Raw genomic sequence first — 130,921 nt, forward strand, 5'->3', positions numbered from 1 at the left:
TGGCTAGTTGTGGCTAGTTCTGACAATTTCAGCATCAGTGTGTTTGGATTGTAAATAATAAAGCCGAAATTGGATGTTATTGGTCAGTTAAGGTGTAAATTCATTAGCTAAAGCATGAAATCCACATAAACATGGACATAAAACTGTACAAATCACAATGGAGTGCTTTTCATTGATATTTACTGTATAATAGGCACAGAAATCTTATTATTAGATCTTCCTGAGAGACTTTAAGCCATCAGCATCATTGCTTTAAACTAATAATACTCTGAATAAAAGGAGCAGAGCAGTGTTGTCTGCTGAACTGTCCTAACTCATCCTTCTTTGGCCCTTTATAGTCCCCAGGGACACATTAGCCTCTTAATGCTTTGTCATCACCATAGGTTAATGGACCTCACAGCAGTCTGTTAAAAACAATCCTGATCAATATGCCATGTGTGCAGAAAAGGATAAGATCCAAGAATAGACTAACTGGACTTTTCTTTTTGTCTTTTTTTTCTAGCTTTCTTGAATAGTGTCTATTTTTCAATATTTGTGAGTACCTGGTAGAAAAAATCAAATCATGCACACCAGACTGAGAACTGCAGCTCAGTTCGTGACAGTGTACGAACCATGAAAAGGATATATATATAGTTTTAGTAGTCTTGACAAACAGAGAGGATTTCACTAATATGGTCATCTCGAGCACAGCTCGGACTGTGAGCACAAAACCCCTTCCTAACTGCTGTTTAAACAGGATGTTGATTTAAAACAAGGGTGGCCTTGAAGGGAAAAGAGCTAAAATGGCTTTTTGCAGACAAAGATTGCAATGTGGGTTTGCATTGAAGCCTAGTATAAGATAAATAAGGATTATGTTGAACTCTGAATCATACAAAGCTATTCTAGTAGAATCCTAGAAAAATAAATGTCAAACTGAGGAGTAGAACGGGTCATCTTAAAGCTTAGCCCAGAGAAAAATTATGCCTATAAAGGAAACACAGGTGGGATTTTCTAATGGTCCAAATCAGTGTAACGTTCTTCACTGCCATCATTGCTCAGCTTTCCTTTGAATGGTTTATCAGATAGAAAGTAGATTGTGGAGGGGGACATGCTATCTGTAGGCTAGCATTTGGGTTCTAGTTAGCACTTCTGTAAAGTCATTCTCATCAAGCAAAGCAAGGTTAGAGGGGGACAATCAACACAGTCCAAACAGTAAGTAAACAGGCTAACACTTGTTCGAACCAGACACATGGAAAACTGCTTGTAGGCTCACACACACACGCGCACACACGCACGCGCACAATTCCAAGCCTCTTTACATCATTATTTCTTTCTCCCTCTCCATCTCCAGCAGAGTTAGTCCCTGGTCTGGCTCAGAGTGTCTGGCACCTTTTGCCCCAATCGTGCTCCAAGTGGGGGCGTAGCTGAGGGGGTAACAGGAACGAAATAAAGGAAGGAGAGGAAGGAGTGAGGATGCAGGAAGACAAGGTATTAACACCCTTTTCAACACCAGAGCCCCCTCGCACAAACCGAGCAGAGGGAACAGTCTAATTGCAAGGTGTGTGTGTGTCTATGTGCACGTGCATAGATTCATGTGCATAATAGTGAGTGCCCGTCAAGGTTTTCTCACTAGCTCTGAATATTTCTTTGACTGCAAGAAAACAGCTTTAATGCAAGGCCTTCTCTTTATATTTAACAACCTCTGTGACACTTCTCATCTTTAATACTTTCGGATTAATGCTGTCTTCTGTTTTTCTTTTTTTGGTCATCTTTCTAAAATAAGTTTGTTCTGACATTTTCTTCTTTGTCTGCTTTCCCCTTCCTTTTCTTTGTCTCTTTTTCATTCTCTTCTTTTGTGTGTGCTGGTGTGCTGCTCATTCCCCTCAATCCAGAAAATTCAGACAATCTCTTTATTTCTCATTAGTGCATTTTGACAGTTAATGAGTGGACTGGTGCGTTTTCATGCGAGCTCCACCTGAGTCTGCATAGTGAGTGAGAAAGTGAAGGAGGGAGATAGTGGATGGGGGTGAAATTCATGTTGATAAATCATGTGGTCAGTAGCACAGGCCTATGTTTATCTCCTGCTGTCAGTGGAGTATGCAGTCTGAGATACTGCTCACACACTGCAACACACACACACACACACACACGTACACACACACACACCAACAAAAACGACAGAGGATTGTCGCTACTTGCGATTTCTTGCTTTTCCTCTTCCTTGCACCCCCTCCCTCACACCTCTTTGCTCCTCCATGGGGGGATGAGGATGCCAGATACAGAGCAAATTGCCCGTTTACATTGCTCTGTCCACCCCAGAATCCCATCAGTTAGCTGTTTGTGCTGATTACAGGCTGATTAATAGACTTTAAACCAGTCTCTCCCACTCTCACTGTTTTATGTTTAACCTGCTCTCTCTGTAGTTAGGAATATTTCCAGTTAAATGCCATTCCTTCTGTGCACAAATAAGGAAAACTTGCACACTATTTTGGTCGTAGCTTCAAAGTTTTGCCCTTGTGTAAGTTTGTTGAAGTCTGCACATATCAAGTCACTGTTTTAAAATGCATTACATGCTATGCTACAACAATGCACCTTTACACACCTTTTATGATAATTTATAAGGCTGTAATTCAAAAATGGATGAAAACATTATGATAGCTGCTGGCTATCAGGTGTTTTTCAGGATTCAGTGACTGTTATTCTGTTATATTAAATAATGGTGAACGCAAACAAACTGTTTTGTGTTTAAAAAAGTGTCAGAATATCTCAGTAAGGCTCTAAAAGTGTTTAAAGGGAATGCAAAGCAAAGCAAATGCAGAGCTAAGATGATTCCTGATATAAGCTTTAGGTGGACATATTGTCACATAATCTCTCAAGGAAATCTCATTAAATGAATCCTATAAATTACATAATTGTAGAGTGAAAAGTTTTCATTTCATTTTAAGTTGAAATGTGTAAACTCTAATTTAAAAAAAGTTGACTGGCTTTTTTGTGAATTATGATTTCGTATTGGCATACACTCTACTTTTATATTCTCGCTGAGAAAGTTGTAACCGCAAAAAGACCCAGCCATGTGCGAGTCTCTGAAAATAAGCTTTATTTTTCAGTGTCATTTTCGTAATTGTCAAACAAACTTTTTTCCAAATTTTTTCCAAACTTTTTTTTTCAACTATATGTTTACTTGATTTATGAAGGTAATCACACAATGATAGAACAAAAAAAGAAAAGTATTTTAGGGTCTTTGCTGAGAATACTGCCTCACATAGCTGATGCAGTTGTACAATCCAAAAAGAGTTTTTACAAAGATGCAGTTACAAAATGAAGATGTTACAAAATCAGTTCATTATTTCAAGATGGACACTTAAAGCTGCTCTCATCAATATTTTTTTCTTTCTTTGACTAAGTAACTAATATGTGGATGTGTTCATTGTGTTGTGTTGTGTTCAATGTGTTGAACCCTAATTATAGACTAAAGCACAATTGAGAAGCTGATGAAAGCTGCATTCAAAGATACATATCTGCTAACATGCTAACTTAATAAAATACTAGAATTTAACATAAACTTAAAGTCTGTTAGTACAGTTAACCAGAGAGCAATTTATACTATCTGTAAGAAATCACACTATAAATTCTATAAATCCTGGCAAACCCCAAAACATGCTGCGCCAAAAACTGGTCCACCCCAAGTATCGGGTTCCTCAACACAAACAGAGTAACCTTGTGTACGCTGTTAAGTGCCAGGAGGACTGATACATCGGGGAAACCAAACAACCTCTGGTAAAGCGGATGGCACAACACAAGAGCAACCTCATCAGGCCAAGACTCTGCAGTCTATTCACACCTACAGGCCAGTGGACACTCTTTCAATGATGAGGATGTACACATCCTGGACAGGGAGGAACGCTGGTTTGAGCGCGGAGTCAAGGAGGCCATTTACGTGAAAAGGGAAAGACCATCTCTGAATCGAGGAGGGGGCCTAAGGGTACACCTGTCGCCATCTTACAATGCTGTGATTGCAGCCATTTTCCAACTCTCTGTGAATGGTACTCATGGCCATTGATCAGTGGGTTTTGGTCAGTGGTTGTTGATCAATGGTCATGAGAATTTGCATAATTAAGATTAAGGAACTGACCTCCCAGCCCATTGCTCCTTCACTGGGCTGGTTTCAGTCATTAGGCAAGGCAAGGCAAGGCAAGTTTATTTATATAGCACAATTCAACAACAAGGTGATTCAAAGTGCTTTACAGAGACATTAAAAGCAAAAACAAATAAAAAGCATGATTTAAAATTGATTAAGACAAGCAAACAAACAAACAAAACAGTATTTAAAATCAAAAATCAAAACAGTAGATAAAATCAAAACAGTAGATAAAATCAGAACAGTAGATAAAGTCAGTAGTTAAAATGTAAGTTTTGAAATTTAAGCTTAAAAGTGTGGATTTGGTGCTTTATTCAAAAGCAGCTGAGAATAGGTGAGTCTTCAACCTGGATTTAAATAAACTGAGTGTTTCAGCTGATCTGAGGCTTTCTGGGAGTTTGTTCCAGATATATGGAGCATAAAAGCTGAATGCAGCTTCTCCGTGTCTGGTTCTGACTCTGGGAACTGATAAAAAACCGGATCCAGATGACCTGAGGGATCTGGAAGGTTCATACTGGGTCAGGAGGTCACTGATGTATTTTGGTCCTAAACCATTCAGAGCTTTATAGACCAGCATCGAAACTTTAAAGTCTATCCTCTGACGGACAGGCAGCCAGTGTAAAGACGTCAGAGCTGGACTGATGTGGTCCACTTTTTTGGTCTTAGTGAGGACTCGAGCAGCAGAGTTCTGAATGAGCTGTAAATTATGCAATGTACTGTTTATAAGGTTGGGGAAACCTGCAGTCAGCGGAGACTGAAGAAGTCACTTTGATGAGTGACAAAATGTTTCTCCCACTGAAAACGCTACGTCCAGATGAACAGACTTTCCTGGATTTCCTTACCTGGATGATTGAGCATGCATCAAGACATTTGAATAACTGTAGTTTTTTTTTTTTTGACACTTTTTATTTACTTTTTAAAGTAATTATTTATTTAATTGTTTATGTATTAGCTCAAGAAATGGTCTGCTTCATTATAACATGAAACAACACTTTGTGAGACATTAAAGTACCGCAAAGTATAAAAACAATTGGTTTTGACCAATTTCACAAATAAAATGCTATTTATAATGTAGTCATGACAGTGCTTTAGTCCCTTAAAAATATACATTGAATGTTTTTACCAAATAATATGGAAAAATGCAGCTATAGGCTGTTACTGGCATCTGTATTTAAGTAATTATTTAATATTTCCTTCACCAGTGATCAATATGGTACGCAATTCACATAGCCTTCACTTACCCTCTCATGCTTGTGCCATGTTAATCCATTGTTATACCTTTTCTATACACCAGTGTGTCATAGAGACACGTTTCATCGTGTGCTCATTGTTCGCATACTGCGCATTTACATATGTGTGCGTCATGACACATGCTGTGAAGTGTGTGCTCTCACACTCATGTTTGACAGTTGGGAGTGTCACCGTGACATCCTGGCCTCTGTGAAAAGACATGAGCCACAGTCTATGTAGATGAATGCGTGCGTGTGTGTGTGTGTCTGCAACAGGCCGGTGGGAAGAGAGACAGATTGCGTTTTAACAGCCATCGCTGTCATCTCCAACAGCTGTCTTCTTCCCATTCTCTATTCAGAGGGCCTGTGTTTGCATTGTCTCCCTCATGACTCCCTACAGACACCTTCTGAAGAGAGAGAGAGCGAGAGGGAGAGAGAATGAGAGAGGGAAAAAGAAAGATAAGCCACTAGACCATCCATCCATCCATCCATCCATCCATCCATCCATCCATCCATCCATCCATCCATCCATCCATCCATCCATCCATCCATCCATCCATCCATCTCTTATGCTTAGCCAGCTGAGGTCATGGCTGTCTTAGGGCAAAATGTGTGTTACACTCGGGACAAGTTGCCAGTCTGCCACTGGACAGTAAAAATGAAAACAGAGAAAAATTCAAATACAGACAGAAAAAGCAATATAAGAATCAAAGTTAAGAGGTTAATGTTATGACAGAGGCAACGTTAGATTTTTCTGCTATCCCTCTCAATTTCTTCATTCTCTTCCATCTGCTCTAAATGTTCTATATCCTCAGTTTTGTGTTTCTTCATTAAATTGCATCTCCACCTCCCACCACCCTTTACCCCAGCCTCCTGTCTTGTATCTCTCCTCCAGCTCTGCTTCTTTCGCCTACCTCTCCACCCGCTCATTGCCTCCCCCTCCACCCTGCTGCTGCTGCCGCTGCCCTGTCTCTCTCCCATGTTGTCTCTTATCAGGTAGAGACGAGATAAGGCCGCTATCTTGCCGTGCCAGGGCTTTGACATGATGCTTTAATGCATAATAAGTTCACTCATCTTTTAATCAATGCAGCCAAATGATAAATTTCTGAAGGGTTAACAGTCAGTCATTGGCAGATTTGGAGAGAAAAAACATAGAGATAAAGTCTGCCTCCAAATCAGACAGGAGGGTGTTGGATTTTGCACAGACAAGTATGCAAATCAGATGTACATATGTACAGTCACTGTCAAATTCATAGCAGACCCCAGGAGCATTGTGTCTTTCTCAGTATTTTCTGGAAGAATTGGCTATGATATTTCTATAAGTCCACATTGCCTGAAATCTCCCACCATGTTGCTGTTGTTGTAATTGTGTAAGATCACAATGCGTTCCATTTCTATTTAATCTTTTCCAACCCATTCCAAGATAAATATCTTGGATGCATAATCAACCTGTTCAGCAATAGCATAATTAGTTCTAATTTTTGGGACTTTAGTGGTACTTAGAGGGATATCATATCAAACACAGTTACGGTCACATTTAAACCTCATTGTGACAGTCTCCAGTTTTCTTTCATTTTTGGCAGCCACACTTTAAAAGAAAAACTGGTAATATTCCAGATGATTGGATGCCAGAAAAATACTGGATCATCCAGGGTGGAAAATCCATATTTTCTGTTGCAAGAATATTTGCTGTGTCTTCAAGAGTGTGGTAAAGATACCAGGAGAAAGGCTGTTACAAAGGAGAATTAGGTAGGGCTTTAGAAGAGCATCAACCCAGCTGCAGGATTAGTATCTACTTCTTTGTGCAAGGAGGAACAGAACAAACACCACCACAAAATGACCTCATGAGCATGTTTCTGACCAACTGTCACAAAACAGTCATAGCCCAGTCTCGTGCCAATCAATTGTTATTCCTCAGGAATTCCCAGAGCTGTCCCCAGAAATTACTCAGGGAACTCGGAATCAGGTTAAACTGAAAACTATGCATTAATTAGGATGTATTATATACAGCAGTCCATGATACTGAAGCAAATGTTCACAGAGGAAAAAAATAAACACCAAAAACCTAAACTTCTTCAGTGAACACATGAGGCAAAGCTAACAGAAAGATCTAAAAAAAATGTATAAAGGAAAATTTTTATAAATACACCCAAGGGAATTAGGGGAAGTGGACACAGCTAGGGAACAAGGGCTGGCTGAAACTAATCAAGACAACGATAAAAAGGAAAGCAAAATTAAATGAAATACACAGGAGACAAAAGACAGTCACAATAAAATGGAAAGTGAGAAGCAATAACTAAAATAAGGACACAAAGAAAAAACAGCTTTACAGAATGAATAACACTTAAGGACCACACAGAGAGATCAATAAGGGAACAACGTAAACTCTACCATCAGGACTGCATTAATTGTACTTTTCATGTGGCTCTATAAAGGGAAAGTCTGCAAAGTCTCACATTTTGACACCAAAGGTTAAAGTAGATGGTCATGATAAAAAGCATTTCAAAGCATTGTAATTTCTGAAGTGAGTCTTGCAACCTGCTGTACAGCATGTTTACTGACTGCCTCAGTCTTGTGCAGCCCTTGATGATGCATAGCTAACCTTAAAGGTTTTCACAGAAACACCACAGGTATGAGAAGTATACCTGTGGTGGAAACACGCCTTTTTAAAAGTCTCACAATTTTAAAGACTCTATCTTTCTGTTAACCTCCATTTTCTGTGTTTATTCACATTTACAGTTTTTCATGTTATTTATATTTTACATGTTAATTCATAGTATGTTAGTGTCATTTTATTGATTTTTGATGTGTTTAAACAAAACAGGAAAATGTAATGAAAAAAACAAAATAAATAAAAAACAATTAGGTTAAAGTACTTAAATTACGTATTTTTTAACAGTGTAGGTTAGCTAGCTGCAGCCATAGATTGTGAATGTAACATTCATATCTGCTATTAATAACGCCACCTTTACACTTAAAAACAATGTGTTTATTTTTATTACATATTTATTCTCTCATCTAAATATAGTCATTTCCAAGTCATTTCATCTCCAAAGACACAAAACAAACAAAAAATAACAATTACTAACTAATAACTAACACTAAACTTTGTAAGCCGAAGGGTGGTGTCATTGTGGTTGCATCCATCTTTTATATATCTATGAGCTTATGGTACAGTGCTCTGGCACAATCCAAGACAGTGAACTTTGACATGGGAGACCTTCATTTAAAGGCTTGAATGTTTCCACAAATCTCTCTTTGCCTCTCTTTTCGAAAATGAAGAAATATTAACTGTGCCGGATCTTTTTCTCAAACAAAAACATTTTTTGCTAACACTGCTATTTTAGAAGTAGAGAAGCCGCCCTCACTAAACCACTCACCCTGCCTTTCTGTCCTCATGTTCTTAAGTCATCCATTCAAACTTGCTAAACCCCTCCTACTCCTCTTTCTTCTCTTTCTGTCTTGATGGTTAGTTCATGGGTCACCCAGGTGACAGGGCCTGAGCTGGGAGATAAGAAGTGGTCAAAATGACATTACTACAGCCGGCACTCTGAGAGGTGACACTGGGGCAGTGGATGGATGGTGAGAGGGGGTGGAACTGGGATGGTTTGGCCAGTGGAGGTGGGGGCTAATCTGCCATCATTTCAAGTAATAACACATTAGTGATAATCATCGCTACACACAGAGAAAGAAGGGCATACACGCACACATATGGAAGGTGCACACAAAGACAGAGCCACGAATAACAAATAGAAATACAGAAAGACTGCTTCTTATTCACTCTCTGTCTCTCACTGTAAATCACAGCTCTCTGTACTTCACCCCTGCTGGTGCCCCTCCCTCCAGTCCTACGTGGATATCAGGCTGGTGCAGAAGGGCTCAGCCCAGCTGATAGCAGGTCCTCTGGGGGTTGGGGGCGGAGTACTGAGGGGTGAGACATGGGTGGGTGGAGGTGGCGAGCAGTGGCGGTTAGCGTTTGTGTGTGCGTGTGTGTGGAGGGGTATGGGAGCAGCAGCTCAGGGACTTTGAAGCTTACCCTGCTCCCTGCGATATGGAGGTCAGGGGTTAGGCAGGGCAGGATGGCTCGAGGAACAAATTTGTGTATGTGTGTTTTGTGTAGGTGCTTGCGTTTGCTTGACTTTTTGTTGAAATCATTCCTGTGAGCCAAGATAATCATAATTTCTGAGACTCTTAATATGTGTGTTCTGACTGACACCCTGCAAGTTCTACATGTTTATAGCTTTTGCCAGTACCCAGCAGTCAGCCAGGCAGATGAGTGTGTGTGCAGGTGTAACAACTCATGAAGAGAAATTGCCCTCTTTTCTTTTTCTTTTTCAGAGTGATTGAGAAAATATAATCAATTTAGGAGACACTTCATCTTGAGGCAAAATGGCAATTTGACCCCCGCAGAGCACAGGTCTGATGAGAGAGCGAGGGCTGTATTGTCACAGGTGCAGAAATGCTACGGAACCACATGTTAGCATTAAAAAGAGAGAAAGCAATTTCCTTTGTTTTGTGTCTGCTTGGATTTACTTCTCACTTGGATTAGATGGCACATGGGCAGAAGTTTGCCAGAAATTAATGAAGAAATTTGTCTGGGTATAAAAGAGTCTAAAAAAAATGATTACTTAAATACTTAGTTTATTCGTGTTACTAAGTCATGTTTTCTGTGTATTACCTTTTAAACAAGTCCTCCAAATTAAATGCCAAAAAACATGTGCTACACATATAAGTGCGTTCTCAGCTTCCTCCCATATTGTAGAACAACATCCAATCTCAGTGCCTTCCAGTCCATCTAAAAATCACAGTTCCAGAAGAATAACTGTCAAAGAACTTGAATCAGAAAAAAAAAAACATTTGCGTAGTTAAGATGGTGAAAAATGGTGAATATAATTATTAGACATTGTCAGCCTGTTATATCAAAACCCATCATTTTGTTGACCCATCTATCTCTCTAACCAAACCTGCTGTTTCAGGTATTGTGGCTTCAAAATAAAGCAACACTATTTACGCCTTTACTGCTGATGGACAAATCTTAAGGGCAATATAGCTGCTAGAATTATTTATCACTTAAATGTCAACCATAGACTGTATATAAAGGATGGATGTAGCCACTGCACTGTCACCCACACGGATTTGTGTAATCTCTGAAGATGAAGTGACAATATTTGGATAGGAGTGGAGTGGGTGGAGTGCTGAGTTATCTGTATATGCTAGCAGTTTTGTTGACCAAGACAATGCCAGAATTTCACTCACAGAAACTACACGGCAAGCTTCCAGATAGGCTAGGGATGAGAATCGAAAACGGCTCCCAGGAGTTCAGTTCATTAGAATGGTTAGTCTGCTTGCCTACTGATTCATCTTATCGGTTCCACTTGCACATGTGCTACAATCAGCTGATTTCAGTTTGTGTGCAGGAGGAGGAAAGTAGCAGTGCAGTGTGGATATAGGCATTCATTTTTATTCCACAACAGAACAATTGTGCGATGGTAAAGTGCTAATTGCATGCAGAACAGAAACAGTGGGATTATTCCCAAAACTGTGGTTCGTTGCAAGAAAATGTACAGACACCATGCTCATGCTAAACTAGCCAAGAACCCAGAGGGATGTTAGCTGAATGAATGCCGACCCTAGCCCACCAGCCAGACCTTGAACTTCAACAGGTAAGAACCTAATGAGCAGTCAGACTGCAGTGTCTGTTTCTACCTCTTCATGTTTGTACAGTAGAATCACTGGTGATATCTATGTGATACTTGTGTTCATACCTAAATACTAAGAGAAAGATCATAAGGTGTTCTCATTAGAATAGGGATTTGATGTGTGGGACTGTAGTCTATAGGTTTATATTGTTAAATGGTAATTATGAGACAATTCATTTCAGGTCATTCATTCTGGATTATTTTAAAGAAAAGTGTTCTGTGTAATATCTGTAATACATTACTTTTATTGAGTAACGAACCAAACACCGCTCACAACAAAGTGGGGAAATACCGCCAACATGCACAAGACGTTTGACCACACTGCATACAATTAATATGCATGAATGTAATGTCTTTGATATGGTGCTTAGTGATGGTGGCGACTCATTGAAAATCAAATTGATAAGTGATATCAATTATGGCATTGAAATTGCTAAATTCTTATCAATTTCCATCCCTAAGATAGGCTGTTTGTAGAATTTAGCCACTCAAGTTATCCATACTGTTTATTTGATAACTAGATTAAAAATGTTTTAAAAGGCACAAACACAAATATGGTTGAAAGGCCCCATTCAGTGACTCAAATAAGCAGAGATGATCCTGCTAAAGCTGCTATACTGTCTATCTATCAGTCAGAAGTAGCTTGAAGCTCTGAAGGATTTGGGTGAGTTAGAAAAACCAAATCACCTGAAAAATTAATTGTTGTGAACTGGAAAAGACCAAAATAATTTTTGTAAAAGCCTTTAAATATTTTTTTTTCTGTTATAGATTCGAGGATTTTGACATACAAGTATGGGGATTGATTCATTTTGAAGTAGCACTTGTGTGCTTGGATATATTATACATTTTTGCAGGTGGCAACAAATCTCCTAAATGACCCATACCAACAATGAAGTTGTGATTATGTTGATATACGGTGTCCCATTCCTCTGTGTCATAGAGCTCAGTTGTTACCAGTTGTTATCACTCTGATCAGTAAGCCACTCTGCCGCATTTAGTAGCATGTTGTTGCATTATTATAAATGCTGGCATGTAACATTTGCACCGGAGCTAAATAAGTTGCAGAATCAGTCAATATGGACATAAATCCCAGTCACATTGAACTGGTAAATACTCACAACAGAGCACAAACTACGCATTAATCGGTAGTGGAAAATGTTCCCCAACAAATTCTATAATTCATCCTTGCTTTTCAGTATATGTTAAAAATTACAGTCCCTAGCTTTGGAAATTTACTTTCAGAAATTAAATCATATATCAGTGAGCTGTTTTTCATTTTATGTCTTCAGTAGGAACCAATTGCCTTATAGCTTAAGGCCAGCACTGGGAAGTTATTTTAAAAGGACTAATACATTGTTGATTTTAGTCTAGTTGTGGGATTTTTTTGACTGTGAAAAAAATATGGAATAACACCAACATGTTTTTTTTCCTTTTCTTTTTTTCCCTGGACTTTTCTTTTATTGCTTCTCCTCGTGCCTGTCTCTACATTGTCATCTGACTTCTACCTTCCATCCTCATTCTCTCATGCCTCACAGCCTCTCTAATATACCTTTACTATGCTTCTTCTTGCTGCTATAGTTTTTCTAACCTGTCCCCCTTCTCTCGTTCTCTCTCTCTCTCCCTCCCTCCCCCCTCTCTCTCTTTCTCTCTCGCCATTTCAGCTCCTGCATTCTTATCTCTATGTTGCCGTCCTCAGTAATTATTATTATGTGCTGCAGAGATAATTCGAAAGCTGTGAGGAGAGAGAGGAGAGAAAAAAAAGGGATGAAAGAAACAGTGGCTGTTGCTTCCTGGGCTGTGCTTCTCTTATCTGACCTTGGGCAGAGCCACTTATTGTTAGGCAAATCTCATGTGCAGAAAAATGGAGTGAACGGCTGTGAGAGCGAGAGAGGTGGTGGTGGTGGTGGTAGAGTAGTCGGGAGGGGATAGAGAGGGAAAGGGGAGGGAGGGACTGAGGAGGAGATGGATGGAGGTGGAAGGAGAGACGTCAGAAAGCAGCGGGTAGAAGGAGTGTTTTATGGAGTGATAGGGAAAGAACTGAGCGGCAGAAGAGAGGAATCGAGGTGTTAAAAAATTTCCCAGAGAGGTAAAAGCGGGCAGATGTGTGCGTGGTTCTGGGGAAGGGGACAAAAAAGGGAGGGAGCAAAAGAAAAAAGAAGATGTGTATTTGAGGCAGGATGTAATGACGATGAATGTTGCAGAAAAGTAGAAAATGAGAAAAAAATATTATTTTTATGGAAAGGGAGAGAAAAATAGTTTAATATGTAGTGTCCCGTTTTCATTGCCTAGTGAAGTACTGTAGACACTTTAGGCTTGTTCAAATAAATCCCCTTCCCCCGCTGGAGAGGAGTCATAAAATCAATTCACTATTTGTTTGGGAAGAGAGCATTCTCAAATTTGTCTATACTAAATTGTACTTCTTGTGGACGTGACGCACGATGTCTGCCTCTATTGACTGCTACCCACTGACTATATTTCACGTTATCTCCTAGTGACCTCTTCTTAGTGAATACATATTATATTTGCATAATGTACAGCTAATGTTTTTTTTGTTATACATAGGAGACTTTCCAGTTTTTTATAAAGGGTGCTCACTTTTGTTGCATCTTAACAGTTATTTCCAGGCTGCAAGGTGATTTTGAAGGCTTGAAGCTGTGCAGTGGGCACGTACACATGCGAGGGGGAACCATAAATTCCCATCAGTGGCATCTTAGGCCCATGAGGGGCTGATGTGTGGCCTTTTCTGCCTGCTGCAGCTCGGCTTCCTTTAATTACAACCCATTCTGCAGGAACAACAGGCTGTCCTTCCACCAGATTTAAAATGACCTACTCCTAGTAATTAATCGGCCTTCATGTCCTTCGCTAAGTGCAAAGTGTGTGCGTGCGTGGGTTGGTGTGAATATGTCATTTTCTATTCAGATTCACAAATATGAAAGGAAATCAGCAGAAATATAAGATACATGTTAACAACTTGGATGGTCAGTTTAAAGTTTTGAAACAGTTCACTGTGTAACGTATAAAGAGGTAAATTAAGTACTCTGTCTTATTATCCCTTTTGAAATAATAGCCATAACCACTTGCTTTGCTTTTTGGTTATCCTTGTTATCCTGGATTTCAACTGTGATGTATTATTTTTAGTTTTATTTCATTTTTTAACCTTAATACTATTTGACACCTCTTTTAAATTTTTTTACAAGACTTTCCAATGATAAAATCAATTTCCACATTTAAACGTTTGTGTTATGTAACAGGAAAAATTTGCTTGACAAATGTTGCTTACTTCTTGTGGAAGTGAGGCATTATGAGGGATCAAAATCATGCATGAAAATGAATCTGGAAATGTCAAAAACTGATGTTCCTCTAATGGCCATTAGAGGTTGGCTCCAGGAATGAGGCAATCCACACAGACTCCCATGTTAAATGCTAAAAAACCTGATTACAACGTTGTATGAAAAAATGTGTTTGGCCTCCATAGTTAAATTGTATCTTCATGAAAACTGTACACAGGAACTTTATTTCTATGCAACATGCCCTTGTAAAGTGTGTTGACATGGAGTGTTACATGGAGCAGTGTTGGGAAGGTTACTTTTAAAATGTATTCCACTACAGATTACAGAATACATGCCCCAAAATGTATTTTGTAACGTATTCCGTTCTGAATACTTTGGATTACTTAATATATTATCATGCTGTTTACAACTACATGAATGTGATTTATTACTATTACTGAAGGTCCGCGGCTCCGAACCATAGTAAAGGGACCTCTGGCTAATACGTCGGATTCCGTATCGGGCTCGTAGCCGAAAAATAGCTTTACTTTGTTGTCTGGGTCAAGTTTGAGACAGAGAGAGGCGTTGAAAGGCTGCTCCAACGGAACTTATTGTTTCGGAGGAAAACACGAACACGGTGTACAGTCGAGTCTTAATAGCTTACTTACAACTGGGCTCGTCAGGCACTCTTCTTGGCTGCAGTGGTTATTATTATATTTACATGCTTCCAGCTCCCGTTTCTGCTCAATGACAACTCCTACTTTTCCACTCTCCTTTTTCTCCCTCCTCGCGCTCACAGACACATAACGGGTATGGCAGTCCATTCTCCCTGCAGCACGGACTACACTGCCCATGAGGCTACATTCTTTAGGGCTATACCTGTAGCATTCTGCCTATTAGCTTAGCACAACAACAACAACAAAAAGGCGCTCTCTCACCCAGGAAACATACAGTCGCAGAGAGAGCGCGTCACCCTGTAACCATGGCAACCGTAACGCTGCCGCCTGGAACAACAGAACGTAGCTGTCAAACAAACCCAAACAGTCCTGACCCGCGAGAATATGAATCAGGAAAGTACCGCCGTGTAATCCATTTATTTCAACAAAGTAACTGTATTCTAAATACCACCTTTTTAAACGGTAACTGTAACGGAATACAGTTACTCATATTTTGTATTTTAAATACGTAAGGGCGGTACATGTATTGACTATGTGCACGTTAGCATATGCTACTTCCGGTGCGGAAACTCCTGTGGGGAGCTTTGTTTCCGGTGTCCTATTCGCGCCTTGTTTACGGTCCAAAACAAGTTAAGCAAATGAATGAATCAAGCGGCGATTTACATTTATATAGATGTCTTGGGCATTTACCCAATATATCTGTAAATGATGTTCATCGACTTGTCGATATTTTTCCCCCGCGGCTCAGAGCAAACGAGAAAAGGGATTCAAATGTTATATTTCTCAGCTGTCCCTCGTTTATCGCGGGAGTTATGTTCTAAAAATAACCAGCGATAGGTGAAATCAAGTAGCCAATTTTATTTTTTGATGCGTGGACATCGTGGACATACAGTACTGCACTTCAGGGTCACACTGCTAGCGATCGATGCAGCGATTCTGTACTGTACAGGAGAGACGTCACGGAGGAGATCGTCTGCAGCGATCAGGACGCAGGACACAATGTGATGTAAAAAAAAAAAAGCATGCAAACTTGCACTAAAAAATCTGCGAAACAGCGAGGTGAAAGGTGAACTGCGTTATAGCGAGGGACCGCTGTAATTTTGAAGGTAAGTCACAACATACCCTTCATAAATACTAATGTATAGAAACCCTTACCAGCAATCGTTCATTTTTTTGTGTGGCTTTTTTTCATGGTTTGTTAACATGCTGTGTAGGTGTGTACTTGACTAGCTGATATTGACATAATGGGGAAACATCTGGATTGACTATTGTTCACCTGTAGTTTGAATGCTGAACATTTGCCTGTTTAAATCATAATAACTGTCACTATACAGAGATGTGCTTCTGAATGTGGACGATGTGTCTTCTGATTCTGTAATGCAGTTCTGCTTGTGTTGAGTGATGTAAACAACTGATCGATCTAAACTCTTTAAACGTCAAAATTGATCATTAGATGTTTTATGACACAACAGTGGTGAGTGTTCCCACCTTCTCCTCTTTGTAACTTAACGCGATCTTTCCGTTTTCGAGTTTTGGACATAATTTTGGAGTATATCTTTGCAGTAGCGATTGACCGCAAAGTAAAGCTACCGGAAATGTACAAACCCACATCCGGTCTCAAACCAGGAAGTTAGCATTTTCTCGTGCACAGGGTCAATTCCGTTACTCCCCAACACTGACATGGAGTTTCTGTTTGGTCCAGTGGCCAATCCCACCATACGTAATGCGTTAGAGCAAAGAGCGTGATTATGTGAGGTAATAGCGGTTGTGTTACTAATGCTGAGAGGTAATCTGAAAAATTTATATATCTTAGTTTTAAAAAAACAAAACAAAACACAAAAAACCCTCCAAAAAACAATGCCAATTATAGTTTTGTTATCAGTTCTATAAAGAACAAATACAAGTACTTTATTTTGTGTTTTTCCTCAACTAACATGATAAGTAAATACAAAAATCATAAATATATTGATTTTATGAGATTATGAAGTTGTCATTTTACACTCCTATTCTCTTTTTTTCTATTACAAAAAGTACTTAAATAATTAATTGTTATTTCAGCTGTTGCTCTTTCGGTTTTAGTAAGGATGCACATCTCCTTTTGAGCAACATATTTGTTAAACATATGCTTATTAAAATGTGGAACATTGTCTCAGTGTCTGGGATGATCAACAAAGGACAGATATGCCTGGCAAATAGTACTCAGAACACTGAGTGAATAAAAAAATGCATCTTCTGAAAAGTGCCAGGAAGCCAGCACTAGCAACAGCTCATAAATTTCCAACACTCTCCATTTGTCGAAGTATCCCAATGTCTTTTTGAACAAATAAATAAATAATCTAAAACACAAAAACAATGGTAGATACGTCCATATTTTCCATACAGTCTATGATCAGGATTGGCGTACTATACCTTTCTCTAAACTTAAGTGTATTTTTCACTTCACTTAATTAATCAATAAATTATTATCTGAATAACAGTAAAACTAGAGCAATAATAGCAGGCTGTATTTGTAGTGAGTAAATGCTCTCTCCTATGACTAGTATTTAGGAAGCACTTCAAAGATTGTCTGTGACAGCATGCTTGAAGTAAACACTCATGCCTGGTCACGCAATTTACCTGCACATATGAACGAGCTGACTGCATTCCTGGGAGTCACTAAAACAACATTGAGTGTGTTCACTTTAACGTGTACATATGGCGTTACAGAGCACAACATATATCATCATCAGTGCCAGCATCATATTGCCTGTAATCATTCTTATTATCATCATCAGTGATGCAAACATTCTCCCATGGCCTCCTGCCCTGTGATTGCTGATCTGTCCTCTCCAGAGCCACAGGGGCTCTTGTGTCCTCTGCCCCTTGTTCCCTTGTAAAACCACATCTTTATTCCCCCTCCCCTTTTTTTAGCCCTTCTCTCTCTCCAATCCACCCCTGCCGGCTGCTCAATTCAGCTTCTTTAACCAAGGAACAAACAAACAAAACACCCTAGGGTAATGAGGCCACCTTGGGGAATGGACACAGTGAAAGAAGCCTTGCGTATTGATGTGGGATTGACCATTATTGAGAGAAAGAGAAAGAAAAGGGGGGAAAGGAGAGATATGGAGAGAGCAGCTCTGATCTGATGGAGTGGATTGAGCTGTCTGATGCTGCTTGAGTGAAAAAAGGTGACAAGACAAAACCCTGATCAGTGACTCAGGCAATGAGATAACCACCTTTGGGCCATTGTGCTCAGAGCAGTGGTCTGGATTTAACTCACGCTTTCCCACACTATGAAGAGGACTGGACTGTGTATATGTGGACAGTTGGGTGATGTGACCGGAGTGACCCAGGGGTGTAGAACAGTTTTTCCCCTCATCAACCTACATGACCATAGCAAGCTCGAGCAAACCATTAAAATTTAAATGCATGCTGAATGTGGTTAAGAGTTTGCAACAATTAAAGACTGTGTAAGCTTAACTTCAATACCTTTTCTTTCATCTTCTTTTCACCAGCCAATTTGTCTCAGGTATAAAAAGTAATTCTTAACACTGAAATCTCAGTTTTAATGAATAAGACATGTCTTTTATAAGGAGTGGACTGGAATAAGACCTATATACAAAGCTATCCACAACTCCACCAACTCTGTTTGAAGATGTGCTGAAAAGCCTTCAAATGCAATCTGCAGTAGTAATGAGATGCTGTACACTAGCAAAAAAAAAGAAAAAAGAAAAAAAAAAGAAGCAATGACAATGACAATCATGTTCCTTTAATCAAACAGAATTGATCAAGTAATTGTTAATTTAAAAGATAGCAGCTTAAGTATCGGTGTCCCGTCTTGCACAGCTAATTAACTTCCTCCTACGATGGTGGTTTGTTTTTTTCTTTAATTCCTTATTAGAGTGGACCACTTCAGATTTGACCCTCTCGGATTAGAATAGTTATGGTGGGGTTTTTTTTGTTGTTGTTTTTTTAGCATACAACCTCTTTTTCACGTGCTGTTATCTGTTAGTCTGTTTACACTGGAAAAAATACCTGGTTGTACAGTGTCTACCAAATCAGCTCTTGTCATGTTTCTTTGGTGTGACGCTTTAGTACATGGAGGACTTCAACTGCAAGTTTGTTTATATAAAAAAAGAAAATAGAAGAGAAAGATTTATACCTGCAAACCTCACAATTTTATCATAATGCAGCTCTGATTTCTAAGTAAAAAATGTTTATAATTGACAAAGTGGACCAGTTCTGGTTTAGGCCATGCCCACAGTGATAAAAGACTGCATGTAAAAAATATAATGTATTTGCAACAACAATCACACAGTGCTGTTACTGTGGCTTTAGTTTGAAATACATTACTTCAAAATCTGTGACACAGGGCGAGTAATGCAATACCTTTCTAAAATCCATACATCCACACTTGTGGATGCTGTCTATCAAAGTTAATGCTGATTTCAAGCACAAGGTATTACATTCAACTCTTGCATCTGACTCACATCCTCTGCAGATGTGGACTATTTTGGATCTAGTGACACAACACACTGAAATACCATAGGGGAGTTTAACAACTCAAATGATAGATATATGATTTATTTTACTCACAAATATATATTTAGATCCAGTAATTGTTCAAATTGTAACCAACTGTGCTGGTCAGCCCCTAAATAATTAGTAAATATTTCCAAAGATCAAGAAATGCTATTTCTGACATGCACAAGTTGTAGCTGCTTTGACAACTTCAACTGCAATTCAACAACAAATCCAAAACAACTGTGAAAAAACTGTAATCTAGACCCTTTCATAATTGTAAGGCAGGACTGCCATGCTACATATGATAGTCTCTGATTTTCCTGTGTAGTATTTTGAGTGGAAAATGAATTGAAGGAAACTACAGGACTGGTTCTGGCAATGAAAAAAGCTCTGGTTGAACTTGCTTATGATTGCATGGGCAACGCTTTCTAATGAGCGTTTTTAATAAATCATAATAAAAAACGTTGTAAAGAGAGTAAACAATGTTTACTAATTGTTTGAATAATTCATTTATAAACCATGTATCATTATTATACCGGTGTTTTGTTTCAGTCTATAAAAAAGAAAAAAAATTATGTAGTGTGTCTATTTGAAGGCTATTACAAGGCTAAAAGTGTGTTTATAATAGTTCTTTTACAGAGCATTTAAGTAGGCAGGTGATGTGCCAGTGACATAAATATCAAGCTCGTCCTCTGGGAGACCACTGGTTTTCTGTCCTGTTTGACTTAATTTTTACTTTTGTTTTCTGCGTTTCTAGGTTTGATTTAGGTTCTAAAAGTACATGGTTAGATTTAGGAAAAGATGGTGTTTCATTAAAAACTCCTAGTAGTCCTCCATAGGCATCCTCCATAAGCACCCATATGTGAAAGGCTGCAAGTGAGCCTGGTGTCAGTATTGCCATGACTGGTGCATCACAGCAGTGTTGGCAAAGGACACCTTGTCCTTATCTTTAAAGCTCCAGCTTTGACAAACCATCATTTGAGACCCTGGGAATGAGAACAGACACACATATCAGTAATGAAACCTTTATTACAAGGTTAACTCAAACATTTGATCATCATTAACAGAATGTAGTAAAATGTTCTGTGTGTCAATGTCATCAGAATGTCACTGTTGTCAACTAGAATGCAATACATGCTAATGCTCTTTAATCATCATCAGTAATAAATGGTAAAGTATGTAAATATTAGTTGTTTTACTGTTAACAGTACTGGAAGAAGAAATAATGTTTAAAAATCATTAGTAATGTTATAATTTGTGAATTTTATGTCATTAGTTTGTGTAAAAAGAGATAATACAGACGTATGCCAGGTGTTGTCACAGAGCAAGAGGAAGAGTGCTCCCTGGGCAGTTTGCCAGTCCATGTGAGCTAAGACATATTATCAGTTAACATAACCCAATGCATGGGAGGAAGCCAGGGTATCTGGAGAGACGACACACACAGACACGGGGAAAACTTCTAAACGCACACAGAAAGGCTCCAGCTTGGATTCAAACTCAGGACCATCTTTGCTGTGTGGCAACAGCGCTAACCGTCACACCGATATCTGTGAGAGAGAAGCAGGACACAGAGGTTCACGGTCTTTTGAATTATTTCTCACCTCAGTCAGATTTGATAAACAGCCTCACTGAGGGCAAGTGGCTGCTGGCAGCTTTTGAAAATACCAATCAGATTATCAGCATCATTTTAGCATAAAAGGAAGGAATTATTTCATTTTCAAATCAAGGCATCCAGACAAGGTTCCAACCTCTGCATTATGAAAAACAAGAACATAAATGGCTTTTATTAACTTTGCAGCCAATGATGCTGATAATTGTCATTGGCTGTCATTTGTAAAAGGGAAATCTCATCATGTATCTTTTGGATTTTTTTCTCATTAAATGTGCTCATCAGTAATCCCTAGTCTCACTTTGTACTTTGCTGCATTCCCTTGTTGCATGCTGATAAAATGTCCAATTGTCAGCTTTTGAAACAGCAACAATTCTGGCAAAAACAGAAACAAGAAAGGTGTAAATATACTGGGATTCATTCTTTGCCTTTTTAATGCTAATATTCTCACTTTTAGGGTTTCAAACGATTCAGTGAGGTGTGACTTTATTTTATTTGAACTCACACTATTTAAGAAAAAATCTACCTATGTTTCATATATCTGTGCTCAGACATCACATCAATGGCGTTGTCATGCAGTATGGAGGATGTTTGTGACAATGAAGACCAGGGCCAGAGTGAAGGGCAGCTGCCAAAGCAGAAACCTGTGTGACAGTTGTAAATGACTGGCCCGATCGGCTCCTTGTAGTAATTATCTAAATGGGCTCATTCAAAACCTCTTCATTGTGGAATCAGTTAATTAATTAGCTGTTTCACTGACAGGATAATGGTGAGAGCATGCTAAATAGATTAGTCTGGAACTTGATTTATCGTTGCAAGGCACCCCCCACCCAACTCTGTTTATCACCACCTCTCACCCCCCCTTTCCCTCTCCGTGTGTGTTTTTCTCTTGTCTTTGTAGCATCTATAGCAGCCACCCACCTACTCTCTGAAATTTCTGCAACTAGATACAAAGCTGCTGAGGTGATAAGGCAAAAGGAATTCAGATACAGCATCGCTGAGTTACAAAGAGATTTCCAGCCGGACAGGTGTTCAGCTTATACACCAGCGCATGCTGCATCCCTGATAGTTACATGGAGCACAGAAACAATGTATGGAGATAATGAAACTGGTAAAGGCACGGTTAACGAGCCAGCATGAATGACTGAGTGGTGGCATTTACTATTACTTTTACCATTGTTTAGCCTAATTTCATCTTTGTATGTAGTGCAATTTCTGTCAATTATAAAATTTATAAAATAAAATAAAATTTGTGTCAAGATGTTAAGTAGATTGGCAAGCAAATCGGCAGGATGGGTGGAACCCCCTTTTACTTGAAACATGTGTTTGATATGTTAGAAAAATGCCTAGACTCAAGATCGCTGTACGCTAATTTGATTGTTCTACAGCAGCACAACTGTTGTAGTCAAAGGTAGAGTGTGTATAGCAGTGAGTATATGACAGTATGTAGGTATAGCATTAAAAAAAACACACTACACTAATGTGTAATGTGAAAAGCACTTGAGTGGTTTATAGGACCAGAGAGCACTGTACAAATGAAATCCATTAAAAGGCAGAAAGAAAGTCAGGCTAAAACGTAGACTGTGTCAATTAGTAGACTTTGGCTGTCTCTAAGGCACAGGTAGGTGTGTCTATAAATACAGTAGTTTACTCGATTAAATGAATATATTTCATAGACATTTCTTAGAGTGAGTCAAACATTTTCAGTAGTATTCTTTCAACTGAAGTCCTGGTGACATTGAGGACAAAGAAAAAGAATTTGAAATGATGAGTAGTCTTAAATGCAGATTGCCATGTAAGGTCAAGAGGCCTTGGTGTTCTCTGTTTTAGGAGAGTCTTTAAAATTCTCCCACAGGAAATGACACCATCAAGATTCTCAGCAGGCAATAAAATAACTGCTGAGAATCATGATGCACATCAATGAAAGCTAAAGACTCCTTGGGTCCACTGGATAATTGGGTCATCTTCTTTTAGCTGCTCCCTTTAGTGGTCGCCACGATGGATCCTCTACTTCCATCTACCGTAGCATCCTCTTCTGGCACACCAAACCTCTGCTTGCCCTCCTTCACTGCATCCATGAATCTTATCTGTGGACATCTTCTTCTCCTGCTGCCTGACAGCTCCATACTCAACATGCTTTGCCAAATACATCCACCATCTCCTCTCTGCACATGGTCAAACCATCTCATCCTTTCCTCTCTGACTTTGTCTCCAAAGTCAGAGAGGAAAGGGGCTGTCCCTCTGATGCGCTAATTTCTAATGCTGTCCTTTTTGGTCACTCCTAACAAAAATAGCATCTTCAACTCTGCCACCTCCTGTCTTTTTGTCAGTGCCACTGTCTCCAACCCATACATCATAGCAGGTCTTACTATCATCTTGTAAACCTTCTCTTTCACTCTTGCTGCTATCCTCCTGTGACAAATCACCCCTGACACTTGTCTCCACCCACTCCACCCTGTCCGCACTCTCATCTTCACCTCTTTTGTGCACTGTCCGTTACTTTAAATGGTTGACTTCAGGTATTTAAACTTGTCCACCTTCACTACCTCTGCTCCATCAGATCTTGAGTGATGACACTAATTTCCAGAGAACTTATTGATCCGTGGACGGTGATTTTGTGCATGTTGACCTCTTATCTCAACCATAATCTGAGCAGGTTAGGCCTGCAGCCTATGTTACCATGACGATGTACCCTGGTGAGAAGTGAAGCACCTTCATAACCCTGAAAACCCAGAGTTAAACCTGAAGTTACCTCACTAAGTGCCCAAACATACTACACAGCAGAAGCCTCTGGTGTTTGCAAGATGCACATGACCTAACAGTGTGGCATGCTTAAAAATCATGAATTTATTGTGTTCAACCTTTGTCTTATTTTTGGCATGTCTGAGCAATTATCTGAAGACAGATATGATTAGATTAGATTATCTTCACTGCAGCTTTGGTATTATTATGTGTCTCTCTGTTTTATTCAAAACAACCACAGCTCAGCACAGAAGCTCACATTTTTCTTTCTCCAGAGCAGAAGCTCTGTAGCGGTAACTTCCCCCCACACATTTATATCAAAACCGAGGACACAAGAAAGAACATAGTCAGAAATAACCTGGTTGAATTAGTTTTGGCCTGCTTGTTGAGAGTGGGGTGGAGGTTTCTTTTGGTTTCATTTTTTTAAAGATATTAATCACAATACTGGGCTCCATATAAATATAGCAACTGACTCAAATGTTCTCCAAGACAAAAAATTTTTCTTTTGGGTTCAGATATTAAAAAGTGCCGACTTTAATGCAGTATAATAGCATCTACAGTATCAGGTGTTATTTTTGTGCAGAGGCTGTAATGGTGCTACATCTAGACCAATTGGCTAATTTAAAGGGTCAGTTTGGTTTTTAGGACAATGACTTTCACTCATAGTTATAGTAATGTAGATAGCTCTGAGTTTTCATACAGGACACTGCAATACAGTGTCGTCGCCGCAATACAGTGCAAGTGCACACGTTTTAGGTAGTTTGGGGTGCGCAAAGCATCTAAAGATTGCATCTGACCTTTGAATCAATTCAAAATGGATGGGGTGGCATATGCTTTTTGGAGGTTTTTAACAAGAAATCTTTTATTGGGAGCGAGCTGATGGGCGTTGGACGAACTCTCTAATACCTTTTTTTCTTTATTTCCTATAATGCTGTTTTATTTCCAAGGTGCTTGGGGTTGAGTGCCCTCAGCAGCTCGACCATAGCAAGCTCAGCAAACAGAGCAGATCTATCATTATGTCACTGAAATTGTGTTGCTAAGAAACAGCTTGTGTCCAAGTTTATCATATCCAACAATTGATATTCACAAATTCTGCAACAGGAACTAAACTTGAACAAATGCAAAATTTTTGCAGTGCATTTCACCATCTGCAGAGGCATCGTCCCTGCTCAGAGAAAGTCAGCTGAATAAGTCATCACCACATAATCAGATGATGTTACACAGCTGACACATTCTATATATATTTTCTCATATATTGGCTGTAATCCTGAAACTGTAGCTCAAGTGGACTGAACACAGTGACCAAGTGAGCCACTTAAAATAAATAAACATCATTTGTAACTGTGAGTGCTCAACCCTCTGTGAATTTTTTTTATTATTATTTTGACGCAGTTCATACGAGCACATGATAGCTGTCAGAGTATATTAGCTTTTGATTTCAGCTGAACTGAACTATAAGCTAAATTTAATTGCACTGAACTGAATATACCCAATAGTCCGACGCAGCATCAGAAATGATAGGAGAATAATCTTTCCAGTGTGACTGCGGTACAGTGCACGTAAATCACAATAGATATATACACAAAAGCAGAATGATGGATGAGCTGGAGAGATGTGTATCCAAAAAGCTCAAATAATAGTTTCATCCTGTGGATTGCTGTTTACAAAAAAATCATTTCTCTTAATATCATCGAAAAATTAGTTGAAGTTGAAGCCACTTGTGTTTTGAATGACATGCTGTGTCGACTCTTGGGCAACTCTTGTAAAAATCCTCTAAATTAATCCCGTTAATGTTAATGTCAGCGGTGATAAGCACATCGAAATAATAATAATAATAATAATAATAAAACACCCACACATCAGATAAGCACAGTGTCACTTGAAGCTCATAAAAAAACTTCTTCTGTTGGGTGAAAAAAAAGGCAGCTGTAGGTTGTAACGGTGTGTTGTAGGTGGTGGTGGTGGTGGGGTGGTGGGTGAGGGATAGGATTATGGAGACACAGAAAGAGTGTGTTTAAAAAAAGGTGTTATTGAGCGCACTGGAATCACTTGATTAATCAAGAAAGGAGAGGCAGAGCTCTCTCCTGCCGATGTCCAATCATAGCTGGAGCAGCTCCGGGTGCTGCACGGCAGGCCAAATCCTCTTGTTGCTCCACCAGGAGCATGAAAGCCAGGAGGGGAGTCTCCTTTTGTCTGCACAAAGGCAACCCTAACGTGCTTTCACTATGACAAGGAATGGGAGGGCTATTTTGGGGGGGGAGGGGTGTGTGTGTGTGTGCTGAAAAACAGCCTACAAGAGGTGCGAATAAGATGCCCATTCATCTCCTGAGCTTTACACTAATTCCCCGACCGTCTCCTTTTCTTTCCTCCGTCTGCTTCGCCACAAAACAACAAACAGCGAGAGGGAGTGAAAACACTAGGATCTAGGGGGACTTAGAGCAGACGTGTAATCCCTGCCACTTCTGACCCTCCATCGGTGTGTAAGTCCCTGACCTCCCCATTGAGGGGCTGGGATGTGTGACTAAAGGACGGGTGACCCTCCTGCGCACACATTTGCACCCACACCCACACACACACACTTAGATCCTATTGCCCCCAAAGCAGGCCCTCACTCACACACCCCACACTCCAAGCCTTTTAAAGAGCTGAGCTAAGGAATTCAGGCTTTGGAACACCTCCGCGGTGTTGAAAAGAGTGAGTCTGTGAGGAGTCTATAAGTAGGACCAGGCCTGATCGTGTTTCTTTTCTCCCACCATTTAATTCGTCTTTAGAGGCCATCTCGTTAACACGATCTTCCCTTGCTTTTTTCTTACCTCTGTCCCCTCACAGAAAGACCCCCTCCCTCGCCTCTCCATCTTGCCCAACTTCAAAGGTCCCTGCCAGCCGAGGAAAGAAAGTCACCTCTTTCTTCCATTCAGCCTCTCTCGTCTTCTTCTGGCTCCTCTTTTCTCGCTGTGGCTTTCTTTCTCTCCTCTCTCCTCGCTTTTTCCCTAAAGCGGCCGCCGAGAAATCATCTCACTTACTGCCGCTGCTTTGCATTTGAAAAAAAGGAGTAATTAGCCAGAGGCAGCGAGGGGGGTGAAGATAGCCTGAGCGAAGGAGGCATTGAAGGAAAAAAAAGAGAAAAGGAGATCGCCCCTCCTTGCTCTCTCTCCACCTCCTTTGTCCGCGATAAAACTCAGAGGACATAAGGCAGGATAACTGCCTACATATTTGCTGCCTACACATCCTCTGCATGTGGCACCAGTAGGCAAGTTGTAACAGATGAAAGACTCTGTCACACCTGATGTAAACTCAAGGTGGGCGTCTGAATGGCTTGGGGGGCCCCTGGATAATGCCAGAAATTGCAGTTTCAGGGGCCTAGGAGAGCTGTTTACAAGGGAACCCCTGAAATTCTTTGCAGTGGCCCTGGCTGCAGCTCAGATTTATCTTTACAAAATAAACACAGAATTCCTTTTTATAGGCGCTTTGCTGATTCTTTTCCCCTTAGTGAACAAAGAGAGGCAGTAGGGAATCACATTTGTGGTTATTTTTGTGTACAAAAACTAAAAACTTAAAAAAAAAAAAAAGTCAGACCCTCAGATTATAAAGCGCTATTCTTTCCAAACAATGTCAGAAAAACCAAAATCCTATCACGGTTATCTCACTTTGGTGTGTTTCATTTCAGGACGCGGTGCAGTCCCTGTGGTGTTCCTTCAGCTCATTCACTGTGTGACAGTCTATTTCAATAATCTACATGCGTATAGCCATAAGGCAGAGATAGGCTCAGCCCAAGCATATCTAAAGGTGCAGTGTAATCCTGTAATATGCAGAGTAGTGAGGAAAATTCATTCTCCCCTCACACCCACTGGGGACTTAAGCCCCCCGATGCAGCTGATAGGGATCCAGTGTTATCTCCACAACACAGAACAATTTTACACACTCACTTTGCTGCTCCCACACACACACACACACCTACACACACACACACACACACACACACACACACACACACACACACACACACACACACACACACACACACACACACACGCCCACACATGTAAAACCAGAAATCCATGCCATGACCACCTTAAACACATACACATTTGCACACAGCTGCTTCAACGTGCCATAAAAAGAAAAGAATATTCAAATGCATTAAGAACTGACTTGTTCTGTTCATATTTCTATCTGTGGATCACCATGGACCTTCAGCACACACACGCACGCACATAAAAATGAGCTGCTTTGGCTGTTCCTCATGGACATTTACCAATGTAAAATACCACAGTGACAATCAAATTGGAGTAAGATTTTCCTGCAGATATACAGCCTGCAGAAGGTAATGCTTTTCTTTCTGTTTGAAAAAAATGCAGGTGGATTTTATCTGAGTGAATAAAAAGAAGAGAGGAGAATACAAGATGAGGAAATAAACGAGGAAGCAATGTTGGAGAATGGAGGAAACAAAGAGGGGGTACAGGTGTTGAGGGAATAAGAGAAGAGTAAACTAAACAAAAGGAGAACAATCATAAGCAGAGGAGAGGAAGCAAGATGGGAAGAAGCTATGGAAGAGGAAAGGAAACAAGAGGAGAGGAAAGAAGAAGAAAATGAGGTGAATAGAAACACAAATTTTAAAACAAGTGGGGAAGAACAAAGATGAAAGGTAAGAAGAGTGGACAAAAGAAAGCAAAAAGAGAAGTTACAAGAAGAGAAGAAATAAAATGAGATGCCGGGACACATGAGGAAAAGAACAAGAGGAGTGGAAGCAAGAATAAAATTATGAAACCAAGGGCAGAGCAGAGGAAATGCAGAGGAGTTGGGAAGAATAAATGGGAGAAAAAAAAGGAAGAGGAAAACAAGAGAAGAGGAGGAAACAAGAAGATACAAGAGCTGAGGAGGGGAGAAGAAACGAGAGCATACGAAAGAAGAAGAGATGAAAATTGGTGTAAATAAGAAGATATAAATCAAACAGCATGGGGAAAGAAATGAAACAAGTAGCCAGGAAAGTGGAGAAGAGGACAAGAAAACAGATGACAGAAACAAGATGAGAGGAAATGACAAAAGAAGAAATTCAAAAAAAAGAAAGTAGACGAGAAGAAATCAAAGAAGGTGAAACTGGCAGAAGCAAGAAAAGAGAGAGATGGCAAGAGGAGCAGAAAGGTAAAGATTAGAGGGTGAAATGAGAGGAGAGGAAACATGATGGGAGGAGAGTGGGAGAGGGGAGGCCCTAGAGAGGATGAGGGCTTATCCAGAGGAGAAGATTGGGAGACCTGGATGTTGGTTTAGTCTGGCTCTTTCTGTTTGTATTGTCTGGGTTTGTTGCTGTTGTTTGCCCAAGCTTATATGCCTATTTTATGTGGTGAAAAGTTATGTGCTCCTCTGAATCTGTCTGAATCATTTCGCTTTTCCTGTCCTAAGCATTTCGCACCGAGCAGCTCTCCAGCTGACTATACTCTCCTGCTTTATGTTCATTCCAACAGCTTTAAATTTCAGCGATTCCCCTGGCTTGCGCCTGGATCAATATTCCTTCTGTGGTTTGTTTTCTGGCAGCCGACATAACTTGGCACACCAGCGAGGATGAGTGTTGATCCTTGGTATGGCACATATGGGCTGCAGTGTTAATTCTTAGCACTGTAGATCCTGCACTGTTGATTGTGTCCAGTGTTGACTCTGGAGAAGCGTTGCTTGTTGATTCGCTTGTGTACATCTGCTGTCAGGGCCCCCAGTGGTGGCCTGCTAAACGGGGAAGAGCCTGCCTGGCAGAGCAGGGTTGTTTGTCTGCCTCCAAACATATTGATCTCCTGCAGAAGGGAAAACATTAGCGATAGCGTCTGCACAGGCTGGGCTGGAGGTGGGTAAATAGCTTTGTCAGGTCTGGCGAGCCTTCTCTGCCTTGTAGGAAATGAATAGCAGGTGTATTTGCTGAACGTTTGGAGGAGGGAATCTCCTGCCAGGCTGACAAGGCGGCCAGGATGATGAGATGTTACAGCAGAGCCCATCCTCTTTTTTGGTCGTTAATGTGTGTGTGTGTGTGTGTGTGTGTGTGTGTGTGTGTGTGTGTGTGTGTGTGTGTGTGTGTGTGTGTGTATGGGAAGGATGAGGCTGGGTGTTGCCTATATATACCATAGCCACAACATATTTCCTCTGCATGTTTAAAAAAAACACAAGTTATGATTTAAACAGTCTGATCAAAACTAATTCAGCAGATTTGATTAGACCCTCAAGTTCGACCAGTTTGATGTAAAGAAATATTCAATTTGAAGGCCTGACTGCCCATAATGACTGACAAAAATCCCAGATTCTTCCTTACTGTCTGTGCATGTTGCTTCCATTTGCACATAAACAAACACACATGTGACAAGCTGACAGAGGAAAAGAAGGAGTCCAGGATATGAATATTTAACAGTAGCCTCTTGCAGCGCAGAGCCTGCCAGTCATTGTCAAATAGGACTTAATCTTTTCAATTTCTGCGTGCAAATATTCACACTGGCCACTGTTTGTTGCCCAGATTAATGAGGCTCTCTGCCCATAATCCTCCGCCGCTAATTCAAGTGGCCGCCGATGCGGTTAGCCAGGGGAGGACGGGGTGCTGAGAACACATACATAGCTGAGATTATTTCAACCTCCCCCCCTTCCCTTCCCCCATCTCCTCTTTTTCTGCCCAGCCTTCCCACTTTGTCATGCTGAGTCCAGTCCAATTCACACATCTTCTTCTGTATGCAGCTGACCAATGGGGAAGCTTGTATATGTAAGTGGATTAATGTATAATTTATTATAATGGATATTTGAAAAGGAAATTAAGTGGGAATACAGTGAGAGCAGCTGGGGAAATATGAATGGATCTGATAACTTAATGAGAGTAAAGAAAGAATTTCACATGTTTTGTAATTATTATATAATCTGTATTTTTGCCCAAATAATCAATGGCAATCAGCTATTTTTCCCCCAGTCAGTCCTAAAAGATTACATGATAAACTTATTTCTGAGAAATGTTCTCCAGTGTACGAAAAGTTGCATTCAGTTAAGGCTTTCACTGAAAACTCACAACACTGAACATTTCTGGCATTCAGCTGAAGGGAAAAAAGCTATGAGTAGCTGATTAAAAGGTTTTTTTTCAGTCAGAGATGTGTTTTTGTCTGTTTTTGTGGAGTCTTTGTTGACTCGTGATGAATGTGTTCTTTCACAACTCTTGTGCTTTTGGGGGGGAGAAGAAAATATGCTTCTCTGTGATAATCACATTACATGATTTTACAGTTGATAGAATTAAAAAAGAGACCATATCGGTTTGGGTACGCATGTCCGTCTACTAGATATTATAAATCATTCTACAACTGCGTTATCACATTGAAATAGCTTAATCACGGCAGACGTCAAATGTCATTTCCTCTAGAAGAGGGCAGATACTACTAATCTCCAAACTGGCATGACTATGTAACTATTCTTTTCATCATGGCTATATTTAGCTATAGCCTGATGTGTGCAATGTGTGCAAAATGAACAGTACATGCATTTTTTAGATCACTTGTCTGACTATGGGGTTGCTTGGAGGGGGCACAAACCAATAAAGACAAAAAAACATTCACAGTCACCTCCAAACCTACGGCCAGTATGGAATCACCAATTAGATTAGCAAATTTAAACCTAGAGTACATTTGCTGAGAGGAAACAGTGCTCATCCCTGCACTGCTTCCCTGCCCTTATAATGAATAACAGAAAAATTCAATTATATTTTCTTAATCTGGATTGGACATTTGTACATTAGTCTAGGGTTGCTTGGGGCAATATCATACACTCTGTATAGAAGATGGACATAGCCACTGTGACGCTTTTAGATTGTGAAGCCTCAAGTTTAGCATTTTAGCTATTGCTTGAGTGGATGACTGAGTGGGTTCACTGCTGCTATCATGATGCTTTGAAAACAAAGGTGAAGGAAGGGGGATTTCACTGCATGCTCATTGGTTAAAGAAAAACAAATAAAGCAAAAAGTTAATTCTGTAGCGTTCTCTTCTCTGATTCTAATAATGACCATAATTAACAAAATGAACTTCATGTTTTATTCATTCAGTATGACCAGGAAGTAGTTAGTGTGCTCATAAATTCATCAGAAAAGTGTTTATGGAGGTCAAAGAGCTATTTACGGTTTATTTTTCCACAAACAACCTAGTCTTTTTGCAACTACATGTGCTGCCCCTATAGGCAATCAAAAACAATACATGTTTAAAGCATTCTGACTCATTTTCAGACTCTGGAGCTACATCCATCTTCTGAACAGTCTGTGGTTAGAAGCAATGGCTGACTAATGGCTGACTAACCATGGTGCATTCATATGAATCTGTAATTTTAAATGAAATGATCATTTGTTTAATGAGAAACATGCTTAAAAGGTGTTTTTATCCAAGTCAGTCTATGTTAGCATAACCAATCTGCTTTAAAGCTGGGGATTTTAACATTGGTGTCTGTGGAGACCCACTCTGATTCTTATTTCAGAAACTGCAGTTTTGTACTTAACTGTGGATTTCTTTTTTTCTCCTGCCACTTGGGCACTCAGCTTCCATTTGATTGGAAAGTGGGTCAGTCCAACTCACCCACTGTCATGCCTGCTTTTAAAGATTACATCTTCTTTTCTGACATGCGCTTTGAGCCCAGTTCTCAATTCACACACAGGCTCATAAGGTAAAAGCCAAAGCAGCTAGGCTATTGTGGTTGTTAAAAACAAGATGTTACATGATTCAATAGCTGATGATGAACGCTAAAGGCTCTGTCTCCCATTCTACTTTAAAATACTCTAAGAATCACAAGTAAGCCCCCAATCTGAGGGTGAGGTGCTCTATTGGGGTAATGTAGTGCCATGAAGTCTTTAAGATAAGATGGGGCCTGATTATTCAAGACCTTGTATGTGAGGAGCAGGATTTTAAATTCGGGAAGCCAATATGGGAGAAATCTGCTCTCTCTTTCTAGTCTCTGTCAGTACTCTCTGTGCAGCCTTCTGGATCAGCTTTTAGAATAACCTGATAAAAATTAGTTTCAGTAGTCCAGCCTAGAAGTAATAATTACAGAAACTAGTATATTCAGCATCACTCTGAGACAAGATGTTTCTAAATTTAGAGATATTGCAATGCAAGAAAGCAGTCCCAATATTTGTCTAATATGTGCATTATGATAAGGAAAATGACTAAAGAAAACATGTGACCAGAGTGTCAGTTATATTATTATATAGAGATTAGAGAATGAGTAAACTAAGACTCCCAGAAACTGTATAAGCCACACAGCATCGAAGACATAATAATTAAGTTATTATTCTAGTGTCTTTACGTTACCATATAAAGCGCCTTGAGGTGACTGGTGTTGTGGTTTGGTATATAAATAAAACTGAATTGAATTGAATACACACACATATTGTTATTGCACCTATTATTAAAACCAGCAACAATTATGGATCTGGTTCAGTCACGTTGTTAAACAACTGTAACAACATAATTTCATGTCTGTAAAGCCAAACTTGTCAAATTAAGGGTGTGTTTTCCTTTATATGTCATGCTTTCAGTAAGGTCCAGCAGAGAGGCAGCAATCCAAAAAGCACACCACATCATTAGTCCATATGAAAATGCAAATGCGTTATCTAATCTCTAATCTAATCAAGGTAATTTCAAGGTTTTTTCACTTACCAGCAGAAACAGTAAAGCTGGTATTGTTTTTACACCGAGCCTGTGTGTGCATGTGTGTCTGTGGACAGATTTTGTCACCATGAAATCCTTCTAATCATGCAAGATTAAAACTATTACAACCAAGATCTTATGGAAAGTAGAGATGGAAGATGCATATGATCCATAAAGAGTATACTAAGGATGGACTCTACCAACCAATTTATGGACTCCTGTTTTGAAGCCTGGAGTTGTTTTTAATCTTTGCTGTCTTGCCTTTCTAAAAGCAATAATAAAGCAACAATCTGAGGCGGATGTGACTTACAATCTAATGATGCTATGCATGCCCAAGGAGTAGCAAGTAGAAATGGAGAAGTTCATAGATTCAAAACTCATCATATATACTCACTGGCCACTTTATTAGGTACATATTTCAAGTACCAGCTTTACCATCAGAATTATCTTAATTCTTTATGGCATAGATTCAACAAGTTGCTGGAAACATTCCACAAAGTTTTTGATTACATTGACAGGATAGTATTGAGCAATTGCTGCAGATTTGCAGACTGCACATCCAAGATGGGAATCTCCCTTTCCGCCACATCCCAAAGGTGCTCTGTTTGGTTGAGATCTGGTGACTGAGGAGGCCATTTGAGTACAGTGAGCTCACTCGTTCAAGGAAGCGGTTTGAGATGAGTTGAGCTTTGTGACATGGCTGGAAGCAGCCATCAGAAGATGTGTGTACTGTGGTCATAAAAGGATGAACATGGTCAGCCACAATACTCAGGTAGGCTATGGCATTTGAACAATGCACAATTGGTGCTTTCTTACTTTTCTTTGCCCAAAAGCGTGCAAAAATCCCCCACACCATTACACCGCCACTACCCTGAGCTGTTGACTCAAGGTAAAATGGATCCATGCGTTAATGTTGTTTATGCCAAAATATGCGCCAGCAAAAATTGACCAAGGAGTGTTTTTCCAATCTTTGGTGAGCCCATGTGAGCCTCAGTCTCCTGTTCTTACCTGAGAGGAGTGACCCAGTGTGATCATCTGCTGGTTCGACATGGTGTCCTTTCAGAGATGGTCTTCTCCATACCTTTGCTGAATTGAATTGTTTTTTGACTTGCTGCTGCCTTTCCATTAGCTGTGTGGTCATTCTCCTCTGACCACTGATGGCCACTCACTGAATATTTTCTCTTTTTCACTTTATTCTCACCAATCAGAGATCAGCATTTTCTGAAATATTCAGACGAGCATGTTTGGCACCAAGAATCATGCCACATTCAGTCTCTTAAATCACCTTTCACCCATTTTGATTTTCAGTTTAAGCTTCAGCTGGTCATCTTGACTGTGTCTACATACCTAAATGCATTGACTCGCTGATTTGATATTTGTTTTAAAATGCAGTTGAACAAGTATACATATTAAAGTATATGGCATATGTAAATACAATCAAAACCTTCCTGCAATCAGATTATTGCTCCCCTACTGGCCATTTGAAAGATTGCTGGTTCTTAAACCTTTATTCATCAGTATTTCGTTTTTTTCCAGTGTCCTTTTCTATAAATTGATATAATGAAAATCTAAAGAATATGTCTAATGGTGTATGTATATGATGTGATTAAAGCAAGAGCAATAATGATGAAGATTACCCTTAATAAACCTTTTTTAATAAAGCTTTATGGCCAGTATGGAGAATAGGACTAGTCACGATGATCAAAACCTAATCTTAAGCAGATATGGGCACCTTTTGAATTGTTTGGAAAATCTTGAACCTGTCCTTTAACAGGATATAAGATTAGCTTTCTATCTGAATATCTCTGGGGTAAAAATAGAGGCATCCTACAGTCCAACGAATACTAAAAGAATAAGGCAAAATGTAGAAATGCTTGCTCACTAAAAAGTATTAAAACAAAAGCCAAAAGGTAAAGGTTTTCATATGTCAGTCTTACCTAAATATGGAGAATGCAATGAGAACTGCTAATTTCACTTTATTTTGCTGAATGTAGATTACTGCCGCAAAAAAAAAAAAAAAAAAAAAAAATCCAAGCAATTTTCATGTGATCTAACAGTATCGTCATTCTTTGTAGTTCATACAGCAAATGTCAACTGGTGATCCTGCTGTGGGCAGTCCAGATAGCTTTCTGACCCTCGTGATCCTTCCTCAGGGTGACTCAAATGAGGTTAAAGGTCCATGTCTCTCTCTGTCTCACACATACACATGCACACACCTCACTCCCACTATCTTGGAGGTGCAAACCATTCTCCAAGTCAGCTGCTTCCCACTCTTTATTTCCTCCAGTTTTTTTTCTCTTCACAGGAAATGCCAACCCTCTCTCCTCTCCTCTCTGCTCCTCTCTTCTCTCCTCTCCTCTCCTGGTCACTACCCAGAGCTCTTTAACTAAAAGCACCTTCAATCCATCGCTTGGTCCATTAGTGTTGCCAGATAGGGGAGGTTGGATCCTGGCGGCTATGTGTGACCCTACTCTGATTAATAGAGTAGGTGAGGGCAAAGGTGCAATGCACACCCCCATTCATTACTTCATTAGGATGGCCCACAGTGAAAGGTGATCTCCCTCATTATATCTCAATGAAGGGGACTGAACTCGGCACAGTGTGAGCCATCCAGTCAGGCTTTTACTCTCTGCAAATGCCCAGAACCAGCCACCTGTCTTTTTACTCTGTTCCGCATAAAGTCACACCACTTTACACCATGGTTGACTGCGGGAAAGAAATTCAACCTGATGAACAGTTGCGCACATCAACTTGTGACTCCTGCTCACCTGGACCTGAATAATGCCCTAATTATCCATTCACAAGAGCCACGTAGCATACCGCATCGAGTTTGTGCATATTGTTTGTCTGCATGCAGAAACACGGGTGATTTAGTGCCCACGGGGTGAAAGGTGAATCTGTTTGTTTGAATTACTCCTTTATTCTGGGTAATTGAGAAGGTTATATTTGTGAGCTGTGTTTGTTTTCCTTGATGATACTTTCCAATTATTGCCTGTCCTTTCAAACAGAGCACATCCATTCATACAGTATGAGTGCAGATTCCTGCTGAGCACAAAAACACACAAAACTAATTCCAAGTGCTTCTTTCAAAACAAATTCTTTGCAGTTTTAATTGAACAGAAAATTTGAAAGGGAAAAGCCGAAGGTGTATGAGGGGAAAATATAACGATCGTGTTTAGGGACTAAAAAACACCAAACATCAAAACAGCAAAATGAAGCCGTGCGAAATTCACAGGGGGGAAGATTTTTCTGACTCTAAATGTTAATTCTGTACTGTCTGGTCTGAGTTCTGAGGCTTCGAATAATGCGCATGTTCATTTTTCAATCTTTTTAAATAGTTCAAAAAAAGCATATTAAAAAGATGTATTGTGTCCTACTTGTATTATCTATGCCTCAAAGCCCGGCGTAGCTTCTTACTTAGAGCATAGTCCTCATTTTCTCGGCGAAAAAAAATGGCTAAATTACATGAATAACTGACTTTACTCCAGAATTATGTGTTCTTTCATTTTAATGAAAAGGGGAACTGGATTTTATTTCGAGCCAACCCTATATATGCCATCGTTCTGCCAGAAATACTCACTAGACCTATAAATATGTATGAAAACAGTCCTCGGCATTTATTGTCTTTTTGCAAAAAACAAACAAACAAACAAAAAAAAACTACTATCGAGCTGTTATTAAGCAATTTAAATAGTAATTCAACTGAAATTACACACAGCCTGTGCTACACACACACACACACACAGATATATAAATATACATGTGATGGTTTAATGGATCTTAATGGTTTATTTCTCAATTGGAGGAAAATACATGTGTATGACATATATGCAGACACTTTTCACAACAAATTAACCACGTGGAGGTGGCAAATTTGAATTTGAGATTTTGAAAAAACGTCATGCTTTTTGTTTTGTTTTGTTTTTTTTCCAGTTGAGATTGTTGGCCAAACCAAAGCCATATCTTTTTTATAATGACTCTGAAAGACTTATACATGCTCTTTTTATGACAAGGCTGGATTACTGTAATTGTTTGTGTATAGGTTGCTGGTACAAAACGCTGCTGCTCGCCTTTTAACTGGGATGAGAAAACATGAACTCCAGCTTTAGCATCACTTTAACTGGCTTCCTGTCAATTTTATGATTCATTTTAAGATTTTATTGATTGTTTTTAAGACCTGATCTTATTCATGTTCACACTCTTGTCAGAGGTGGCTGAACTTTTTCAATTGCTGCCAAAGTCTCGGGAATGCCTTACCATTTCATAATCGAACTGCTCAATCTGTTTCTACTTTTAACTATTTGCTCAAGACTTATTTCTACTCTCTGGCCTTTAATTCGAGCTAAACCTTGACATATGTGTGTGTTTGTGCTTTTTTTAAGACCTGTGAAACACTTTGCTTGTTGTTTTAAATGTGCTATAAAAAAAAAACTATACAAATACTCTACAAATAAGCATGACCTTTTCCACACAATAACTTAAACGAATGCCCTGAAAGAGAAACTTTTCAAAGGTATGCTAAGAAATATGACAAGTAGCCCTTAAAAGACAGAATGTACATGAAAGACTGACAGAGCCTCTGGGTCTGATATTATTTACTTTACCTTTATGATTTGAATATCTCAATTAGTATTTTCAAATCATAGTTAATATAACATGATGTATATTTTATAAATTATGTTTGCTATTAGATGAATAGCGCACAGTATTTTTTTGAGGGTGGGCCTACTGTATGATTGACAAGTCACTGTTAAATGAGTGTTTGGTGTCCTTGATTTCTTTGTTAGATCTACTCGTTACTTCTGAGATCTGGTTTCCCAAAAACAAGATGGTGACAGACAAATTGCTCAAGTAGAGGCTTCACAAACCAGTGGATGACATTACACAGGGGTACATCTATCTTTTATATAGTCTATATTTAACACTGTCAAACATCACATATGATGGAGCCAAACTGACTCAGTAATGTCAGTTATACAGCACTATCTAAAGTTGGCTAACGTTAGCCACCACAATTTAAACTAATAAAAAAACAAGTAAGGCTTTGGCAGCAAATCCTGAGCGAAAGAATTTAGACTATGAATGAATTCAAGGTGGCTTTTCTGAGAGACTGAATGTGATGTTCTTTTTCTTATTCTCATACTTATTTTTAAATAATTGATTGTGTTAATTTATTTAAGCACCAAGACCGAGTGGTAGATTTAAAAATAACAATGCCCCCGGTGATGCGTGTCAAGCACGTGTGCATTCAATTATGCAATCTTATATGCATATAGGTGCATACATGCTTGAATATGAATTTATCTGTGAGGGCAGGGTTGGCTGCCTCCAGTGGGATAGAGGTGTTGGTGGTGCCGAGCAGGAGGAGACAGGAGCAAGGAAGATAGAGGGGAGCGAGAGAGTCCCTCAGGCGTGTCCGGGCTCTGATGGCTCCCCTGACAACCTCCTCTGTAATGGTCTCCCTCTCTCTCTCTGAGTGCTGTGAAATTGCAGGCCGGCGCTCTACAGCTGAGGACTCAGAGGAGACAAACGGCCTTTTAATTCAGAGCGCAGAGAGGTGACGGAGAGGGAGGCCCTAAGGGAGGGCTACCAATCAGACATCCATCATACTAACCTCTCCCCTGGGACTGGCCCTGCCAAAGAGGGGCCCTGGAGGTGGTCTTGAGCGTACATGTGCGCGCGCCTTTGGGGTTGGGGTGACACCGCATGCATGGGAGGGAGGTAGGAGAGGGGAGGAAGCGGTCTGCTCAGGTGTCTGGGCTGCGATGGTGCAGAGTGGAGGGGAGTGGAGCATTGAAGATGAGGTCTGAATTTGGGTGTGAGGGTTGAATTTCTTTCCCCCTCCCCATGTCTCCCATTTATTTATGTACCTGTTCTAGATTTACATTCCCATCCACCGCTTCTTCCCTTCAATTTAAGACTTCATTTCAGCTCGCATTGCAAAGCAAGCACCTAAAAAATGATCCAGCTGCTTCAACCTGATGGGGTGTTTGCCTGTTTTTAAGAACATTTTCATAAATTTAATCAGCGCAAACACGCAGATTCTTCAGTGCTGTAGGAACCAAGACTGAAGAAAATCCCAGGTTCAGGGTTTGTGGACATTACTTGTGTTTAAATTATCGCCTTTATTCCTCCTGCATTATGAATAAAACTACGGAGAGGGAGAGACCTGGATGCTGCACGGCAGAGATATTTTATGAAGACCTCTCAGTAAAGAAAGGCGACTGATGTTCAAACCACTTCAGATGTTGGTCCTTGAAAAATATGTGTTGTGATGGTCTGTCAGCCTGCATAAACAGTTGCAACGCGCAAACAAACCCCACCCTGTCCTTTAAAAACAAACTAATAATTTCAGAAGTAAACATGTTATTATTAAACGCTTCATCCAAATTTCTATTTAATTATTCTCGTCTGATTTTGAAAGGTATTCCAATCTTTTTTATGCGCTGAATGACAAAAATCAGTCCTTCAGCACTTTACCACGCACAAAGCCTTTTTTTTTATGCAGGCAAAAAGACAAAAAAGGGGGATTTTATTGCTAAACTTTGTATGTGATGAAACTAAATTCCAGGGTGCAGGTAAGTGAACTTTACTTTGTCTTTCATTTTTTTCATTCAAAGTTAATGTTTTATTAGGACATTTTTACTGCTCTGTTGGTGGGCTGCTTTTTAAGTTACTTTATAAAAGACAAATGTGTGTTTTGCCATTAGCTAAATGAGGTGATATGACTGCTGTCTGCACGACAGTGGAGAAGGAAGCAATTAAGGATCACAAAGAATGCATCCTTAAATTTGATGCCACGTGATTGTTAGTAAGGTCAGCTGATTCTCACTGGGAAAAAAAGGGAAGCCTGCTGCTGTCCTTGGTGCTTGCTGCCTTTGGTACCATGGACAGCTCCCTCATTTTTTCTCCACAGGTGAGTGTCTCACTCTTTGGGTGGTGTTTAGCGTGCACAGAAGAGCAGAACAAAGCAAAAGCAAACAGAGCTTTTTTATTCCCTTGCACAGCTGCATTCAAACAAGAGGTGACTGGATGGATTTGCCTCACATGCTCTTTTTCCCACTGTGAGCTTTTTGTCTGTACCTCCCTGACCCCCCCCCCCCCCCCCCCCCCCCCCCCCCCCCCAACACACACACACACACACACCTTCCATCTCAGTTTGTGGGCTAAAGGTCACTGATTTTGAAGCTTGGGTAATTCAGGAAACTTATTCAGCCTTATCTCAAAAACCAGATCTGGCCAGGTTAAACCACAGATACCTGTAGAGTAAATCCACACTTGGATGTGTGGCATCATTTTGATAAGAAAAACACTAATTTTTGCTTAAAACACTAACACTAATTATACTCCGTGTCATAGCTGAAAGGCCGGAGGTTCCTTTAAATGCTCTATACACCATCAGTGTAACAATTTAGGAAGACAGTAAAAAGAGAAATTGAAGTAAGGAAAAAAACAAATAGGGTAGATAAGGAGAAAGAAAGAAAGAAAGAAAGAAAGAAAGAAAGAAAGAAAGAAAGAAAGAAAGAAAGAAAGAATTTTATACATAGCTTCTGCCATCATGATGCATGTTTGGTAAAATGAAATTAAAAATACTGTGACCTATTTTTAAAAAAATATTATCAATACTCTTTTAAATTTTATGTAATCAGTAAATATTAGTTATCTTAAAGCTAACCCCTTCTTAGAACCTTTCATAATAAAAGCACCTAAATGTTGATACAAGTATATTTCATAGATAGATCCTAACAGTTTTCCTTTCTTCCTCTGTTTAAACTAACAACCTTGTTGTTTGTCTGTTCCTCTAAATGTTATCTTGAATGGCCTTCAGTCGTGTAAAATGAGCCAAAATTCACACCTAATTTCATTCAAATGAGGCCCCATTATGCTTAAAACAGTCTCACCCAACACGAATTAGCGCATCGCATGTTTGCTTAACTGCAACTAACAAAACGAGGCTGTTGGTAAATATTGAAATTCCCTTCGATTGGTGGCCACTCTGTTAAAGCGCCGGGTGACCACGCTCTCCCTATTGATGAGCTCCTGCTAATCCATCGCATTTCCCTGTAAATAGCTTTCTGCATGAGAAAAGGCCCGCGTCCCCCCTCCTCCTCCTGTCTTCGCCCAGCACAGCCACCTTGTAATGCAGGGCATTTTGCCACAAGGCCATTATAAGGCTGTGTAGCATTAGTCCTTGTTCGGCTACTCCCTCTCCCAACAAGCTACTTCTAGTCCGATTCATTTCAGAGGCGTGCCCGTTGTACCTATGTACTGACATTTTCACGTTCATCGCCAGTAAAATGTTCTGACGTTCATAGTCTAACCTGCAACTGATGCATTCCCTTCTAAAGCCAGTGCCGTCTCCGTGACCCACCGTGAAACTTCCTCATGCCTGTTGGCCTCTATCAGCGCCACTACAAACACCCTGCATCCACGGCCTAGGTGTTTTCTGCTCAGGGTCCGCTCGGAGGCTAAAGCTATGAACGTGTAACCATAACAACTGCGCTCTGATTGGCTCTTCTGGCTCGGGAATTAACAAGGGCGTCATCCAATCTCAGCGCAGGAAGCGCGTCGCGCTGGCAAAACCTCGTGATAACCAAGGCACAGGGACGTGCAAGTGGCGACGTGAGGTGAGCCTGAAGGAAATTACTGGACCCCAAACAAAGCGTGAGCAAAAGGGATAAATTATTTAGAAGTAAACACGTTTAAAAAATGATGTTTTAACATTGAATTGGCGAGAAAACATGTCTGGTTTGGCCATTACGCAGTCCATCAGCTGGCGCAGCTGAATTTTTTTCTCCCCTCTTCTCCTCTGGATTTGTGGATTGTGACAAGTAGCAGGACAGCGACCAAACAGGACCAGGACTACAGCAGTTCTCGGGGATTGTCACTTCGCTGTCTTTGAACGACTAGTCCCTCCAGTTTTCGCCTGACAGCACACCTCTCTGAGCCAAGACGTTGTTCCGCGTAAACTCGGAGTGCCCAAGTCCGAGCAGCGCAGTCCGCGTGGGTAGGTCGGCACTCGGCGTCCTGCAGGCCGGCGATATGATGGTCCACTGTGCCGGGTGCGAACGGCCCATCTTGGACCGGTTCCTCCTCAACGTGCTGGACAGAGCCTGGCACGCCAAGTGCGTCCAGTGCTGTGAGTGCAACTGCAACCTCACCGAGAAGTGCTTCTCCAGAGACGGAAAGCTCTATTGCAAAATTGACTTTTTCAGGTAACTGAATTTGGAATCAAGAGGTCTTCAAAAAAAAAAAAAAAAAAAGAGAGAGAGAGAGAGAAATCACGCTTTGATTCAAGCATTTGTCAACACCTTTACGATAAGGGAAATTATTTGGGGGTTAAAGATTGATTAAAAAAAAAATAGAAGAACAGGATGAAAAAAAATACAAATTAAAGCCTGGCACATAAAGTCGAGCTCGGTGCGCTGGACTCAGGTCATAGGCCACGTTAACCCGTACTTGGATTTTTTTTTAAATGGTTAAAGGAATTTAAGATAAATCTAAAAGTATACATTTTCCCTTATTTGTTAATAATATACGTAATTTTTAAAATGCATGATTTTTACCTATCTCTGTGTGGTGACATTTTTAGGAAATAATATGAACCGTGTGGCGTTAAAAGGGGCCTCTATTATAAAAGAATGGACATATAAATATATTGATTCTGTATCCTCGTGTATTCTGTGCTTATTTTTTTTCTTTCTTTAAAAAAAAATCTATTTCCAGCTCCAGACAACACTTTTATTTCAAACACCCATTAGGCTATTAACCGGTTCACAATTTCCAAAAAGTGTTCCAGGTAATTGAGTGATAAGTGAAGCCCTTGTTTGTCACTCTCTTAGCATCATTTTCATTTGTATGTGTCAGTTATTTTCTCCCAAATTGTCTAATGACATGTAAGACACATCAGCCTTTGTTGGGACGGGGCTATTATTGGCCTCGCGCGGCCTTGGCCGTCATATTACCACAGGTCCCATCAAGCGGTGGATTTAAATGGCCAGCCATTAGCTAGGCGAAACAGTAATCACCCTAATGTGTCCATTTGTTGTGTAAGTAGAGTTGTGCCCTTTCGCTGGGGGAGGCTTGGCCACGCATGTGAAAAGCGGATAGTGATGCGATACCATTGTAAGTGAATGGAAAGGCAAGCACAGTGTTAAAACAATGCTCCACAACAAGGGTGCCTGCAGACACCCAAAGGCTTAACCAGCCCCCGACAGGCGGACTTAAAATCCAGCTACAGCAGGCCCAAAGTGAGCCTTAAGCATCTGCTCAAACTCCTTCCATCAGTAAAGACATCTGTGCAGGCGAGAAATACTGTAAGCGTCATTCAGTCAAATGTGCTTTATCGCACTTCTTTTGAGAGTAATTAAAAAGAGAGAAAGGGGAAAAAACGGACTCACCCCGGCAAATGAGGAGGGGGAATTTTAGTGAATTTATTTTTGGGCTATTTGTGTATCAAATTGACGAGTCTTCCCACCCAGTGCTATTTAAGCGCGGGTGAATATGGATTAAGAGAAGATTTTCACGCTAAGATGCTCCTACTCTGCCTAATCCTATAATATATCCACGAGTACAATGTGTTGATTGTCACTAATACGTTTTGCGTGGGGTTATTGTCAGAGCACCTCAATCAAAATTAGGAAGGTTGTTTTAAAAAAAATCTTTCTCTAAAGTCTTTTTCTAAATGATTTTAATGGCTATGTTATCAACACTCTCATAGAGAGAGGTGCTCTGGTTGAGTGATTACCTGCTACGTGCCATATATTTACTAAAAACGTTACAGTGGATTATTATTATTATTATTATTATTATTGTTATGTGTTAGTGACATTTGTATCACTTGCTAAACTAAAGGCGTTAAACCTGTTTATTCCTCCTAAACTAATATTATTTTAATACCAGCTTCTTTTTAGAATTAATGATTATATGATGGATGTGGGTAATTTCTAACAGACCCCTTTACGCGCTGCCGTCATAAAAAAAAAAAGAAATCTCAATCTCACCTTCATTTTTCGTTTTCCGTGCAGGCGATTTGGCACTAAATGCGCGGGCTGTCTGCAGGGAATCTCGCCGAACGACTTGGTCCGCAAAGCTCGAAGCAAAGTGTTTCACCTAAACTGCTTCACCTGCATGGTGTGTAACAAACAGCTGTCCACGGGAGAAGAACTCTATGTGATAGACGAGAACAAGTTTGTGTGCAAAGATGATTATCTGAGCTCCGGGGCCATAAAGGAAGTCAACTTGAACTCAGGTAAGCGAAGCCACACCAGGCCTGCGCTGCGTTTTTGTCTCCCATTCAACAATAAGCAATGATAACAATAAGAGGGCTGCTGAGGGCGTTGTTTATTTTAATAACCGTGGAACCGATTTTTTTAAAAAAAAAAAAAAAAAAAAGAAAAGAAAAGAAAGAAAGAAAGAAAGAAAGAAAAGAAAAAAATCGGATGAATAAAATGGCAATCAGCATTTTAATGGACAAAAGAAAAGCAGAATTGGCGGCTTTAAATATAAGTTGATGCTGAGCTTTTGCAGCATTCCGGGGAGAGCATCTCACAGTAACCTTATGAGATGAATACTTTCAATATTTACTTCCAAAGAACAATAGCTTTCTGTTATTGTACGTCAGGGTCCACTGGGGATGAGCCTGTTGGTCTGGCCGTGTGTGCTGCTCCTCTTTCCACTCTATTTATCCTTATAAAAAGCTCAGGAGGGCAGCGACTCCACTCCACACCCTATTTACTAAAGGTGTCACGCGCCCCTTTTTCATAAACCTTTTGTTTTGATCTCAAATATAAATCTCTTCATTTGCTCGCAAATGTAATATGGCTGCATGCCCGTATATCATCTTTTTTTGTGTGCGTAAATTGGAGATGTTAGCGACTGTGGATTTTTGTATTATTTTGCGCATTTGTTTTTTGCGTTTTGTTTGATACTTAAGATATTATTTAAGAAAAATAAATGTACAAATAAAGAAAGAAGGGAAAACAGAAACTGGGAGACAAAAATTCACCGAGGGGCGTAAAAACGCATTTCATTTACCATTAGGTAAAGTTTCGGATGCGTAATAGTCAGCAACGCTTGTGTGCATCTCCAAGGCTGATTAAAACAGCCCCCCACCCCCACCACCACCCACCGCACCTTGACATTTCGGATCGTGACCTGACCTTCCTTCTTGTTTGTCCCCCCACCCATCCGCCCCGTTCCCCAGTGTCGTCGTGCACAGATAGGAGTTTATCGCCGGATCTGCAGGACCCAATACAGGACGACATAAAAGAGACGGACAATTCAACGTCCTCAGATAAGGAAACGAACAATATTGAGAACGAGGAGCAGAACTCTGGGGCCAAAAGGCGGGGGCCCCGGACCACCATCAAGGCCAAGCAGCTGGAAACGTTAAAGGCTGCTTTTGTTGCCACGCCGAAACCGACCCGGCACATTCGAGAACAGCTGGCACAGGAAACAGGGCTGAACATGCGCGTCATCCAGGTAAGATCAGCTGTGTTGTTTGTGGATCGCTGGAACTTTTTTTTTTCGATTCGGATGAGGGAGGGATCTGCGGCGACACGGACAGATTAGAGACAGATGACACATTATAAATCAAAGGAATTACTTTTTAATTTTAGTGAAATGTGCAGACATTTAATTGAAAGCCTCATCATCTATTAGTGAAATGTCAAAACACGATGCGGACTATTAGATGAATATATGCCACATTTAAACGAACCCCACCACCTGCTGTATGTAAACTGTCTTCCTTGTTTGTTTATTTTGGCTTTATTTTTGTGTTGTGGAAGTATTTCATGAAATATATGGATTTGGTTGATTTGATTTTGTACTGTAGCATTTTTTTTCCCTAGCTTGTAAAAAAAAAAAAAAAAACAGTCCAACATATGGAACTGGAGGCAGCATGGTGCCTAAAATGAGAGTTTCATGTTTGCATTAAGAGTAGATTCACAATATGCAGAAAAGCATTGTTTTTAATGTTCACACTTACTTATTTTATTATTTATTTATGATTGACTTTTACAGAAATATGGTTACAACATTTGATACTTTTATTTAAATGCAAGTTTTTTAAAAAATTACTGCATTCAAAATCATAAATCACACTTTATTTTCTTCTATAAAAAAGAGTCTCCTACTTGCGTGTAATTTCAGCATAAAAACATCAAAGCACACTTTGAACTTACATTAATACATTTTATTGATGCATGAACATAAGAAATACGTTATTTGTAAAAGAATTTCCTTTTTTGGGGTGCAGACTGTGTTTGTTTCAGCAATAACATGTGACGCACAGCCATGAAATTAGTGAAAGGTTAGCTTTGTTTTTGCCAAAGGTAAGAGGAAACCCACATACAAACATGTTGTGCAATACAACACAAGCATACACTGTTTTTGGACCTCTCTGCCTGTCTTTTCATCCTCAAAACACACACACAGACACACATGCAAGCACACATGCTTGGTGCCTGGGTGCAGACTGTGTTAGGATGATTAGCACCATCTCTGCCAACTGTGATGTGGCTTTTTGTGCACTCACTGTAATTATCGCTGATTTCACAGATTTACATACCACCCTCCCCTTTCCCACCTCTCCGCTCTTACTCACTTACAGCCCGTGCCTCTCCACCGCTTCATCTATATCATAAACTGCAGCCAGCATGTGCGAGTGTGCAGCAACAGAGCTCAATCGCTCAATGAATCAATCAATCATTCAATGAACCAGCAAACCAGTCGATATATCAGTCAGTCAGCCTGGGCTGCGATAAGCCCCCCCCCACCACCACCTCCCCATTCCACCTCTGCACCCTCCGCCCGTGTGTGTTGCTCGGAGCCAAAATGGAGGCTGCGTTTCGTCATCTTCCTCCCCGTTCAGTGTGTGTTAAATACCATTGCTCTCAACGCAGGGAGCCCTGTGAGCCACGCTGCTTCTCCAGCATGCGTATGTAATCCCTAAGCAACGCTCTCTCAAGGGAAGCGAGAGCATTTCCATAAAAATGTACCCTACAGTTAGATGATTGTTCTCAATAAGCAGGTGTTGCGTTTGCCGCTGGAGCACAGAGTGCAGAGCCTAAGTAGTTTTAGGTGTATGTGTGGAGGGGGATATGTGTGTGTGTGTGAGTGTGTGTGTGTGTTTTTCTTTTTTTTTTGTGAGTGTGTTTTTGTTAATCTGTAGCACAGTGGGATTCTCCCTCTGGCATAGCCTAGCTGGTGTGAACATAGATCATTATGCAGCAGTGAAGCAAAGGCGAAACGAGATGTGTTATGTGCTTATAATTCAAAGACATTCTTCCATATGATGCACCGTTTTGCAATTTTGAAACCCTCCTTTGTTTGTCTTTGAAAGACAGTTTATTTAATCTCAGTGGTTTAACTTCATATGGCTTTGTATTTGGGGCCGTTGATATTACTTTGCTATTCATCTGAAATTTGCAACAGGAAACTGCCATCATCACCGGAAAAATGGAGCAGAAATTGTTCCTTTCTTGTTATTATTCAGTCATCGTTGGCTTTCCTAATTTTTCATTTTGATCCTTTTGTGCTTTCTTGACATGAACTCTAACACTGTAACACAAAACGCCTCCCGATTCATTATGTGCAAACAACGATTTGATTATACCTATGTAATTCTTGTGTCGCACTGCAGAATGTTCATATTAGATTGAGTTCTTTGACTTTTTCTGTTAATGGCATTTTTATGGGTTTTTATACTTTAAGTTAGTCAAGTCATTTTTGAAGCTGAATTTCAAGCATTTACACCTCAATTAATACAAATGAAAACAGGCCACAGCTAATTGTGGTACAGTAAATACAGTTCAAAATGGGTGCAGAGGTGCCAGATAATTGGGAGGCAAGTACGTTGTGTCATTTCTGGGAAATAGTTTGCAGCTTCTGAATAAAAGCTCTTTAAAGGAATCAATTCATTTGAATTTAATTGTGGAATTTGAAAGTGGTGCAAACTTTGCAACACTGAGCATTAACAGTAAGAAAAACCCTTAAAACGATTAGTTGGTCAATATGTAATTGTTTTAGCTTTTCAATTGTGGTTCACAGATTTTTTTTTTGTTTGTGATCACGCCCCAGTCTTACTCTCACATCCACATGATCTGTGCGTTTTTACAAGCTCTGCAAGGTTTACCACAGTTTGAGTGAATGGTGATTTGAAAAAGGATGATAATAAATTACAAATTTGTAAAAAAAAAAAAAAAAAAAAAAAAAAAGAAAGAAAAAAGATGAGATCGGCTGATAACTCAGACCCTGGTTTGTTTCAGGTCTGGTTCCAGAACAGAAGATCCAAAGAACGGAGAATGAAGCAGCTGAGCGCTCTGGGTGCCCGACGGCATGCCTTCTTCAGGGGCCCGAGGAGGATGAGGCCGCTGGGAGGCAGGCTGGAAGACCCAGACATTTTAGGACCTGGAGCCTACGGTTACTATGGAGGTAAGAAATGAACACAGATGCAGTGCTAGCACAAATTTAGTGCACACTTCTTGCTGTGTCTTTAAATACACTCAAACACCACACCTGCAGGTTCTTTACCTCTTGCAATATTAATGCGCAATATGGAGCGAGTGCAATAGCAAATATAATCTGTATCCCTGGTTTCACACTCAAAAAAAAGTGATATTGTGTAAGCAAACTGCAGCTCTGAGGAAAGCAGGTGCCTAGAGGATGTTTTTCACGTTGCAAGTATATCACATAAATCTGCTATATATTAGAATACAGGTGGAGCCCCAGTGTACTTTATTGGATCATTTGCTTTCACATTACTTTCTTGAATCCACTCATCTTTTGTTCAGAGATGAAATGATCAGGACTTGAGTCTAAGTCTAATCTCGTGCAGTTTGTGTGGTACACAATAACCAGCTAAGAAGCTTTTAACTGTTAACTGTTCTGAACACAGCTCTGTAGTCTGGTTATCTCAGCGCGCCCAGAGGAATGTAAATAAAGTTTCAATCCTGTTGAACTGTCACATTTGTTACGTAGCTAGGAGAGAAAATGCTAGATAGGAGCACATATGTTCCAGTGGGACACTTTGCAAACAAAGCTTGCAGCATGGGTGGCATGACTGAAGTGTGATTTTTTATTTTTTTTTTTTGGCCTTTCAGAATGGTGAACTTCAAAAATGGCACCTGTAATGGCTCCACTATATTTGTGAGAATTGATTTCCGTGCCATTCAGCAATAGAAACACGTCTCCCTTCTTGTCTCTCTTAACTTTTATTCAGCATGAAGTTGCACCTAATAACCCTTTCCAAGATCACAACTTGTGAGTGTCATTCACTTTCTGAAAAGTTGCTAGCTTCCCTCTTAAAAACACAGCTGTGAGAGAAGAAAACTTGTTCAAAGAAAGAAAGGGTGAGTTCGATAAGGACGTAAAAATGAATAGAAGATTTATTAATTTTAAAGAGAGATGCATTCATTTTAACCAAAGCCAGACACATACCTCCATACAGGAATATATTTAGGTATTGCTATATAAGATAAGCTAGACTTGCATAAAGATCAGTGCACTAATTTACTGACCATTCTAATGCAAATAACTACAACAAACAACACCCTGATGAAATATTTCTGCTGCCACAAGGGGAAAACAAGGCATGCATTTGCACTTATAGTCCAAAGGTTTCATACAAAAAAGGAGTTGGTTTGTTGCTGAAATAGATTCTCCAGTTGGTGTAGAGATTGTCAAAAAAACATTGCTTTTTAAAGGTCATTAAAAAAAGAAAGAGAAAAAAGACCCTTCGCTTCAAAAGAAAATAATCTCAAGACAAAAGAGCGAGATAACAACACAGCGCTAACGCAACAGCCGCCCCACACTGTACTGCAGGAATAAAGCCGATGCACCTGTCATGCATATCAGCAGTTTGTTTTTGATGGACAGTCTGTGAGCTGCTGTTTCCATACAGCACCTCCTGCACCTCTACCTGAAGGGCCCTGGCATTGAGGATACAATAAACCGGAGCCATCAAGGCTGCAACACAGGGAGTGGGAGGGGAAAAGAGAGGACAAAAAACCTCCATCCCTCGCTCTCATGTCTCTCGCTTTCTTTGCACTCTGCTTTTCACACTCTTTTGTCCCACGGCAGCGCAGGCCAGCCTGCTTGCCTTTATCTAAGCTCGCTGCCTCCTCGTGTTCCTCTGCTGCTGTTCAGAGCGAGGGATGCCTGTGTGTGTGGTATGATGCATCTGCATGTATGAGTGTAATTATAGTTTGCAGAGCTGACACTCCCCTCAGCACCTACCCTGGTCTCTCTCTCTCTCTCTCTTTCATCCGCACACACATGAACATACCACAAGCCAAGCTTTTTGCTTATCCCCAAGGTCAGCTGAACTAGCAGGAGCCTGTTTGGGAAATCTAACAATTAGCTTGTTTGCAAAACCTTTGATTATACCTCCTGATAATTTATAAAAAAAAAAAAATAAAAAAAATTACACACTACGGCAAATAAATGCAGATCTTACAATTAGGCCGAATGTTTCTTGAGGTGTAACCTGTTAGTTCTCGAGCCTCCCCGTTTCGACTGAAATAGCAGCGAGAAGAACATATGGTAGGAGTGGAGAAATGTTAGTGTAGCATCTGGGGCACGGGGATAAAACCTGTCATCGATCTCGGTTCACGGCGGTGCTGAAACCGAATAGATTTAATGCAACTCTGGGAGTTTGGAATGAGAAACAGGAGGCAGGTGAAGGTTTGTAGTAATTGTTGATTAGTAGATGCAAAGAGTGTATAAAGTAACAGGCTATTTGTTAAGCCAATCAATTCTTTCTAAACTGTTTTGGTCACTGCTTATGATGAACAACACACGAAATAGAAAATCACTTAATATTTAATCATTTTAAAAATCACCTTCCAGACTTTTTGCAGTGCAAGCACTGCCTGTGGCTACTTGTCATCTGAGTCCACTGTGCTGGCTGTAGTGGAAGAATAATTGCAGTGCCTGTTTGAAAGCATAGCTGTGTTGATTTAAGATCGATTCATTTTGTTTTTTCTAATAATAGGGGCACATATTCATATAATTTAAGTTTCTTGTATGTAAGGAACAGGTTAGCTTAAAGCTCAATATACAACCTTGGGAACAGCTATAGTCTGTCTTAGTTATTAGATTAAAGCTTCCTGTCTGCAACATTAAATCTCAAAAAGTACAAATACAAACCCTTTTTCAGGTTGACTGCTGTATATAGGATATGAGCTCCCCTGAAAACACGATTTGCAACATTTTGGGTGGTCTCTAAAATACTGACAATATACTACTGTTGCTATTCTGCATGTAGAATTAAGCTATTATATTGCATGACTACGTGCAATCACAGTTTAATGTGAATTCTTATGGGTGGATTTGTTTCCTTCAGTCAGAGCTAGCATTTTCTTTTCCACTGTTTGTGCTGAGCTGGTCAAAAGAAGTCTTTGTGCTAAGCTAAGCTGAGTGAACTGCCCTTTGGTGATTGCATTACATCTATGAGACAACCTCAAGAGTAGCATGGGCTGCCCTTAATAATAGCCTTGGCAAGACGAGTGTTCATCTTAAAGACCGTAGTTGTTGCCAGTTTAAAACACTAAATGCACCATACACGCTACATGCAAAGAAGTTACAGGGAGTTTGCAGGGTTGATTCAGTAAATGGTTACTGGCTTCATATCTGCTCCATTATTTGATATGTTTAAATTTAGTATAGGTTTCTCATTTGTAGCTGAGACCAGAATGTCATATTTTGTGTTTCGACTGGCAGATTTCCAGGTACTCTGGATCAAAAGACCATCTTATAAGCGATGATAATCCCTTAGAAAGTTGTTTTAATTATGCAGTCAACAGGGACAGTCTTTGTGGATGTCACTGTTTATTTTTGACACTCAAAACTCTTCTTCTACTATGGGAACCAGAAACAAAATTGTGCTGTAGAAGTACGAGCGAGGAAACACAAAGAGATGTCTGAAACCTCTAAGAGGCATAAGCATGCCAGTCAGTGTCATAGGTTAACCAGAAAATATTTATTTATCCAAGTATGCAATGAAGAACATCTTTGAAAGCAACAAAATCTGTTATTAATGTGTCAGTTGTTTGCGGCAGCGCTTTGAAGTGAACGCCAGGAGAAGGTGCAGACATTTTCGGCAAGACGAACCACGGTCCTGGCTCAGTCTTTTTCAGAGTGTTATAGAGGAAGCATTTTAAACATGAAGGTTCTGCAACAGATATATTTTTAGTCATTCTGTATGATGCATCTAGTTGATCATTTTGACACTTTCTGCACTATAAGAGTAAATCTACTCTTATAGGTTTAACAACATGTTGCACAAAAATCTGTGCAATCAAAAGATTAATTCTATTGATGCCAAAATATTTGGCTTTTTTAATAATGTGACTAACGGTCCAAAAAGTCACAATGACCTGCTTTCATTTCATGATTATCAAAGTAATGAAAAATTCACTTGTAACCATAAGCTAATCTATAACTTTGCTGTTTGTTGTATTTTATTTATTGGGAATTAATTAGCCTTCAAGTGGCTGAATAGGGTCATGACTGAAATCTTTCCCACCACATATTGTTGATCTACTTACAACTTTTTGTAGTTTATGTATAAAATGCTTTTTATAATATATTTTTTCTGTTAATTATGGATTCCTGGCTAACAGAGTTAGAGTAGAAAGATTAACTACTGCAGAAGCATTAAGGCGAATACTTAATGCCCAAAGTGCTGATGGAGATGAATGGGGTTAATGCTGTTAATTCATAAAAATGACTGAAACCCATAATTATTTACATTAGAAATTTTGAGAATGTCAGATAAATGAAAGAGCACAGGTATGGTGAATGACCTCACTCGGTCATTTTCATAATTAGGTAGTTTGGTTGCATGAGGGTTAAAGTCCAAAAGCAAATTCAAGGTTGTGGCGAGAGATTAGGGAAATAAATGTGTACAAAAACATACAGAATGAGCAGTTATACAGTTATTTATGATACTATTCTTATACAATATTAACATAACATTGATAATAAACCTTTAAATATCATGGTTGTCATCGGGGCTTAGCTATCGTGACACTGGATAGAAACACAGTGGGAACATGGCAAGGTGGAGTGACGTTGACACGATGCTGAAAGCACAATGTAGTGGACAAAACAGTGGAGAGAGATATAAATAAAAAGGAGAAATAGCATGAAAAAAAGATTTCTAACGACATTCTAATGCCATTCTCCTTTTCTTTTTTCTTTTTTTTCCTTTTTTTTGCGCCTGTCCCGTTTGGTTCTTTTGCCATCAGAATTATTGTCTAAAGGCGAAGAAAGATGCCCAACGGATTTACTTTACCAAATGGACCATCCCAACCTTGCCGTAATGGTCTATTTGATTCACCTTTTATTGTTTATTTTATTTTTTATTTTCACTTGCTAGATACGGGACAGACTTGAATGAGGAAAAGAAAAGGGAGAAAGAAAGAGGGGGAAAAAAATTCTCCTTTTCTAACTTTTAACATCTGAGCTGTTCTTGCTAATTTTGCTTTTTTATTTTTTACTTTTTCAAAATTGATTTTGTGTCGTGAAGTGTTGGTCAGATGAAATGAATAAAAAGATGTCAAACTGTGTGGGACATCTGGTGTTGACCTCTGACATTTCTTTTGGACTGGTTGAATAATAATAAAAATAGCCATCAAATAATTCTTAGCTGAGTCATCAACACTAAAGTAGAGAAACCACCCGTAGTTCAGCAAATAACCACAACCCAGTAATGTAGAAGCAAGCGACAGCGCTGTCTGCCATCAGACCTGACAGAGAGAAGCAGCCGACAGGACCTGGCAGGGCTGCAGGGAAGCTGGGATCTCATTTTGGAATTTCTCATCCAAATCCAGAAGTTTCTGCAGGGGAATCCATCGAGGTGCACGCATGGCTGCGAGCTGAATGAGGGAGAGGGAGATGAATGCACTGTGTAAGAGGCGAGAGAACTGAGGTGGAGAGGTGTGGAGTTGTTTATACACTCAAATGAGGCTGTTGGAGACCGGTTGGTTGGGAATTGGACATGATCAATTTCACCACTTAGGTAGGGGTGGAGCCGTGTGTATAAATGTAGACTGCTTGGGGGAACTGTAAGTGTTTTATGTATCTGATAGAAAGTCTAACCACATGTGTTCTTTTCTTACGCCACAGAATACCAAGGTGACTATTATGGACCAGGGAGCAACTACGACTTCTTTCCCCATGGCCCTCCATCATCACAGGCTCAATCTCCGGCCGACTCCCCCTACATCCTGGGCTCTGGTCCCGGAGCGATGGAGGGTTCAGGCCACCACCCGTCAGATGACCAAAGGTTCACGGACATGATCTCCCATGCGGAAACTCCCAGTCCAGAGCCGGGCTTACCAAACTCACTTCAGCCTGTCCCGGGGGAGGCATTCGGGGGTGGGCCCAGTCCTCCTTTCTCCTTGGCCAGTAATTCCAGTTACAGCGCTCCAATGTCCCACCAAGGCCAGGAGATGGGAGAAACCACCGCATGGTAAAGGACTTAAACACAGGGACCATTGCCTAGGCTGAATGTCAGCCTAGTTAATTCAGGAGATGAATTAAAAAAAACAAACAAAACAAAACAAAAAAACATTGTGGGGTGAAAATTACAGCTCAGATTTTTACGGACTGATTTTCACAACTGATGAACTGATGGACAGAATCAAGAATGGGATAGCTTGTAGGAGAACGTAATATTTGCTGCCCAGTAGACACTCCAAAGCATATCCCTTCCTGGATTACTGGACTTGAAATATATATATTTAAAAAGGAAAAAAAAATGCGATTCCACCCAGCAAAAATGCTTCTCGCCTTCCCCTTGACGTTAACGACGGTATCATCTAATAGGGAGAAATGCCAAAGGGGACATGTTTAGTTCTCTTAGTTTCTCACCACCTTCTTTAAGACATTGCTTCAAAGCAGTATTAGTTTCCATTCTGTTGCTCTTCAATGCCACTTCACGCTCAGCATAACAAAGGAGCCGGTTTTGATACATGCTTTAATGTTCATCTACAAACACGCCTGTTTCAATCGAGGCAGCTTATTTTAAACATTCGCCAACATGTCAAATCAAAAGCTGCCACTTGATAGACACGCTGACACCTCCAGCACGGCACTGACATTCTCTAGCCCACGTCTCAGCTATAAGTCCCTTAATGCACACAAAGCATTCTTGATCATAGCTCAAAAGAAGGATGTCTATACCATTATTCAAAACACGGACACAATTATACAGACACTTGTACCCACACACACATACACACACACACACACACGGACAAATCTCACACCCATCGAAGCGGCCCTGATAGTTCTGCTCTGCACACTGCTTCACCTGACCTTCCTTTTGTTACTGTCCCTTTTAAAAAACATGTTTTAATGGAATTGATTTTCAAAAGAACATTGAACCCATAATGGAGAATGTCCTTCAACAGCTGAGGTCTCCTTCCTCTAAAGAGAGAAAACAAAAGAGGGGGCAGACAACATCTGTGACATTACCGCTGTCTGCTCCGAAGCACTCATTGCCATCTAGTGGCCACATTTTTAAGGCACAGAGAATTAAAATAAGCTCAAAAGCGGCAGACTCGGGTTGTGTGTGTGTGTGTTTGTGTCTATCACTGTGTGTGTGAACATCTTTGTGCTTCAAAGGACAAATTCTCTGCATTTTATTTCAGACCGATCAGGGCCAAGTGTCACCACAGCTGCTATTTGAAAAGTCCGCCTTTGTGAAAACATATTAAAAGAAAGAATGATTATTTTTTGTCTCTTAATTCCTAATTTCAACTCCATGTCATTCTTTACTCTCTCAGCTCAATCTCATCTCTACACAAAATGTCTCAAACAGACCACATCTAACACGAGGAATGCTGTTTTTTTCTGCAATGAGTTAGCTCTACTTGAAATTTTGTTTTCAGATCGTCTGTATTTCCTTTCGACATTGTTTCAGATGTAGGAAGAATGTGTCTTTTTTTCTGTTGTATGGAGATATTCTTGGATACAGGACTGAATGGGAGCTTGTCTGTGTCTTTCTGAACTCTTGCGAGTGTGTATGCTTGTTCATGTGTGTGTGTGTGTGTGTGTGTGTGTGTGTGTGTGTGTGTGTGTGTGTGTGTGTGTAGATTTATGGGGGGGAATTGGGGCAAGGCTGTATTATTTCTATGTAAATAGCACTGGTAATAAAACCTTCTCTTATAACTTGAAGATCTGGTTTCTTGCTTAGTGTCGTCACACATCTTTTCTTTAATTTGCTGTAAAGCAAAGTAGTACTAGCACGATTTCAAGGCAGCCATAATTTGCTTTAGCTACTCATTACATTTTAGAGAAAAATATCGCAGTCTTAACTCAGCTACACCTGTTTAGCATTTACTGTGCTGATAATGATTGCAATAAGAAAAATGATTAGCTTGTTAAAATTATGCATTACAGTAAAACTAACAGCCCAATAAAATACAAAGCAGTTCATATTAGCTTGATCCCAATCAGCTATAACACATATATCTTTGTTAGGACATTTTATAAAAAATTAATCAGTTGTAACACTTTTGATGTTACTGATACTGGTGAAGACACTTATGGATAAATTCAATTTTAGGGTGGTTGCCAGCCTCAACACATGCAAGAATTCACTGCAATGCAGTGGCGAGCACTTTGACTACTTGTTTTACCAATTGTGTTTATAGTGTGTGGATTAAATGCACATTTATTTACTTTTTCGACTATGAGGTTAAAAACGCAACATTAGCATGTGATTAGCTTACAAAAATTGTCGTGATGAATATCTTACCCATATGGAAAAGATATATATGAATCTTATAAAGTTTGTATCTGTCTTGTGTGAAACTTGTATGAAAAGCATACAAGAGTGAAAACAGATATAAGATCCCTTGAAAAATTATATAAATGAAACTTGTATGTTTTGGATACTTACTAAAACAATATATGAAAGTAATGAGAAAGTGGCCACTTTCATGAGTAAATCATATAAGCCTTATATGATTCACTATATGAAGTAGGCCACATCTTATGCAAGTCTTTTGTAAGTTTTTACTATTTCTTTTCCATATAGGTAGCTACCAGCGGCAGAGGCAAAGTGACATTACCATTAATCTGGAGTCATGTTTAATGGTTAATTTTGATTAAGCTGAATATTGTCTGTTCTGTCAATACTATTTTTGCTCTTCACCTCCACTCATGGGGGGAATGTCTGACTCTCTGTTTGCTAAATGCTCAATAACCAGCTAGTTGGTAACTTGACTCTCTCTGATATCTGCTGTTCCAGTGGGTTTGTCAGGGGTTGTTCACTGCTAGCAGCAGGGACTAAACCACATAACGACTTGTAGGATTGAAAAATAGTCAACATGTAAGTGCTAAAATGCATTTCTCCTAATGCTAATGATCACTTGCACCTTACTCCAGCAGTGAGTAAAGTACCGATGAGGTCCTGCATTAAAATGATCAGCCTCTCCTTCTCTCTCTTTCACTATGGTTGGCAGCAGATCACATGAAATGGACTAGCAGCCAGCATTGATGGGGGGCAGTCGGCTCGAGTCACTTTGCTGTGCAGAAGTGGATCAGTGAACTCACCACACACTAGGACAGTTTACTGTGTGCACGCAATATGTGCAACACATTTTTTGTTGCAATTTTCAAGTAGGGTCATGCTTTCAAACTAGCTCCAAGCTAGCAAATGACCTTTTTTTAGTTTCAAAGAGACGTGAGGGTACCTCCCAAAGTTTGACCTGCACAGGCCCATCCACTCACTGTCCTCCTCAGTCATGCTGTTACCACCTTTGCTGCAGAAGCACTAAACTGCTGTGAACCAAATAATAAAACTAAGCTTGCGTTCAAATGACAAATCAGTAATGTGGTTGTTTAATTTTTTTATGACCACACTGAATTTGGTCATAAAATGTATAATCCAGGAAGGGATGGGTGCTGTTCACCGTTTTTAAATTCCTTAACAAATGATGTGGCTTGTTTTGTGAATAACTGCACTAACAGTTTGTGCTGTTACAGTAGCATTTTATTTTATTTTACAGTGGTCCCTCACTATAATGCGGTTCACCTTTGCTGATTCCCAGATTTTTTTTGTGCAATTTTACATGGGTTTTTTGTTGGTTTTTTTTCTTACAGTGCTTTGTGTTCTGCGTCCTGATCGGCTGTAGACCATTGTCAATCACTCTCCTCCGTGCCGTGTCTCCTGTACAGTACAGAATGCGTTCAGCTTGTCAAATTTACATAAATCTTCAATTGCTAGCAGTGCAACTCTGAAGTGCTGGACCGTATGTTTGTAGGTTTTCTCCCCAACAAACACAACAATGTTGACGAAACGTTTTGCACCGTCAAAGCCGCCTGCGATAGCACCCAAAAGGCAGAGGAAGATGCTAACCATCGCACAAAAAGTTGGACTTCTGGACATGCTAAAAGAAGGTAGAAGTTTACTGTATTTTTCGGATAATAAGGCTAATTAAGGGAAACAAAACAGTCAGATAAGTCAAACTTTACTCAACTCATTCTTCTTGCTTCCTCTACTTCCATACCATTAATTCATTAATGTTGAATTCTTTCGCAGCTTTTCTAGTCCCGTGTTTTGGACCTGTAAACAGGGTTTGATCTTTGGTTTCATTCTATAATACCGGACTTTTTTTCTACAAAGGTTTGAACTTTGAGAGTGTTTAAACAAGAGAGAAAAATGTGAAAATGTTCATGCCTGTCTGAGAAAAGTGTATAAAGTGTGTAGTGAGGGGCTTTACAGTCTTAAAACATCTATAATAATTGTAAAAAATGAAGTTGGCTACTTCGCAGATTTCACCTATCGCAGGTTATTTTTAGAATGTAAGTCCCACGATAAACGAGGGACCGCTGTATAATGTTTGTGTGTTGATGCATCTTGCTAAACAATCTATTGGTCTCATCTAAATATGAACTCTTTTGGCAATAATAAACAAATAAATAAATAAATAACTACACAATGAAAGAAAGGGATGCTGGTAGCTGAAATCTTGAACTTGAGGATCCAAATTAGTAGTCCACAAACCAATGAATGACATCGCGTGTGTCATGTCCATCTTTTATATACAGTCTATAAATTAGAAAAACAAAGCAGTTAAAGACTATGGTGACTGTGGTGACAATACTCTGTGGATTTGCTATTGAGACCCTGCACATTGCAAATAGCGATTTGAGTTCCTGCTATTATAAAACAAATATTGGTTACTGTAGTGCAGTCATTTAACTTGCAATAACACACTTGATTTAAATTGATTGACAAAAAACTAAAATGCACCATGAACAGCAAGATGAAGAAAGCATGAATCAAATTCTTTTCTCCATCCCCTTAAAACTGGCTCTGGAGTCAAGATTTGTCTAAAGCCCTCAGGCACAAACCCAACACCAGAAATCCCCTTCTTGTATGAAACTGACTTCAGACCAGTGCCCCTTGGCAGCCTTGTCCCTCTCCAGGTCCCTTGAACTCCCCCCCACCTCCTCATCCCCTTATCCCCCTCTTTATCCCCTCCTCTCTCTGTGGGGCCAGGTGGACAGACGGTGGCCAGGTCTGCAGTAATTTTCCCCCTGACTGGTTTTAATGTAAAGGGTAATGTGAGAGGAGACAGGCAGACACTGTGTGTGTGTGTGTGTGTGTGTGTGTGTGTGTGTGTGTGTGTGTGTGTGTGTGTCATTCTTATATATGTTAACACACTTTCTCACACACTTGCGCACACACAGAGGTGGATGTGGTCCTCAGCATCTACCAGTCCATTACCAAAAAGCTCTACATCCTCTTTATTTATTTCTTCCTTGCCCCCTTTGTTTACTCTCTGGAGTATTTTCCTCAATTCAGGTTTTTATCACTCCAACCTCTCCAGCAGAGCAAGATACACACTCTCTCTTAGACCCTCACACACACACATAGGAGAGAGAGAAAAATTCTGGCAATGTATTGGTAGTTGCCCAAAACAAGTCAGCTCTCTGTGTATATGCACACACCTGCAAACATGTATATGCACAAATAGAATAGCACAAATGGCACACACATGCACAGAAACTTGTACCAAGGCTTAAACACCTCTGGTAACCTTCACCTTCCTTTCACCCAGTAGCATCTGGTTATCATTCTCTCTCTCTCTCTCTCTCTCTCTCTCTCTCTTTCTCTCTCTCTCTCTCTCTCTCTCTCTCTCACACACACACACACACACATACACTCTTTAAGGTGCACATTCACAATTGTGCAGCCTCTGGATCATGCACACACATATATGAGAATGCACACACACACACGCGCGCGCACACACACACACACAACAATCCCATTAACATCAGTACGTTTGTAATGGATGTGTTTGCGGTGCTGCTGTGGGAGAGAGGAGAGACCTGAAGTAGCTGTTATAAATCACTCGCTTGTTCCCCCCTCCCCCTATCACGTACAAACACACACACACACACACACACACACACACACACACACACACACACACACACACACACACACACACACACACACACACACACAGAAGAGTCCTCTATGGCATCACTACATGGGGCTCCCATTCACTAACTCTGCAGCAAACACACACTCTCACATACATATGTGCATAGCCGTTCCCCCCTTCTCCTTTCTATCCTTACCGCCCGGGGTGGGGAAATCCTATTACCCTATGAAGAGGAGGAACACATCATTAATTACATTCACATGCTTTTTTACACACACAAACATGTATGTATGCCAGATTTCCTTGCAGCACAGGCTTCGTCACTTAGATCACAGCTACTCACGCTGCCACCAAACTCAAAAAATAAGCTGTATCATGCAGCTATATTTTGTAAATTTATCTGCCAACTGCTCTTGACAAGTGACATTAAAGCTGAGCCACTTTATCTGATGGTGTGTACGCATGCACACACACACACACACACACACACACACACACACACACACACACACACACACACACACACACACACACACACTCAAACATAGGGCCCCTGCCTTCACAAAAGGAATATGTCATGACGTGAGAAACCAAAGTTACGATAGCTGAGAGAGATTTCAGGAAACATGGACAGGCAGATCAGGGACTGTCAGAGTGTCTCCCCCAGATTTATTCAGAGCCTCAGCAGCCTTTTCAAGGTTTGCAGGATAGATGGGTGCCATAAGTGATACATGCTCACTATAACATGAGTAGAAGAGGAGGAAGCCATGCACAGCTAGGGTGTCAGGAAGAGTGTTTATGCACCTAACTGGGCATTCTTAAGAGCACATTAAGTCATGGCTGTGCAAGCCAAACTAGAACTAGAACTTGACTTTAATCGGGGAACGGGTTTTGTTTATCTTGAACAATAACTGTTAATATTTGAGTTTTGGTCTCTGCCATAAACCATAGCTACATTTAAAGAACAAATTAGAGCAAAGGATGGAGTCCTGAAAAGAATTTTTAAAAACATAATTACTTAAATTTGGCACAGAAGTTCACAAACACAATTTCACAGCATATGTGTCATATGTAAAGATGATAGATGGATAGAGTCACTCACTTCCTGATACATAACGAAATAATACCATGGGATACTTATAACTGAGAAAAATCTCTTTAAAAATATAATACGAATATAAAGGTCTGGCCACCCTGTTAAAAAAAGGAAGTTAGGAATATGTGTTTGAAACATACTACATTCATAGGTGTAGTAAGATAACTCTTTATAAGATAAGATAAAATAACTCTTTATTGTCATTGCACAGTCATACATATTACAATAGTTCAATGAAATTGGAAAACTGCCCACGTCGGCACTACGTACAACACAACACGACACGACACGGCACATCACAACACAACAAATAAAATTAAGAATAAGTGTATGTGTATTGCACATTGTTATTATTGCACATTAATTATTATTGCATCTTGTTATAAATATTATTATTGTCATTGTTGTCCCCCCCCCCCCAAAAAAAAATCCAGGAGGTAGCCAATCAGGTCAGTCTTTTACTCTTCAGCAATAACATGTCGGTTTTCACTTCTCATCATTGTTATCATTTTGTTCACATTTAATTTTGAGATTTTAAACTTGGAAATGGGCCCGTTTTTGTCTGAAATAAGACAAAACGAAGAGCAAGCCTACAGTATGTGCAGAGCCTCTTCCTCTATCACACAACCACAGCACCACCAAGTGGATCCAGACTGCCACTGCAAAGACGCAGATCACGGCTGACCTCATATTTTTTGTGTTAGAACAGGATAACTGAAGAAGATGCAGATTTGAATAGAAAAACACCGAGAGGCACAGGCACTGCCTGTAGCAGTATATCAGTATAATGACTTTGCAAGTCAAGTATAACTGAAGCACTTCTTGTATCCAGCAGAGCCAAATAAAGCGGTAAGAATGCACGTATTTTGGCATCAAGGTCAGGAAATTTTTAGAAAAGAAAAAAAGAGATAAAATTTTTAAAAAAAGAAAAAAAAAAGCTTTTTTTTAAAAAAACAAACAAAAAACTCTGTGATGAGCAGAGACCTTGGTGTTCTTTCTTTGTAGTTAAACTTTTGTACAAGCAGAACGTTGCCTCATTTTTCTTTTCAGTCTTTTCTGCTCTTTGTGCGTATCATAAACAGCTAAATTCAGGTGATCTTCTAAATTTAATTTAGAAGATAATTTATTTAGCCTCCAGCTCTACATCACAAACTCTGCCATATTTTCACATAAATTTAGGCAAGGAGTAAAATGTAAAATGCTATTTAATTTCTATCATATACTCTATCAGTTGTAATAATTTCACGAAGAAAATTATTAAGTAACACATCACCATCACTGAATATAAATATCATTTTAATTCTAGGCTTAAATACACATTGAAATATTAAAGCAAGAGTTCAACATTGAGGGAAAGATATTTATTTGCTCCGTAGCAGAACACAGACCCAAATCTCAGGTAAATTTGCAGCTTAGGCCAATAGATGTGAGATCCAACACAATGTGCCACTTCACGGGATGTAAGATCTCCAACCTCTCTAGCCAAAAATAGCACTAACAAACAACTCTGTTTTTTAGTGATAAATGTTATATGTTATGTTACATGTTATATGTTAGTGCTATATAATATTATTTACTATATACCATGATTTATTCTAGGTTTACTGAAAGGAGGTTTCATTGCACAGCCTAATGAAACCACTGCATATACACACTGATTGCCACCACACTGTTACTCCCTGTACATTTTTCAATTTCTCAAAAGATGCAAATCTTTTTTTTTTATATAAATGCAATGTTTAAAAAAAGTTGATTATACTTTCTAAACTTTACATTTTTCCAAAATACAGTTAGTTCAGTTTAGTTTTTCATAGCTCAGCTTAGAGTCTGAAAGCAAAGAGAAAACTCTTACATAGGCAAATACACTCACTGGCCACTTCATTAGATACTGCCTTGGTTCAGGCCCTTAGTTAATCATCTATCTGAAACAAGCTGTTTTACCTCCCTTCATTATGTAGTCATGGTTTATATGAGCATACATTGCTGTAACGAAATGTAAGCACTCACTGGATATTTTATTGGGTACAATTGTTCAACTGCTTGTTAATAATCTAATCAGTCACATGGCCGCACCTCAGTGCATTTATGTTTACAGACGTGGTCAAGGTGACCAGCTGAAGTTTACACCTCCAGCAGAATCAGGCTCAGTGAGGGGTGGCCATATGCCATGACCAGTTGGGGTGAAAGGAGAAAGACAGGATAAAAACACACTGTGGAAGAGAGCCATAAATTAATAATGACTAATAATCAAATACAAATAGTCAATTTGAAGTAAACAATGTGAAAACATGGATCCATCCCACCTTGTATCAGTAGATGCTGGTTCATGCTAGTGTCGGTGGTGTAATGCTGTAGGGGATGTTTTCATGGCACAGTTTCAACTCTTTAAAATCAATATGAACAGTAGATAAATGCCACAGCCTACCTGAGTATTGCTGTTGGCCATGTCCATCCCTTTACAACCGCCCATCTCCCATCTTTAGTGTATCAATCAGAAGCTAAAATCATCACAAACCCATTTCTTTAACATGACATTGAATTCATTGCACTCAAATGACCTCCACAGTCAGATCTCAATGCAAATAAGCATCTCTGGGATGTGGTGGAACAGGATCGCAAATCTGCAGCAACTGTGTGACTCTGTCATGTCAACATGGACCCAAATCTCTCAGGAGCATTACCAGCACCTTGTTGAATCTTTGCCATGAAGAAACTAAAAGCTGCTCTAAAGTTAAAGTCTTTGATTTGAAAACTTTTACAGGTTTACATTCACATTTGAATTTACATTGTGTGTCCCGGAGCAGGTAATAAAAGCACTCTAAGAAAAAAAGCATGGCCTCAGGTAAATAGCAATGTCATGTTTCAAGGTAATGCTGGTCATTTAATCAGTATCTTTCCTTAAGAGACTGGAGTGGCTAAACAATGGGGACGATAAACATTAACACGCAGTACTTTAGTGTTGAAAGAGTGATTACTGAAACGGTTTACTGTGAACATTTATAAGGTTTTCTGTGTTCTGTATGAACATTATGCAACCTGGAACGTGTTCATTCGAAATGTTTCCTTATTATGGTATTTCTGTATTACATAGTTGTAACTATAATGCTGTGTATTATGTGAATAATAAAACATAAAATAAAATATTCCAAAAGATCTTTAATCTTGTTTACCAGAGCAAATTAGGATATTTAACTACATAACAAGTCTTAACTCCAATGTCTTGAACATATTAGGAAATTTAAGAAGCAATAATTAATCAGGCCACTACGTGTAAACGAAGTGATATAACACATAAAAGAAAGCTCAAAGCATACTTGCCCAAAGTGCTGACTTTAAGTAATTGAAGCAGTCAAATGAAATAGCTCATTTTTCTTTAAAGATTAAGTATTTGAATAAATATAGACTTGATTTTATATATTTTTGTTTCATTTTATTCAAAATTGCTTCATGTTCATGATGGTGAAAACTATTTGTTTAGTGCAAGCACAAGGCAAAATGTGTGAAAAGGGGAAATGGGAGGAGTTTGTGTTTGTTTCTGTTCCTATTTTTGATTCTGGTGAGCTCATAAAGTCTGCTACCTGGTTCTGCTTCCTCTTAGTTCATCCTCTTGTTCCATACAACTGTAGCTACTAATTGTTTCTTCATGGGAACCTGGTACATTAGTTTTAAGATAAAAATCATTGTTGCTACACAACAGCTAACAAGTGATACAAGAATAACCAGTATTTCAGGAATTCCCTACTCGCAACAAAGTATGTCAGGAGTGCTTCCCTGTGGAGGTTTAGTCCCCTTCACCTTAAAGTTGACATGTGATCACTGTGATACACCATTTATTCAAATGTTGCCTCTGCTCTAACACACTTTCACTTTGCTACATCCTATTCTGACACCAATTGCTACAACCTTTCAATTTTTGAGCATTTTACTGTAAAATCTTTTCTCAAAGCCCAAATGTGACTCAAATATAATAAAATAAAGATACCAGATTCACTGAAGCCCACAGATCATTCTCTGAATACCAAAATATATTGCTCAGTATTTTTTTTTCATTCTCTAGAGGTCATCACTAAAATGCTTTTGGAGTCCGACATTTCTGACCCTGAAAATCTTCAAGGACTCTTCAGAAAAACTTTTTTTTCTTTATTTTGTTTTTACATTTCAGAATTTACTTTTTAATACAGGAATCAAACGTATAGCATATAAACTAAACTGATGAATTAGAGAAACAGCGCTCATATTCTATATCATTCACGCGCCACAATCCAAACTTCTAACAGTGAATCCCAAACCTATGAAACACCATTGGATTATTTAATGTCCTTGCAATTACAATAAGAACAAGCATGCATCTCTAGATGTCAGCAACATGACGAAGTAGACAGATGTGATCAGAAAGGAAAAAAGTGAAAAGAAATTATTGGAATATTTAAAACTACATGACTGTTCGGTTTGTTCTCTACACATGTCTCACAGGAATACTATATCTTTTAATAGTGAGCAGCTAACATTACAAAATCATGTTTCAAAGTTTGTTAAAAGGGAGGAAAAACAAATTCAAAACTTTGTTTTTTTCCCTTTCCCTTTAAGCAAGAATTGAAACTCTTGAGCTCTAGAGACTGGTGTCTTGAATAACAAAAATAGAGAGCTTAACAGAAAAAGGAACCTCCTGGTGTGAGTAACAAGATCACTGGCATATTGTTTGACTGAAATAATTAATTAACTACATTCTACACATTCTACCACATTCTAAAACATAAGACATTATAAATTGCTCTTATAATGTCAATTAGTGCGCTGACCACTGTTTAGATAACTGATCCTATATAGTGGGCCTAGTCTGTGCCAGATGTGTTGAAACAAGTTTCCAAATATGCACAGTTTATTCTTTTGCTACTCCTGGACTAGCCTGAACATGTAGGTGGTGGGTCTATAAAAACACATTAAAGCCACTCTACACGTTTCTTTTTTGGGAGGTGAGATAACTAAAGCCTATCAATACAAACAGCAAAATCTCACAACTAAAGCCAAGATAAATAGTTTTAAAGTACTATAATGAATATGTAAGGCACTATTTAAGGCCTCAAAGTTTAATCTAACCAACTACAACTGAAAAAAAATGTCTGCTCTTTGCTTGAATAAATGATTCAACTGCAAAGGCATGCCACATTAAGGGACCAGTGAAACCAAACTGAGACTCACTGTGAGTGTAATTATGAGTCAAAATATGATTTAATATGAGCACTGGTCTACTGTAGAATTTGTTTTAAAAGTTAAAATAGATTCAAAGAACTCATGAAATGAAATCGGTAGTGTGAGAGTGGGCTTCAATAATGTCTCTTGTGCTGTTCTGTCAATACCAAACTTTACCAATAACTAATCTATGTTAGCCAGAAACTTCAGGCTGCTCCTAATGTTCTCTTTTAGACCGTTTTCTTTAGCTCATTACGATGTCAGAAAGAGGAAGTATCCTTAATATGGTAATGCCTGGCACACAGTTATGGCTGTTAGCCCAGAAGCCCCACCTTCCTGCTGCATAAAGCTTCTACTTTGCTCACCAAGGCCCAGTAAGAGACAAAAACTGTTTCACAATCATTCAAAACTTAAGTTCAAGAATAAATAAGTGGAGCTGGAAATGTGCAGAATAGGTACCCTTTGAACACTGGTGAGCCATTTTTTTTAAAAGTTTACTATCATTTTGTGCTTTTAGACCAGCAACTTCTAAGGCTAAAGATAATACTTACAGATGTGTATAAGTAAAAACAGTGTGAAAATGATTTCAAATAAATTCATAGCGGGCTCAAAACCATAAAATGAACAACGAGAAATACCTTAAATACTCAGTGGATCAAATCTCCTCTAATCCCCCACCTGTTCCCTGTGTAAGGTGATTCTCATGCTTCCTTTAGGGAAGTGCAGCTCTTAGAGAGATGCCTGTGACCAACCTAGCGTGTAGGCAGATGTCTTCTCTGGCTGTATGCCTGGTCAGGTCCTGTAGGCATTAAAGTAAGAAGCAGATGACAAAGGACACCTCAGTGAAGAGTCAACAACTCTGTCCTTAATGAGGACATAATAATGAAGTAATGCTTATATGTTTAATCATCCTAGTGATAAAGAGTGGATAATAAATAAATAATAATAGCAATACATTTCCTTGGGCAAGGGAAGGAAACTAAAACAGCTTGTTTCAGACAAAGGATGAAATGGCAGGCTGCACCAAGGACCAGTAAGTGAAATAAACAAGGATTATTTTAACTGTTAATCGTGTAAAGCTACTCTAGTAAAATCCAGTAATATAAACACTGAGCTGGCGATTATGATGATAAGCTGAGGAATAAGTGATGCCAGTCAATGTTCATTTGCAAAGGCCTCACTGCTGTTGGATACTGGGCAGGTGTTGTACTGGGGGGGGTTTACAAAGATTTAGTCAGTGAAAACAGCCTTCTGCATCTATACATGTGAGTGAACCAAAGAAGTAAATTTGCAGCCGTTATGACAAAAACAATAAGCTTAAATGTTCCACACTACTGAGAAGTGCAGAGTAGAGATAATTCTCAGTGAGTTTGCCCCTTATTATGATACTTTTCACTTTAATGTGGTACTTTTGTCCTCCTCCACAATGATATAAAGATTTTTGCTGCAAAACAATCAAACTTTCAAAAAAAAAATTTAATTTACCTACGTTTTGAAAATTGTACTTTTTTTTTCTGTGACAAATAACCTTTTAATTGCAATTAAAGTCAACTTACTGACCTCTTAAATAGCCCCTTAATGTGAAATCTACTAGAAACCTACTGTCTAAAATAGGCTTGTAATGTACTCTGACATCTACTTTGCTTCACAAGGCTGCTTTACACATGCTTTTACACAACCACACCTTGAGTAACTGCTTTTGTAGATTGCATGAGCAAATATTTTCCACTAATAGATTCTAGAGTTTCACTTAACGAAAGAGTTTTGCTCACCTTGTGAACTTTTAATGCAGCCTTGTTATTGTGTAAACTGGAGTCAAAACCTCAAAGCAGAAACATATTTAACAAAAGGTTAATCAGAATACTTGATCAGGAAATTATGTATGTTATATGTTTACTTGTTTTATTAGTTTTATTATTATTTAGTTGAGAACATTACAACCCTATTTAAAAAAAAAGAAAAGAAAAGAAAATTAAACAAAAAGAAAACCCCAAAAGGAATCCATTCAAGCATCAGTCCATCCATTCATCCATCCATGGCCACATTAGGGTCACCAGTTAATGCACAAGGAGAGCATGTGTGCATGTGTCCACAATAAAAAACTGTAACCTGGATATGAACCCAGGACCTTCTTGTTTATGGTGGTGGTGGGATGCAGCCGATGTCAAATGCAGATTTGATTATCTCCTCAATCCTATAATCACACCTTTTATAATGAGTCTGGGGATAAGGGGAATGACTCGTCTGTTACTGATAGCACCGACTGCACCGACTGGATGTTGTAGGGTTGTCCTGACTGACCTGTCTCTGCAACGTTGCCTGGACATCTGGGGCGGTGCCTTGGGTGTGGAGAAGGTGTACTGCAACCATAGGTGTATCACACTTCTCAGCCCGGGAAAATCTACACCTCGGTACTAGTGATGTGAGTCCATCTGTTAGTTAAACCTTCACTTCAAGAGGAACAATGCAGTTTTTGACCTGGTCATGGAACAATCGGCCAGGGCTTTATCCTCTCAAAGATGTTCAAGGGTGTAGGGGGGTTTGCCCAACCTGCCCAAAGTCTACATATGTTTTGTGGACTTGGAGAAGTAGTTTTACCGGGTTCATGTGGGTATACTGTGGAGGTTAGACTTGTTTTCCGGTTAATGCTAGACTCCACCAGGGCTGCCCTTGGTCACTGACTCTGTTCATAGGTTTTGTGAACAGAATATCTAGATGTAGCCAGATGTAACCAGGTGGAGGGTCTCCGCTTTAGTGGCTTCAGGATTTTACCTTTGCTTTTTGCAGATTATGTTGTTCTGTTTGGTTCTTCAGGTTGTGTGTGTGTGTGTGTAATTAAGGTTCAAATCTAAAGGTTCAAATCTAAGATCTACCCTTCTCCTGGGATCAGACATTCCATAAATCAAGTTCACTTGCTCTCAAACCAACTTTAATGGTTGACCGACTAACTGAACTGACTGGCATGAATAACTTCATTTCCTGGAACACTATACAGCAAAGCCTTGTTCAACTCTTCTTCTGTACTGGTGCTCCAGTCAGTGACCTAGAATGCCTAAAAGGACTGATGGCCTATCCTAATCCTCAGGACCCAGTTGTTTAAAAGGTGTAATGCAGATAAAAATCATCTGCTTTTGGTTTTTCCTTGGTTTTCAATGGATCACATAATCCGGCTCACTTTTGTCCTCATTATTCAAAAAAAAAAAAAAAGAAAAAGAAAAAAGGAAAGAAAAGAAAAGAAAAAAAAAAGGAACCAGATAGGATCACTTTAATCCAGGTATCCAGGTACAGACTTTTAAGGATTACCACATATCTCACCTACTTTGTCATGATGCATATGGAATAATTTAAGTTTAAAATACTGAAACATTTTTCAAATATTACAGAGAACAGTAAGAACAGTAATCACACAGTACTTTTAAGTGTGTTTATTTCAAGTGTTACAAAGGGGAGTGTTACAAAGAAGAGCTCTGGTGGTAACTTTCTTTGTAACATTCAGTCCACTGACTAAACAACTAATAAATATAAACAATATGGCATTTGAAGGTGTTCTTTAAAAAAAAAAAGTTACACAATTTCAAAGACTATGTTGTCACAGATGTCAGGCAGGACTCAAACACAAATCCAGGGGCAGGTCCAGGACACTCCTCTTCACACAGTCTGTGACTCAGTCACACTCACTCTCAACCAAAATGGGTCCACAGAAATCAGGAAACGGATCCTGGAGGGTCAGTACAGAGAATAGAACGTTCATTAGGAAAACTAGGAAACATAATGAGATACGATATGATTCACAAAGAGAGTTGGGGCTACACTAACCGAGGTGAGTACAACAATCCAGCAAAGACCAGCACTCCAGTGCGGCCTTAAATAATGGCAGGAGCAATCATGAATGATGAGCAGCAGGTGAGTGATGATGAGCAGGTGTGGAGATCGAAGCGGGGCCCAGGAACCAGACGCCACCCTCACACTCTGTAACATAATCATCATCATTATCTGTCTTTGACAAAGACTTCTTTAAGCCTTATTTGATACCTTCTGATGCAGTAGCTGCTGGTTCTACCTGAGGTGATCCACTGTCCACAACAACAAGAACGAGCGTGTCCTCTTAATTAGAAAGAACTGGATCAGTTTTCTCTACATTTGTGGGCTCAGCATCCCTTACAGTACTTTGAATCCCATGCAAAGTTTGTCAGTTTGCACCTCCAGTAATATTAAGGACCATATCTCTGTAGTCTGTGCTCTTTGTAAGGTTTGTCACCAGTTTGGGTGTTTTTGGCTTCAGCATGGTCCCTTCTTGACTTGGCCTTCTTCCATCTGAATTTAACTTACTCTGCTGTCCTCCTATCACCCCAGCCCATTGTGACTCAGTCCTACAAATACATCATAATGGTTCCTGACACCCACCAGTAGTGCCTGGGTCCCTGGCTCCCTTTGAGTTCATGGTTTCATGCCCTTACTAATTAAATGCTGAATTTATAGGACCAACTTGATTAGTTGAACAAAACACTCAAGAGTAATTTTGAACAGCTGCATCTCCCTGTTCAGTCCCTTACTGGGAGGGATTGCAGGAGGATTTTCTGGGTCCTCATCAGGCTCAGGTGCATCATAAACATTATCACAAAGGGGTACATTATGTCTTGTGACAATGCTGTGAAGCACATTACAGGCAAGTATTATTTGGCATTGTAGCCTGCGGCTCCACTAGCAAGTAGCTGAGCATGCAAAGGGCCTTTTCAAGAGAAATAGGATATGAAAGAAAAAGATTTAATCAAGAAGCACATACTTAAATTCCACATTTTTGTTTTGCTATTCTGCTCAGCGCCACACCTGATTTCCCTTGTTCCCACATGTCCTAACACAGTGCTGGTGAACAAATCCATCTGTCCATTTATGCTCTTCCAGGGCAGCTTCCTACACAGAAAAACACAGACTTCCCTTTCCCCAATCACCTGCTTTAGTGTATCTGAGGGAACACCAAGGCGTTCCCATGCCAGCCTTAAGAAATATAATCTCTCCAAATTGTCTTGGGTCAGAGCCATTCTTAAATGATTGAACTCTTCATCCTATCTCTAAGGGAGAGGCCAGACACTCTTCATAGAAATCTCTTATTTTTCAAAAATAAATAAATACATTTCTGTTGTAAAACAGAAAAAGTGTTCTGTGTACTATTTTCAAATCACTGGAATCGCTTTTAACATTTTTTACTTCATTGTTTTTGCATTTTGTAATGCTATTTCATCAAAATACCTAAGTGAATCTGAGAAGCAAAACTTCTTCTTCTTCAAGGCTGAACTGTGAGGCTTGTTAAGAAATGATTCACTGAGGCTTAAAAGTTATTTCCATTAGAAGACTTCACCCCCTTGAACAGGGGCCAAGGGGTTTCTTTGGCTGACTTAACAGTGTACCTAATAAGTCCAAGATGCATCACCACTGCATAAACAAAACCTCTTTTATATTTTAGAATCCGAACTAAGCTGACCTCATCTGTCATACCATGTGTGCTCTTCATGATGTGCAAAATAAACATTATTATAACTCTCATGCTCAAAACAGAGCAACGCAGCCCTGGTAGAAATCAGACACCTCTCAGACATGTGGTAAGTGAGGGGCTACAATTTCATGTGCTATTTAAGGGTTTTACTGTGACCTTTTCCTGAACACTACCACTGCCTCTGTGTGCAAAAGCCTTAGCAGCTTGAATTGAAGTTCTTCTGGGAATAAGGGATGAGTCAAAAGAAACTACACTTTCTAACACATAACTCATGTTTAAAAAGCAAAGAGGGAAAAGAACTAATACTCTAAAGAAAAAAGTATGAGTAGAGAACAATGACTGCTTTGTTTAAAAAGAAATAAAGAAAAACTAAGAAAAAAAGAAAAAGTACTGAAAAGTAATTGTGAGTTAAAAGGAAATGCTTTCCAAGGAACTGCAGACCAGAAACACTAACACTTTTCTTACAAGAAACAAACAGGAAGCTAAAATTTGCACTTCACTTGTCAGCATTAGGAATCTGAGCCCATGTAATATAGTTACTGAGAAAGTTCAAATGAGCAGTGTGCAAGTCATACAAACCAGAAATATGGAGAAAATTGTGACATTTCTGGGAAATACTGTTTCTCTGAGTTTTTATGCACTACTAGGCTATGCACTAGGAATTAGTAGTAGAGGGCTGAAGTAGTTACATGAGATGTGCCAGGTTAAGTACATTATCTCAACAAAGCACTATGGGGATCAAATCCTCAGATGTCAGTGGGGAGGCTTGGGAGTGAAATATTATTACAGCTTATACAAAGGACAGATTGTGAAAACTGTGCATTTTGTCAGAGACATTCTTTCAATAGACTCTCTGCATACCTTTAGATGAGTCATATTATGCCCTAGACACGAACTTTCTTTTTGGTAAGTATTGTTTCTGCATAATGCTCAAGCAGGTTACAAGTACTGGTTTACTGCTTTACAGCTTACACAGCAGCACTGACAGCCAATCAGGACTGTTAAGGGTGTTTTTAGCATTTAGTTTCTTTCTGTTTTAGATATTTTAGGTACTCCTGTTAACAAAGCCAATAATTTTATAGATAATCTATATTTTCTTTTTTAACTTCCTCCTCTCTTCATTTCTTTTGCCCACAAAGTCCTCTTTTTCACGATCTTTCTTGTCTTTAATGCTACTGTGGTAATGGTGTTGCAACAGTGGAGAATTTCCTTTCAACATACATCACTATTTACAGTGTTTTCATTTACACCTGTCATGTACTACTACACAATGCTGCACTTTCTCACTCACTGCAGTATTGCTGCTCCTCAGTGCTGCTAAGGCAAAAGCGGAGACTGCAGGACAACTGCACACAACAGAGCATGGAGAAGGGGTAGAGTGTATGCACAGACACAGAGTAACTTAAAGGATGAAAAAACTACTGAACTAAGACGAGAGAAACAAAGTAAAGTATTGATTCTATGACGCTATTGATCCGGTACCAATCTCACCTCTGGTATCAAAGCTGATCCACCAACTATTATTTACCACTACTGAGTCACAACTACAAGATTCCTGGTCTGAATCTTCGAGATCCAGACCCTTCTGTGAGAAGTTTGTGTGTGCTCCCTGTGCCTACAAGGATTTCTCCAGGTATTCCAGTTTCCTTTCAAAGACATGCATGTTAGGTTAATTGATGATTATAGATTTGAGCTCGATAAAGTGCTTAAAGTGTATCAAATAATGCATGAACAAACCTAGCTTGTAGTCTACAGCTCTTTGAGTGGTAAGAAAGGCTGGAAAAGCACTTTAGAAATAGAAGTATGTAACATTAAAATGTCCAAATGATGAAAGAAGCTCAGGGTATCTGATGGCAGAATGGCTGCAAATGCAATCTGTGTAAAACTGAAACCGAGAGACACTCCACACTTGTACTTGTAAATCCAAAGCTAGACCCAGTTTAAAGTTTAAAATGAAAAAAGTGTTATTTCACGTATTTACCAGTGAAATAATATGACAGGTAAAACATCACTGCAAACAAAGAAGCTCAGTTCAGCTGTTTTATCTAGAGTGATTAGATTAGCATGTAGGCTAAACACATTAGAACAAACAATAACAAAAAGCTTGTCCATTAGTCTTTTACGGACTCCTTTCATCTGTGTGTTTCTGGTTGGTTTATATGCATTGTATTAATTGCTGTTGCCAGTCTGCACAAATTACATGTAACTGGCATTCCTCAGCAGCATATAAGGATTTTCTCCCAGTTACCTGGTGTCAGAAACCACAAGATATCATGGGTTAATGCCCCAACAAGTCACTTTCCACAATAACATGAGCATCTCAGAACACATGTCAGTGACAGACTTGCAGAAAAAAAACAAACTTCTACTTGTCCTTTCAGGTGTAGTGTTCTCATACGGGGTCATTTTATTCATATGCAAAACCGGAACATCCCATAAAGTCTATGATTTACTGGAATTGAATAAGCTTTCATGACTCCATCTGTGACATGCTCAATGTTCTGTAAATAAATGATGTCGTTAAAGATGAGCAAACATAGATTAGATGTCAGATTGTTTCGAAACATCAACACAAATCTGGCACAATTGCTTCAGACTTTCCATTGTATCAGAAAGCCCTAGTTTGCCCATCTCAATTTGCAGGTAACTCAAGTCCAGCCAAGGCACACACCGTGAATCAACTCGGAGCACAAACAAGAGAACAAGGTCAGGTAACGAAGGCACTCATAAGTTGAGAACCTGATTACCACCACAAGGGTGAAGATGAGCTGGCAAGGAGTAAGGTTTCTGCTGACCCTTTTACTCCCATAAGTGATGTGATAATGGTAAGCAGGTGTGCTGGCTGAAAGTGGGTCAGAGCAATGCACCAGCGCCTGCCCAACTCCACCTAAGAATTGAAAGAACAAAAAAGAGAGACAGTGGATGCAAAAGAGAGCAGTCCTGCGAGAACCATGACAATCTGCTCTTCTCCTGTTTATGTTCTCAAGGATGAAATCTCGACAATAGGAGCCTCATAGCTCAGTGCTAATTATAAACGTAAACAACCATGGTTGATTTATGTGAACCACATTTTTTTCAAGTTATTGTTTTGCTCAGAGTTGTGGTAGCTGCAATAAGTTCCTATGTTTGTCCACTGCTGACATTTGCAAACATGTAAACAGAGGTCAGATAACAACAGAGATACTCTTGAGATATCCTCTTTTTTTTTTACTTCCTTGTGTGCATATCGATTCATGTTGCAGTAATGCTTTAAAATAAATAACCATTTAAGGTATTTCAGTACACAATCCTAATTGTAACAGAATTTTTTTTTGCAGTGTTCATTTCCTGTCTATGGTAAAACTCAAAACATCTGTGTGAAAGCAGTAAAGATAAAAGAAAAGTATAAACTGTAATTAAAAGAGGCCACCCTTTATTTGGAGTCTTTTGACCATTGTGGTTTTTGTTTTTTGTTTTGTTTTTTGTTTTTTTCAACCAGGCATAACTTTTGGGGTGGATCTGAATGAGAAACAAAGCAACGATCCATGCTCAGTAGTACTAGCTATAAATAACAGAGTACGCCCATTCTGAATCATGTTGTAATTTTTCACTTTATTTGAGGACCATAATTTGTAAAATGAACACCTTGTTGTATTCAACTCAATTCAAGCATCAAAGACTAGAAAATCACAAGGAACTATTTAAGGACATGTTTAAAGCAGGTCACTTGATAAAGCCATATCAGATGAACATCGGGCTTATTTCCCCATCAACAGGCACATACTGCATTTGTTTCCTCCATGACCTTTACTTTTATAACCTAACAAGTTCTGTTAATCTTTTATATACAGTCTAACACTGAGAGGCTGTTTATTTTTCCAATTTACGTTATAGTTTGATGCAAACCTGCATTACATATATAGTTGGAATCAACCCTTACTAAAGCAGCTTGTATCCATCCACCAGTTTGATTGTTGCAAACAAATTAGCTCTTGATTTGTTTGTGAGGAATAGATGACATAGAATAGATGACCTCTCCTCTGTTTTACACAGTATTCTGTGTAAAACCAATCCAATGTGTTCCATTGCATTTCATGGAAAAAGGCGCTGTCCAGATAGCATGTTGTGTGTTGAGGAAATAATATTTTGTTATTATAGTTTGCAAGAGCACCATCAGAATGATCCGAAAACTGAATCTGTAGTAAAACGTTAACACATGTATCAGAGGAAAAGGGAATCGGTCAGAAACAGGTAAGCGCATGTTAGCTTTTAAAATGTAACCATTCATTATTGTATAATTACCTCTCATTACAGTTTCATTCAACCAATTAACAAAAACAAATATTATCCCTGTTTTCCCCCATTCACAATGAGAAGCAGACGACTGTTTCTGCTAAGACATGTTCCTCATGGGTGTGTTTTTTGTAAACTGGACTTTTCTGTGAAGACAGAAATCTAAGAAATAAATCTCTTAAAAACTGAATACATAAAACCAACATTGTCTTTGTAGATAAACAACTGACTCAAGTGAGACAGAACACCCTGAGAAAAGAATGCAGCTCGGCCAGGCCTTTCCTTAAACAAACAGTGCTGATGCAACATATTAGAGCTGTAAACACCATTTTCATATCTCAACGCTGCATTTTGTCTTTCCCACTTAAACTTTCGTTTCTAAAAGACCAGAAAACAGTGATTAGTCCCCTTCGCTATTACTTATAGCTCATTATAATTAATCAATTATGTTGATTTGTAACTTCAAAGGTAATGATGTATAAGAAATAGCAGTCAAATTTGAAAAATCACTGAAAGAACATAATATTTGTTCCTGATCCATTTTAGCCATCATTTAACCTTTACGACAAGTCAGTGACACTGATTGATATAGCTTCTGCTTTTCCTTCAGCTTCTCCTCAAGGCACTGAATGAGTACAGGGTCCACTTTGGGGTCAAACTTATTGGCAAACCAGTGGCCATAGTTCAGCAACCAACGCATTTCCGCAGCACCAAATATACAAACGCTGCGAACATGTGTCCCTGTGCACGGTGGGTACAGCTGCTCCTCCAGGTACTGCCACTTCACCAGCCTGGTTTTGCTCATCAGGTCTGTGATATCAGGCTTGGATCTAGGCACCTCTCCAGGGACACCTGGCAGTCGCACAAGTGTTGCCCAAAAGTGTTCATCTGGGGAGTAGGTGTCCTCTGACCAGGACAAAAAATCTTTCACTACACCTGAGGCATTCATATGCTCAATGAACTTCCGGGAAAGTACAAAGTAGGCGTTTCCAGAGAACACCTCAATATTGTGTGGTGGTGGGTTCTTTACATACTCTGTTTTCACTGGCAGTTTTTGATATTCAAAGCTGGCATCTTTCAGCTCATAGTGAAAGGTGAACCGTTGTTTCTTAGCTGGTGTGGGTCGGCTCGTCTCTAACATGTTTCTGCCATTCAGTTGCTTTAGTTCTGACACTAGCTCCATGTTGGACTTGAGAGGGAAGTCTTGGCCACAGAGGTTGATGACATACTTCCACTTGACTTCTGAACCCAAAAGGTCAGACAGACAGTTGAGATCAGCCTTTAATCGGCTAATGCTTGCATAATATACTGATTCTTTCTTGCTGGTAATGAAGACATTGGGCAGACACTGGGCCAAACCCTCCATGGCTGATATGAACTGAGCAGAGGACTTTTGATCATAGTGGATACAGTAGATATTACTGGGTGAGTACAGTGCATTGATGAGTCTCTCTACCATCCAGGCAGATTTATGCACAACCAAAGAATAAGCAATAGGAAAGTCTTGCTCCTCTTCTGTGACACACACATTATCATAACCCCTGTACTTTCTGAATAAAGTACAGTTAGAGGTAAGATAAGCTAGACTTTCATCTTTACTCTCTACAACGTCTTTCTTTTTGATTAGCAGAGATTTCCCCACCTCCACTGGGTCCATGTCATAAATAGCAGAGCAATCAATATTGTACTTGGGAATTATCTGCATGTCCGTAGCAATATGTGAAGGTTCAGTGATGTAGCTGTGCTTGACACAGACCAATAGCAGGACGCATACAGTCAGCAATGACAGGAAGGAGGGAAGGAACTGCTTTCGTCTTAGTCGCAGCGATAAACATCGCATGGTCATTCTGTAGTGAGAGAAAACACAACATGAAGGAAAATAAACCCAACTGATAATGTTATTCTTCAGAAATACCTAACCACCTAAAAAATCATTTCAGTTTGTTTTAGAATAGGGTTACTCCACAAGAAGGAGTGTCTCTCGCTTGACCCCCTCAGAGCCAGCTGATTTGTTTATTGTGCAATAACTTTAGCACATCCAGTGAAGCCATGCAAAGACAAACAGATTCAATAGAAGCTTCTACCCACAGTCTGTCAAACGTGCCCTACCTCCACCCTGATTGAAGGTTAACTGTGCTGCTAACACTCACAGACACTTGCACTATATTTATAAACTGTATTTATTACAGTATAATATATATACACACACACACACACATATATACATATATATATATATGTTATTACATATTATTGTGCATTACGTACATTCTCTGTGCTCTCCATTCTGCCAATGGAGAGATGACAACTGTGTTTCATTGTTCTGGTAACAGTGACAATAAAAATCTATCTTATCTTATCTTATCTTATCTTATCTTATCTTATCTTATGTTACCTTCATAGAAACATGACAAGTGTCCAAAAGAAAGAAAGTGTCACTTTGTAACGCCAAGTGTATAACATTTGATACATGAGTTTGTGAGACTTCTACGTCATCATTTGTTCCCTAAAAAAACTGATTTTAATTTATTTTTTAAGCAATAAATAGATGTGGCAAAAATTATACAAATGCATACAAATATATGTAAATTGACATTCAATTGATTTTTTTTAATGGTCGGAAAGTTCAATAAATTCTCTGGTTTAAAAAAATAAAACAAATATTCTGGCAACAATTATTTACTTAAGAAATTCTGAGGAAACACAGAATCAGATTTCACCAACTCCTAAGTACGCTTGTAATACTTACAGTTTCTACAGTACAAAGGTAACATTTTGCATTTCTTTATTGTATATGCGGACGTTATTATTCAAGAAACAAAACAGAAAACAGGGTCTTATTCAGATCTGACGTATATGTTTTTTTTCCTTTTAAAGAATGAGAAGTATACAACACACACAGAGACATATAATTGCTATTAAAAAATACCTTTACGTTTGGAAATTTATTTTTACAGATTTCACATGGATATAGTTGCCTCATTGTCATTTGCTTTGAAAATCCATAGGCCTAGTTTTAAAAAAACAACATCTCCCAATTCAAAACAGGAGATAGTCGTCTGAAATTTATAAGTGTGCCCTTAAAAAGTGTGACCAAAACACAAAGGTGACGTGAATATACACTAGAAAAGAAGTTAAAAGAAGTTATCCAATTCAGAGTGGATGATAATAAATAAATAAATAAATAAGATCAAAACAGCTTATTTTAATTACTTCCAAACGTGCGATCTGTTTATTGTTGTGTGAAGACTATCATTGCAAATACCTTCAACAAAAAGAACGGAACACTATAGCTTATATGATCTCATCTCTTTAAGTAGACAGACAGTCACAGAAGTGAAATTGGGAGGCCTTTGCCATCTATGATATACAATAGCAAACGGGAGAGCTAATTTAGATGTGATGAATACCTTCCATAATGTGAAAAGCCCTCACCTTGCTCTTCGCGCTGGTGCCGGTCTCCCCAAAAGACCTGGCAAGCAGTTTTTAAACCTGAAAGTTGTCAAAACGTGGGTTTAATGCAAATGTTCCGTCTTCGCTGCCTCGACAGTAAAACTTCGACTCACGAAAGTGAAGAATGAAAAAAAAAAAAGAAAGAATGAAAACTTACTTATGTCAGAAAAAAGAGTGGGCATTCATCCTCCCTGCCCTTCCACTTTCCACACTGCTGTCGCGACATCTGTGGACAACGCAAACTTGAAGAAATGTCTGATTATACGTTGTTAATCAGAGGAAAACGTGTTCAGAAGAAGCGCGACAAGCTGTCAACCGTGCTGAGCTGAGGACCACAGGACAGAGACGCGCTGAGAAATAACCCGGAAAAGAGGGAGGGGTTCAGGAAACTAATTACAGCTCAAGTCTTTAAAAAAAAACGAAAGAAAGAAACGAACAGAAAAGACAGAAAAAGCAGAAAGACGTGTTTTGTGTGTAATCATTGGTTTGTCTCTGTAGTAGGTAAATAAAACAAAACTTGTTTTAAGAGTGGGGAAGGAGCAAATAAAAACCGGTTTCCCCTGCAAATGCGCTTTGCTGAAACGGCTGCTTCCTGAACAAATCTGGTTAAAATAGTATGAATTAAGACCCCGTGGCTGGAGTCATCTGAACTCACTAAGGGCGAAAGAAAGGATGAGAAGGAAGAAAGCTGTACCAATCATGGGAGCTCTCAAGACTTAAAACTTGGAGGTGGTGTGTGAGAAAACTCAACAGTGAGGTCATTTCTATGTTTTTTGGGGGGGGTGGGGGAAGAATAAAAAAAATCAATCTATGACGGTCGTTCAGTGACTTGACTTTGTTCTGAAATAACACAATCCTGATTATCTCTTTATGACAGAAAAGCAAACTAATTCATCAAAAGAATTCTAAGATACTGGCTTAAATGCATTTAAACTATAATCAGCCTATTAAAACACACGTGAAAATTAAATATGCTACCTACACAAGTGACTGATATGAGCCAGGTTGGAATGTAGAATGGTGATTTTGCTGGGTCATAAATGTCAACTCAAGTCATGCAGATTGGTTATTATTATCAGTAATGCCATAAAAGTCATACTTAAATACACCATGCAAAACAAAAGTCCAGGCATTTGTTGAAAAAAAGCATAGTGTGCAGGTGTGCAGGCATATATTGGTCTGAGGTGTGTCTTTTTTTTCTTCTCTCTTCAAGTTGGTTTTATGAAGCTAACCTAGAAAACAGAAATACAAAGAAACTGAAAGAGACACCGGAAACCACTTTTTTTTTTTTTTACAGTTTTACATGTGACACAACTAACAGAGAGCCATTAAACCCAGTCACATGCTTTATTATACTTTAGAAACAAATATTGAAAATGAAATGCAATGCAAATGCTGTTTTTAAACCAATGAATCTATTTATAAATGAAAGAAAAATTACTTTCAAAAATTAAAGAAGAATTCAAACCCCCACTGGGATCTGTTTTTTTTTTTTTGTGTGTTTGTTTGTTTGTTTTTTTGTTTTCTAATCAAATGGTTGAGAGCTTCCTTTTAATCCAATATCAGCATAAATTCACCCATGAGGTGACCTCCGAAAACACATTTATCTTTATGCACTTGCACATCAATGCAAATGTGCGAACGTGAGAATGTGGGTTTCCTTTGCAGCCAGCGGCTAAAACAGGAGTTTGTGAAACAATGGTGAAGGCCTAAATATAGGCAAGTTTAGGTACAGTCTATGGATGTTACAAACAGAGCTTGTGATGATAATGGCAAACACACTTGTAATGGCTCATGACACAGTTGTATATAATTGTGTCATGTTTATCAGTTAGAAGCCAATAAATGAACACTGAGGCAGATATTTAAAAATAAGAAATCAAACAGCAAAACACTCACAACACACAACTTCTCCATAGATTGGATCTCCACAGAGCTCTGTGTCATTTGCTTGCACAAAACTCTAATTGAGTATTGTATTACCTCACTGATGCAACACTTATTTATCCACAACGGTCTAACAGTTATGTGCCATATGTTCACCCTCTCACCCACTCTCTGTGTGTCTTCCGAGAATAAGCCTCGCTTCACTGAGCATGTGCGAGAGGAAAACAAATACTGTTTCCATTGATTACAGTCATCACCAAACAGTGGCTGCTTAACACTACCAAGATATTTTCACATAAGAGAAGCTCATAAAGGTTCTCATAAGAATTCAACACTGTTTGTTGGAAATATACAATTTTCACATCCAACAAGATGAAAGGACAATCATATTTTAACTATCTTACAGTCTTTTCTCCTCAGGAATGTTCTTTAAATACAATAAAGGTGAAAGGGAATTACGCCTAGCTGGTTTATATGATTAAAATATTGTGGCTGTGAATATGTTGTAAGATTATACTGGATGCAAATTAATAATGAGACTTTTGGATGGATAATATTCCTGTTAGTGTTGTAAATAAGAAGAAAAGTCAGATTAGGAGCCATAACAGGAGCCAGAGGGTTGGGCCAACAAAAAAAAAGAAAAAAAAAGAAAGAAAAAAATGCTGTTAGACTGCTGTAAACCTATCCAAGAGCCACCTTCTGCACACTGTGAAAGGCCACTCTGTCTCTGCCAAGTTCCCAGCCTGGCTCCAGGTTTTCATACATAAGCAAAGCTTTATGTAGGAGTGACCATTACGTGAGCACAATATAAACACAAATATTTCAGGTCTTGAAGCTTGATTCAAACAGCTAGATCAAGGGCCTTATTCACAAAATATCCTTAGACTAAAAGTCGATCATGACAGATTCAGTAAGTAGGTAAGTAATTACTTAAGGAGTTATTTGATCAAAAAATGTTGAGGCAGTCTTTGTAGGCAAATGAAGGCAATGAATAAGAAAAAAAAACTCGTATTAGACAACTCAGCATCTAGCTACAGCTCTGTGAAAAAGTATTTACCTCCTTCCTGATTCCATAGCTTTGTTTTGTTTTTTCATATTTGTCGCACTCAAAGTGTGTAAAAACCAAATTTAATATTATACAGACATAATCCAAGTAAATACAAAATGCAGTTTTTAAAATTAAATGGAGCAGTGTGGTTATTAGCACTGTTGCCTCACAGCAAGAAGGTCCTGAGTTCAATTCCACCACCTGGTTGGGGCCTTTCTGTGTGAAGTTTGCATGTTCTCTCTGTGTTAGAGTGGGTTCTCTCCAGGCACTCCAGCTCCCACACATGTCCAAAGACATGCAGTTAGTGGGGTTAGGTTAATTGGTCATTCTAATTGGTAACTCATGAATGTGAGTGTGAATGGTTTCTGTCTCTATGTGTTAGATGTGCAACAGACTGGCAATATGGTGGCTGGGATAGGCAATCCTGACAAAGATAAGTGGAAAGGAATGAATGGATGATATTTTTTTTAAATTATGATTTCATTTATTAAGGCAGAAATGCTACCCAAATGTCCTCTCTTTGGATGTTATCAGATGTTATCTGTCCATTCAATGGACGTTTGGAAAGACAGAAGAACCCAGAAAAACATTTAAAGAACTGCAGGCTACTCTCACTTATGGTCAGTGTTCATGATTCAACAATAAGACAGACACTGGTCAAAAATGGCATCCATGGGAAAGTTCCAAGGAAAGTACCACTGCTGACTAAAAATAACACAAAGATTAGTCTCACATTTACAAAAAAATATCTTGATGATCCCCAAGACTTTTGGGAAAATATTCTGTGGATGGATGAGAAAAAGTGGAAGTTTGAGTCCCGTTACATCTGGGGTAAAACTAACACACTATTTCAGAAAAAGATCATCATACCAACAGTCAAACATGGTGGTGGTAGTGTGATGGTCTGGGCATCCTTTGCTGCTTATAAGGACCTGGGTGAATTGATGGAACCATGAATTCTGCTCTTTACCAGAAACTGCAAAAGGAGAATGCCCAGCCATCAGTTTCTACCTTAAAGCTGAAGCACACTTGGGTTATGCAGCAGGACAAAGATCCAAAAAACCGCAGCAATAAATAAATAAATAAATAAACAGAATGAAGGTTTTAAAGTGTCCTAAAGAAAGTCTGGACTCAAAAACGAATGAAAATCTTTGGTGTGACATTAAACAGGTTATTTAAGCTCCAAAACCCTCTAATTTGGGTGCATTTAAACAATTATACAGAAGAGTGGGCTAAGATTCTTCCACATTATTTGTTTGATTATCTAAAGTCTGACGAATATACAAAAGAATAAGAAATCAGGAAGTGAACAAATACTTTTTTTTTAAAAAAAATCTCGCTGGACAAAAGTACTGGGCCACCACCTTTGTCTCTGAATTAAAAAAGCAGAGACGTGATCCACATGAACAGCGCTAATAAAAGCCACAGATGCAGACAACGACCACTGATTATTCTTGAGGGCTTGTTTGTGTTAAATAAAATAAGATACACTGTACTACTAAACGGTATAAGGGCAACAGCCTCAATTAACTCAGTAGGAGCTTGGAGCCGGAAGCAGGGTTCATACGTCAGTACCTCACAAGCGGATTGACGTCAGTATTTCCGGATCGCCATATTAGTTTCATTACATCAGATCAGGCAATGTAGCAGGCTAAGCGATTTGTGGGAAGGGCACTGTCGCTATGGAAAGGACTCTCTGACCACGAAGAAACTCTTTGTATGTTCACATGTTTCAGTATAATGCATAGTACTTAAAATGTAATGAGCCTGGGGGATTAAGTTATTTTGGTGACAGGCTGTAAAATTAGTCAGCGTAGCTAATTTTGACCGATGTTACGGTAACTAGCATTAGCTAAGCTGCGCTAATATAGCCTCAGTGTGTTAAAATCTAGGTAATGCTAACCAGGAGTATCGCAATGATACCTTTGTGAATCCTATTGTTAAAATCCTTTTGACAGCACTGCGGCGACCGAGTGTGTATATTAAACTTAACGATCGTCTTTCATTATATTTCGCCATCATCACACAAAACTGCATTTTGATTTTAAAGCCGTACAGAAGTCAGACTTGCTAACTACCAGTGACTGGACAATGTTCTTGTAACGCAGGTGATTCTGGGATCTTGTGTAGTCGGAAGTTATCCTGAGACCATGTTGGCACGTCTATTTAGACTTCATGGGTTGCTGGTGGCCTCGCACCCATGGGAGGTAATCGTGGGGACCCTGGCTTTGACAGTGTGCTTCGTGTCTATGAACAGCCTGGCAACAAGCAACCAGATGTGCAAGTGGAACCAATGCCCCAAAGTTGAGGAGGAGGTGAGGCTGGTGTGGCACTGTCTAAGAAATGTTGCCAGAGTTTTGTAAAATGGTAAATGGCCTGTATTTGCATAGCGCTTTTACTTAGTCCCTATGGATCCCAAAGCGCTTTCACATTCAGTCATTCACCCATTCACACACACATTCACACACTGGTGATGGCAAGCTACATTGTAGCCACAGCCGTCCTGGGGCGCACTGACAGAGGCGAGGCTGCCGGACACTGGCGCCACCGGGCCCTCTGTCCACCACCAGAAGGCAACGGGTGAAGTGTCTTGCCCAAGGACACAACGACCGAGACTGTCCGAGCTGGGGCTCGAACCGGCAACCTTCCAATTACAAGATGAACTGCCAACTCTTGAGCCACGATTGCCCCTGAGGGTCTACACTAACGTCTGTTTTTTTTTTTCTTGCAGAAAATCCAGAGCAGTGATGCAGTTATTCTGACAGTCACTCGGTGCATGGCCATTATTTATATTTATTTCCAGTTCAAGAATCTCAGACAGCTTGGATCCAAATATATTCTAGGTCAGTATCATGAGATGTTTGTTGTTTTGTTTTTTTCCAGTTTTGGACAGCAGTAAACACTTCTTCTCACATCATACAGATTTGTTTTTGCTGTATAATCACCACTGATTAGTGGCCACAGTTTTTCTTGTACTACTTTCCAGCTTCAGCTGTTTGAATTGCCATAAAATGTTGTCAGTGGATTTAATGTAGAACATGATTTTAATGTATAACATTTTTAACCCAAAACTACTTGGGTTGGTTTGTTTCCTTGCTTTTCATTCAGACTGAAAAACAAATGACTGGCTAACAAATTTATCATAAAAAATACACCAACATTCCATTTCTCCTCCTTCTCCAGGTATTGCTGGATTATTTACTGTATTTTCCAGCTTTGTCTTCAGTACAGTCGTCATCCATTTCTTTGGGAAGGAGCTGACAGGTCTGAAGTAAGTGTTTCCAATGGACTCACATATACACTAGGAGAGTGGTTCTTAAAGTGGTCTGTGACATAGACATTGAGAGTGTACACAGTCAATTATACTTTGAAATAGGCAGTGGATTATTTTAGCAATTAAGTATTCTATTAAATTATTATTCTGTTGATTAACATAGTTAATCCAGTAAGAAACACCTTTGTGTTATTAATGAGCAATAATAAATATATACAAGTAAGCATAAGGATAGACCTGTTGTCCCTGTTCGAAGCTATGCAAAGAGTTTCAGTTAGACTGATGTTACATTACACTGTACTTCCTCCTCAGAAGAGGCTGAGCTTACAGAGCTTCAAATTGCTGTCAGCTTACTTTGTTGTCAAAAGTTATTACTTTTTCTGTGTTGACTATAGGGGAGGCCTTCTTTCTGCAAATAATTGTTAGTGAGAGGGTAGTGAGAGGGTTTTTTTTACTAATCCATGTTAAAACATTTTAAAACTAGTTGTGTAGCTAACACAGTTGGTAGTAGCAGGATAAGAGGCAGCTAATGTGCTAGTGAGATCAGGTAGGTAAAATAGTTAACATTTACCAGCAGGGTGATGTACACATTGTTTCACAATTTTATGGCAAAACATTTGAAATTCTGCAGCTCCTTTACATTAGAGACAGTCATTTAATTCAGTTGTAAGACTAAGTTCACTGATCTGTAATTGTAAGATGACACTCGGGTGTCATAAGGCAGAGGCTGTAGGAAAGTATTCCAGGTCACTCCCTGGCTGACACTTGTCTGCTCTCCCTGCAGTGAAGCGCTGCCGTTTTTCCTCCTGCTTATTGACCTGTCCAGAGCCTGTGCGTTGGCTAAATTTGCCCTCAGCTCAAACTCTCAGGTAATTTCGCACATATTTGGTCTTACCATATGTATGAAATGTGGCTTTATTCATATGGGGGACATAAGTGTAAAGCATCCTTAACTAATGAATTGGGCTTGTGTGTTGGGAATAGGAGGAGGTGAGGGAGAACATTTCTCACGGCATGGCAATCCTGGGCCCAACATTCACCCTGGATGCTGTGGTTGAGTGTCTGGTTATAGGAATCGGAACCATGTCTGGTAAGGATTGCTGCTCTTTCGCCACCTATAAGCATCATCAGTGATGCTCTGTGTGTTAGAAATATTGTGGTGATGCTTGATCGAGTGGAAAAGCAGAAGTCAGCTGTGTTTCTTCCTTTTTTCTAGGTGTGCCTCAGTTGGAAATCATGTGTTGTTTTGGCTGCATGTCTGTTCTGGCCAATTACTTTGTCTTCATGACGTTCTTCCCTGCCTGTGTCTCTCTGGTGCTGGAGGTGAGATGTGCATGCAACAATTTGGAGAAATAAACACAGATAAGATAAGGAAATAAGTTGCTAGAGTTTAACTGTGATATATTTTTTTTATTAATATTTTTTGTGGTCCTGCATATTTGTGTGTAGCTGTCAAGGGAGAGTCGTGAGGGGCGCCCCATCTGGCAGCTGAGCCACTTCTCCCGTGTACTAGCTGAGGAAGAGGATAACAAGCCCAATCCTGTGACTCAAAGGGTTAAAATCATAATGGTGAGTTCCCATCATCTATGTTGGCGATGTTTATTTAGATTAGTCATCAACATTGTGTATTATAAAGCATTTTTAGGTCTGAACGATGATGCCTGTGTGATGTTGTCTTTCAGTCTCTGGGATTGGCTTTGGTTCATGCTCACACTCGACTGACAGCCGAACATTCAGGTCAAAACCGCACAGTGGAAGGGCCTGTAGCAAAGAGACTGGACTCTCCTAGCACCATATTGCCTCTTAAGCTCACCAGGTAAACCATGGAATATTGCACTGTTTGCATTATTGATTCCTGCGTCCACTGATTTATGACTTTTTCTCTCTCCAGTATCGACCTGGAACAGGTGATAACCCTCGGTCTTGCACTGATTCTGGCCGTAAAGTATGTATTTTTTGAGCAAGCAGAGACAGAGTCCTCGCTTTCACTCAAGAGTACCATTATAAGCTCCACTCCCAGTCCGAAGACCTGGGTGACAGAGGACTGCTGCATGAGGTCCCTCCCAGCCCTGAAACCCCAGAAGACATCTAATAGTGTTTTGGCAACCATCCCTACCACTTTAGCAGCTGCTTCAGACGTGAAACTTTCCTCTGAAGCTGACATATCATTTAGAGAAGAGGGTGAGACTCATAGCGGGTGCTTCTAGCTTTGATAACACGTGTACCCAGTGATGAAGATGATTCTGCTCTAACTGCTGTGTTTTTTCATGTGATTCCTCTGGTGCAGATGTGATTCAGAATGCATTTTGTGGTACATCTTCTGGGGATTCTCTTGCTCAGACACAATGTGCTCCTCCAAGTGTTTGTACGTCGGAGCCCCGAAGTCTGGAGGAATGTATGGCCATCCTCTCAGATTCTCAGGTAAGTTGTCAGGTTATATTGGAAGCACAGTACAAAGCTATATATATGATGTTCTGTGTTTGTCAGATTCTTAAAAAATATCACTGTTTTGCCCATGATTCTTTCCAGAGAGGTGCCCATTTGCTGAGTGATGCAGAGGTGATGAATCTTGTAACCCTGCGTAAGATTATGAATTATAAACTTGAAGATGTCCTTGAAACTCCAGAGAGGGGCGTGGCCATCAGGAGAGAACTATTATCATCCAAACTTCCTGTTCCCACTGCCTTGGCTTCTCTACCTTACAAGGACTACAACTACTCACAGGTACTGACAGTCCTTTTAAAGTGTAGTCCTGTTTATTCTTGGGAAAAAATGTTTATCTTCAGTTGTCAGTTTTAAATCAGATATATATATATATATATATATATATATATATATATATATATGTGTATATATGTATATATGTGTGTGTGTGTGTGTGTGTATATGTGTGTATATATATGTATGTATGTATGTATGTATACGTATACACATATGTATGTATACGTATACGTATACATATATGTGTGTGTGTGTATGTGTATATATATATGTGTGTATATATATATGTGTGTATATATATGTGTGTATATATATATATGTATATGTGTGTGTGTGTATATGTGTGTGTGTGTATATGTGTGTGTATGTATATATATGTGTATATGTGTGTGTGTGTGTATATATGTATATGTGTGTATATATATATATGTGTGTGTATATGTATATATATATATATATATATATATATATATGTGTGTGTATATTGAAAAATCAAATGTTTTTTATGTTCATTTTTTTCTTTACTTTGTTCTTAGTTGTGCTTAGTTTGTGTTGTCTTTGCCTTTTAGGTGATGGGTACTTGCTGTGAGAATGTCATTGGCTACATGCCAGTGCCAGTGGGAGTGGCTGGCCCTCTTCTGTTGGACAAGAAGGAGTTTTATGTTCCTTTGGCCACCACAGAAGGCTGCCTGGTAGCCAGCGCCAACCGAGGATGCAGGGCACTTTTTGTAAGTGTGTCTTGTGTGGAGCCCTGAGGGAATAGTAACTATCTTTTCAGTAGATGCAAATAAATAAATCTACAGGGTTTGTAGAGTCATGGAAAAACTGACAAGTCATAGAATTTGGCAATGGCAGTCAAGAAAGATTAATAATATAGAAGGTTATGTGGTTCAGTTAGCATGGACTTAAAAAACTCTATATGTAGTAAATAATACTTCAGTGTTTGGGCGGAGGAAACATCACTGACCAGAAAATCATGTGTAAATTTGTGGCGTGCCAGGAATATAATGTCTGATGTCTGGCCACTTGTGAATAAGTCATAAGTCTTGATAAGCCAAAGTGCGAGGGCCTTTAATCTGCATTCTGTCTAATGACCAGCAGGTGGCAGTGAATCTGATTGCTAAAATAAGTCTAGTTGATCTGTGACCTCAGTAAAGACTTTCCTGAGGAGTTATTAGCTTCAGTTGCAGGCTTCCATTGCAGTCAAAAAAGAGATTAAAGCAGTATATAGGTTATGGTGTGGCTCTCTTCTGACTGACTCATTTCAAAACATCAAGGCAGCAATTGTGAAAGCACTCAGCATACCGATTTAAAACTAGATTTTTGATATCAGTGTGGCTATTGTCCATCCTCTATAAATGGTCTCAGCTGATAAGGTGAGTAATTAATTGCTAGACTTGGGAGTTTAGTTGATGCTGTTTTTACTTAGCGAATCTGTGCATGTGAGTCATTATGGCAAAACCCTGAAGAGGTGTTGTGCACTTTGCCCTTAATTATTGGGTCTGTGTGATGTCACTACAATGCTCAAGAAAGATGGTTATTTTAAAAACTAACCTAAATCTAAAAACTTAAAGTGTGGTTTGAGTAAAAAAAAAAACCCCAAACAATTTATGAACCAAAACTAAAATGGTATGGCTCATTGAATGGCAGGTAGTGAAATGGATTTGGATTTTTATTGCCCTCCTATACGCAGCCAGTTTTAGAGGATGTAAGGTCATAAAAAAGGTCATCCTCACTGCAATGGAAAATTATTGTATCTGACTCTGGCTGCTGTTATTTCTGTGAATGCTCCCTGCTGACAGTGTTTTCTTTCCTGTCCAGCTGAGTGGGGGTTGCATCAGCCGGATTCTAGCTGACAGCATGACCAGGGGTCCTCTGGTCAGGCTGCCCTCAGCGTGCCGGGCTGCAGAGGTCAAAGTCTGGCTCGAGACCTCGGACGGATTTAGCATGATTAAAGAGGCGTTTGACGAGACCAGCAGGTCAGTGGAAGAGCTATGACTGATGACAGTGACAAAGTGTTTTTGGTAACAGATCATAACTAGTGAGTACTCTTTGTAGGTTTGCTCGTCTGGAGAAATTGTTGGTGGGCATAGCTGGCAGAAACCTATACATTCGCTTCCAGTCTCAAACAGGTGATGCCATGGGTATGAACATGCTCTCGAAGGTATGAGAAGTCTTCTGTAATTCGGTCCTGTTATTCAAATGTTGACTTCAGTGCTGAGTGCTTTCTGTGTCTTTTTCTTCAGGGCACTGAGCATGCTCTGCATGCACTCCAGCAGCAGCATCCAGATGTAGAGGTGCTTTCGCTCAGTGGCAACTTTTGCACAGACAAGAAGCCTGCCGCAATCAACTGGATTCTGGGCCGAGGCAAGTCTGCTGTATGCGAGGCCACCATTCCTGCTAAAGTGGTGAGAGAGGTAAAAACAATTCAAAGCTGGATCCTGACAGAAATCTAATGACAGCGGCCACAGTTTCTCCCCCCTTTCTGTAGTTTGTAAAATCACCCTTTAATGTTTCCCCAGGTGCTGAAGAGCAGCACAGCTGCTCTGGTGGACCTGAACATAAACAAGAACTTGGTGGGCTCAGCCATGGCTGGCAGTATAGGTAGCTTTAATGCTCATGCTGCCAACATCGTCGCTGCTATCTACATTGCCTGTGGACAAGTAATAGAACCTTAAATTAACACAAAAAATAAAATAAATAAATTTAAAAAAAGGTTTAAATAGTGAAACATTATGTCTGTGGCATGGTATATGATCCAACAAAAAGACATATTAAAGAACAAGTATTTGTTTGTGTTGTGGTTAAGGACCCAGCTCAGACAGTGGGAAGCTCTAACTGCATTACTCAGATGGAGGCTGTCGGTCCAGGTGGGGAGGACCTGTACATCAGTTGCACTATGCCTTCTATAGAGCTCGGCACTGTGGGAGGAGGCACCAACCTGTCGCCACAGCAGGCCTGTCTGCAGGTAGTCTCAACTACATGTAACATAGCTGGCATTTGTTGATGAGTTTTTAGGATTTTTTTTCCCCCTCTAACACAAAACCTCTGTACCTGCAGATGCTTGGTGTTACCAATCCCAACCAGCCAGGTGACAACGCCCGTCAGCTGGCCCGTATAGTCTGTGCCACTGTTCTGGCAGGAGAGCTCTCCCTGATGGCTGCTCTCGCTGCTGGACACCTAGTCAAGAGCCACATGACCCACAACAGGTGAGATGTCTCATTCTTTGGGTTTTTTTTTTTTTTTTTTTTTACAGTGATGCCTGGTCAAATTTGAGAATTTGTGCTGTTTTATTTTCATGTCGTGTATTCTTTAGGAAAATGTGTTGACATGTCTGTTCTAAGAAGCAAGCATAACATAACCAGCATCTCCTTTCATTATATGGCTTTACTTACCCCGACTGACATTGAGGTTTCTTAACCACAATCCAATTAGTCAAACCAGAGTTTCCCAATACAGCTATGTGAATGTTATTGTGAAAGGTGTGTTGCTGTCAGCATCTGACCAATCAAAAACGTGGACAGGCTGCCCGTGTAAAGTCAACGACCTCGTCAGTGTCAGAGCTTCATAGTGAAGACTGAGTGATCACAATTGTGTATTCGGCTAAATGAATACGCTGTGTAGTGTAGGCGGCATATCTTTGAAGTCTCTTGTTTTCAATTGTAAAATCCAGAGCCTCTACATTTTGTTCCTAAAAAATGTTTTAAAGTCTGGCTTTTTCCAAAGTGCATCCAAAATAGCCTGTACTTATTATGTAAATGATCACCTTTTAAGTTTTCCTTTGTTGATATCTGTTAGTGTTTTAGTGTGTCCACTTTGAAATGATCTTTTTTTTTGTCTCTTAGATCTAAAACAAACCTGTGTTCAGAGAATACGGCGTGACACTAACATCGATGAGCCGTCGTGATGCGGTTCTAAAAGCGGACCTGTGGACATCCAGATATCAGAGTGTTAATAAACAGAGCCAACATGTGCTTGCTTTGTTTTATTGCCTCACTGGTTTGTGAGCTGAGGCCTTAAGTTTTGGTTGTTAATTTGTGCCATTTTTCTGCATCTGAACTTTGTAATAGTGTTTGAGAGCCTGTTAATTCTGCTACTGATCTTTGAGAGAAGTGCGAGCGACTGATGGTGTTTAGACAAATAAAATCCATCATGCTGCACGAGTTACAACAAGAGTCCTCTGATGAGTCGCAAAGGATGGATGGGATGTCTGAATGGTTTTTACATGAGCTGAATGAAATGAGATCCTCAGGCAGTCATCATCATCGTTTTTATTTATTTTTTGTGGACAAATGGATCTTTGCATTTGCCAAAAGCTTGCTTGAGAGAGTGTAGTGGGCAGCTTGTGCTCAAGTTCTGAAAGTCAACTTTGTGTGCAAATGTGTTTTTACCAGTGTTGTAGGCATCACTACACAGACATGCTCATCCCTCCCTGAGTGAAGGTGCTACTGTATACTGTGTATACTGTAGATTGCACGTGGTTGTTGGAATTCTCTCTTCAATGAATGAAGCTGTTGCCAGCAGAAGGATGTGTTTGGTTCAGAATCTGATCAACTACTTCTAAAAGCTTTTGAGGAAAATTGGAAGCCATAATAATTTAACAAACCTTTACGGTACACTGTCATCTGTGGAACTGGGTATAAATTATCACTGACTGCAGGTCCTGCTCATTTTCAGAAAGCAGTGACACTCAGAAGTGCCCTTACATACAGTATGTTTTAGAAATCGAGCCTTGCGCTGCACACTTTAATTTTATCATAATTGGTTATTCTAAACTTAAAACTGTCTTATGTAAAAAATGAATAAATGACACCATTTTTTGTTGACAATACCGTGTTTGTCTTTCTTTAACATTAACAAGACTGGAATCAACACTTGAGGCCTTTTCCAGTTAGCAGATGAACAAGCTGAGTCAAACACAGGCGTAAGAGAGAGATGAGGCACTTAAAGAAGCCTGACATGAAATCTATTCTAACACAGTAAAGACTGCATTAGACTTCCAGGAGGAGAAAAGAAAAAGCTTTTTAAAAACCTAATATAGGGGTAAAGCTAAGTTATTTTAATAACTGGTGATTCTATGCACATAGTTTATTCATTTGAAATGAAAAGTAATTTTATGTTCAAATGGGTGCCTTGGCAGTTTTTTTTTTTTTTTTTTTTTTTTAAATGCAGTGGATGCCCTTCATCATACAACCCCGAAGGGATTTAGTGTCTCCTCCAAGAATCAAATCAGGACTCTTTCACTTGTTAGGCAAATGTGTAACCCACTACATTATGGAGCCAACAGAATTATGTTCTGCACATACAAAATACAAAACATGGCAACAAATGACCCCAAACATTACAAACTGGAGGATAAACTTATTTATTTCACTTTAAAAACAGGGCAGAGATCTTGCCATGTTATCACAGTACATTTATAAGTTGATCCCACAGCATAAGTATGAACAGATTTACAAAAAAAAAAAAAAAAAAAATCAAATTACATTCGGATTTGACAGTATACCAGGACCGAAACCTGTATTACAAATGCCTGCTTTAGGTGAATGAGCTTCAGCATGGTGTTGTTCCTCTTAGCTGCGTGGCTGAGCATCATTTTATATCACCAACACATTTTTCAGCAAAGAGCTTGAAAAAAATTAAATGCTTTTGTGTGAAGCCTGAAACAGCTACAAATCTGCCAATGACACCATCCCAGAAAAACAAAGACAAAAACAGGTGAAAATGCAACTTTAAAAAAAAAAAGAAAGAAGTACCCTGGCAGCAATACTGATAGCTTAAATTTGAAACTCGTAGGGAAAAGAAATCTTTATCCATCCCGTGTGCTTGACAAAAAGAACTTGGCTTTTTACATTTACATTTTTACATTTACTTAAATGTTTAACAATGTATTGCATGAAAACTGTTCCTAGAAAAAAATAGGGATGCACTTCTTGTGAACCAAAAACAATATGGCCAACAGCAAAGGTTGGTGCCAGTAGTTTGTCTTTTTGATTATTTATTCCCCTTTTGTCCAGGGAAACAAATATTATACAAAGAACCGACCCATTTTAAAGTCATGGATCTCTTCATCACACCGTGTTCTATAACGGGAAAATATCGGCAAATGACGTCACTATATCAGCCAACAAGGCCAATATCAGGAGATACCGATATTTTGGAGCGCCACTAATAAGAAAAACTCTACTTAAGCTAAGCAGAGTCTTACTTAACTCTATAGACTTAACAGTCCTGTACATGTACAATCGACATCTTCAGACAGAAAATACATGATACAAAGACATTAACTGATTAATTTTGTAACAAATCCCAGAAATACTGACAGAAAAGTTGATGGCTTCTAGTAAAATTAATCCAAAAATGATTCAGAAATCTTCAGAATACTTGTGAAAACATCCTGCCAGCCTTCTGTAACATATCACATGGTTCATTCAAGCTTTAATTAAACATTAATAAGGGGAGCATAGCCATGAGGCACTTCACTAGTGATTTCAAAGGGTGCACTAAGAGCACCCTCTTTATCCAAGTCTGGATCTACAGTTTGCTGGAAAACTAAGGCATTTGGGCTCAAGTTGCAAAAAAACAAAACAAAAAAAAAAGCTTTGCAGATCTTCAGCAAAAATGCTAATGTCACTATTTACAATTCATGAAACACTTGAAATATGTTCAAAGACACTCCAACATATTAACAGTGATGTAACTATAAAGCCATACAGGTAACGTAGATGATGTCATGTCCCTCCTTCAGAACCAAAAAGAGGAGTCTTCATCAGAGAGCACAAGACAGATCAAGTTTTAATGTCATAGGGGTCATGTGTGAATGACAGCCCTCTGGACCTCTGTAACCTTTAGAAAAGTTTACAGTTGGGTCAAATCATTTATGTTGTTTTACTAGGAAATGTGAGCAGCTTAAAGGAAAGCTGTAAATGTACGAGTTAGGTATATGAAAAAATAAACATCAAACCAGAGCTGAATATTTAATGTCAATTATCTAACGTTTCTGTTTATTTTTACAACCTTACAGAACATAGATTTATATCATTTGTTCTCTCTAAACAGAGACAACCTGATAGTTCAGTCTCTTAAATGAGTGTTAAAGACAGCATTAAGTGCTGCTGCAGGGACAAGAACTAACTGGCTCACAGCTGGCTGGGTATCTCTCAAGAGAGACATTTGGAAATCCTTTCTGGGTTACAATCGTTTAAGTCTGAATGACTGCAGGCCATCATTTTCTAAATGAAGTCCCATTTCAGAGATTATATCATTTGAGGTCAACATATTTTTATTTGAATTCAGAAATCAGGAAGGGTGGGAGCCCTTTAACCCCTTCCTGGGGGGAACTTTAATAAATCCTGTTAAGGACAACAGAGCAGCTGACAATTTGCTTATACAGTGTGTGCTTAAAGCTTCAGGTGAAGTCCTGGCCTTGCGTTTCAACACTGAAAAAAAAATGGAGATGCTTTGTGTTGATTTGTTGCATTTGTAGTCAACAAGTATTCAGTGGTAAACAAAACAAAACAAAAAAACAAACAAACACACAAAACATTGGAACACTTGTGTGTGATGTCTTGCCTGTGTGCTTCAGAATAAGATGGGTTTGCCAGCAGTTTTTTCCTGGACGTAGGAGGTGAAGCGTTTGAGGAACTTGGGGTACTCCCTCTTAGCCACGGCCCTGAGCACAGAGGCAGGAGCCCAGCCTCCTGGATTCACTGCACACAGACGACATAAAGATTATTTCCAGCTTCAAGCATATAGTAAAGAAAGAGCACTGAATTATGGTTAACCCCATTTTCATACATTAAGCATTGATATAGCCTACCATAATTAGTGAACATATGTAGGTAGCTTTCAGTTTAAAGTCAATACATTTGCATGGCTCTTTGATTGGGCCCGCTGGCAGAAAGTCTGCTTAATGCTAAAGAGGGAAAATATGAGCCCCAGCAGTAAGATGTTGGCATAAAAATCTGGCACTCAATGAGATGTTAAAAAATAAAAAAGGCAGATTGTTGCTCCTCCCTTAGCCACAACTCTGTTCCTGTTAAAAAAGGAGTTCTTCCTTCCTGCTATTGCCAAGTGCTCAGCCATTTCCAGAGGCTGTAAAGTAAATGAACAAACTAACAATTTTAAATAGAGCCCGACCTATATGGGATTTTTAATGCAAATACTATATATTTTTTCTTTCAAACAAACCAAACATAAAGCGATTTCCCTCACTTTTACTATGTGCAAGTACTTATTGGACTTATTATTTTACTGTACAAGTCATGGCTAACTTGTTTACACCACGCCCTTCTCTACTCAGATCAGATGATTGTTGTGTTTGTAGCATTCTAAACATGTATTGCCAAAATGGGAAGACACTTTGAAGGGTGATTCTTTCATCTCTTTACTTTTTAAATTTCCATTTATTGGCTGTTTTACATGAAGGTACCAATCACTTATATTGGTTAAACTCAAATTCTAATTTTAAATGTTTGGATGAAAATGCAAAATTCATGGACACCATGCCTTTATAAGTGAGCAAACTTAAAAGTTTAGCAGGGGATCAAATAATTAAACTGTATCTAATAAAGTTAAAGTTTCTGGAGATAACACAACTGAAAAGGACTGAACAATCTCTCGCAGCAGTGATGCACAACCACAAACCAGTGTCTCCCTAATGGTTGAATTGTGTTAAAAAATACAAAACAAAAAGACAGAAAGACAACAACAATAACCCACCAAACAAACTAAACAGCACCCTGACTGCTAACATCAGCTGTGGCTAAAACAGTGACACACACCATTGGCGACATAGGTGATTTTACAAAGGATGTTGTCCCTGCTGATCTCTTTATCTCCGTCTGGTGGACTAACGAGCGTCTGACAGATCATGGCAATGTTGATTTTGGCACGCACACACCTGCTGGTTGGCTGTGGAAAGCGACAGGATAGAGAATGAACAAATGCATCAGCATTACACATTTATTTTATTTTATTTTTTAAAGAAGAAGCTCTTTGTGTCAGATTTCAGGAGGCTTGACTGCTCACCAGTGCATTATCATGATCCACAGAGAAATTACAGACCAGCCAGGTGTCTGGATCATTCTCATTGCTGGCCATAATTTTCCTCATGGCAGAAAGGTATAACACATCCCTCTGAGAGGCAGGCCACACCCGCTGCAACACAAATTCTTTCTTGTTGTTTCAGATGTGATAAGAATGATTCATGCTCTAATCAATGGTGAGGTATTTAAGTAGCTTTCAAACAGTGTACTTCACTGCATACAGTGTTTGTGTCTGAAAATCTAAACAGAGATACTCAGCTTGTAGCTCTCACCTTGTGTGTTTGATATACAATAACTGCATTGTCCGACAGCGTCTCCACAACATTAAAGTTTTCAATGGTAGCTAAAGGAAGCAAAAAAAAAAAAAAAAGGCAGTATTACATCAAACCCATAAAATATAACATTTATAAAAGGGTTTATTATACTCGTTTCCACCTCCACAGTCTACTGGACTAGTGTTGCACGATTCAGTTTAAAATAAGGATTATTTATCTCATACTGAGCTCTGGCGCAGCCCTCAAGTTCAGCCTCAATCTCAAACAAATCATTTTCTCTCCCCCTTCCTTTCAACCAGCTTTCTTTTGATTGCCTGCTCCTTGTAAACAGGGATCCTCTTTTCCTTTTAATATGGTGGTGTTTGTCACTGCTGATAGTGTAATGCTCCTGATACACCCACCAAATAAGAAAACACAGACCACTTAAGCACACATATCTCATATCCGCTCTCTTTGTAATCACAGATCAAAGAGTATATAAAAAAAAAAAATAAATATGAAAGTGAACATTTAGAGTTGTGTATCCAACACACCACCACAACAGCAACAATTGTCTGAAACTAGACTTGAATTGATTTTAAGTTCACAAACTTACTCTCCCAGTCACTGCGGTAGGCAGTGTCCCAAAAGTAGTGGCACACCTCATGACCAGTCACCCCCTTTACCGAATGAGTGGCCTTCAGCGGATCCAGTACAATCCCATTTTCTTCTACCTCTCTCCTGTATACCTGGATACATAAGCCACATTTATGTGAAATCCAGACATAATCACTTTTTCTTATATAATGAGGCTTAAACACATGTCATCCAATAAACTGGTTTAGATAAATGTTACTTTAAGAACAAATTCAGTTTACAATAACCTTTTCAAAATAAGTTAACACGCATGCGAACACCATTTTACATTCAAATCTTCCTCATACCTTCATTTCACCTTCTTCAACGACCAGCTGCCAGTTGGCGTCTCCACCAACATCCTGCAAGGAGTAGGTCATGTGACTCTGCACCATCTCCTCCACCTACAACACAAAGCCAGGAGCAAAAAGAGAAGATGATACTGATCAGTTTGAAAAGATTGAGAGTAAATATATGGCTAATAAAAACCAAATGTGGACAAAAATTTTAAACCATGCCTTAAAAGACAAAATATTAACTTCCTACTTTTAGAACATTTATCAACATTGGAAATAATTCATTATCATTAATAAGAATAGAAATTGATTACAGCTGTACAGTGCCTTCATTCTGTCTGCAAAAACATCGACTGACTTGTGTGTTGTTCAGGAAGAAGGAGTAGCTTTTTTAACAATATGTGAGGGGCTACCACAACAAGTTCACCAATTATTAGCAAAGGTCACTCTCAGATTCTGCCCACCATGATTTTCTTCCAATAGGAAGGGACCCAACCTCTAGAAATGCTATATAACATTCACTAAATGTTCTCAAAAAGGTTCCAGAACAGCACCCTGTTAGTGGAAATGAAGAAAAGTGTCCTGAAACCACAAAACTGCCTTATTGATGATCGATGTTTGTAACAGGAAAACCCACACAGCCCATTTACCAGTTTCCATCCCTTCTTCAGAGGATGATTAGTTGATTTGCCTGCTGCACTAAAGACCACAGGCTTGTTTTGCTTTGTGTCATTTCTCTAGTAGTAATGCTGGACTGCCTACATCTACAAATTGGGCACACCTTAGCAAAATGAAGGAAATTAAATTGAAAAGTCAAATGAGAAATGTGAACAAAAATTAATCAAACCTCTAAATGCTGAAGCTGATAGAATCTGGAACATTAAAGTTTTTAAATTCACAGAATTTCTTTCACAAAAGATTAAGAGCCCATTTGCGCTTTCTCTGCGTACTACCAAGTCTTACATTGGACACAAATAAAAATCAGAGCTTGCATTTCATGCTGCTAGTAAATCCTCAGTAAATGCAGATGCCTATTCAAGAAGTGGGCATCTGCATTTATTGAGGATTTGACAATCTATCATGGCAAACAATGAGTCCACAGATGATGACAAGTAATGACATCTGAATGAAGGGTTTAACAACCTTGTTGGAGAATCTGTGTGTGCCGGAGCTTGAATAGGCATCTCCAAGAGGAACGGCGTCAGATCTCTGTATTCTTGTCTTCTCAGTTTGAGACTAAACACAAACAGAAACAGGTGTTTTTAAATCACAGACTTGACAGTGTTTAAGTGTATAATTAGTGTATCTAAATAGTTGATGGTACACTGTACTCTGATATTTAGATTACCTGTTCTTCTATTTTGTCCTGTCTGTCAAGAGCAGCTTCCACTGCATCAAAAAATTCATCCTCATTGATGAGGCTGTTTGGACCTTCCTGCCAGTAGAATGAGAACATTAACTGAAAGGCTCTCCTATGAGCCATTATTAATATTGCACTGTGAATGAAATTTGCACATTACCTCATAATCTGGACCTCCAAAGTGAGACTTTTTCTTCAACTCATTGAGGGCTGATTTGTAGCTTTCCTCTATTCTTCTTCTCTTTTCCATCTCCTACACACACAAAATAAGCCTAAATTTGAAGAAACAAGAAGTGTAGATGAAACTCATCTGGACAGTGTTGAGCCAGAGATTACAGACCTTATCCAGTCTCTTTTGCCAGCTGTCCTCTCTCTTCACCATCAGGTCGATGCAGTGGGACAGAGTGGCTAAGATTCCAGCTGTTGTAGCCTTGAATGTAATGGCCTCTCCCTTAAAATCTATACCATTGGTTCCTTTGGGATTCAAGGACTGGAACACTGCAAATCAGAGGAGCAGAGGAAGTACAGTAAATGCTATGAGAAATAAACATAATTTTTAAGGCTTTGTCGCTTTGCCCCTTAAAAAGTTAAGAGTAAATGTAACTATTTTACAAGTTTTAGACTTCCTAAAGCCTCTTCTTACTAGAGGTTTCACAATACATGGGCTCAATTAAAGCAGAGATGACCATACTAAAGCTTTCCTTTCTCAGAGACATCATACAGATCTGAAAGTAGAAACTTACAACTCACAACCTGCAGCATTCTGGCTACTGGTCTCTGGCTGCTATTACCCTGTCTCAGAGCTTTCTTATATGCAAGTTAACAGCTTTCGGTACAAGTTATTATTTAATATTTTAACAAATAATTTTGATAACTCTAAATGACATGTGATATCACAACCTGATATTAGGTATTTTTTCAGTGATCTAGACAGAAATACATTTAAAAACAAGTTCCCAGGCTCTCTGAAAGAGATTGCCCGCAATACTCACATTTTTCTTTGCTGCCATTATTGTTGTGCAGAAACTCTCCGTCTGTGCGGGTGTTGGGAAAGTCATCCTCATCATCTTCCACAACTGGGAAAAAAACATAGGAAAGATTCAGAGGAAACACAAGAAAACCAAACAGATTTGTGTTGCTACAGGCAAGTCTTTTCTTTCAGGACCCTTCTGAAAGTGAGGGCTACAGAACAGGAAAGCACCTAGTGGCCCATTTGCAACTTAAGCTGCACCACAGATAAAATCAGACTGACAGATCGCTGCTGTGCTGCACAACATGACAATGGTCCGGTTTCATCTTCAGAATGAAAAGAGGGTGAGAGAGGCAAAGAGGCGCAGAGAGGGAGGTGAGGAGAACAAAAGCAGAGCTTTATTCACTGCGGTCAACCACAGTGCCCAGTGCAGGCTGCCGTGAACAAATGTTCAGCCAGCCAAGACAGTATGAGGGGTGGGTGAGTCACAGCACATAAACACATTCCTTACCAGACCCAGCCCAAGTTTCTCCTAAACAAATATTTATCATCAGTTCTAGGTAAAATATGAATGCTAAAGTTTGGGTAAAATGAAGGGAATACATTCAAACAGAAGGGAAAAAAATGAAATCCTCATTTTTGAGAAGCTGAAAATGAAAATGTTTGGGGGTTTTTTTTGCCCGAAATGATCAACTATTTAAATCCAGCTACATAAAAAGTAAGTTGATTTAAAAAGTTTAAAATGCTCTGACAAAGTGGATTTTTTTTCTCTTTCAAATGTTAAAAAGGCAAAATATATATCCAAACTGGATCACCAAAACAATGGTTTTGTAGGTGTGTGGGTGGCTGTGGTTCTTACTTTTATCCCTCTGCAGTTCATCCTTGGACACAGCATCTGCACAGCTATCAAAGTATTTCTGGAGTGTGTCCACCTGCCTGCACAAGATATCTCTGAACGTCTCCATCTCGGCCAGCTTCTCTCTCAGGCTGTGACCCTTCTGAAGAAACAACAGATTTAGCTATAAACCTTAGTTTACATTATCAACATGCAACCAGACAAAAATTATCAGCCTGTGCATCTACAACTATCCAAACATCACAAATAGAGCCCTCATGTGTACAGATCCAAGACTGTACCCACTGACTTCCTCAGCTCGAGTAAACAGTACCAGGAAAACTCACCTTGAAGGAAGATGTGGAGGTGGCAGAGTAGCCACTGGTGGCTGAGGTGAGAGACAGCATGGAGCCATGTCTCCGCAGACTGGACTCAGAGCCATAACCAGAATCAGCCTGCAAAAATAAATACAGCAAACTGTGAACAATTTAGTTTGTTACAACACCTTTGAAAATGGATTGTAATTATTTAATAGGAGAGCTGTAAAGCAAAGCAACTATATTCCAGGAGGACAAAAAAAAAAAACCCCAAAACAAACAAATACATCAGACACATACAGAAAACAACAGTTAATTATAAAAGACAAAATTGTAAATTGTAAAAATAAATAAATAAATAAACTATATTGTACTAATGTGGTGTTTTCAGTGGGAGAAATGTTTTGTGACTCATCCAAGTGACTTCTTCAACAACATGTTTCTCCCACTGAAAATACTACGTCCAGATGAACAGAATCAACTTTTTAGGATATACTTACCTGGATGAGCATAAAGCTTGGGAATTATGTGTAAATACACTGACCTGTTTGACACTTAAGCCATGTTTAATATGAGCATATTGCAACACTATACAAATTATAGAACATAAGAAAGAGCATAATACATCCCCTTTAAGCAAAATCAGAGACACTAACCAAGTTCTTTATAAAAACAAATATGTATCTTTTTAGCGTTTTCCTCATAAAGCATTCAGATGTAGTCTCCATTAGTCCTACTATTCTAAACTTCAAAAGGTTTAATAAAAATTGTTGTCATCCTTTGAAAAACAACATACAGTAAGTAAACACTGTGAAATACTTTTCACATTACATTCAAGCAGGTACATACACTTACTGTTGTTGTGAAAATTTTTCAGACACAGTGACAACAGCAGCACGTGACAAGGTTTTAGTGACCATGACTGTTACGGTCCTGGGTCGGTTCGACCCAGCATTTTGAGTTCCTTAGGTTTTGGTTTATCTCTGCATTATGGATTAGTTCTTATTCTCGGGTGATGCTGTTTTGATTGTGATTGTATTCTGTTTCTTTAAGCTATCTGGGGATGATGATGATTATTTCTGGTTTGGGTTTCGTTATCCTGCCCTCATGTTTAGTTTAGGTTGCCTGTGCTTAGTCTTCTCTGTCTGTCCATGATGTCCTTATGCCTGCTTATGAGTCTGCGTCTGTGTCTCTGTCTGTCGTGTGCTTCCTGTTTTATTCTGTAGGTCTGTGTCCTATGTCAGTGCGTTCAGCTTTGTGCTCTCCCTGTCTCGTCAGTGTAATCAGCGTCAGCCGTGTCTCCCAGCTGTTTCCTCTTCGCTCCGTTCACCTCTTGTATTTAGTGTCTGTGTCTTCCCCTACTCGGTGTCGCGTCGTCAACGTCTACTCACCCTCAGTTTCTGCTGTGTGTCCTGTTACCTGTTTTTGCCTGCCTGATTAGTTTATATTTTCCAGTTTAGTTAGTCTTCTGTTTGGTAAGCAGCCTGCAATAAAGCAGTTCATTCTGAGTTACTTTCGCTTCCGTGAGTCCTGCGTTTTGGGTCCTTCCTCTCTGCCTGCCTGCACACAGCCATGACAGAACGACGCGACCAGTACACGGACCCAGCGGACTCACGGTGGAAGCGCAGCTCCCGTTTTGACGGGACCCGGCTAGCGCTTGGAGGGCCTCCGTGCTGCCTTTCCTCGCTAGCAGCCTACACTTCGGCCCGCTCATCTGCTTCCTCCCCTCGGACGCCCCGGTCTCGCAGAAAACGCTCTAGCCGGTCCCGGGAGGATTACTACGAGCCCGCAAGCAACCAGCTTACGCCGGCTCAGGCATTCTATAAGATGTTAGGGATTATTATTGTGCCACCCGACTCACCCAGCGTTTCCACATCACAGCAGGAGCAGCCTCAGCCGAGTCATCCCTCGTCGCATTCTGCCAGCGCTGCTCCCTCTTCTACGAGTAAGCGGCGAACGCGCCGCCAGCACTCACCGCTCCAGCAGGAGCCTGGGACTCTTTTCGAACAACCGCCTAGGGTGAGTGACAAAGTCTCGCTACATTCGCCTTCTGTGTCAAGGGATAAACACACTGTTTCCCCCAAGGCCGCTAACGTCGGCTTCATGAACTCTGGGACTCGTGTTTCTCCTGTTGGGGAAAATGAAAGTATTCGTTTTGAGAGTGATCGTTTTCCTGTTGAGTCAAAAGACTGTGCGCCTAAAGCTCCTTCGGACCCAGGAGTTAAGACTGGAGGTATTTATCCTGGGGCTATGGCTGTTCAGTTAGCCGCCCGGCCCGAAACTCAGTTAGCCGCCCGGCCCGAAACTCAGTTAGCCGCCCGGCCCGAAACTCAGTTAGCCGCCCGGCCCGAAACTCAGTTAGCCGCCCGGCCCGAAACTCAGTTAGCCGCCCGGCCCGAAACTCAGTCGCCACCTCCACCACATTCAGCCTCATTACCCATAGCACAGTCACAACCACAGCTAGACTCACTACAAGCCTTATTACAATCCATAACCCAGTCAGTAGCTCGGTTAGCAGAAGAGTCACTAGCCTTATCATCCGGTCAGTCTCCAGTGTCCTCATTACCTGTTGTTCAACCATCTTCTCCACCGCTAGTTTCATCCTCTCCTCATCCGATACTTCAGCCTGTAGCAGCCCAGTCCCCTGTAGCTCAGTCATTCTCTCAATCACCAGTTCCACCTTTACCACAACCACCACTACAACCTGTTCTTCAGTCAGTTCAGTCTCGTCCTGTTCTCCAGTCTGTTCAGTCGAGTTCAGTGCACTCTCTTGTATTGCCAGCACCTCAGCCATTAGCACTGCCCGCTCCTCAGCCACCATCTCCACCCACTCAGTTGCAGGAGGAGGATAGCCCCACACCGACTTTTGCTGCTCCTCAAGACCTGGCTAAATCAGAGACTTTTACTCTTTCCAGGGCCTCCCCAGAGGTTAAATATCAGCGTTCAGTTAACTCTGGCCCCCTGGACATAAAGAAGCCAGCTGAGGACTGCAAGCGGCAGTCACTACCTGAGCGGAATCAATGCTCCGTGCAGCTGCAGTCTGCTGTGTGTTTGCCAGAGGCCCGTGTGCCTGCTGGTTCTGTTCCGTCCCTGCCAGAGGCCCGTGTGCCTGCTGGTTCTGTTCCGTCCCTGCCAGAGGCCCGTGTGCCTGCTGGTTCTGTTCCGTCCCTGCCAGAGGCCCGTGTGCCTGCTGGTTCTGTTCCGTCCCTGCCAGAGGCCCGTGTGCCTGCTGGTTCTGTTCCGTCCCTGCCAGAGGCCCGTGTGCCTGCTGGTTCTGTTCCGTCCCTGCCAGAGGCCCGTGTGCCTGCTGGTTCTGTTCTGTCCCTGCCAGGGGCCCCTGTGCCCGCTGGTTTTGTGACTGTCTCCGCTGGAGGGCCCGAGGAGCCCGTCCAGCCTCCTGTCTCCGCTGGAGGGCCCGAGGAGCCCGTCCAGCCTCCTGTCTCCGCTGGAGGGCCCGAGGAGCCCGTCCAGCCTCCTGTCTCCGCTGGGGGGCCCGAGGAGCCCGTCCAGCCTCCTGTCTCCGCTGGGGGGCCCGAGGAGCCCGTCCAGCCACTTGCCTCGTCAGCTGGGGGGCCCGAGGAGCCCGTCCAGCCACCTGCCTCGTCAGCTGGGGGGCCCGAGGAGCCCGTCCAGCCACCTGCCTCGTCAGCTGGGGGGCCCGAGGAGCCCGTCCAGCCACCTGCCTCGTCAGCTGGGGGGCCCGAGGAGCCCGTCCAGCCACCTGCCTCGTCAGCTGGGGGGCCCGAGGAGCCCGTCCAGCCACCTGCCTCGTCAGCTGGGGGGCCCGAGGAGCCCGTCCAGCCACCTGCCTCATTCACGCCGCCTGCAGCGGCCTCCTCATCAGCATCATCGGCGTCGTCTGGCCCAGCCTCTGCTTCTGCTTCATCGGCTTCGTCTGGCCCAGCCCCTGCATCAGCGTCATCCACGCCTGGTCCAGCCCCAGCCTCATCCACGCCACCTGCAGCGGCCTCCTCATCAGCATCATCGGCGTCGTCTGGCCCAGCCTCTGCTTCTGCTTCATCGGCTTCGTCTGGCCCAGCCCCTGCATCAGCGTCATCCACGCCTGGTCCAGCCCCAGCCTCATCCACGCCACCTGCAGCAGCCTCCTCATCTGCTTCAGCGCCGCCGGCGGCAGCAGCCACATCGGCGTCACCTGCTGCAGCGCCTCCGTCTCCGGCTTCCACGCCGCCACCAGCTGCAGCCTCAGAGTCTCCACCCTCGCCAGCTGCAGCCTCCTCATCACCTGCATCACCCACGCCGTCGTCTGGTCCAGCTCCAGCTTCACCCACGCCGTCGCCTGGTCCAGCCTCCGAGTCTGCGTCGCCATCGCCTGGTCCAGCCTCCGAGTCTGCGTCGCCATCGCCTGGTCCAGCCTCCGAGTCTGCGTCGCCATCGCCTGGTCCAGCTGCGGCCTCATCCTCATCTGCAGCGCCACCGTCTCCGGCTTCCACGCCGTCGCCTGCAGCGCCACCGTCTCCGGCTTCCACGCCGTCGCCTGCAGCGCCACCGTCTCCGGCTTCCACGCCGTCGCCTGCAGCGCCACCGTCTCCGGCTTCCACGCCGTCGCCTGCAGCGCCACCGTCTCCGGCTTCCACGCCGTCGCCTGCAGCGCCACCGTCTCCGGCTTCCACGCCGTCGCCTGCAGCGCCACCGTCTCCGGCTTCCACGCCGTCGCCTGCAGCGCCATTCTCGTCTGGTCCAGGCTCCGAGCCTCCAGCTTCGCCTGGCCCAGATTCAGCATCAGCTCCAGCGTCGCCTGCAGCAGCAGCCTCCTCGTCGCCAGCTCCAGCGTCGCCAGCACCAGCACCTGCTTCGGCTTCGGCTACGGCTTCGTCCTCGCCTGGTCCAGCCTCTGCTTCGGCTTCTCCTGTCCGGCCGCTTTCCAGGCCTATGACTGGACGTCCTTGCCGTCGTGGACGGTCCCCTTCCGGGCCGATGGTTGGGCGTCGCCGCCACTGCTTTCCGCGTGGCCGGCCTCCAGACTGCCTTCGTTTGCCTCGCCGCTGTTGCCGCCAGCACGGTCGGCCTCCTGAACTGATTTCTCGCCGCCGCCGTTGCCGTCCGCACGGTCGGCCCCCTGAACTGTCTCCTCGCCACTGCCTACTGCGTGGCTCACCTTCGGACCTGCCCCGCTACCGCTGCTTTTCGCATGGTCGGCCTCCGGAACTGTACTGTTTTGGCCTCCGGTGCTGTCGGCCTCCGGGTCGGCCCCCTGAACTTGGCCGTCTGGGCCTTTTGGACTCTGTCCCTCCGTCCTGGACCCCCACCGCCCGCCCTGGTCGGGTCGTTTTCTGTTTTTTGGGTTTTGGGGTTGAATTCTGTTTTGTGGTCGGGTTTTGTGTTTCTGTTGGGCTGTCTGGGGCCAGCCCTTGAGGGGGGGGTACTGTTACGGTCCTGGGTCGGTTCGACCCAGCATTTTGAGTTCCTTAGGTTTTGGTTTATCTCTGCATTATGGATTAGTTCTTATTCTCGGGTGATGCTGTTTTGATTGTGATTGTATTCTGTTTCTTTAAGCTATCTGGGGATGATGATGATTATTTCTGGTTTGGGTTTCGTTATCCTGCCCTCATGTTTAGTTTAGGTTGCCTGTGCTTAGTCTTCTCTGTCTGTCCATGATGTCCTTATGCCTGCTTATGAGTCTGCGTCTGTGTCTCTGTCTGTCGTGTGCTTCCTGTTTTATTCTGTAGGTCTGTGTCCTATGTCAGTGCGTTCAGCTTTGTGCTCTCCCTGTCTCGTCAGTGTAATCAGCGTCAGCCGTGTCTCCCAGCTGTTTCCTCTTCGCTCCGTTCACCTCTTGTATTTAGTGTCTGTGTCTTCCCCTACTCGGTGTCGCGTCGTCAACGTCTACTCACCCTCAGTTTCTGCTGTGTGTCCTGTTACCTGTTTTTGCCTGCCTGATTAGTTTATATTTTCCAGTTTAGTTAGTCTTCTGTTTGGTAAGCAGCCTGCAATAAAGCAGTTCATTCTGAGTTACTTTCGCTTCCGTGAGTCCTGCGTTTTGGGTCCTTCCTCTCTGCCTGCCTGCACACAGCCATGACAATGACAGCACAACTGAAATATCAGCTGGCTTCCTGTAAGCCAGGCTGGTTCAATTTTCCTCTTACATAATAGCCTGGCCCTCAAAATAGACAGTAATGACAGCACAGAGAAGAGGTTCAGCTGCACTGACGAGAAACAAGAGCTGCAGTACCTGTCCCTTTAAAAGATAGTTTCAAGTTGAGCCAGCAGAGGGCATGAAACGTAAACGCACATGACAGGCACAAGAGCTTGGGGTTACTGTCGGTCAGTGACCAGAAGTAGCTCTGCCTGTGTTCAGATGGATTTCTGTCACTGCTGCTTGCCCTTTAGCCAACATTCTGCACCCCACTGACTTAACCAGTACAAATGGCCCTTGCTAAATGTTTACATAAAGACATTTTAATCTGTTTGAGGACAAAAAAGTAACTATCCAAGCAAGTAGAGGGTTTCTACCCATGGCAGGATAAAAATCTGAAAATACAAACTAACTCAGTATAAAGTATCAGATGTTGGATGCCTTGTCAATAAGACCCACACACATGCACAGGTCATTAGGTTGCATGCTGCAGGGTAAATAATAGGTGTACAAATATTTAGTGTGCCTGGTGATTACAGCCCCACTGAATACATATAAACATGCTCTTTGGAAAAAAGAAGATGCAACATCTGGTCCTCATAGAAAGCCTTCTGCCTGAGCAGAAACAGACTTTATCATTTTCTAATAATGAATAAGTATAATAAAATCATTGTATAAGGCAGACACAAGAGATTAGATTACAGTACGTTAGGCCATATATCTGGACATACAGAACTTAAAACAAACATAGTTTATCTAAACAGTGACAGTATCCTAGGAACAAGAGTTGCTTCATTTTAGGATGTGTCACTTTTTCAAAGTGTAAGATGACTGATCCCTGAGCTTGTAGTGTGTTGTGTCTCCCTGGAGACGCTGGTTGCTAAGTGCTGTGAGTAATGTAGTTTAGACAGGGAAGCGGGGCCTTCTAAGAAGAAGGGTTTTAGGCAATGACTCATTGTGGGTGGGAAGGCCGGGTATGCTTGTATATGCTCAAGATTCATTCCTTGTTATTCTTGTCTGAGTCACTGGTGCTTAGATGATCGAAGACGGGAGGAGGAGGGGAAAGAGGGGGGGGTTTCCTAAAATCAAGTACCATGTGTGAGCAGCATGTGTTTAAGCAGAGAGGCAGAAGGTGTGGTAAAGGAATATTGCATTGGAAATGAGCGTAGCAGGGCCCCTTTAAATAGTCACACACAAAATCTGTATTTAAAAATTAGTTTGTGTTTTTTCCTTTTTTAAACACAGGCATAAATGCTAACCCCCACATGCCACAAAGAATTATCTTTAGCAAAAAATGCTAAACATATTTACACATGTGACATACATTGAGTAGTATGGACGTACAAGTATAAACACAAGAGTGTCCTCAAAGCCACTACTGTCTTTTATCCATGGAATAAATATGCTGGCTACCACTGTTGCTCTCCATGCACTAAAACATGTAAATGACAAACTTCTACTCTTAAAGTGTATAAATTCACTCTGCCACTGATGCCAAAGCACAGAAATACAGATTGCATAGTCAAGGGTTATCTGAGATATCTGGGTAACCTCAACAAAAAATGATTTAAACAAATCTTAGTTGTGCTCTTCAAACAGCTTCCTCAGCAAGTTACTTATGTGTTCAGTGTCTGTGTATGAAAAAGGATCATGCTAAGCCTCAGCTAACTCCAGTGTTAGAATAACTGAGCTATGTATACCTACTTTGTTAAAAAGCCCTTACACAAGTCATGCACCAGTAGAGAACCGTCTAGGAATAAAGTGCCCACACAGTGTACATAATTATGGATAAAAAAAAATATGAATTTGTGCAAACAGAAACACGTGCTGTAACACTACTGTGCTACAGACAAATGCACAAGAGCTTCTACACTCCTTCGGTCTTGCCAACAAACGCACCAGTGGTGGAGGGATGATTATTCTTCCCTGGACTCCTCCCTTCTCTCTCCTCCCTTCTCTGATACTCTAAGAAATACATGCAAGCACACACACAAGCATACAATAAACACACACTTACAAATCTCTGAATGAGATGACATCTCTAAATATGACAAGAATTTGATCTCTTTTGATAACACCAGTTAATGGTCTGCTGTATTACAGACTTACCCTGTGCAGTTCAATCGATTCAATCCACTGGTGTCTGTGCTCGGGGTCCTGAGCTCTGAGGTACCACACACTGTCGTTTACACTTATATCCAGCCGGCACTCGTCAAATTCATGAGGCTGAAAAAAAAATATACACACAGAAAAAAAATATAGGACAAAAACTAGGTTAATCAGTGTGTGAGATTCTGGTAAATGAGGCCAGTTATGGGAACCAAGCTGACTTGATATCTGTAGTGATATAGCCATAAAATTCAGAATTTGCTTTCATGTTCTTTTCAATCCAACAGGAAAACCAGCTGACTTTCCTGTTTAGAAGAGCACAGCGAGGCATATGTGAGGGGTGGTCACCCATGAAAGTAGCTATTAAAAAGACAGTCCAAAAGCAAACTGCTGAGCTGTCCCTTGTATGTTACATGGTGGGCAGCAATCTGTTCCCGCTTTTCCTTTAATAATAGCCTGTCTTTAGTTTAGACCAATCTATATATCGCAAAGTGATGGAAGACAAAGAAGAGTGCACAACAGGCACAGAAGTCTCAATTTTAAAATGGTGTATTACAGGTGGAGCAGTGGCAGATAACTGGCCTTGTAAAGCATTTTTGCACAATGGAGCACACTCCTAATAGCTCTCCAGTATACTGTCAGAACTGCAAATCCACTGTGTTGGTGTTGCATGCAACCAGACTTTGTGTGACAGTAATGGGAGAGGTAATGATGGCATTTACGTATGTAGCATCAGACCTTGTGAAAGGACACTTCTGCAGTTAAGTCCCAAGGCTAAACTGCTTTCAAGGTCTAATCACAAAGGGTAGTATGAGTAAAAGCCTGGCTTGTTCAAAGAGTCACAGATAGAGGTTAGAGGGCACAGAGAAATGAAAATACTTAATGAACAGAAATGCAGTTTAATAGAAAGAAAGAAAAAAAATCTCTACTTTCGTATGCTCGCCACAATAAATAAACACATCTGTAACCTGTATTTATTGTGTTTGTAATAAATATAACAAATTTAGTCCTTTATAACGGAGGGCTATAAGGGGATCCAACACTGCAAAGACTTCATTTCCATGACTTTTTTTTCCAGGGAGAAAAAGTGATTGAAGTTAACAGCTTTAGTGTTTAATTAATGCAATTTTCGATTTCCTGGGTTACTGAATCAATATCATCTTGTGAGGGCAAACATTGTAATTTTACTTAATTGATTATTCCAATCTATGAACTCCATTTAATCTATAAAACATTAACACTACTATAAAGTATTTTTTTAATTCTGTGAACCAAGCTACATAGAGCTACATACATTTACGAGCAATTATGAGCTCACAGTCTAATACAAGGATGAGCAATTTATTTAGTTTTTTGAAATAGTTCATACTAAGGTAAAGTAAGCAAAGGGCAACACACTGGGACGTATGAGTTGAAACATGCCGAGATTACTTAAATAAAACGATTACATGGTGCATCAACTTCTAAAGTAGTTTATATCAGAGTGATTGTCAAATATGTACCACTGCACACGTCATGAATGAAACTTAGTGCACGTACACTTATGTTATAAATGTGAACTCAAGGCAGACAGTTCCATTTGTTTCCAAAGAGCAGTCAAATATTTCCCAGTGAAAAAAAATCAAACTTCTTTTGTCTTTATAGACCCAACCCTAATACAGCTCTGCATCAATACGCTCCTAGAATATTAATGTCCCAGGACAATCTAAGACCAGCAGCCTGGCATGTTGTGTGATATTGAAACATACAGTCCAAGGGACAGATGAACTGGATAGAATTCCTTTATTGTCCCTCTTCACAGTAAAACAAGATTTAATGTGCAACTCTTCCATATAATAACCTCTCCGTTAAAAATAACCAAAGATGGATTGATTTGTTGAAATCACCATTAACATGATTTTTGGTCTGTGGATTTCATTTTTATTTGATTTTATCACATAGCACCCCAGTCTAAGACAGTCTACTGGCCATACTTTGCTCTTGTGTGATCTAAAACGCTTAGAGATGGCTTGAGCTTAACCAATTACTGCAGAATGCTTGAGTCCATTGGCAGAGTAAAAAATGGCCCACTACAGGGAATTTAAGTAGATTTCATTGGAAGAGTGTGATTTGACTATATTGCCTGGCATCTGGGCAGCACTGGGGCCAAGAGCAGATGCTCAATGTCAATACCACAGCATCTGAGTGAATACTGAATGCCCTCCTAATCAAACGCTCATTTAGGAGTTACCAGCAGCACTTACATAAAACCAACAGCCGTCACAGAGACACATGTGAAGAGGAAACAAATGCAAGGAAGGAAGCAAGCATGTGGCATTCTTGACCCTATATCAGTTAAAAGAAACAAAGGACTGGATTCAAACCTGCAGAAATCACAAGTAGTTGTTGTCTTTGCATTTTTCATATATCTAAATGAGGGAACCTCCATATAAGCAGTGACCACTCCTTTTGAGAAAAATCACTTGTTAAAAGCTCCCCCACTACTACAAATATTGCTTCCATACTACAACTATACTATACTAAAACTATGGAAACACATGTGAGAGAGCTGGTTGCAGTCATGCACAAAACTTGGAAGTGTTTGGTATAAATCTGGATTCTGGTGACATCTGGTTGCTGGATGTTGGCCTACTAACAGATAATCATGGCATAGGAACCTGCACCAAGTCTGAGAAGTTACTTGGATCCAAGAGAAAAAATAAAAATAAAAAATAATTCCATTCCTGACATGCTCTTTCACAAGATGACATGGCATGCTGACAACAAACACAGCCACAGTCGCATGAGAAAGGCAAGCAGATTAAAAAAAATAATTGAATAAAAGTGCATGGACTGTTTATTCTGTGTCAGTCTATTTGTGCAGTTTGATGAATTAACTATGAAAGTGAATATGAAGGCCTAGTGAATACATGTTGTCCAGAGTCCATTACCTTATTAGTCCCCTGTGACCATGGACAGAACAAACAGGCATTAAACAAAGGGATGGATATTTTAGATGTGACTGCAGTAAAGCTCTGAAGGTCCCCTGACAAATCGATACTTTGTTTTTACATATTCAAAGGCCAATATCTAATAAAGGTTGGATCAAACACGCAGTGACTCTTAACCATGCTTTGATCTCTTTGCCTCATAATGTTACTTTCACTATTTAACCTAGATATTTAGAAATCTATCTGGGACAAATAGCAGATTGTGACCATTAGTGATGCCTTTAAGAGGGAGTGTTAGTGAGTGATTATTTCAGCGATTCTTTTTATTCAGGGTATTGTGCCGTTCTCCTTGCCTGTGTTTGCTGCCAAAAGCCTCTGGCAGCATCCCCCACGATCCCTGCCTTTATGTGAATTGCTACTGTACTTTATAATTCACACACCTATCTCTAGCTATAGATAGATAGATATCCATCCATCCATCCATCCATCCGAATTAGTAACAGAGACTATTATACAAGTGGCTGTGTCTATGAATCTTATTTGTTTGGTAGTTTTCCACCCAGCACGGTAGATAAATAACTTCATTTTATGAACTAAAATATTTATGGTTTGGTCATGAAAATGAGGCAAAACAGCCTCACCCTGTCTCTATTCTCTTATAAATATAAACTTCCTACAAAGCACCCCCTTCTGTCCTCTCCCATCTAACCTCTTTTTAGCTGGTGTACGTGTCTGCAGTCACAATCTCCCGAACTGCATGACTAGGAGTACAAGAAAAGAAGTCACAACAATTCAGTAGAAGAAAAAAAGGAGGGAGTGAAACCACTGTAAACCCTGAAACACCCTACTAAACTTTGAAAGAGCTAAATGTAATCTAAACAATATATTAATTCTCCACCTAAATGAGCTTCAGACATATAACAACACAATATAACAATATAATATGTTCTTATTCCTTCAACACTGAACTAAGACCAAGTGCCAGGAACATTTTTCTGCATCTGTCTGGGACCAAAACAGGATTCACTTACAGTCATAGTAGAGGAAGCATTGACTCACCAAGTGGTCAAAGGGAAAAGGAAAGCTAAATCAGCAAGAGTGAATGATGCCATGAACATTTTTGTTAGTTACTTACACAATACGGCACATGTTTCTTCACTGTCATCATGACCCAGGAAGGGTCATGATGACAGTGAAGTCAGTGAAGTCGCACACTATGAGGAAGTCACACACTATGAGGAAGAGACACACTTGCTGGCTAAAGGCACCTTGCAAAGCTTCACTGACCCAGGATGTCACCATCCATTTTTGCATTTACCTCATAATTATACAGACAAAAACATCTACTGCTCAACAGTTCCAGTGAGAGATTCTAAGTAGGCCAGTGTGCTTATTAACTGACCATGGAGCTAAAAATGGCAATGGTCATGTCAGCCTTTGTAGATACACTTACAAGCCCACATTTACACCAACAGATTATCCTACAATCACATTATAACCACAACTTGGAACAACATGAGAAAACAGTTCAGGAACAAGTCAACAAACAGAAAAAAAGTAGAGCAGGGCGATACGACCAAAAATATTTATCACGATATACATTTGAAAATTTGCGATAACGATATAACTGACGATATAATTGACACTAGACAAAATACTTTACAACTCCACAACTTTATTCGTGCAAAAAAAAAAAATTAAAAAAAAATCAATGTATTTTCACTTAAACAAGCAGCTGTTTTTTATGTGCATTAAAGTTATATAAAAATTTAAAAGTGCAAATGCAAAATCCTTGCTGACAGTTTAACCAAAAGGCATTCCAGTGGAAATTGATATGTCGGCCAAAAGAGGTTATACACACACAATACGGTAATATTATGTTGAAGCACAGTACATATCACTCCGCGAGGCTCCTGCCTACGGTAGCCGTAATGCTCCGACAATCCATCAAGCGGTGCGGATTCGTAGCTTAGCAAAGTCGTACTAAAACATTTGACAGATTTTCCAGCGCCGTGTACCACATAAAATCTTTTTGAGGTCAGTAAACACAACCAGAATTCATACATAAGGCACACGGGATTATAAGGGGCACTGTCGATTTTCAGAAAAATCAAAGGATTGATTTTAAGTGTGCCGTATTTTCCAAAAAACACGGTAATAACGACGGCCCGCTAGCATGCTCTACAAAAATAGTGCTTTGTTGTGTATCTGACGGACGAAAGCTAAACCAGTTCCACACCACTGAAGTTGCAGCATTTTTACAAACCAATTCTGGTTCATCCGTTTCATTCACCGATCCGCTTCGCCGCCATGTGCGTATGAAAACAAAGGCACTGCGCATGTGCGTTTTACCCATATTCTATCACGATATTTCATTTTCTTATCATTGCCCGACATTATACCGGTATTACCGTGAACGGTATGATATGGCCCAGCCCTAAAAAAAAAAAAAAGGCCGACTCAGAAATAAATCTTGAGCTAATAAAAGTTAGCAGGTGATTAAAGGATAACAGAAGAAGTTCCTTATCAATTCCACACTTTCCACACAATACTTTAATGTCAGAGATTTAACTGTAAGCCTTTATCAGCTTCACTGCTTGAGAATTTGTCATAGTCAAAGCATTTATAACAAACTATAATTTATACACCACCAAAGAATCAATGCCAGTGAATGAGCTGATGAGTTACTGGAGGAGTCTTGTTTGGTTTACCCAAAACTTAATATTAATACTATGGAAACTGACCCTAAGAGAGAAATAGTCACACACACACACACACACACACACACACACACACACACACACACACACACACACACACACACACACACACACACACACACACACACACACACACACACACACACACACGAAATGATGCATTAAGCAAAATCTCTTAACTGTCATTACCCTGAATAAAATCTGTTAGGAATGCAACATAGACTTCCGTTACTTCCCTCTGGAATAAAGATATAATGTGTATGCAGTTTGCATAACTGATGACACTGAACCATTAAACAGAAGTAGCTACACTGTCTCCTAGTTTTTCCCCTCCTTTTCCCCTTCACAATAATATTAGCATTTATTCTGAATAGTAAATCTCTTCCAGCTAACATTAGGTCGTTAACTTGTGGGTTGGACCATATTTGAACACTACACCATCTGAGAAACTATGATATATAACAAAATTTGTGATTAGTAATGATCTATTCTAATTCTGTTTTACTAGTATTAAGCACAGGTGTATAGATAAGTTTGTCCTGTAAAGAGGCTTATGCAATTCTCAAATGGCTGAAGTCATGACAGAGCATCTTTAGGATGGTTATCAGTAGCTGGGAACATTATCTCAAAGATAAGAGCAAGCCTCACTCCAGAGCACGTCCACGGCATTCATGAATTCATGAACTGAATCAGCTGGAAACTTTGGAAACTTGTTATTTTGGGCTGGAAAATAAAATCTTTTTCATTTGATTTGAAGCTTTATTTAAGCTTATTGACAGAAGCCATTTTTTTACTTTTCTATTTGCACATTATTATTTTTTTTAAATACTACTAGCACTGTAATCGTATTACTTAATGTTATTTATTTCATTTTTGTTCTGATGTTCTATTGAGTAATTTTAAAAATACATTTGATTATTTTCAAATTGGTACATTAGTCAACTACCAAAATAATATTTAGTTGCAGCCATAGTATGCAGACATGACATTCATGTATGTTTTGTTATGTGGAACATTTTTAACCTTCAGTTTGTTTCTATTCCAATGTAAAATTTTGATTTTGAGCCCATAACAGAAATGGCAAAAGGAAGAAGTCAGAAAACTGTAAACATTTGACTGGTGAGTATGGTGTAATTGTAAATATGGCTAACTGATTCAATGCAATGAAGCACGTTACTCAACAGATGACATAAACTAAGTAAGTAACACGCCTGTCACTACACTGCAATAACTGTCTGTGAATGGACATCACCTGCTATTTTTCCAAAAATATGGGGTATGTTTTCACTGGACTGAGAAGCTAATTCTCTAGAGAGTGCTGTGCAAAAGTTAATTTTTACATGTGCTGGGAATGGTTAAAGCTGAACAAACAGATCTAATAGCAAAGCGCTGCCTAGAAACGGTAACTTATTCATTTCCCCTGTTACTGTTTGGAAAGAGCCTGTCAGAAAGAGCTGACCTCGGGATCCCAGTGAGAAAAGATGAAAGGTGAAAGAGTGGGAATATAAATTTCTCTGACAGGATTATATGAAAGATCTGATGAGCATGGTGATCTCTGCTTCTAACAGCTTGGAGTTGCATTTTTTGGTCTATCCTAATTACAGTTGCACAAGAATGAGAGTCACATGATGTAGTTCCCAGTGAAGTGTTACTACATAGCACACACTTCTTAAACTAGTGCAATCACGTAACAATCCACTTATCCTTGAGAATAAGCTGGGACATAATCAGGAGTTATCAGAACTCCTTCTTGAATTTAGGATGAACATATGGTGGATGCCTGAATCTCATATGTCAGACACCAAACATCCCAAACCTACGTGACAGGATATGGGAAAAAGAAAGAGGGCTAGCGTCTCTTTTCTCTTTAGAGTTTTTCTTAGGTGCTCCTCCTTTGATTAGCCTGTCCTTTATGACTGAGTCATTGATACTACGGTGTTAAAATAAGGACAATTTATGCAAATGAAATGTTTACAGATAACAAGACATTCATAAGGGGGGGGACAAAAACTTTTGCTTACTTAAAGATGCAAATCCAACAGTCTGAGTTGTATTGACATTTTCATTCAAGTTCTACATCTACCATTTGAAAAATTAAAGCACCAGCCTGTAAGAGTGATGGTTCATTTCTCTTAGCTAGTGCTCTTGCACAAACAAGAGCAGCCATTCTTGCAAGATGTTTTGTAAGGACCACACTTGCACAGGTTTCACAAATTTAACTGGTCAGTAATCAGTCGCTTCTGGTAAATTACAAATGCAGTACTCACAGTAATAACAGCTTTGCTAAGACAGAGGGAACCCCGACAGCCGTACTCTGTCTCATCCTGAGACTTGTAGTAGCTCAGTGTGTTGTTTTTCAGCACAACCCAACGGTCCTGCCAGCCGTGGATGTAGTTTGTCCACTGAAAATAAAAATTAGCAGCGTCAATACTTTTCTATACTGGGGGACAAGAAAGTTCAAACACATGTGCAATTTAATAATAAAATTACATCTTTAACACTTCAGTTCCCAGTTGCCAGAGGCTCATTATGGCTGATCTATGTGAGGCTGAACTTCAGCCTTACTGAAGAGCAACTGTAGCACAAACTGCTGAAAACTTCAGGGCTACTTTTCAGCCAAGTGCCCAAGCTGGCCACTTTCAACTACAAAAAACCCAGAACTGGACCCTAGAGCAATTGAACAAGGTGACTTGCCCTAATGGATTGTGTTTTCTTTTACTTCATGAGGACAGCCAGGTGAGCTGTTTACCTGGGGAAGAGACTGCTACCGAATGCACTTAGGAAAAAGGCCTGCAGGCTTAAGAAGCATAATGCTCTCCTTGGAGACCTCAGGTCCATTAATAAGGATGTTACTTTTACAGCTACCATGTGCATTAACACTGTTGCGGACTACCTGCACAAACTGTAAAAACTGTTTAAGGATAACATTCAAATACCAAGCATCTAAGTCCAATTGTGCATGTGTGGGATGGACTGATCTGTGGATCTTACCCCAAGATGGGACTGAGCTGTTTTGGCTCCATGAGGAGTGATCTAGCCAAAATGCTAGATACTGATGCTGGCAGTTGTACTGCTGTTTGGTACCATCTGGACAAGACAGTGCAGTCTAATACCACAGAAACTAAAACAGCAAGCATTTTCACAGGAGGGGACTGAATAAATCAAAACAAACTTAAATTTTCCATAAAAAAACATTCTGACACATAGAATTTAATCTAAGGTTTAGACTCATTAAACCTCAAGACTTATGACGTGTGTATAGCTTAGTTCGATTTAACAGGTGAGCTCATCTGGTTACAGATCTGCTTAATCGCACAATATGCTTGGTTAGCAGGTCAGCGTGCAATCTGTTCAGAGACAGCCTGTGTACAGTGAGATTAATACCACATTAGCTTGTCAGCAGCTTAACAAATTAAAACCTTGCTCAATTTGCCCAAAAAAGGGTGACACACATGAGCAAAACCATATGGGAAAATAGGTTACCGAGATTAGACTTTGTCTACCAGAAGACTTAACAGTCGCTTTACTAAAGAAAACCAGGACGGTTGAACAACAATACTAGTCTAGTTATACTAAGGGAATGTTTTGTTGAATTGCTTTACAGTACAGGCTTTGAATAAATGTTACATCTAGTAGCTTGAGGGCTACAAGACCTGTGCATTACACAAGCTGGTCATCTGGTTTCACTGGGGGCTTTCCTTTTACTTCAGAGGGATTACTGGTCTGATATAGCTATAACGTTGATGGAAATGTTGTTGGGCGGATTCACTGGATAACCTTTTCCTAAAGGAGACATACCACGATTTGTCACCACATTACCCAGATTTTTTCCTGATACGTATAGGGACACAGCTGTGCCACTTATACCCACGGGACATGACAGCGAGACTGAGCGAGGAAAATAAATACATAAAAAAAGGCTTTCAAACGTGACTTACCTTACTAAGGTATCCGCTGAACTCGGCGATGCCAATGGGATGTCCAGGCTCTTCTCGAGGCTCTATATCTTCCTCAGAACCGGAGGAGTTCCAACTCTGATTATCTGACATTTTCTTAACCTATCTCACTAACACCGGGCACACAAACCTGGCATATGACGTTAGGTTTGGAATGACAATATAATAGCCGAGTTTCTTGGACCCGAAAAAACAAACAAATAAACAAAACAAAACCAAAAAAAACGAAAGAAAAAACGAGCAACAGTTTATAGAACCATGTTGCGCTCTTCTATCGACAGCTAGCTCCCAGCTAGTAAACGTTAGTTAGCAAAGGAGATTTCCACACATTTTCTGACAGAGATCAACGTTAGCTGAGTCCGGTACCTTAGCTGTCAACACCGCTCTACCGCCCTTTTCTTCAGCGTTCACCGAGTCCCAGAAATAAGGGACTCGGATGAAAAGCAGATAAACGTGTTCAAGATAGCTTCAGTATTTACGACTAATCCGCAGTAGACTTTCAGAGAAACGCCGTGGCCCTTACAGCGTTTGTTTTCCTATGTACGTTTGTGACAGCTATCCAGCTCAACGCCATGTTCAACTGACGTCTGGGGCTTCCTCTAGGTTCGTGCTAGAGCGCGTGTTCTCACTTGTGTGGTGCGCAGGGGCGCTGGCTGAAGTCGCGTCATCAAATCCCCTCCTAAATTGGAAGCAGGCCCCGCCCACTTTTTATAGTAGCTTACTGACAATAGATTTAGAAGGGCTAAAAAATACACTCCGGAGTTCGAGAAAAGAAAACAGCCCAAGGTGTGCTGAGGAGAAAATAGTTTTTAATAAGTGTAACAAGGGTGAGGCTTTAATCACAAATATTTTTAATATATTGTATAGTTAGCCTTTATTATCTTGTAAATCAGATGCAAATACATTATACTTTTCCTCAATTGATTAGTCTTCCATAACAAGATAATTAGTTAATACAGCCCAATGAAGAAAATACAAGGTAACATACAAAACAAAATAGTCTGGATAAACTATTTAATGTCATAACACTCTAATTCTAGTTGCTTATTCCACATGGCATAACACATTCATTCATAAGAAATCCCTTCCCCCTGTCTCCTGTTCTTGTTTGATATAAACCTGTACCAGACCTGTACTTATGGCAACCCTGAGTCATATGATAATCCTTAGGCAATATATCTATCTGAGACTATCAGGCCTTGTCATGTGAAAATCAAACAGCAGTTTTGTCAGTTACAGAAAGGAAAGAAGAGGAAATGGAAGGGAAGGGAAGGAAAGGAAAGGAAAGAGGAGAGGAGAAAAGAACCATGTCATGGGTTTTTTGAGTTGGATGCATTTTCATGAAACCATGAGACTTCGAAACCACAAGACTCCTGTTAGGAGCACAATCCAACTCTTCTCTTCCATTAGAGGGAAAAATCTGAGTGGCAGGAAGCTGCAACTTTTAGACATATTTTCAACAGCTATATCACTGCTGCAGTCATTACAGTAAGGTGAATTTGCTTATCAGTCTTTACTCAATAGAAAGCAATTTCTGATATTGAATTATTTTATCACAATCTTTTAAACAGAGCCATTTTAAAGCATTTATTTTCATATGTTCTGTTCGCACAATTAAATTTTTATCTGTATTTTAACCTTGTGAGACAGGAAGAACTGAGTATTTTCAATGGAAAAAATGTGTAAGAAAAGCAGTATGAGGGCTTTATCTTGGACTTTACAAGTGAAATCAGCTGTGGCTGAGCTTCTACAAGCCAATCCCTTCTTTTCATATTAAGTCTCTGAAAATCCAGGCAGTCGCTGGGCAACTCGGTGGTCTGGTCTGGGGAAGGGCTTGTAACATGTTGTTTTACTGGAGAGGATTTCAGCTGATGATTAAATGGGGCATACTAATTGTTTCTGACTTGGAGAATCTGTGAGTCATTAAGAAGTGAGGAGTCAAGAACCAGAACCATGAGTCAGATAGGGCTGATCATGCAGTAATGTGATTAAATCACATCCTCTTTCGAGCTGAATATTCCTTGTGGGTCAGCAGCTCCAAGTGGGTAAAAAGGAAGGAAACAGCTGCTCCATCAGGTGCCACACACTTCTCTGGGGGCGGGAATATTTATTCTCAGCGAGGTGAAAGAAAGTATTAGATATAAAAATGTATGAGATTTTTAGCAGTTGGTTGTTTGGTAGCTCTGATTGTAGTTTTCTTCCTGTTACAACCAGTGATTTAACTGTCACAAAGAAACTTTCTCCATACGGATGTGATTGTTGATCAGTTGCATTTCTTGCACAATAATTCTTTCAGAAGGCCGGACTATAGGCTTGGATCAGACTATGATCTGCCTTGCGTGCCCTCTGCTGGTGGTCTATGGTGTAGATAACAGATAAAATTCCCTCTCTTTATCTCTGTGTATGGGTGAGTGGATTTATCCCATACAGGTCCAACAGCTCTGACTATGTATAGTTGATATCTTGGAAAGGTTCTTCAGAGAAAATAAAAATAAAGCATTAGAGTTTTTCACAGTTACTGAGACAATCTTGAAATCACCCTGACAAAACCTCTTACACATCAAAACACTTTTATCTGTGCTGAAAAACCGCAAAACAATTTCAGATCATGAAATGAACGCACTTATCCCACTTTCTCTATTCACACAAGAAAAGAAAAAAACCCCAAATATCCATGGTTTAGATGTGTTGTGTGTAAAAGATTAACTGAATTGCTGTGGCGGGACATAAACAAATGGCCACAATCTCAGTGAACTGGCACAACAATGTGAGAGACTGATAAAAACATACATGAAAGATTTACTTCAAGTTACTGGTGCTAAAGATGGTTCTACAATTTACTGAACCATGACGCATACGTAGTTTTGACAGGACTGCATAGAACCCAGTGAAAGCTTTCTTTTTCACATGACTGTTTATCATCCACTTTTTTCAGTTTTTTTTCTGTTTAATATGAAATTACTCTTCTTATACTTGCTCTTCACGTAGTTTCTCTTCATTGTTAGTATAATCACCCAGCTCACTCTCACTGGCTGTGCACTCTGAACCTACACTTTTTTCAGAGTGTTGTTGTTGCTTGTTTAACCACAATAATGGTTAAACAAGCAACTGCAACAGGTTTTGACATTTCTGAGTCATTATGTGTAAGGTATGACATTTGTACTGTAGTAAACTGTACTGTAGCTTTGGTGACTGTGACTGTGGCTCAGGAGGTTGAGCAGGCCATGTGCTAGTTGGAAAGTTGGTAGTTCAAACCTTGGCTGCTTCAGTCTGCATGCCAAGGTTTACTTGGGGAAGATACTGAACCCTGAGTTGCTCCAGAGTGGTGAGATGAAAAGCAGTTAATTGTTGTGGGGGAAAAAAAACAAACAAACTGGTGCATGAGATGTTGTATAAAGCACATGAAGGGAAGGTGGGGTGAGTTCAAGACCATAAAGGGTTTTCATGGTTTTTCAGATTGCTACATGCAGAAAATTAAGTTTGAGTTGTTGCAGTTTTAGGGCTTTGCATACTTTTTTTTAATTACATATGTTAGGTTGTTTAATGCACAAAGCTCTTTAAGACCAGAATTTTTCATGTACTTAGAAAATCACTTATGAATGTTGGGTGACATCAAAGACTTATGTAAAGATACTGAAATTCATTGTTTCAGTTTCAGTTTTATTTGTCGTATGCAAGTTAGCACAGGGTCAACATTGCAATGAAATGTGTTTGACGAGCAGAAGACAGTCACTCAACAGCATGGTACAGTAGAAGAAAAAACAAAATAAAATAAAATAAAATAAAAATAAATACAAAAATAGTAAGAGCAAAATATTAGAGAGATGTAGTAAAAGACAAAAGATGACTAAATATATATGTATATATAAATATATGTACACTAGTGATTAAATAAAGGAAATCTTGAAAAGGAATATGGCCGGGGGTGGGGTGGGGGGGCAGATGGGATATTGCACAGGAATGAGCAGCAGTACAAACTGAACAGTACAAAGTTTTTTAGTGGTAGTAAATTATTACAGTATTGCACTTTTTAAATATAAATATCAATAAAGTGGAGTAACCAGTGCAGATTAAACAGAGTACTTGTGAAGCTGCAGGTAGCTTCTGAGTGCGTCCTGTGGACTGTGTTGTGTGTGTTTAAGTGTTGTGGTTGAGGTGTCGTATGGCTTGATGGTAAAAACTGTTTTTAAGTCTTGTAGTCTGAGCAGACAGACTCCTGTAATGTCTGCCAGATGGTAACAAGGAGAACAGCTGATGTGCTGGGTGGCTGTGGTCCTTGATGATGCTGTGTGCTTTAAGGAGGCATCGCTGTTTACTTCCTGGAAGTCAGTGAGAGTTTTACCAGAAGCTGTGTGAAGTCTGGATGGTGTTATTTATCAAGTCTGAAGTCTGGAGCAGTTAGTGGCCACCCTCTGCTACAGTCTGTGTCTAGTTTGTGTGTCTAGTCAGAGTTCTGCCCTAACATCTGCAAGAATGGGCTCACAGGAGAGCTGAAGTGCTATATGAAAACGCTCCACACTAAGTTGGCCTCCTTTGGTCAATTGGTTGTGCTTTTAAGTTTAGCTGTTGCTCTACTTTTGCTATTCTCTTCTTTATTCCCTCTGGTTCACAGCATTGTGTGTCTGGTCGAAGTTAGTTGGAGGGTGGCTGTTAAATGCTGTCCCATCAAAAATATTTAAATTATAGTGGGTAAAATAATTGAAACACATGCCATTATGTAGTAAAGCAGTAAATATACTGTCACAAGTGAAATAATCATAATTACTATGATTTGATGTTTATATAACAACATTCAAATCCAGCTGTGCATTGCTTAATAGCAGTAAAACACAACTGTTTATTAGTAATAATGTTGAAGGGGCCTGCAAATGAACTCTTCATGATTTTAATTGTAACTTTAACTGGAGTTGTAAAGGATTTTTTAAAAATACAAAATTACTATATCAAGGGTTTAAAGCATTAAAATACAACCTCATTGTTGAGCTGTTTATTAGTAAGACTGTAAATGGACTTTTTGAAGTAGTTTATAGTGAACTAAAGAAGCCAATTTCAATTGGAGGAAAGCACTTGTCTTTGCTAGGTGAGACCAGTAGAAGGCAGTGTGGTAGTTTGGTTAAGTAGGGTATATGTTAAACATCTCCTTGTCAGCTCTGCCTATTCCCCCTATACGAAGGAAATACAGCACTATTGCACATATTGCACTATAAATAAGCCTTTTTTGTTTAATCTATAAATTAGATATAAAATAAAAAAGAATACAGCGTGCATTGGAGGAAAGCAATAACGAAAGTGATTTAGTGCAGTAAATTGCTTGATCCAGATGCTGTATTTTCATAATAATTAGTGGTCTGTGCCCTCGGGCTCATTGTTTGATAATCCAACCAAGACCCCGAGGTGGCATGACACACACATTCAGTCTTTCACACCTGCAGTCACTCATTAATGTACTTTGTCAAGCCACAGTTACTAAGCCCTTTCCATAATTGATTTACAGAATCAAGCTTGACTCCTGTGAGAGGATACACTGAGCCACTGAACTATGTGAAACCTCGCAGTGGAGACACCCTTTCACAGGTGCTGTAATAAGCATGGCAGTATCCCAGTCGTCACACTGTTTCACATGAGAAGCATGATTACTCATGTGACATGGAGATGCCTATTTGCCTCCTGTTATTTACCACTTGCTGCCTACTGTTTTGCTGCTGACTAATTTACTAAGTTTAACTAAGTGTTTTCAAAGCTAAGAGAGTTTAAAGAAATGAATTAGCTACAAAAGAAGGAAAGAAATTCAAGCCAAGAATTTGATTGAATGTTCTTATATTAATGAAAGGAACAAAAGTTTGCAAAAATATTTTGATCAGTTACGACAGATGACATGTTTAAATCAAGACCATCTTTTACCCGGCTTGTTCTAACCTACATGGGGAAAGAGTTGGCATCTCTTCTTTAAATACGGAAAATTACAATGAAGAACGGAAAGAGGCAAAGAAAGAGTGAGTTTGGATTGATTTTTTTGCTTGTGGAAGAAATAAAGCAACAAAAGATCAGAGGTTGTTCCTCAAAATTTTATTTTAGGCCCCACATACCATTTTAGTCCTGAACCGAACAGTTACATAGACCACATAAATGTAATGCTAACATTTATAAATATAAAGCATTTTACTCAAACCAGTAAGAAAAACAGTATCAAGATACAATGAAACAAGTGGTTACAGACCATCTATAAGGCTGAAAGTGACATAGTTCAGTTTTTTAAAGAAAATCCAACTAAAAAAATCCTGTATATGTGTGTCATATTTAGGGATGGGTATCGAAAACCGGTTCTTGTTGAGAACCGGTTCCCACTGTTTCAATTCCTTGGAATTGTTTGCCATTTTTGCAAACAATTCCCTTATCGATTCCAGTCGATGATGAGAGAGACAGACAGAGTCTGGATGGCTCAGATGCTGGCAGTTCTCGCTGCAGTCTACCGGTAGCGTCTCCTTTCAGGCCAGAATGTCACTGAGCAGTGACTAAGTTTGTGGTAAAAGGCATTTGCCAGACCAGATGCTTAAGATCTCACTGTTGGGTTTGTAAGGCCATGTTATTCCTAAATTTATATCTTGTTCAAAGAGAAGATATAAAACAAAGTTCTAAGCTAATCGACCTTAGTGTTCTCCTTTTTTAAAAAAAAAGGAATCGATAAGAGAATCGATAAAGAATTGAATCGTTAAACAGAATCGAAAATGGAATCGGAATCGTGAAAATCTTATCAATACCCATCCCTAGTCATAAAACACAAACCTTTAATTGAAATCAGTTTGATTTTAGCTTCTGCTGTTCGGTTATCTATAACATTGTTGTTATAGATTGTTATGATTGTTGGGTTTTTCTCTGTATGTATTATTGTAGGGTCTACCTTACAATATAAAGCGCCTTGAGGTGACTGTTGTTGTGATTTGGTACTGTATAAATAAATAAAATTGAACTGAATTGATGTCAAGGGAGTACTTGCCTCTCCCATAGAAGAATAATACATATATTGATCATTTTCTTGAATAAATAACAAAACATCTATGTAACATTCCTATTGGGGTTGTTAATGTCAATTACGTGACTTTTATCAAAGATAATCAAATGTTGTCCAAAAGAAAAACATTTTCATTTGATAAACTTGTTTAATCAAATTTCATTGGTTATTTGATTTGATATGACTTAACATAAACAGAAATATTTTTTAGGTATCAATCTGCATGTTGTCTATCAAGGATGCAGCATGTCTGGGTAAAGCACTGAATACTGAGAACGAGGAACATAAACAGAGTACATTTTTTACAATATGCCAGCACACGTGGGTGTGTCCCCTCCTCGTGCCATTCCTATTTTAAGGACAACAGAGCAGAACGGTAGCAAGCAGTGGCCTGAAATATAGCTCATTTGTCAGTGACACAGGAATGCTTTGACCTTCCCAAGGCAGGCAGGCTTTGCCAATTCAGCAGTTTCTCTTTCTAGTCGAATTATAATTGTCATCCGCATGAGTGAAAATGGCTCCCCACTTACACGGCAGAGAAATACTGCGCACATCAAACAGACAAGCCCATAAGAGTGCCAAACTGGGGGAGTGCAGGAGGTCTGGAAAAACAGGCCATAGTTTCTGTCGGTGCTGCAGAGAAACAAAAATAAAGCAATCATTGATGAAAACTTCAATATCCAACACATAATGGTAAGTGGACTGGTTCTTATATTGTGCTTTCTTTCAAGTATTCACACTGATGGATGCACGGAGAACAACGTTGGGTTAGTGTTTTGCCCAATGACATCTGTCATGCAGCCTGGATCAACCCATCAACCTTCCAATTAGTAGGTGATCTGTTCTACCTCCTGAGCTACAGCCACCCTTAATAAAGACTAGGATCACCTTTTATCTTCAAGTCTTAACTGTTCGAAACTGTGGATAGCAAAAGATGCAGATTGATCACTCAAGAAGAGTGATCATATCCTTTGGAGATGATAAGTAAAATTTTATTTATATTAAATGTCTGGCCTTTCAGAACATCCTTCATTTTTTATGACAGTGAGAATGGAGAATTCTCACTGAAAACTTTCTGACCAGTCAGTCTAATCACTAAAATGGTCTGTACTAAATTTGTACAGAAAAAATGTTATAGCCTAACCATTTTTAAACGATACACTTCATACTTAAGCATAACAGACTTGCAATGGCTTAAAACTTTACTTCCAACATTATTGGTAAATTGTCAGTTAATATTTATTTCAAAGCCTAGGTATCCTTTCTCAAATTACTGGCAGCACCATTATTATCAGATACGCAATAAAAGGCAAAACACATGATACTCACAATAAAAGGGATGTAGCTTTGACAGCTGTCTGATTTGAGCTACTTTAAATATTTTTTTAATTGTACCCAATTAAAAGAATCTTCAGCTCACAGAGAGTTATATACAGATATATATGGTATATATTTTTTCACAATCCATATATGTCAGCTTTATCCAGTGTCAGATGGCATGCTTGAGATGGAGTGCTGCAGAGGTTTAACAGTTATAGCAGTTATAAAAGCAAAGGAATTTTCTGACAACTGGTATGTAGACAATCTTTATAGCTTCAAAAAAAAAAACCCAAAATCAAACAAACAAAAAACCCCTGAACAAAACAAAACAAACAAACAAACCCCCCCCCCCCCCCCCCCCCACCCCACAGAGATATTCTGGTATTCTATTGAGTCTACAGTAGAGCATCATATTCTATAAAATTGTGTGTAGGCTTAATTAAAAAGGAGGATGAAAAAAGGTTTTGTATTAGGAAAACAGCTGGTTAAACTTATATTTGGTCAACCAAATTATTTCTGTTGATCTACTGGTATTACAAAAAGACAGAAAGAAATTATCCAGTGAGCAGTGAGTGAACTGGGAGAAAGTGCCTTGTTGATGCCAGAGGTCAGAGGAGAACGTACTAATAGGAAAGCAACTTAAATGACCATTTATTACAACCAAGGTATGCAGAAGAGCATATCTGAAGAAGACACTTTTCACTTTGAAGCAGATGGGCTACAGCAGATGAAGAACACATCAAGCGCCACTCCTCGTAACTAACAAAAGGAGCATGGCTCATATGGGCTCACCAAAATTGGAGAATTAAAAAAAAAGTTGCCTGCCGGTTTTTATGAATCTTGGTTCCTGCTGCGACAGTCCCTTAGTACCAAATGAGCATAAACACCACAGCCAATCTGATCCTTACTTGCTTGCTGGACTTTATTTGCTAATGCTAGCTCTGTTTCCACACAGAGTACCGATCATAACAATTTGCATGTCCAAACAACCACAAAAAACTGCTGGCCCCTCAGTTTTACTATCTCCAGCCTTTGTAAATGGGCCATGTACATGCCTATTGAAATGACAGTACAGATTTCAATGGCTCTGAGTCAGGCAGAGTCAAACCCACTTCCAGAGACAATAGCCAGCTGTAGCCACAAGATGACTTTAATGCCTATTTATTAAATAGCAAATGTTTCAAAACAAACCTACCACATTTAAATAAAAGAAAGGCATTCATTTTTAATCCAGGATTGACCGTGCCTGTAAACAATTAGTTTATTGGCTTACATGTTAAACAGTAAAAAGCAGATGAAACTTTAAATAATTCAAAAAGATAAAGCATGAGTGAGCTTGAAATTATTTATGAGTCTGGTTTAATGCACCACAGCAGGAGTACCTCTTACATAAGATTGAGTGCTGTTGCAAATATGAGCTAGGTGTCCTTCTCTCATTTTGTATTCTAGTAGAAGGCTAGGTCTTAGAAAAACAGTGTTTGTAGCACTTGTTGTCGCAGTGACAGAGGATGGGAATATTAGTAGTATTAATATATATTAATACATATATATAGTGTTAATATAATAATATTCATATTATGACTGAGCTGTTGATTTTAGAGATCTGTGCTGACTAACTGACAAAAAGAAAATTGCCTGAAAATTCCACCCCACCCATATTCAGTCTGAATATCTGCTAAATCGTTTACATGAGTGTGTACTGAAGATGCTTCTTAACCTTCAAAAGGCTGTTGA

General features: G+C 39.9%; 4 protein-coding genes across 6 annotated transcripts; 2 read left to right on the forward strand and 2 right to left on the reverse strand.

The window, feature by feature from the left end:
• Positions 1 to 42,525: 42,525 nt before the first annotated feature.
• Positions 42,526 to 54,968, forward strand: lhx5 (LIM homeobox 5). Its single transcript, XM_063480556.1, has 5 exons — positions 42,526 to 42,698; positions 44,511 to 44,734; positions 45,689 to 45,966; positions 48,756 to 48,921; positions 54,619 to 54,968. The coding sequence occupies exons 1-5, from the start codon at positions 42,526 to 42,528 to the stop codon at positions 54,966 to 54,968; spliced, it is 1,191 nt and encodes a 396-aa protein (XP_063336626.1).
• A 21,291-nt stretch (positions 54,969 to 76,259) lies between these two features.
• LOC134631983 (beta-1,3-galactosyl-O-glycosyl-glycoprotein beta-1,6-N-acetylglucosaminyltransferase 4-like) lies at positions 76,260 to 80,706 on the reverse strand. 2 transcript variants are annotated; one of them, XM_063480558.1, is made up of 3 exons: positions 80,562 to 80,706; positions 80,387 to 80,443; positions 76,260 to 78,798 (listed from the first exon to the last, which is right to left on the reverse strand). In XM_063480558.1, exon 3 carries the CDS (start codon positions 78,795 to 78,797, stop codon positions 77,505 to 77,507), a length of 1,293 nt encoding a protein of 430 aa, XP_063336628.1. In that variant the 5' UTR covers position 78,798; positions 80,387 to 80,443; positions 80,562 to 80,706; the 3' UTR covers positions 76,260 to 77,504. The 2 variants fall into 2 exon arrangements, with proteins under 2 accessions (XP_063336628.1, XP_063336627.1); XM_063480557.1 differs by having other exon boundaries at positions 80,362 to 80,443.
• A 4,250-nt stretch (positions 80,707 to 84,956) lies between these two features.
• Positions 84,957 to 94,816, forward strand: LOC134630618 (3-hydroxy-3-methylglutaryl-coenzyme A reductase-like). The gene is made up of 20 exons (XM_063478050.1): positions 84,957 to 85,056; positions 85,448 to 85,654; positions 86,071 to 86,182; positions 86,523 to 86,610; positions 87,398 to 87,482; positions 87,598 to 87,703; positions 87,830 to 87,936; positions 88,063 to 88,182; positions 88,296 to 88,429; positions 88,505 to 88,794; positions 88,901 to 89,034; positions 89,143 to 89,337; positions 89,904 to 90,062; positions 91,156 to 91,313; positions 91,393 to 91,498; positions 91,581 to 91,751; positions 91,857 to 91,997; positions 92,144 to 92,302; positions 92,395 to 92,543; positions 93,180 to 94,816. The coding sequence occupies exons 2-20, from the start codon at positions 85,490 to 85,492 to the stop codon at positions 93,214 to 93,216; spliced, it is 2,616 nt and encodes an 871-aa protein (XP_063334120.1). The 5' UTR covers positions 84,957 to 85,056; positions 85,448 to 85,489; the 3' UTR covers positions 93,217 to 94,816.
• LOC134630617 (ceramide transfer protein) lies at positions 94,793 to 121,477 on the reverse strand. Of its 2 annotated transcripts, XM_063478047.1 has the most exons (18): positions 120,841 to 121,477; positions 119,170 to 119,304; positions 111,253 to 111,369; positions 111,043 to 111,108; positions 103,080 to 103,187; positions 102,757 to 102,895; positions 101,920 to 102,003; positions 101,268 to 101,425; positions 101,088 to 101,180; positions 100,916 to 101,002; positions 100,711 to 100,803; positions 99,580 to 99,675; positions 99,252 to 99,384; positions 98,654 to 98,724; positions 98,365 to 98,493; positions 98,118 to 98,247; positions 96,907 to 97,043; positions 94,793 to 96,773 (listed from the first exon to the last, which is right to left on the reverse strand). In XM_063478047.1, the coding sequence occupies exons 1-17, from the start codon at positions 120,949 to 120,951 to the stop codon at positions 96,916 to 96,918; spliced, it is 1,878 nt and encodes a 625-aa protein (XP_063334117.1). In that variant the 5' UTR covers positions 120,952 to 121,477; the 3' UTR covers positions 94,793 to 96,773; positions 96,907 to 96,915. The 2 variants fall into 2 exon arrangements, with proteins under 2 accessions (XP_063334117.1, XP_063334119.1); XM_063478049.1 differs by lacking the exon at positions 111,043 to 111,108.
• Positions 121,478 to 130,921: the final 9,444 nt, after the last annotated feature.

The sequence above is a fragment of the Pelmatolapia mariae genome, linkage group LG7 (assembly GCF_036321145.2).
Source record: "Pelmatolapia mariae isolate MD_Pm_ZW linkage group LG7, Pm_UMD_F_2, whole genome shotgun sequence".
NCBI classification, from domain to species: Eukaryota; Metazoa; Chordata; class Actinopteri; order Cichliformes; family Cichlidae; genus Pelmatolapia; species Pelmatolapia mariae.

Excerpts from the sequence above, each read along its gene's own strand:
- lhx5 (XM_063480556.1), top strand. The coding sequence starts at position 42,526 with ATGATGGTCCACTGTGCCGGGTGCGAACGGCCCATCTTGGACCGGTTC. Across the intron at positions 45,967-48,755 it reads TGAACATGCGCGTCATCCAG|GTCTGGTTCCAGAACAGAAG; the intron begins GTAAGATCAGCT and ends GGTTTGTTTCAG. Across the intron at positions 48,922-54,618 it reads AGCCTACGGTTACTATGGAG|AATACCAAGGTGACTATTAT; the intron begins GTAAGAAATGAA and ends CTTACGCCACAG.
- LOC134631983 (XM_063480557.1), bottom strand. The coding sequence starts at position 80,586 with ATGCCCACTCTTTTTTCTGACATAA. Across the intron at positions 80,444-80,561 it reads CACTCTTTTTTCTGACATAA|GTTTAAAAACTGCTTGCCAG; the intron begins GTAAGTTTTCAT and ends GACAACTTTCAG. Across the intron at positions 78,799-80,361 it reads GGCTTTTCACATTATGGAAG|AATGACCATGCGATGTTTAT; the intron begins GTATTCATCACA and ends CTCTCACTACAG.
- LOC134630618 (XM_063478050.1), top strand. The coding sequence starts at position 85,490 with ATGTTGGCACGTCTATTTAGACTTCATGGGTTGCTGGTGGCCTCGCAC. Across the intron at positions 87,704-87,829 it reads AGGAATCGGAACCATGTCTG|GTGTGCCTCAGTTGGAAATC; the intron begins GTAAGGATTGCT and ends CCTTTTTTCTAG. Across the intron at positions 88,183-88,295 it reads AAAGGGTTAAAATCATAATG|TCTCTGGGATTGGCTTTGGT; the intron begins GTGAGTTCCCAT and ends GTTGTCTTTCAG.
- LOC134630617 (XM_063478047.1), bottom strand. The coding sequence starts at position 120,951 with ATGTCAGATAATCAGAGTTGGAACTCCTCCGGTTCTGAGGAAGATATA. Across the intron at positions 99,676-100,710 it reads CACACAGATTCTCCAACAAG|GTGGAGGAGATGGTGCAGAG; the intron begins GTTGTTAAACCC and ends TTTGTGTTGTAG. Across the intron at positions 98,725-99,251 it reads CTACCGCAGTGACTGGGAGA|CTACCATTGAAAACTTTAAT; the intron begins GTAAGTTTGTGA and ends TGCTTCCTTTAG.